The sequence below is a fragment of the Panthera tigris genome, chromosome C2 (assembly GCF_018350195.1).
Source record: "Panthera tigris isolate Pti1 chromosome C2, P.tigris_Pti1_mat1.1, whole genome shotgun sequence".
NCBI lineage: Eukaryota > Metazoa > Chordata > Mammalia > Carnivora > Felidae > Panthera > Panthera tigris.
This window is the reverse complement of record NC_056668.1, coordinates 12,407,469-12,535,548: the sequence shown is the minus strand read 5'-3', so window position 1 is coordinate 12,535,548 and position 128,080 is coordinate 12,407,469. Positions and strand designations below refer to the sequence as shown.

Below are 128,080 nucleotides of genomic sequence, written 5' to 3'. Positions count from 1 at the left end.
CCGAGGTCCCCTCTCTGCTATTCACTCCTTTGTAAATAAGCCCTTCTGAAGTGTCCCAAAGCGACTATGCCATCAGCTTCCTGTGGGGGCCCCACTGTCACAGTGCCTGGGGACTCATCCCTGCCCGGTGCCCACTTTGCACTACTAGGGTTTTGCTGGGATCCTCCTTCAAGGCCAGGAGGGGGGTTACCCTCAGGGGGAGTGAACAGCTCCTTAAATTCTGCACCCTGGGTCTTACCCTGGCCTTAGCCTTGTTTTCCCTCCCTGTCCTGCCTGCCCGGGGCCCTCCCCCCAGTTCCTGCAGACTGACAGGCTCATCTATGTGATGCCCGGATCTCTCGAGGCCCCGTCCCGAGCATCCGTGTCTCCAGCCATCTGTGGCTGCGTGTTGGTGCCACCAGCTTAATGGGATGTGTTCCTTTCCTGAACTTCTTATCCTGGGGTTTATGAACTCTTAGGAGACCAGTGATGCTCTTCTAGAAGTCCACAAACCACTGAAACTCCAAGCAAAAGTTAGTGGATATGAGAGTGTGCATCTTTCTGACTTTCTCATCAGCTTGAAATAAGGACCGAAGGAGAGCATAGAAATGGCATCTTTTGGCACAGACAACGGCCGTGACACGTGCTAAGCGCTCCACAGCCATGAGATGTTGTGATCGCAGCAGGTTGGGAGAAGTTAATGTGTGTCTTTCCGTGTCCACGGTGTTTGTGGAACGCCTCTTAGAGCGAGCCCTGAGGCTGGTCCGGCACATAAGTGAGCACTGGGCGCTGGCTGTAGCTGTTGGGACAAGGCTGAACTCTAGCTCCTGGGAGGCCACACGGAACAGGCCATCCCTAGAAGGTGCGAGTGTGCTCAGAGAATGCTTACTGGAAGAGAGAGTGTGCCTGGGTGGGGGTGGGAGAAAAGGCCACCCGGAACCTCAGAACGTGACCTCATTTGGAAATGGGGGCCTTGCGGATACAATCAGTTGAGGTGCGGTCGTACTGGATGAGGGTGGGCTCTAAATCCAGGGATTGGCGTCCGTATAAGAAGAGGAGAAGGCACACAGAAGCACTCAGAGGGACAAAGGCCACATGAAGACAGAGGCAGACATTGAACGCTGCAGTTACAAGCCAGGAAACAGCCAAGAGGCAAGGAAGGATCCACCCCGTCAGACTTCGGAGGGAGCATGGCCCTGCCAGCACCTGATTTCGGACTTCTGGCCCCTAGGACAGTGGCAGAATGAATTTATGCTGTGTTAAGCCATCCAGGTTGTGTTCATTTGTTATAGCAGCGCAGGAGGCTGATACAGATCGATCGCACAGCAGCTCCCGGGAACCGAAGTAGCCGAGGCATCGACCAGTCCCAAGAGTCCCGGCAGGAAGCAGGCAGCACGTGCCGCGTGGGATCATTCCAGGCAGTTTACTCACCACGGGTGAACCCTGTTCTGTGTCAGCCACCACGCTGGGCTGGTGGTGGGGGTGTGGCGGGGGGGACGGTGGTGCTGGTAAATATGAACTACCAGTAATCGGGGGAGAAAAAGTCCTGGTTTATAGTATTCGTGGGGGCGCCTGGGTGGCTCCGTCGGGTAAGCGTCCGACTTCGGCTCAGGTCATGATTTCGCGGTTTGTGAGTTCGAGCCCCGTGTCGGGGTCGGTGCTGAGAGCTCGGAGCCTGGAGCCTGCTTCGGATTCTGTGTCTCCCTCTCTCTCTGCCCCTCCCCTGCTCACGCTCTTGTCTCTCTCTCAAAAATAAACATAGTATTTGTCGATTTCTGTGGTGTGAATACTCCTTCTATGGCCAGCGCAAGCGGCCAGCGTGATATCAGTGCCTCGGAGCTGGGAAGAGACACCCCATAACACCCCGTTATGGTGCCCCGCCTCCCAGGCTCAGCAGGTGTAAATGACTTCATGGGTAATAGTAACAGGAAGTGAAATAATCAGGAAGTGATAAGTTTTGAGAAGTCACTACCTTTGTGTCTAAGATAATCTATCTAATAGTTAGCTCCTATGATTTGATGTTTCGCAGCGGCCGTGTTTAACAACCGGTTTACAAAATCCCTGAATGTTTAAGCTGGCACGGAGCTGTCTGGAGGGAGTCCGGCAGCGGAGGAGACAGGCTCCGTGAACGCAGCCACCACCTCGTGGGGCTTGTCACGTGGTGATCTGGCTCCAGTGGACTCTTGGGAAGATTTCCCGGGAGGACCTCCACCTCCGATGGCTGCGGAGCCGCCCGGAGGAAGTGAGGTCCACAGAGGGACCTCGGAATTCAGCTCTCAACTAGACCAGGGCAGCAGAGTCAGTGAAGGATGTTCTGGTAGCTACCCAGCCACATCAGCTTGTGTCTGTGAGCTCTCTGGACCCCCACTGATCCACAGGTCCCTGGAGCTGGCACAGGGGGGTGGGGGAAGGTGGGGGCTGGGCGGTCTCCAAGGTAGCTGTCCCCTGGGGAAGGATTCCACGAAGGCGTTTGTTGTCATTGCAGACTGGGGTTGGGGGGGAGGGGTTGGGGGGCGGGGAGTACAGTGAAGGCTGATTGTGTCGAGCCCGGGCCTTGCCTCCTGACATCTCTCTCTCTTTCTCCCCCCACGCGTGCACACACACACGTCTCTTTGCACCTCCACCATGACAGTTGTCCCCAGTACAACTGTCCCCATGACAGTTGTCCCCAGTTAGGGGCTCGTTGTATCAGGAAGCAGGCCAGCACTAGGCATATTGACATGACGAAGGCAGAGTCCCTGCCTTCCAGCAGTTTACAGTCTAGTGAGAGGCCTGTGGCTGTCCACGGCCACCTGTGTCTAGCTCTGGGGCTGATCTAAACCTTTGTTGTCACGCAGCTCTGTCCCGGTCCCCACTCTCTGCTCCATCAGTCCTGAAGGTGACAGGTGATTCTCAGTTAGCTAGAACCAGACCGGGACATAAGGCGTTATTTCCAGAGCCTTCTAAAATCCCTGCGACCGGTGTTACGTACCGTCCTGGATGCCTATGCACTGTGACATCAAATTGACAGGGACATCGGGTCACCTGGGCCGGGTTGTAGGAGCACCTCTCCTATCTCTTTACTGCAGATGTGAGGGAGACCTACCACCCCACTTCCTTGCTAAGGACCGAGGGGTTTTCCGCCGGGCAGGACCCTCGGTGCTAGAATCGGGGTGCAGGCTGGCAACCGGGATGGGGGGGATCACCTGCGTTTCCACCTCTTCTGACTGTGCAGCATTAAACACCGAGGCCGGCGAGGGTGGAAATCCCACGTTGCACTAAACACCCACCGGGCTCTAGATCTCGCTCTCCCTAAATCCACGTCCCCGAGACATATTATAGCATTTGCTCCTTTTCATTTTATAAGACATGTTGAAAAACAGCCATTCATTTCTAAATCCCTCTTTTCAGTCACTTTTAATATTCTTTTTAAAAGAAAGAAAGAGAAAAAGGCTCTGGGGCCTAGAACTTCACATACTTGGCTTACGCCCAAAGGTGACTATTTATGTCAGCAAAATTCATTCAGGGTCTTGAAAGTGAAGCGTGTGAGTATAAAATGCACCTTTTGAGTCTCAGATAATGCCCTTTTCTCCTCTTGGATGGCCGAACCACCAAATGTCAGCTTGACGTATTCAGTGCTCCCAGGAATGTGACCCCGGAAAAAAGAAGAAGGTGGTGGTCCTAGAGCCAGGGGGCTGCTCGGGGTCTGTTGAGGATGTCACAGGCTGGGCGGCCAAACTGGGGTTCCATCTGATCCCTCGTGGCTCTTCTCGCTCAGCAGGGCGGGGGTGAGCGCTGGCTTCGGGTGACCCCGGGGTGCAAATCCCGTCTCTGCCGCTTGGTAGCTGTATGAACGTTGGGTGTCACCTCTGGGCTTCCAGAAGGTGGCCATCACCGTGGGAGCCCTGCAGAAGGGCCGTGGCAAGAAGTGAATGAGGTTGGGAAGGCAGAGGTGCTCATCTGAGCTCACGGGCCCAGATGTCATAGTGTTCAGCAAACGGTAGCCAGCCCCAGCGTTACCCGAGGGCCGTTTCAGCCCCGACAGGTACACCCCTGCCCGCCCCCCCTCCCTGCTTGTTGAAAAGTCTGGCTTCTTTGGTGGAAAAGATGGAATGTTTTCCTTTCTCTGCTCACTCTTTCTGTTCACCAGCAGGTGGTTCGTGCACACGGAGTTCAAAGGAAATTTGTCTTTTTTTTTTTAATTAAAAAAATTTTTAATTTATTTTTGAGAGAGAGAGGGACAGTGTATGAGCTGGGTTGTTATCTGGATGGAGAGATGTTGATTCAGGAACAGTAAGTGATTCCCACATTTGTCAATGTGACAGTCTAGTGCCATAGCATCTGGCTCACTTCCTCTAAGAGTGGAACTCAGGAAGACGTTTGGGAGCATTCCCCGTTTTCCTCTGCCAGGAGGGCTCTCTTCAGTCCGCCAACATCCTGGCGCAATGTGTCGGCTCAGTCCATCTTGATCGCCCGCAGCACGAGGCAACCTTATCACTGGTAATTTGGGTTTCGCTTCGTTACGTTGAGAAGCATTGGGAAATGGGCATAAGTGCAGTGACAGGAGCGTGAGATGGGTTGTATTGCTACACCGGTTAGCCTGGGTTCACCTGCAAGTGACCGAGTCCTGAAAATAGTGACTGAGCCCAGCACAGAAGAACACACACAGACCGTCCCGAGTGGGACGGTGGCCCACGATGGCACAGACCCAGGCTCCTTCTATCTTGTTGCTCTGCCACATGTGGCTTTCTTTCCCAGGGTCATCTCATAGTCCAACATGACTGCTGGAGTCCAGCCATTACGTCTGTGTTCCAGGTGTCGGAAAGGAGAAAGGAGAAGACACTGGACACTCTCTGCGGGGGAAACATACACAAGCAAAGCGCCCAGAGGTGGTTTCTGCCTCCCTCAGAGAAGCCTGGGTTTGGAGCCACGAAGGGGGCTATTGAAAGGAAAACAAAAAAATCAGACTGCGTCTGTCTCCTGGCCAACTCCAGAGGCATCCACGGTGTTTCGTCACGTCAGGGATGAGGGCCTGGTACGACGGAGTCCCTCCCGGTCCCCGTTTCCCTGAAATCCAGCTAATCCTGCCAACCGCGGAGGAGCCTTGACAACATCAGAGTCCCGGCCCACCTCTCATCAGGTGAGACCAGTTATCTGAAGTGCTCAGCCCGGCTTCCTCAGGCTCGGTAAGCCACCCACGTAGGAGGAGACTCAGCTGGGTCAACCTCAGGGCCCCCAGACCTTGCCTCTGTGACAATCACAGACGGCACTCTTCCTCTAGATGGATGTACCTCCTGGACACATGGCTTGGTTTGAAAAATTAGAAAACGTCACTCTCTCTGGGTAGACGCGGCTCCGTTCTCGATCTCAGCCCGCCGTGCCTCTCGGCCAGGAGCACTTGTGCGGTGCACAACCTGAACGGCGGTGCATGGCAGCCCTGATCATGAGGATACAGACTAGGGGCTGGCATCATGTTTCCTGATCACCCAAACAACCATGACTGGTTGTTTCCCAAGTATAAGGAATAGTTTTCAATCCTGCCCCATTGATATACGGCTTTCCCTCCGGCCTGCAAAGCTGGAGATGATAGAGCAAAGCAGTTAACTCTTCCTGAGTATGTGGTTCTCCGAATCTGAGGACCCAGGGGCCTGCCGAGGACGGGCTTCTGCCCCCCACCCCCACCCCGATTTCACTAGGCCACCGCTGTTCTTCTTGACAGCCCACTTGGCCTCCAGCTCCTGAAACTCTTTGTCACAGTGACAAAATCTTGAGCGAATGTGTAACTGGGCCGTGTTTGTATCCAAGGAAGTGCTACATTTCCCACAGCTTTTTATATAAACTTCCTTTCATTAAAACAGCCCAGCACGCATCTGCGTTCACAGGCTGCGAACGTTGCTTTGAGATTCTAAACTTAGCAGCTCTTTGACCCCTCCCGGGTCCCCAAATATGGGTTCAGACAGAGCCTGCACTCCGGGAGGGGAAACCTCTAGTCGCTGCACCCAGCCATTGGACCGGTGTGACCAGGATGGTGGGCGGGCAGGGCGGCCGGGCTGCGGGGTAGGGCTCAGGAGCCCACGAGGGGGAACAGCAGCCACGAAGGGCCACGCCCTGGAGGAGTGACAGCTGTCCGGGCGCTCCCCACGCATCCCGTCTTGAGGGGGAAGCCGTGCCTTTCAGCACTGAGCAGAGGCAGGTAGCAGATCTGAGAACAAATTGCAGGCCGTGATCTCGGGGACACCCCCCCCCCCCCGAACACCACTGGTTTTGTTCTATCCTCATGTTTTAAAAGGAAGGCTCTATTATTATGCAGGGCAGTGAGGCCATCAGGTCGGGAGACAACTACCACTGAAAAGGTTGTTATTCACAGTTCCCTGGAGGAGGGGCCACACGGGGAAGCACCAGGGCCGGTCAGGGGGCAGGGGGGGCGAGGGGGAAATGTGGGCAAGAGCCTCTGCGTGGTTTAACGGGGAGCAACGGGCGAGGCGGGGCAGGCAGGCGTGGGCCCCACGGTGGCCTCTTGCGCTCTGCCCCTCCCCCGTCCTTCTGCCGGATGCACAGGCGCAGTACCTGGAGGCGGCGCGACAGCCTTCTTGCAACACGAAGAAGACAGCTTCGCGCCGGTGATGGCGGCGAGAGGGCAGGAAGCCTTGGGGGCTCGATGGCTTGCGCGGTCCTACGAGGTGGGGCGATGCTGCTATTTCCAGCGCACGGAGCACAAAACTGCAGCTCGGAAGGTGAATAAATTACCCGAGATCTTGCAGCTTTTTAAGCGACAGAGCCTGCTGCGGACTGAACTGTGTGCTCCCCAAACTCAAACACGGAAGCCCTCATCTTTCTATTACCTTAGATTGTGACGGCGTTTGGAGATAAGGTCAGATGGGGTCATTGTTGTGCGCTGGTCTCAGCCGAGCAGTAACCAGTGCTGTGGTTGGACGGGCCCCCCTGGTTCTCGCTCTGGTGGCAGATGTCCTTCAGTGACAACCGTCAGGGAACTTTGAAATAAAGGTTTCTTACTTACAGGACCCGGAAGTTACACAGCACACCCGGGGCCACACAGCAAGGTCCCAGAGAGAGAGAGAGAGAGAGAGAGACAGAGTTAGTGTGTGAGTGCCCAGTCCTGGAATTCTACTTTTATTGGGGTTGAAGGTGGGGGCTAGGGTTTTGAGGGTTCATACTCTACTGGTGAACTTAAAATATAGGCCTAGGATTTCGAAGGGTGGGAAGAGAAGAAAAAAAAAGCAAGAGGCCCAAATGGTCTGTTATCTGAATCAACCAAGATGGCTGAAACAAGGAGACCGGCAGGTGGGGAGCCGGCTCTTTACCCAGTCCCGTGGCCGGCCGTGTGTTTAGCGGAGAGAGCCGTCTTTGGAGTAGATGCCTCCATCATCAAAGCTGGAGCCAGGCACGAGCACTGCAAACAAGAGAAGACCTTATCACTGTGGTCAGGAGGGTGGCGCTCTAACCCCAGGGGACAGGTGTCCTTCCAGGAAGGGGAAGAGACATCAGGGGTGCACTGAGGCAAGGCCACGTGAGGACATGGCGGGAAGGTGGCCGGGTGCAAGCCAAAGACAGCGGCCTTGGGAGAAACCCATCTCCCGACACCTTGCTCTTGGACCTCCCGATCCACAGTTCTGGAGGCTGGTGGTGGGAGGGGAGCTGCCCTCCTGGGACCCTTGGCCGGGCTGGAAACCACCTTGGTCTTCCCCTACGGAGACCTGTGGGCTTCCACTTCCTCTTCAGCTGCTCAAGCATTTGACGTCGACCCGGCTTCCTCGTCTGAACTTAGCCCCTCAACCTCATCCTCCATACCCAGCCTTCCACGGACGGGGGGCTCCAGAGACCCACCTTGGAACCCCACCCCAGTCGCGTTTTGGAAGACTAAGAGCGAGAGAAATGTGGCAGGAGGCAGAACATCCGTACCCTGTGGTTTGCGGTTTATAGCCAGCATCAACCGGGAGCTGAATTTTGTCAAATGCCTTGTTGGCGTGTGTGGACGCGATCACGTGGTTCTTCTCCCAGCTCTGTGAAGAGGATAGATTTCCTGATATTAAACCGCCCTGCAGTTCTGGAAAAAAATCCCACTTGCTCGTGACATATTAAACGTGTTTGGGGATTCTCTCTGCTTCTGGCTTTATGCAAAAATGTTCGCGTCGGTATTTGCTAGTGATAGACTGTCTTTCTCAGGTCTGCTAGCGATGTTCTATTAGCTTCGTGGAAGTAACACGGAAGCTTACGTTCTTTTTCTGTGCTTTGTGATGGTTCAGGCAGCTTTGTGATCAACTGGTCTTTAAGGTTTTCATAGGGTCCCTTGGTGAGTTTTGTGTTTGAGTTTTCTCCTTTTCTTCCGTGACAGCTCTCGAGAAAACCTAAGCACACACCACATAGAATCGCACACCTGACGACTCCTGGTCTCAAGCTCTGAGTCAGCCGCTCACAAGGCTTCGGTACACAGTTCAAAGGCTGAGCCTCGATCGTTGCAACTAGGGGAGAGGCCTGGGACCCAGGGGCGGGGGATGTAGGGAGAAAAGGAGATTTCTAGTGGGATCAAGTTCGAACAGAACAAGCATCCACACCCAAGCATTGAACGAGCTGTGAGCGGAGGCTATAGACGGAGCCAATGGGAGTCGCCGGTCATCTTATTTTTAAAAATTCTTCTAATTATTTTTCTCTTGTCATTTACTTTGTGTATTTCTGGTTCTTTCTTCTTTCTTTCTTTCTTTCTTTCTTTCTTTCTTTCTTTCTTCTTTCTCTTTTTAATTACGCCAACTAGTAGTTTTCCAATTTGGTTGATTTTTCAATCCACCGGTTTTGACGTATTAGTGAAACACTCTTTTTCAACTTGTTACATTTCTGCTTTGACCTCCATTAATTCCTTCCTTCTGCTTTCTTTTGTTTACTTTGTTGGTCCTTTGCTAGTTCTTTATTTAGGTGTTTAATGATTTATAGTTTCTGATATTTACTACCAGATATTTTTGTAGATATTGTTGGAGCAGAATCATATACTTGCTGTTCTGTTCATATCATTACTTTCTAGAAATTGTACAGCTTTGGAATAGCTCCCATCTTGCAAGCGTGTATCTCAATATATGTGTTTGAAGGATGCCTGGGTGGCTCAGTCAGTTAAGCATCTGACTCTTGATTTCAGCTCAGGTCATGATCTCATGGTTAGTGGGATGGAGCCCTGCGTCGGGCTCTGTGCTGATGGTGCAGAGCCTGCTTGGGATTCTCTCTCTCTCCCTCTCTCTCTGCCCCTCCCCCCTCTCAAAATGAATAAATAAACATTTAAAAAAAGATACATATGTCTGATTTCCAGGAGGAAGGGCCTTTCTGTGGGTTGGATGTTAGTGCGAATTTCTAGTTTGTTTGCTCTATGATCAGAGAATGCTGTTTGTATTGTTTATACTTTGGGGATTCTTTATTGTTTTCTTTGTGCCTCTTCTATGTGCAAATCTGTAAAACCTTTTAAAAAAAAAAAACAAAAAATTTACAGATGAAGTGAAATAATGTCTGGGAATTTCTTTAAAAGACCTTAGTAGAGGGGCACCTGGGTGGCTCAGTCAGTTGAGTGTCCGACTTTGGCTCAGGTCATGATCTCGAGGTCGTGGGTTCGAGCCCCACATCGGGCTCTCTGCTGTCAGTGCGGAGCCTGCTTCGGATCCTCTGTCCCCCTCTCCCTGTCTGTCTCAGAAACAAAAAACAAAACAAAACAAAAACATTTAAAGACTTCAGTAGGGGACATCGGGAGGACATTGCGAAGCACGGATTCGCAAAGCGCTGAGAGTTTTGCAAGTTGAGTGATGGGCACTTGGGGGATCCCCATGAGTTGTTTTTGTGCTTTCACCATAAATTTCAATTTTCATGATAAAAAAAGTGAACACCTCTCTCTGGAAGATGATATTTGAATTATTTTTCTTTTCTCCCCCCCCCCCCCCCCGGCTTACATTTTCTAATTTGAACCCATAGTATTTGTATAGTTTGAAAGCCTCTCTCTCTTTAGGCATTTTAAGATGTCTCATTGAGTTCTGATCAAAAACCGGCCCGGGGTTCCCTGGGTGCTGACTGGTAGGGCCTCCCCCTCCCCCAGAGTGGGGGGCTGTGGGGTCTAAAAGGTGACTGAGGAAGTGGCCTCAGGGAGGGGCCCTGCAGAGACATGCGGTCGCTGAGATGGCCTGAGGAAGACAGGACCGGAATGCAGCCGGAGTGAGGAGAGGCAGACACTGTGGGGTCAAAGGGGGGCTCTGGGACCCCCGACTCTCATTCCTGGGATGAGGGTAGTGTGGACGTCTACATGCCCAGCTCCACACGTTCCACCAGAAGCTTCCCAGAGACACTTCTCTTCCTCCTTGCCATTTTTGGACACAGGTTTTGTCGCTTTTCTATTTGGTAGGACTTCTGTCTGTGGCCCTTTGGAGACACCCAAGACTGGACGGAAGCCTCCAAGAGCAGGAAAACCTGCACCCCCACGTGGAGCCGTGCTGTGTGGCACTGATTCAGTCTGAGGCTGCTCGTCCTTTGAAAACTGTTGGATGATCGGGGGCGGGGGGGCGGGGGGCGCGCCTGGGGGACTTAGTCGGTTAAGCGTCCAACGCTCGATTTTGGCTCAGGTCACGAACTCACAGTTCGTGGACGGAGTCCTGCGTCGGGCTCTGTGCTGACAGCGTGGAGCCTGCTTGGGATTCTCTCTCTCCCTCTCTCTGTCCCTCCCCTGCTTTCTCGCTCTCTCAAAATAAATTAATACACTTCAAAAACACGGTAGATGATCTTTCAGGGTGTGTTCTGTGTGATGACAAAATGTCCTGGATTCCGCTAACGATTCTGCTCCTAAAATGAAATTCTGATCATGTGACGGCTTCCCCAGTCGAGAAAGCCTCGAGGCTCACGTTCGCTGAGGAATTCTGCAGGCCCCCAATCGGGTTGTGACAAAAGCACGGACGCTGTGCTCCGTTAGGCCCAGAGTGACCCCAAACCCCCCCCCCCGCACCAGGAGGTCCCGCGTGTAGCCAAAGCCTGTGGAAGCAGGAGCCTCCCTCAGGCAAAACCAGACCCTAGCAGGTGCCCGAACTTTGTCACTGACCCGTGAGGCGTGGCCTTGTGAAGAATTAGCACCCCCACCCCTGACTCTAGCCCCACCCCTCCCTTTATCCAGAAGGGCCAAGGCACAGCAGCCCTTGAATGAAGAGAAGACCCTGTCCCTTCACCGCCCCGCCCCCCCCGCCCCCCATCGACATCAGCCTCGCCTGCTTCAGAAAATGTCGAAGTCCTTGCTTCTGGAGGGGAAGAATTAAAATCTAGAACAGTGCCCCGCCTCCAGAGCTCCCAGTGCATTCAGGGAGACGACATACAAACAGACAGCAGCCCCAGTGGGGCTGGGAAAGTGCTGAAACGCGGGGCCATCCGGGAGTGGAGACAGAAGCCACTTCGCAGCCTTCCCGGGGCTGGGGAGGGAAGTTAGGCGAAAATCTCAGTTGCGTTAGGTACGCGATGCCTCAGCTGAGAAAAATACTATGAATATTTAAATGTATAATGAAGAAATCGATTTATATACTGCTCTTGTAACTCTAGTGTGAGACACATTTGAATTTTGGCTCTCGTACATTTGAACGTATGAGACACATTTTGAAATTCACAGTTTCACAGCTTCAATCAGGCATTCATAAGGCGGACCATTTTTGCTAACGGTGCCATCACTCTTCTACCTGCGTTCACCGATTTGGGGGTTCCTATGGCACAAAGCTATTAAAATCCCATATTCAATAAGGTAAATCATACTTACATCCCCAGGCAAAATCAAGAGCCATCCGGCTCAAAAACTCTTTCATCAGTTAAATGTAAATTACCTCGAGAAATGCCAAGGGTTTTCCGGCCCCGGAAACTGTTGCCAGAGAAGGTGGACATCTGTTCCTGTGAGCTGAGTTCATTTTGTGAAGGTCTACTAGTTAAACTCAAAGCAGCTCTCAGTTTTGGGGTTTCGCTTTGCATATCAATGCCCTTGATTGTCTTATCTTCATCTCTTTCACTTTACAACGTAAGCGATTCAGTCCTACCAGAGGATTCTGACCCAAAGACTGGAGTGCAGTTTTGTATTTTGAGTGCATCTTGTATTTTGCAAATTTATCGCCAAAACCCACAGTTGCTGAGCCTATGGGATCCATCCGGGCACGACGCAAATGGGAGAACAAGAAATGAGAACCCACTAGAATAATGCTGCTATTGTGTCTGCCTACTTTGTTTGAGGGCTGGGGGGTGGTGGGTGGGAAGGGGGAAGGGCAGTAGGCGGCGGGGGGAGGCCCGTGGACATTTACTGCACCGCGGTCCTGAAATCCACGTCACGCGCACATGGCTCCACCTTATTTCAAGATGATGCTGCAGACGAAGGGGCAGAGTGAAGGGCTCCGGCGTGTTGTCCTGTTCGTCGGCCACGCGCTGGTGGCTGCCGGGCCACCCAGAGTACGATGACCTCTCGATGGGCCACGGAAAAATAATAAAAGGTGTTGGGTACCATGGGCTGCTGTGCCAGGGGCACCCGGGAGAGGTTTAGGGTGAAAACAGTGACACAGCTGTGGGTATGCGGCCGCCCAACAGCCAACGGCGGGATCAGGGATCATACGGGTGATTTGGTGCTTTTGCCCCTGCCTCATGGCCCAAGCAGCAAGACAGACGTGGCTGTGGTTCTCCTGGTCTGAATGTATAGAATTCAATCTATCCAGACCAACGGTAGCCCAGGACCTAGCGTGTGGGAATTCGTGCGACGGCTGATCTCTGAGTCCACGCTGGCATGCCCCAGGGTCCTCTGGGCGGGACACGACCCAGACTCTACCTTTCGTCGTTTGGGGCAGCGGTTTTCAGAACCGAGTCAAGCTTCTGTTTTGCTTCAAGCCCGTCAAGGGTGGGCTTGGGCATCATTCGCCTTCAGAGGCTGGTGAGCCAGAGCCGTCTCGGGACCCGAAGTCCCACGGCTGTTGGCCTGAGACCCTAAGATCATCTCAGGTTGCCACCTGCCCACCGTGGAGGCGCCTGGCCTGGGGCCCTGCGCAGACGGGTGTTCCCTGGACGTTCACCGGCCGCTGCTCCCCGGCCGTCGGGTCAGTGTCTATGATTAGGCGTACGTGGAAACTCACCAGGAGAGTTAACACAGACTCTGGGGCCAGCAGGTGGATTTTTTAAGGGGCCTCATCTTGGGCACATGAACCCCCGTGGGCTGTAGTTTCCTTGTTTGTGAGATGACAACAGTCCTAGTTTCTTCCGAACTCGGCTGTTGTGAGGGATCCGGGAGAAAATGTGCGTAAAGCATTGCATGCAACCACCTGGGAGACAGGAAGGTACAAATGCTGGCTGCCGTTGCCAGGACGTCTCACGCTGAACTTTTCCAGGGAATCCCACCGTCTCTCTCCTTGAACTTGGGCCGGAAGGGCTTTTCTGCAACAGGGGGTCACGACTCCGGGGATCTGGCGGCAGGGGGAGAGCGTGGTGGGGCGGTTTCTGAGGCTTTGCAAGACAATTCCACGAGGCTCAAGGCCACTGTGCTCTGAGCCTGTGGCCGTTAATTTCAAGCTGGATGGCACATTCTTTGCAGAGCGGTTGCCAAGGAACAAGGTAATCCTGTGACAGAAATACCGCCCGGGGCTTTCGGTTTGCTGGCCCGGAGGGCTTTAGGCGGTGTCAGATTTTATTACTAGCATTCCTGGTCTCCATGAAATAACCACGGGGGAACACAAGTTGTGTCAAAGGACGCATCTACGGGCCCCGATTAGCGCCGCACAGAAAACAGGCACTTCGTTTCCTTCTGATACTGATCCAAAGATGGGTTAAAAGAAAAAAATAAAAAAAGACACAAGATCACGTACCTTTAGGCTGGTCTGTAACCTCCCATCTGGTCAGGTGACCTGCCCATAAACTGGCTCCTCAGCAAGTCAGCCGCGTGGCCTCTTGGCCCCACCCTCGCTAGCCACGTGACCAAGGTTGGCCCCACCTTCACTAGCCACGTGACCAGGGATGACTCAGGTCACCCTTTCAGATCGCCACCGGCCTCCTCAGTGGGTGATGTGCAGTGAATTAACCCACGTCCGCTCGGTGGGCACATGGCGGGCACCAGCGACCGCCAGCCCCCCCCTTTCCTTACAGATGGCTGCAAAGGGGCCGCTCTGTCCCAACAGAGGGGGCCTGGGGGTTTTGCGGGGGAGAAGGGCAGCCGGAGGGGACCGTACTTTTTACCAGCGTATTCAATATGGAAGCATAGTGTGAGGTAGTACTTTAGTAATTTCTTTTTGTTTTGCGAGAGAGAGGGAGAGAGCACGCCTGCTTTCGGGGGAGGGACAGAGAGAGAGGAAGAGAGCGAATCCCAAGCAGGTTCCACACTGTCGGTGCAAAGCCCAGTGCGGGGCTTGATCTCACCAGACCATGACCCGAGCCCAAAGCAAGAGTCGGATGCATAACCAACTGAGCCACCCAGGTGCCCCGATCTAGTGATTCTATACCCCAAAGTGAGTGACCCTTTGGCTAATAACTTCAGCTTATGTGAAGCAAAAGAGTAACCATGGCCACATAAAGCATTTATATCCCAGTGAGTCAGTAAGAATTCCTAATGATGTAGAAAGTTCTTAAAAAGAGCTACTGTGATCATGTGACTTGCTGACGCTTTTTACAAGTCTGGCGTGGATGTAACGTGCATAAACTATACACTGTCGAAGGCGGGAAGCTCCTCAAATAAAATCATAGGATCTTACTGCAAACTTCACATCGTGCAAGTATAAAAACTTTTCGTGGAGACACTTAAAGTTATAACCAAAGTCGAAAAGAAAATAGATGCAGATTTGACTTTACAAACTTTGACCATCAGCCACAACACGAGTCAGTTGCAAGGAGACGTGTGGTTGGCTCCAACCCACTTCAGGAAACGCTGCTTAGGGAACAGCAGGACTCCAGTAGCCAGCTTGGGGGCAGCCGCTATAAGGAAGCTGGAGATGGTGGGGAGGGGAGGAGAGGAGGCAGAAGGTTCTGGGAGATGGACATGTGCAGTGCTCGAGGTCCTTCCTGCTCCTGAGAGGCTAGTCTCTGCCGAGGCCCCAAGTCCTCCCTTCCAGGTGGGGGCAGAGTCTTGGTGGATCTTGCTGCCATGTTCCCATTTATACTGGTCTGACCCGCGGGCACGGGCAGAGGGCAAGTGGCCGGGCCGCCCCCTCCCCCCGGGAAATCCTCCCCCTCCGCAGGCAGAAGGCATGCCCACCCCGCCCCTGCCTCCACAGCTCCTTCTTTGTGGCCGTGGGGCAGGGAGAGGAGCGGTGGGCACAGCGGGGCCAGGGCAGGGGCAGGGGCCGTCCCTGTCACTGCTCTTCCTCAGGGCGAGCACGCTGCATTTCCTCCAATGACAGGAACAGAACTCTCCACGCCAAAAGCCAAGCAGGACAGGATTTCTAGGCCGCTCTGGCTGCTCAGGCAGTTTGGGAGATGAACTTGAGCTCCAGTGCCAGGGTCTGTGGGGGATGATGGGATGGGGTTTAAAAAGCGGCCAGGATGGTGCGTGGTCAATGAGCCAGACCCCGTCATCAGCCTCCGTGGAAGCCTAGCACACGGGGAGCTGGAGGCCGAGCCCACCTGGGAGAACCGTCTGCTACAGGGGCTGCGTTCGTTTTCAGGAACAGCCCAGAAGTTACAGAAGAACCAGTTCGGTCTCCAGGTCAGACAAGCTTGCTCCCCGGCTTTCATCACGGTGTAGCCTTTACACCTAGACAGCGAGGCCAGTCGGGCATCAGCCAGGAGGCAAACTTTACCCTGGCAGCTGGGCGATGCCAGGAAAGTGACCGTGTCGGGCGGGATTAAAGAAGGCCCTGGAAGGATCCAGGGCTGAGCCCAGCGGGGCGGTGAGTGTCGGGCGGCCTCTAGCGGCCACTGCCGGTCACGCTGCTCAGCGGACACCTGACTCGCAGGGAGAAAAGACACTTCTTCCATTTCTTCCAAGACAGCAGCGGTCGTGAGAATATAAAACAGATCCAGAAGCAAAAAATGTAATTACATTTAGTATTCAAAGACACTAAATAGTTGTTTTGAAATACAAATAACTGAGGCTGATCCTTTTGAGGATGTATTTATTAAATTCTAAAACCTTAAATAATTTTTATCAGATACATTCAAACGGAAAGAAAAACTAGAACAACTAGAAATTCAACATTTTTCAGAGGGTTGTGGGCGCCCTATTATTATTTAAATGTGTTTTTATTTTGCCTACAGGAAAGGTGAGCCGGTATTAACGAGGGCATCACCAACTGGTGAACTTCATCTTGGCCTCCACTTGATGTCTTTTACCCCGTGGAAATGTCTTTTCAAAGCAGTGTTATCTGCCCATGGGGAATTTAAACAGGAGTCATCGTCATTTTCTTCCAATTTCTGGAAATAAATTATGTTTTACACAGGAAGGCATTTCAGGAAAGTATTTTGCAACATGAACAGACTGAAGAAAGAACCCACATCCAAACTCCCAGTCCCATCTCCCCAAAAGGATGCTCCCAGACTCTAATGCAGGTGGGATGCCTGGCAGGGTCCCGGGGGCCCTGGAGAGGCGGGAGCTCTAGAAACGCCCCTCCCTACATCCTGCAGAACTCACGGCCCCCCAGCGGCCCCCCGCGCACTTGGGTCAGGAAGGGGGTGAATGCCCGTGGCGCCAGCTCTGCTGAAAACCTATCAGCCCGGTACCTTGAGCTCCTCCTGTCTTCTGTGATAATACAGCATCAGCTGCTTCTGCTCTGCACTGCTGATGATCGGTTCTCGGGCTGGGGCCCCTTGTCCCCTCTGCAAAGACGAGGGCAGAGCAGACTGTGGATTACAGCACTCTTACAGGGGCCACCCGGGAAGTCACAGTGAATGTTTTATAACCGTCTTTGCCGACTGCTACACATAAACTGGGGATCCGTTCTGATCATCAGGAGAGGCTTGGTCTCCAGCAGCCCCTCAACCCTGGGCCCTCATGGCGGACAGAGACCAGAGGCCGGGCAATGCCACCGGCCGCCGCGGGTCCAGTGGAGAAGGGATGGAGATAATCGTGGAGAAATGATTTAGGACAAAGCAGCCTCGCACAGATACGTCTCTACGCGATCTACATCTGTTAACGACTTCTGGCACATCCTCCTTGTTTACAGAGTATCAGTACTTTGAAAACTTGAAATCAGTGCTCTAGGCTGTAGTTTCCGTTTCGAGAACCACTTTTAGTTACTTGCAGCCCTATTTCTAAGGTTGAAATTAGCATGGCTTATGTACCCCCCCCCCCCATTAAAACAAACTGCAGATATCGTCAAGCAATCCATACTGTCTTCCAGTTTTCGCTGTTTTACGTTAAGCCTGCACTAACGGGATTAAAGTATGTGTAACAAAGAGACTAAGTGAGATTTACTCTAATTTTTTAGTGGTTGGAAAATAGTTAACAAGAAGTGGTGTCGTGTGAAAGCAAAAGTACTCACTTGCTGAATCTTGGCGATAATTTTGGTTTTCTCGTTTTTGCCCACATAGTCTGAAAGCTTCTTTGTTCTTCTGAGCTCCTTGGCCGCCCACCACAGCTGGGCCTCTGATTCTTCAATAACATTCAGTCCTGCCTGGGGCCGTGGTCAGAAGTGGCTTTAAGGTGCATCCGGACACTGGCCCACGAGTGTGATCCTCCCCCAGGTGCACGGAGCCTGGCTGGTCCCCCCTCCACCAGTGTGGGGCAGGGTCTGGCATCTCAGCCCCGCCCCACCTCCCCTCTCCCCACGGGCGGCACCACCACCCCCACCGAATCAAAGCCCTTGCTCATTTTCATGCCTTTCCTGGTAGCTCCAGCTCTTGCCCTGACTTCGTCACCCTCCTGCTCTGGGAGGTGGGGAGCACCCTATCCCATGTGCACCCTCATCTATAATACGATGTCCTTCTCGGATGGATTTTGAGGATACTGCCAGGAAAGAACACTGGAATCCAGCCGGGTTTTTACATCTAGGCACAATGGGGCTGTTTGTCTGCTTCTGCACAGCCCGCCTATTTAAGATGGCTCAGAGCCACAGGCACTGTCCAATGGGATAAAGGATAAATGAGAAAAACAAAGGAAAATGGAACGTAAATGCAGGAAAATAACATGAAGCAAAAGGTGAGGCTAGAACACAAAATTCCAGGCAAAGGGACCAATGAATGCACTTTGGGTAGAAACAGGCACGAGTTAGGTTTCTGGCTTCCCAGTGGCCAAAGAGAACGGGCAGGTTTTCAGTTACTCCTGCTCCTCTGTGTGCCCTCAACCGCGAGCACTACCTTCGGGGTCTACCCTAAACCCAGGGCTGTGCTCGGAAGCACAGCACGGCAGGATGGAAGGCTGCGTATGAAGCGAAACACGACGTCCAGGAAAGGAGGCCCAACTCTGCAGTGACCCACCCCACAGGACGCCCGAGAGCCACATACCTGAGTCCCAGACAAGTCTTCTTTATTTTCGAATTCCATCCGGATGGGATCGTATGGCGGCAGCCCCATGGGATAGACAATCATCACTGCACCTCGCAGCTGGTCCAAGGCGTCTTTCACCATCTCCATGGTAACACACACTCCGGCTTCCACTTGTTTCTGAAGGGACAGGGACAGGAATCATTCTGTACACTGGGACTGACCGATTCAGTAAGTACTGATCAGGTTCTTGTACCGGCCTCCTGCAGAGACGACTGCCACAGGACACAAAGGACTCCAATGGGGCTTGCTACCGAAGCCACCAACGTCCTCGCGGGGCTTCTGCTGCGCCCGCCACGGCCTAGACCACCAAGCAGACTACGAGCAGGGCCGACGAGGGCAGTCAAGTGCGGAGGACGCTCAGCAGCGCAGACCGAGGGGATCGGGCCATGCCACGCCATGGTGGGGGGAAGGTGGAGCAGGCAGGTGAGCGACAGGACCAGGAGAAGCAAAGAGCAGCATAAGTGCAGCCAGTGCACCAGTGCCCAAGGGGGTTGGGGACGTTGGGGCTCGTGCTGGGGAGGCCAGGCTGAGGAATCTGCGCTGAGGACAGGCGGCGACGTCTCTCCCGGGCAGGAGGGACGGTGCAGGAGCCTAACCTTGTGGTGGGTGAAGAAGGCTCCCGGCTGGGGGAGAGCAGGGAAATGCCCAGGAATTTCCTGAGTGGCAGGAATGTCTGTTACTCGTAAGGAGCCCCTTTGGACCACACCAGAGTTTATGCTAATGAGGTGACCCATGTGGGACCTCATTTCAGGGAGAGGGAGCAGAGATTAGAGGGTTGAAACTTTCAGACCCAACCCCCATCACCATCCTGGGGTGGGGGTGGGGGGGAAGGGAGGGGAGCTGGAGAGGAGTCCCATGGCCCAGGATTTTATTACTCACGCCCACGTAATGAAACCCCGATAAAAATAAAAATCCTGGGCATCGGAGCCCGGAGGAGCTTCCGGGGCGGAGAACACACTGCTATTCGAAGGCAGGTGCCGGGAATCCCAGAAGCGCCCACAGGCTCTGCACCCCGCACCCCAGACCTCACCCTACATCTCTTCCACTCGGCGCCGAGTTGTGTCCTTTACAACAAAGCCATAGTCGTAAGTACAGCGCTCGCAGTTGTGTTCTGTGAACTGGTGAACCAGGCGGGGGGTTGTGGGAACCTCCAGATTTACAGCCGGGACAGAAGCGCTGGGGGTTGCCTGGCGTCTGAAGGTGTGGGCTCTTGCCAGGGACCTTGCCCTTTCACTTGCGGGGTCTGCGGCAACACTGCGTAGTGTGAAACCTGAACCCAGGCCTCCCGGTCGGTATCTGCAAGGCACCAAAAGGCTACCAGGGCGCCTTCAATAAAGCGGTGGCTGTGGCAACGGAAGGCGCTGGGTTGTCGCCATCGTGGGACAGACGGTACAGGACCCGAGGTAAGGCTCACGGGGGGGGGGGGGGGAACAACAGCCTGTGTCATCGAGGCACCAGTGGCTCTGCCAAAACCAAGTGGCAAGTCTGCAGGAAGTGCTTCTCCTTGGGTCCAGAGCACAGGGAGGAGCGAGGAATCGAACTCTCAGCTGTAGGAAACCTGAGCTTCCTCGAGGGCTTTTGGGAAGAAGCGTCTAGGAACCAGGTGCAGGCGAAGGAAGGCATCAGGGGGAGGAGACAGATTGTGGAGTTTCCTGCGGAGGCAGACTGTGCATTTGGAGGAGGAGGTAAAACACTGGGGGGAAGGGCAAGGAGAGAGAAGAGGACCCAGGAGAAAGTGCTTTGATAAACACGCAACGTGGTGAGAGGCAAGAGAAAGGGCACTCAGGGAGCTGGGAGGGGACAGGAGGACAGGAGGGTCCTCGACGTGCTCAGAGGACAGTGTCAGACAGAAAAGCCTCCGACCTGCGAAGCGAAGGGGTGGCCCTGAGATGGCCGTCTCTGTGGGGGAAGGAAACAGAGGCCGGGTCCTGAGACACCCAGGAGGTTCCGGGCCACGCATGTGGCAGTGCGTCTGCTCCGGGAAGCTCGCTGGGAGGGACAGGGCGGTGTGAGGGTGAAGCCGCAGAGAACTGATTTCTGGAGAAGGAAAGAGGCCTGAGTGCATTAACAGCGTAGATGTAGCCCGCAGAACAGGAGGCACTGAAAACATCGCCCCCATCCTGGGTTTCCGGGCAAGCAACAGTGGGGGCAGCAGCAGAAATGGGAGAGCCCGGGGCGCGGCGGGGGGGAGGGATTAGACACAGATCAGAGTCTCCAGGGAGGGATGAGAAGAGGACCTTGCAGGAGGGACAGAGAACTGAGGGCTCCTGCCAAGACAGCTTTGACCGCTGTGCCACGCCGGAAGGAAAGAGGCAGGCAGGGCAGGACGCACGCCATTTGGAGCCTCAGAGCCCGGGGCCTGCTGCCCACGGCCAGGCGACTGGGGACCAGCTGGGCGAGGATGGGTTAGGGAAGCAGCGTTAGTGGGGCGGCGTGGCCGGGCGGGGGCTCAGGAATGGGGAAGGGGGACGGGAGGTCCTGCGCTAAATGGGGCCATTCTGGGTGACGGTGCTCTAATCCGACCGAGTGGCGGACTAGTAAGACAGGAGGAGGAGTGACCGCAGGAGTTCTGTGGCAGGGACGCCCAGGTCCCAGAGGGGGTTGAGGGGGGCAGGGCGGATGTGTGGCCTGAGGGAGGAAGGTGGACCGTGCCCTGGGGGCCCAGACCCGAACTCTCTAAAGCTCTGTTCTCATCTGTGAAACAGAGGGGATGTTCCTGCCTTGCTTGCTCGCAGGTGGCTCACGAGATTGTTTCGGGAGTCACAAATCCCCAGAAAACATATCAGGTCTTCCCATCAGAGGCTTATGCCAGAGGATGGGTGTGCAGAGCTCCCAGATACGGGGTCACGTGAGGCAAGCCTTTCTGCTCAGAAAACGTCGCCCACCACCACCGTTAACTCAGCGCAGGTGAGTCATTTTCTGTACAAGCTCCACGAAATGCCAAGGGCAGTGATCCCTGGCCAGGTAACACGGCAGGGTGACAGAGGAAAGCTGGTGCGGCTTCAGGGCAGCAGACACCCCAATGACCTGGTCTCCTGCTCTCAGCAGAGGGACAGCTCAGGAAAAGGGGCCACAGAGACAGTGGTCTCGTTCCCGAGGAGCCACTGCGTCTGGATGGCCCACCATCTCTCACTCTCCCCATGATGAACCTCCGGCCACAGGACTCGAACCTTCTCCTGCTTGCCCCACAGTGCTAACTGTCCCCACCGTGGCCAGCTCTGGAGAGGGGACGGTGATGTGCACTGCATTTCTGGAGGCAGCGTGGAAAGGGCCCCGGGCGAGAAGTCAGGCCGGCCACTCGGGAGCCCTGCAACTTTGGGCAAATCACTGCAGCAAAGGACTGGAGCCCGAGAAGCCTCTCTGTAAATTTGGAGACAACCACGTAAGAAGATCCACAAGCAAAGAGGCCAGAAAGGATTTCCACAGAAGACAGTGAGGGGAGTGAAGGGTGCAGAGCAGTGTCCAGGCCACGATTTTCCTCACACGCCCTGACACGTGCTAGTTTGATCAGGTGTTAACAGTTACGATCAATACTGTAAAAAAAAAAAAAAAAAAGGTTCTAGGATCAAAGGCATTTTGCAAACACTGGATTGAACCAAAGCATTCCTTGTCGAACCTGGAGAGAGCTTTTGCTAAATTAATAGGCACTGAAGAGCAGTCATTCCTGAAGCATTTAAAGGATTAGTTAAGAGCTTGAAGAATTAAGGACATGTTGGTTTAGAAGTAATTTTGCCCATGGGGCGCCTGGGTGGCTCAGTCGGTCATGATCAGGTCAGGTCAGGTCATGATCTCCCCATCCGTGGGTTCAAGCCCCGTGTCGGGCTCTGCGCTGACAGCTCGGAGCCTGGAGCCTGTTTCGCATTCTGTGTCTCCCTCTCTCTCTGCCCCTTCCCCACTCACGCTCTGTCTCTGAAAAATGAATAAACTTAAAAAAAAAAATGTAAAAAGAAGTAATTTTGCCCAGGGATGCCTGGGTGGCTCAGTCGGTTAAGCTTTTTTTTCATTTTTTTTTCTTTCTTTATTTATTTTTGAGACAGAGAGAGACAGAGCATGAGCAGGGGAGGGGCAGACAGAGAGGGAGACACAGAATTTGAAGCAGGCTCCAGCACAGAGCCCGATGTGGGGCTCAAACTCACGAACCGTGAGATCATGACCTGAGCCGAAGTCAGACGCTCAACCAGGAGCCACCCAGGCGCCCCTAAAGTCAGTTAAGCTTCTAACTTCCGGCTCAGGTCATGATATCGCAGTCCGTGAGTTTGAGCCCTGCATCAGGCCCTGTGCTGACAGCTCAGAGCCTGGAGCCTACTGCAGATTCTGTGTCTCCCTCTCTCTCTCTCTAAAAAATCAATAAACATTGAAAAAGAAATTAAAAAAAAAAAAGTGATTTTGCCCAGTGATCAGTAGGAAAAGAAAAAACAAAGTTATCCACTGAGAAGGCTGGAATGGGGGGCGGGGGGTAGCAACGCCCAGGGCCAACACATAAATAAAGCAAGTGACAGACAAAACAATTATTCAAACATCCTAATATTCTTTTCCTCCAGGGTCACATTACCTGCACTGTCAGGTATGACCTCTGCTTCTCCTTCTATGAAACAGCTTCTGCGTAAGTACTGGTGACCATCGCAAAAAAGTAATTCATAGCGGCACGAACTCCAGCAATCAAATATCCACGGAGCTCTTACAGGGTCACGATGTTTACGTGTCACTTTCTCAAGTTCTCCCCACATCACGTACCCATCAGCTCGTGGTTGTGCCACACGCACTACACGGTGTCCCACACGTCCACGTTGCACTCGCGCAGGCCAGGCACCCTTTCTGCCTGACCCGGGAGACCAGGAGGATTCAGGACAGCTGTCACCAATATGAAAAGGAAAAGCGACCACCCACACCCAAACAGGCTGGTCCTTGCCTTGCCCCGGAAGGCTAGAAAAAGAACAGGCGGGGCCGCAGATAACTCCACTCTGGAGTAAGTGGAGTCTGTGTTTCAAATGACAGGCCTTAGGGCTTCATTTAAAAAAAGCTAACCTTCGATATGATTGCTCTGGCCTCTTCTATAGTCTTCTTTAACACTTCCTTCATCTTTTCATTTGGAGCTGTGGAAATAGAACCGGGAAGAGGGAGAGAAACAGCTGTCTTTAAAGGTCTTCTTGGGGAGGGGAGAGGGAAAAACTAACGAAGAAAACCAAAACAAACAAACCCCAAAAACCCTTAGATGTCCTAATCCCTCCTGGCCAAGTCAGGGAGCAAGGAGCTGAGAGGAGGACCCTCGTGGAATTCAGGTGAGGGACACAGGGAAGCTGGCGGCGAAAGCTGGGAAGGCTCTCAAAGCGTTGCTTTATTTATTTATTTTTTTTAAGTTTCTTTATTTTTGAGTGAGAGAGAGAAAGATTGTGCGCAAGCGACGGGAGAGGCAGAGAGAGAGGGAGACAGGATCGGAAGCGGGCTCTGCGCTGTTAGCAGAGGGGCTAACGTGGGGCTGGAACTCACGACCCATAAGATCATGACCTGAGCCGAAGTCGGAGGCTTAGCCGATTGAGCCACCCAGGAGCCCCACAGAGCTTCAACTTCTTAATAAATAAAAGTATGAATTAAGACACTGAAAACGCTAGAAACATAAAGTTGTGTTAGAATAGAAATGGTTAATTTAAGATAATATTGGTTTAAAGATGAATAATGAACTGGTTCTCAGGACATACTATTATTTTTTTTCAGTGATGCAATTCCTTCTAAAAAGCACAAATATCTTGGGACGTATGGGTGGCTCAGTCGGTTAAGTGTCTGACTCTTGATTTCGGCTCAGGTCATGATTCCAGGGTCGTGGGATCGAGCCCCAAATCAGGCTCTGTGCTGACAGCAAGGATCCTGCTCGGGATTCTCTCTCTCCTTCTCTCTGTTCCTCCCCCTGCTTAATGCTTTCTCTCTTAAAGTAAATAAACATTAAAAAAAAAAAAAGCAAAAACATCTCTCCAAATTGACAATGAGTTTACATTATGAAAAGCTGTGGAAGACAGCCAACCATTTTCCAGGCTAAAACCCACCTGAAATAACACTAAAAATTCCTATCATCTTCACTATTTTTTTTACAAAAATATTTTTTGAGCCTGTCAAGTCCTTGTAGGGACACTTTTGTATTTCTTTTGCTTCTTAGTGTTCTAGCACAGTAGATACGTAGGTGCTTAGGTGTCTGTTAAACGATCAATTACGGTCTTTTAAACGGGGCCTTTTAATCAGGTTAAAAGGGATAAGCCATCAAAATGGACTCCCGTCTTTTTTCCTTGAAATTCCACACGATCAACCACACACTAAAGGGGGAATGATTTCAGAATGCTGACATGGACTAAGACGTTTTACACCACAGAGGGCCGTGCCCTCGATTCAAGGGGAGACGATGTGCCGACACTCATCGCCTCTGTTCACACAGAATCTCTAGCCAAACCCTAGTACCTGCAAACCGTAACAGAACAGAACCCTCAATACGTTGTCAATGATTGCCCCCCAAAACTATTCGGTCGAACCATATTCAATTTTCACCATTTGTTACCTACAAAACTGGCAGCTTCAGGTGGTTCATCTGATGTAAAAGCTAGCAGCACCTTAGTAAAGAAAGAGCAAGAAGACAGATGCTTCCTCGACCTACCCGATTCATTCTGGATTTGCACGGTACCACGGGAGTCGGTTACACGGTGCAGTATTTCATGTTTGTACAGAAAACTGAGGTCTGTGTTTTTTGCTTTTTTTTTTAAATTTTTTTTTTAATGTTTATTTTATTAGAGAGAGAGAGAGAGAGAGACAGAGCATGAGCAGGGGCGGGGCAGAGAGAGAGGGAGACACAGATTCTGAAGCAGGCTCCAAGCTCTGAGCTGTCAGCACAAAGCCGACGCGGGGCTCGAACCCATGAACCATGAGATCATGACCTGAGCCGAAGTTGGACGCTTAACCAACTGAGCCACCCAGGTGCCCCTGAGGTCCGTGTTTTCCCGTGAAATTGCCACCTGCATACTTCCTGCTGTGCTCGCGCATGCACACAGAAGACACAGGCTGGATTACCTTGCCCATTCCTTCGGCCGATGTCATCCTTTTTAAATACCGAGCCCCCACTGGGTACACACTTTTCACCCCATTCATCCCTTAATTTCAATTCTTCGATCTGGTCATCAGTCAGTCCTTGCATATTAGGAGGGAGAAATATGCCATGTTCTGCCAATTCTTCCATTTCTTAAAAATAAGAGAAAGTTACACAATACGCATCACAATTATCATCACAACACCTTACACCTCAGTGAAATGTAGGCTCCCTGGGGGTCAGGGGTCTTGCCCAGCGGCTCCCTATTTTATTTAGCAAATGCTTAGATACCACTTGGTTTGGGCCAGGCCTGTCCTTGACCTTTGACACACGGTCGCCCATTTGTCCTAGGTCAGCAGCGGCACCGAGTTTAGGAGCTCACCGTGGTCGCGGGCAGCAGGGGCTGCAGGCTCTGTGTGCGAATCTTCTGCTGGGCTGTACCTTCTGGGACTCAGGGGGCACAAGTTAAAATTCACTGACGGTCTGAATACATATCCACCAAGGGCGTTACAATTTCCGAGCGTGTTCACGTAGATTATTGCATTTCGCCTTGTGAGGCAGGCAAGAGAATGCTCCACATCCTGGTCTTCCCTCATTTACAGCCCTGTCACCTGAGGCTTGCAACTTTAGAGACATACTTTCTAAATAATTTGTGTAGATCTGGTCAGTGGAGAGGATTTCAGGCAATTCACACCCTTCCAAAGTGGCAGAGATGGGACTAGACTTTGGTGTTCTGGTATCATGTTCACTATGCAAAAGCGTGGCTTTGTATTTTTCCAATCCCATATATATTCACCCCAAAACTAACCTACACTTCAACCTTGCAAAATCGCTTGCCCTTCCTTCCTCCCTCCCTCCGAGTTTCCATAGCACTGTAGGAAGACACCAGGTGGCTTGTAATAATACAACACTACAAAACAAATGGTGTAACTTAATGGGGTCTTTATTGTCTCTCTCCCTACCAGACACTAAGCATCTGGGGGCCAGGGGCTGGTCTCCTTCACCCTGGTCTCTGGCAGGCAGAGAGCCCTGGGGCCTGCCTGAATCACAGTGGACAATGGGAGCTACAGAATAAATGAGTGAGCCACTAGCACGACTCGTAATATTTAGCAGCACATTTTCAATTGATAATTTTATAGAAAAAGAAGTTGGAGTCACTCTTCTCCCCAAATGTTTTAAATAAAAAAGGAAAACATTTAATACTGAGCTGGTTTTGGAATCAGTAAATTTTCTAAGAAACTATATGTATGCGCCATAAAGGCAGAAACCATAACCCTTAAGGAGTTCTCCATGGCACAAAAATCACGTATTACAGAAACACTAGACCACGTCTGGAGTATCACCATGGGAGCACAAATAGGGAGCACCTCCCTCGAGGCGGAAAGTCGCCAGACAGCACTGCTCTAGAGCGTTCGAGAGGAGTGACCAAACGTTGTAATATGAGAAACAGGCTTGTGTTTACTGGAGAAGGGCAAGGGACGCTAAGGTTGCTCTTTCCACCCTCGGGAGGTGGGGGCGTCCCAAAGTCAGGTGCTCCCCCACCGGGAGGCGCTCCACTTCAGGCGTCTCGACAGAGTGATTTCCTTCCACTACACCTGCTCTCGGACCGGGTGTTTCGGCTCCCCCGGGTTAGCCCGTCTCCCCGGCTACTTCACATCCTGCCCCGCGGCGCTTCGGCTCGCACTTGGCCTTGCCCGCACGCGGGGTGCCGGCGTCACTCCGCTGTCCGCGGGACCCCGGCGGACTGTCCCCTCTCGAGCCCGCCGGCCGCACGTCTTTGCAAATCTTCGCAAACCTGACCCTCCCCGCCCAGCCGGCCCGAGAAAGTCTTGCGGCTGCCGCCCCACTTCCCCATCCCGGATGGCCCGTTTCTCCCCGCCCCGGCGCGGGCTCCACGGTCCCGGCCGCAGACTCGCCGCGCCGCTGGGCCGCACCTGAGCAGACGCGCTGCACCTTGAGCCGCGCGTTGTAGACCCGGGTCACCTGCACCGTGAGCTCCTCCAGCTCCGTGCTCCCCGGCGCCTGCAGCAGGAACTGGCTCTCGTCGCCCCGCTTCACGTGCAGCAGAACCATGGCGGCCCCGGAGACCCCGCCGAGGCGGCGAGGAGGCCCGGGATGCGCGGCCCGCCGTAACCCGAGGCCGAGGAGCGATCGCCGCCTAACCGCTGCTTGGAGTCCGGAACTCGGGGCTCGAGTGCCCGCGGGGCCGGGAGGGGGAAGGCCCTCACTCCCGGAAGTGCCTGTTGCCAGGAGCAACAAGGAAACACTGGGGCCGCCAGCGCCAGTCAGAAGCCGAGGGTGGAGAAGCCGCAGCGCGCGGGGGCGGGGCCGAAGCTCCCGGAAGCAGGTGCTGCCGGGCAACGATCCACTCGGTCCGAGACGGCCGCCGTCCAGCGCCGCCCCCCGCCCGGCAGGATTAGTCCTGCGCCGTTCCCGGAAGTGCCCGTTGTCGGGGCAACAGCCCAACACAGCCCAAGCTATCGGAGGGGAGCGCGGAACGCCCCGTCCACTCTCCCGGACCCGAGGTTCCACCTAGAGAGATGTGTGGGGCGGGGGGAGGGGTGCGGTGGTGGGCACCCTCAGACACCGAGCCCTGAAGCGGGTCCCCGCTGCCGCTACAAGTCCCAGCGGCGTTTTCGCCGCTGTCGCTCACCACTTCCGGAAGTGCTTCCCGCTGTTTCCGGTCTGGAGATGTTCGCGGCGGGGGGCGGAGTGCTTCGCGCGGGGCGCGGGGTGTGAGCACCGAGGGGCGGGAAAAAGTGTGCGTCCTCTTCTGTGCGGGCTAATTCGGATTCGCCTATCTAGGGTGGCTCTAGCGGCTGCTGCCGGAGCGACCGTGCCCAAACTCTCCAGCCAGCCACCGCCCGAAAAATTCTTATTGAACAGGCGCTATTTCTTCCAGGCGTGGGTGACACCGCGGAAAGGCCAGGGTCACTGCTGTCAGGGAGTTTATATCCCAGTGGAAGTGAGAAAGAGAAAACAAAATATAAGGAACAAGGCAGATTCAGATAGAAGCATAAAGAAAACCAAATTGGGTGACATTTGCACTTAGTCCTTGATAACAAGGTGCCACCAAAGCTACGTACGATAGTGCAAGGCTCCAACCCTCGTTATCTCCTTCGAAAGGCCATTGCCCGATCTGAATATTGCAAGCACCTGCTACTTTGTATTCCTGAAACTTTGGCTCTCCCCATTGGAACTTCGTCCCTGGGGTCTCCGGGGCAGAGTGGATAGTGTGTGACTATGGGCTTGGAAATGCCAAAAACCAATTCGGGGTCTCATATGAAGACTGTTAGACTGGTCCTAGACAGGGTATGGAGCCCAGCGAGCAGATGTGTTTTCACCTCTAGTATTGGGGCAGGGACCACGCAGACCCTGGAACATGCAGTACTGGGCAGAATGGTAAATGTCTCTGTTCTCAGAGGGAGAAGGGGACCTACTGTGTTCTCTGAGCTCCTGAGTGCTGGCCATAAGGTCATCCCCCTGTTTTTCCTGAATCTGATTCTGTACCCCTAAGCCAACCAAGCTTACAACTTGGTTGAAAGTGTCTTGCTTTCTAGGTGGTGAGAACCATTTATGCGCAAACTCCTATGTTACAGGGTCTCTGGGTGTAAGTTTTAAAATTAACAAAGCGTGGAAAACTCATGTGCTGGCCATCCCGTTTCGTTTAGATATGTAGTTTATTATTTGGTAGGAATCATTTGGTAGAAAGTATGTAGTTTATTCCTCACTTGGTAGGAGAACACTCCATAGACCAAGCGCTTGCAGTATCTTTAATCTTTGTCAGCACTGATATTTGCCGGTGTAGTCCTGCTAACTTTTGTTAACGTTCCTTGCAGTGTCCTCTTTCAGTCTTTTTTTTTTTTCCCCCCTCATACAGGCCATGTCTTACAAATTTGCGCGTAGCTTTTTCTCAGTGTGGTTTCGGTAATCCTAAATCGTACCAAAGACCCTCTCTTGTCTTGGCACGACTCGAGCGGGTTACTGAATTTGAAGACAAAAGGTGGTATGTGTGTGCTCTCGAGCCGTGTGGCTACTTTTCTCTGAATATCTTAGGCGCTGTTGCCTTTCTAGGGTGAAGGGCATCTTGTGACCATTTGTACCTAATGAAGCGATGCATAAGGGATGAATGCTGTGGTCTAGATAATAGGTCATTCATGTTGGCTGTTAGATATCAGGCAGCGAGGGAGGAAAAGAACAGATTTTTAGTCTACTGAAAAAAACCTTTTTTTTTTTTAAGGCCCTAACAACATTAGAGATACATTTAAAGCTCCCACGCAGCCCTCTCTGATTCCGTTCTCTTCTTCCCCTTCTCCTAAGGTAACTACTGTGCTGAATTTATCATTCCCGTTGGCTGTTGTTATACCATCAACACATACGTGTATGTCTCCCTAAAGAATAGAGGATATTTTTCGTGTTTTAACTTTTATAGAAATGTCATATTGTATTGTTTTCTAACTTACACAGTGGCCTGCTGTCTAAATCTGTCACTCCATTCCCGGTGACGATTAGTGTATTTCTAGTTTTTACCATGACGCACATTGCCCGTCCTGTTCCACGTGCGCTAGAATTTCTCTACAAGTCAGATTTCTTGGGATAGAGCATATGGATTTTTCTGGGCATGGTTAAATTGCTCTCCAGAATCGATACTCTGTCAACACCAGCGTATGAGTCCCCATCCTTCTACATGTTCGCTAACTCTTGATGTGCTCAGACTTATTTTCCTAAAATTAATAAACAGGGACTTTGAAATTTTGTATGTCAGTTTTCCTGTGTGTGAGTTTGGTTGTCCTTTGTCCGTCACCATGACTATAGTTAGTTTGTGGACTTGCAGAGCTCAGGATCTGGCTACTCGTAAAGAGGATAAAAAGATAGGTTATAGACGGGGAGAAATATTGGCAAACCACGCATCCAACAAAGTGCGAGTATACAGAAAAGACAAAGAACCCTCAAAACACAACAGTAGGGGTGCCTGGGTGCCTCAGTCGATTAAGTGCCTGACTCTTCATTCAGACTCAGGTCATATTCTCACGGTCAGTGAGATCGAGCACCGCACTGGGCTCTGTGCTAACAGCAGAGCCTGCTTGGGATTCTCTCTCTCCCCCTCTTTACCCCTCCCCTGCATACGCTCTCTCTCTCTAAATAACCAAACATTAAAATAAAATAACAGTAAAAAAAAAAATCCATTTAGAAAATAGGCAAAAGACACATATTTTACCAAAGAAGATATTAGATGGCATGTTCACCATGAAGAGGTGTTCACCATGGTTAGCTATTAAGGAAATAAAGCCACAATGATACATCCTCTACTAAAATGGCTAAAAGGAAAAGTAGTGACAACAGCAAATGCAAGCAAGGATGCAGAGAAGTCGATCACTCATACATTGCTGATGGGAATGTAAAATGGTCCATTCTGGAAGGCAGTTTGGCAGTTTCTTAAAGATCCAAGCATCACCTACCCTGTGGTCCAGCAATTGCACTCCTGGGCATTTTCCCAGATAAATGAAAACTTATGTTCACAAGAAAACCTGTACGGGGGGCGCCTAAGTGGCTCAGTCGGTTAAGCCTCCGACTTCAGCTCAGGCCATGATCTCGCAGTCCATGGGTTCGAGCCCCACGTCAGTTTCTGTGCTGATGGCTTGGAGCCTGGAGCCTGCTTTGGATTCTGTCTCCCTCTCTCTCTCTGCCCCTCCCCCGCTCACGCTTTGTCTCTCTCTCCTTCAAAAACAATAAACATTAAAAAGCAAAATTAAAAAGAAAAAGAAAAAACCTGTATGGGAATGTTCATAGCAGCTTTGTCTATAATAGCCCCAACCCAGATGTCCTTCAGTGGGTGGGTGGGTGAATGCCTAAACCAGCTGTGTTAACATCCACACCATGAAATACCACTCGACAATAAAAGACATCTGCAGTCTTGATGAATCTCCAGATAATTATGCAGAGTAAAAAAGTCAATCCTAAAAGGTCACATGCCGTATGATTCCATATATATATGGAATTTATATATATATACATATACACACACATACATATATATACACATATATATAAAACACTCCTGAAGTGGCAAAATTATAGAACTGGAGAATAGTGGTTTCCAGGAGCTAGGGACAAGGCAGGGGAGTTAGGATGGGATGACAGCAGGAAAAGGGCAACATGGAAGGATCCTGGTGGTGACGGGAAGTGCTTTGCATCAATGCTAATGTCCTGGTTGTAGTATTATACTATAATTTGTAAAATGTTACCACTGGGGCGGGGGTGGGAAACTGGGTAAAGGGTACCTGGGATCTCTCTGTATTATTTCTTAGCAACTGCATATGTATCTCAATCATAAAATCAAAAGTTTCCTTTAAAGCCTATTATTCTGTATCTATAACTTCTACATATCTTCTGTATCTAAAATTATATTGAACATGATTCAATGATTTAAGAATCAACGTTACTGTTCTGAATAGCAATCATACAGGACTGAAAAAAGGCAATACTGGAAGGAACTACTAGCCTTGGCCTTGAACTTGGGTCTTTTTAGTCAGTCTCCTGTGTCTGGCCGTCCTTGTGCCTATTTCCCTTCTACCCCGCATCATTCATGCTTCATGCATTATTTTCAGGCCAATAAGACTTTGAATGAGGGCCTCTCTTCTTAATGATGATTTGTAGTCTTAGAAGATTTTCTTACTTTTAGATTATTATATGGAGAAGTAAAACGGATGAAATGAAGTCTTGAATTAAAATACCTGATCTGAGAGGCACGTGGGTGGTTCAGTCGGCCAAGTGTCCAGCTCCTGACTTGGGCTCATGTCATGATCTTACGGTTCGTGGCTTTGAGCCCTGTGTTGGGCTCTGCGGTGGCAGTGTGGAACGCGCTTGGGATTCTCTCTCTCCCTCTCTCTGACCCTCTCCCGCTCATGTGCTCTGTCTCTCTCTCTCCTCAAAACAAATAAACTTAAAAAAACACCTGATTCGACAGCTGATCCCCAAACGTCATTACACTTGCATATGTAAAGTTCAAGGAAAATGGCTGAGAAAAGTTCTTCCCTCTTGAGCAAAGTAGTCAACATGGTAAAGACAGGTATATTTATTTCATATGACAGCACATTTCACAGATATGTACAGAATGTGTACCACTGACTTTAATACTGTACTTCTATAAAGTATATAGTTATAAATATTGTATGCCACATAAGCAATAAAATTCTTACATATAAACAGCAATCTACTATAGAGAACAAAGAATTCACAAAGAGATCCTTAGTGTCTAATTTCTGCTCTGCTTTTAACAGAACTGGTAAATATTTTAATAACACAGAATAATGGCTAGTTATTTGCAGCGTACCTTTCACTTTCCTAACTCTGTGCCCTTTCGGCAACTTGCCAAATATAATTTTCCTGATAAAGGCCGAGCTGCTGCGGGATACGTATATTTTAGACAGTAGTTTGTACTCAAAAGGAAACATCGCTCACAGAAACCGCAATCCGCACTAGTGAAGTTTATAATGAATTCTTTTTGCTAATGGAGAGCAAATACCACATACACTAATCACATAGATGTTAAAGCCACAGTTTCAAGAAGTTAATTCACATTCTGAAGCACACTGCTTATAGTAATACTGCTGTTTAAAATATACTACTGCTGAAATGATTAGAACCCCCAAAAAGCACAATATAAAACTCACAAGAGTTAGTGCTAACAGCGAATCCTGGCTGTTAGCAGAGAGAGGATTACTTCTAGAAATATAGTATCTTGATAACATTTGAGCATTTAGAAAAGTGCTTTTTTTCCCTACTAGATTTGCTTTAAGTGCAATGCAGGTTGCTGTGCTTTTCCACTTTACATAATCTTAGCCATGAACTCTATTTTGATATTCTCCCAGTGCACATCTTTAAAGGTTAAATGTGGACAATGGAATTTAGGTGGACATCTGTAACTTCCCATAAAAGGAATGTTAGTATCAGTCTCAACGGCTGAGGATGATTTTTACTTAAGCTGACAACAAAACATCGCTCACGGAGTTTTCTGTTTGGGATTACGTGATGATACCAAAACACTACATTGTGTAAAAATTCTGTGAACTTCATGAGACAAGAGCAGGGTCAGTTGCATATTGGCAGTGCGGGAGACAAAATCCACAGCTAATTTGAGGGGTAGCCTCTAAAAATGTAAAGCAGCTTCACAGATGTGTTGCGTAGCCTCTGATGGGGACAGAGCACACACGCGGAGTAGATCCTCAACTCCAAGCATTCTGAGAACCGCTGCCTTCCCCGCTATGAAGTTCCGGAGAGAAAGCAGCAAAGGGAAAGTGTGGGAGGGGAATGGGCAACATACACCTTAGTGCAGAGAGAGGGGAGTGCGTTTAGCTCTGATATTCCTCATTGAACTTGGAGGTATGTGCCTTCCTGAGAGATAAGGCCATAGCGCTTTGTTGTATGGGCTGGAGTGTCCATCCACATGACCGTGACCACAAAATAGGCTGCTTCCAGCCCCAAGAACCTCCTCCCGGAAAAAAAGCATCTGGAGATGCTGGAGCGCAAAGGAACAAAGATGCGGGTCGTGTGTGTTTGGGGGAGGGGGATGAAATGGTAGGAAAGTCTGGTTCTGTAGTGAGATGCTAGTTTTGGAAAGAAAATTAATGAACTGTCCAAATTTCATGTATAGCCATCCTTTTGGTAATGAAACACCGAAAAAATAACTCTGTTAGAACGTGTAGGTAAATATTTTGTCTGAGTCCTAAGTTTTACAAATATGTAAGTGTATACATACGTGTGTGTGTGTGTGTGTGTGTGTGTGTACCCATGCCTTTTTGTGTTTTAAAGCCATGCCTTTCACCATGGTCTCAGTATAACTCTGATAGCTCTTCAGTAAATACCTGGAAACACCATTGTTAACAAGTATCAAAGAGCAGGCAAGAATGTCAGCTAGAAGTTGTTTGAGCTTTTTTAAGGTTCTTCAGAGAAGAGGGACAGAATTTCTGAATAAGGACTACTGTCTGAAGTAGTTTTGAGCACTGTTTATGGCTACTCCTCTCTCTTATTTATCCAAACAGAAACATACCAAAACTCCAGTTAATAATGAGAAGGACTTTTTCCTTATTTCCAATATACACATATTCCAGCTTTGTACACATTAAATAGTGGTATTTCGTGACAACATCAGTGCACTTAACAATTCCATATTGCACATAATGAGGAACTAATGCCCAATTCTTTTGGCTCTCACCTGCCCAAACTGAAAAACAAACAAACAAATCCAAAACTGTTTTCTATTGCATAACCTTATCTTTCTGTAAAGTCTAGTGTGGGGGATGCCTTCGATGGCAAGGTTGTGAAAGGAGCTACAGGAGGGGTGGTGGCAGGTGGGGGCAGAGTGACAGGAGGTGGAGGTGGTCGTCTTGATGGCAACACACAGAAAGGAACATTTGTGCCTTTATTCCAGTCATCATCAAAGGTCACGTTGGAGCCAGAGAGCGAACTCGGCTGATTATTCAGTAGGTCTGGACAAGAGGACTTTGACTTCCCTTTCACACCAAAGTCCTCCTCTTCCTCGAAGGTTACCCATCCTTTTGGGTTGCTGATTTTTGCCGAAGACTGGCCCTGCAGATCAAAACTGTCCTTAAAACCATCAAATGATGAAGGCTTGCTATTGTTATGACCAAGAGGCTTCAGGGAAGGGAAAGGACTGCTGGCAACAGGCTCGTCTTTGGAGAGCCACGAAGTTGCCTCCGATTCTTGAGACTCGGCTCTAAATGGGTTTCCGGGAGCTGCAGTCCTGTCGGTGAAAGGATTTGTGCTGGTCAAGCTAGTAATAAATGGGTTTGGAGAACATCGCATATTTTCCTGGGATTTACTCCGGGCTGGAATTGGAGGCATGCAAGTTACAGAACTCAAAGTATTCATGTTACTTTGTGTTGCAGAAGGCAACTGAATCAACCCCTTTGGGTTTGGGGTTGGAGCACATGATGTTTGAATGGATGACTGAGCCTTTGATACAGCAAGCAGACTGAATGACAGATCTTCAAATGGGTCACTCTTTAAGGGTGATTCCAGTCTGACGGCAGAGACTCCATTTGTTTTCACCTGAAAAAGAGAACACCCAATAATCAGGGAAAAAAAAAGACAACATGTTACTTTTAACAACCCCTCTATGCTTCCTGTCTCAGTTATTCATGGGGGGAGGGGGAGGGGGCAAGGATACAAATTTCAAACTTAAACAGCTTTGTATAGTTTGTTACCCTGGTAGTTTAAATAAGGTAAGACAACTAAAACCTTACTCTTTAAAACCTCCCTACTACATAAACCCCTTTATTAAAGACATTTGTTTAAACCCCAGAGAAGTTAAATAGTTTGTTTCATTCATGCAAGTTCTAATATGATGTAAAATGGAGAACTGGACAGAATTCAGCAAATGACTTGAACATGCCGTTTTATCAAATGTTAGCGTGAACGCAAGAAACCCGTATTTAGAACTTATGCTAGATCTGTAGAATAAACTTCCAACACCTATCGTGATGATGATGTGGTTTCATTGTTCTTTTAAATATATTTTTATTTAAAGTTAATGTTACTATGGAAATTAAACTTCATGAATGGAAACTGACTTCATTGGTATGTTTATATTCTTAAGCTAAAGACAATGCATCTTTTCTTTCCTTTTCTACTTGGAAAAATGTATTTTCAAAGCATTTTTTGCCTTTTAAGTTCTCCTTTGTAGAGTAAACTCTGCCAATGACGTGACAATATTCCTTAACTGACTTTCCTCCTCTTGTAAGAAAGTTTCAAAACAGATATGCTCATTAATAACCATATGCAAAGATTGTTTAAAACCGGTGGGCGGGGGGTGGGGGAGATATCCCATTTTCTATTTGGTATATAATCCGTTCTTTCCATGTGGCAGAGCTGGCTGTGAACTGCCAGGAGGCGTGTCCTGAATTACTTTACGGTCGTAAAAAGTGTGCACTCTTGTGCCTAGTTCACAAAGAAGCCAGCTGGGAGAGGAGCATGTCTATGGGACTGAGCAAAACCAACTTCTCCAGCTTCTTTAATGGGGAAGAGAACCCTGGTCTTAGGAGCAAAAATTAGCTCATCACATGCTTCATTTGGATTAAAAAAACAAAAGCAACCTGTACATACTTATTGATACTAAACAGATGACTCGGATATTGATGCCAAATTTAAAGATAAGAAGATAAACTTTTGGTTGAAAAGGACAGGGAAGGGAGCATTTGGGCTCAAGGCCTCCAATGTAACAAAATGGGGCACCACCTAAGATAAATTTAGAGAGTTGGGAGAGCAAAGTAACCAAATGTTCACCAGCTGTGTTGAAAAAAAAGAGCAGTGGTCCCCACCCACCGAAAAAACGTAACTGCATTTTATAGAATAGTAACTTGCTACTTTAACAACAGGGAAGGCTGTTCATTTGCATAAGGCAATGACGGATAACTTCAATAAGTGAGTAACTTTCAAGTATCTGATTGTTTTATTCAGTTGTCCTAGAACATACTTCCTAACTGAAAAAACAAGTATATTTTTCTCCAGACAACTTACTATGACAATAAATTTGTATAAAAGAGTAAACATGTAACAGACTCAAAACTGTATTCTAAGTTATTAAAGGTAAGCAGATGTGTTTATGGAAATCTGCTTGAAAGACAAATCTATTATACACATTAACAAATTAGAATTAACTCTATATTAGAAATAATCTCTGCATTATTTTTTTAGTTTAAAAAAAATTTTTTTTTTACCATTTATTTATTTTTTGAGAGACGGAGCGTGAGCGGGGAGGGGCGGAGAGAGAAGGAGACACAGAATCTGTGTCTGACGGAATGTGTCAGGCTCCAGGCTCTGAACCCATAGCACAGAGCACGACATGGGGCTCGAACTCACAAACTGTGAGATCATGACCTGAGCTGAAGTCAGACATTTAACCGACTGAGCCACCCAGGTGCCCCTAAACTTTTTTTAATGTTTATTTATTCTTGAGGGAGAGAGGGACAGAGTGTGAGTGGGGAGGGGCAGAGAGAGAGGGAGACACAGAATCCAAAGCAGGCTCCAGGCTCCGAGCTGTCAGCAGAGCCCAATGTGGGGCTTGAACTCACAAGCCCTGAGATCATGATCTGAGCTGAAGTGGGATGATGCTTAACTGGCTGAGCCACCGAGGCGCCCCCCTGCATTATTTATGAATGCAGCAAAATGGCAGTATCTGATCGGGTGTGGGACCCAATTCCCCCATGGCAGATGGAACAGTCCACAACACAGACATTACAGGAAAGGAGAATTTTATACTTTGCACAGCTTAGAATAATAGCAGGCCTGTGGCAAATAAATGCTTTATGTTTAAATTTATTTTCATATATAAAAAATTTGTTTTCAAGATACATTAAAGGTAATTTGGTAGAAGCAGGATCACTTGAAGTTACAATGAAAGCCACACCACCATTCACTATACTGGAATTAATTTATAATCTAAGCAGGTTTGTGATGAATTAACATGAAAAATGGGTGAGGAAGGTGTTGGAAGGACCTTTAAATAATCCTGTTATAATATTAACTTTTATCTTTCTAAAAGTTCTCCCTTACCAAAAATAATCTTGTTACTAAAACTATTTGAAAAAAATTTCCCAAAAGAAACCTAAGAAAAGAAGTTAAGTTTTGCATTTATGTAATTCTGCCATCATTAAAACCCAGAACCATTTGGTCTTGCCAAACAGACTTTTGTATACCTTCAACCTTCTTGAAGGTACACCTTTTAGTTTTGTTAATTTTCATAAAAAATAGAGCAAAAAAAAAATATGGTAAAGCATTAATAAGAACAACTAAAATGGTTCCTAAAAATCTGAAATACTAAGAAAAAAACAGGTTTATGGTATGATAATAGAATTTATTAATGTGGACAGGTGGTTTTAAAAATGGGTGAAACTTTAGATGTATGAAGCAAAAGATTCATACATCTAATGTGCTAAGACAGATGAAAAGCACAGATAAGATTGAGAAATAATCCGATACCTGTTACCCTGACGGTTGCTCCTGCTTTGAGAAAGGGAACACAGACATCAAAGGAAAGAGTTAGGAGGACGATCTGAGACCAAACCGCAACCCTACCGATCCAGTCTTTGAAATACTTTTATTTCTATATTATACACAGAACCTGACAGAGGCAACATTTGCAAGTCACAGCATGAGTTCAAGAGACAACTCCAATTCTTTTGTAATTTTGAATACAAAAATGTATCGTTGATTAGGGTTCAAACTTTAATTTTGCCAGAGGTTGATGACCAGCCACTTCAAAACAAAAATAATAACCCAAATAGGTTTTTGGAGCTCTAAGATAATGTTGCATCCACACGACTCCTGAAACAGAATGCTACGGGCACCAGTGACAGTCACAACAAAGTTTATTACAATGAGAGGCAAGGCCGACCGATCGGGACCAACACTCTTGATAAGAGTGCGGCCCCGAACAGCCGGGGGACAGAGTTTTTATAACCAATCACATCGTTTTATCATCACCTGGGAACAAAACAAAGAAACAGGTTTCAGATGAGTTAACAGTTGCCTAATGAGGTGTTTACTTTAGACTTTCTGCCTCTAAGTTGCAACCAGTGGATCTCCTTGACCCTGCCTCTGATGCTCTTTTCTTTGAACTTTTGTTTCCTTAATTGGTGAAGCCTAATTTACAAGGGTATGAGGCGTAGTTTACCAGAGCAAAGCAAGGCTGTTATCTCTTAACCTTCAGTGTCAACACAAAGCTGTTATTTTTCAAGCTAAGCATTAGCCCTACACTACAATTTAACCCTTACAATACTTTAAGCAGTCTGTTATGGACTGAATGTTTGTATCCCCCTAAATTCATATGTTGAAGCCCTAACCCTCAGTGTGATGGTATGTGTGGGGGGGCCTTTGAGGGGGGCAGTGACTAGGGTTGGATGAGGCCATGAGAGTGGCCTCATGAGGGATTATGGAAGGAGGGATTATGCTCATAGAAGGACACCGTGGCAGAGAGCCTACTCTCTCCCCCACCGGAAGCACTGAGGAAAGGCCACATGAGCACACAGTGAGAAGGCAGCTATCTGCAAGCTGGGAAGAGAACGCTCACCAGAACTCAACTGTACTGGCCTCCTGATCTCAGGCTTCAAGCCTCTAGAACTGTGAGATCTCACATTACTATTGTTTAAGCTACCCAGTTTTTGGTATTTTGCTATGGCAGCCCGAGATGAGTAGGACATAGCCACAAGACAGCCTATGGGTTTATCACCATTAGAGGAAATGTATAAAATGGCAACACTTTGCAGAAGTACTACCCCACTGAAAATCAGTATTTCTTTTCACAAAATGATCAGGATCCAGACATATTCTATATTACTCAAATTTTCAGAAAGAAGGTACTATCATTAATTCACCTCATAACTTATTAGTTGTAAGGTACAATAATATAAGAAATTTTGTTGTTTAAAAATGAAATCATCTTTTCATACCATAGCAGTATTTTTTTTAAAAAAACAGTAGGCTCAAAAACAGTTTTGAGCAAATCTTCCCCAATATCTAAAGCTTACCTCATTTTAAAATACCAAAACTCATCTGACAATCGAGGAAGACATCATTTTAAAATGTACTAGGCATTAATAGAGTTTCCTGCCTACTAAACACGAGACTCCTGGATTTAAATGAATACTTCCTTGATGATCTCAGGGTTATGCGTATCAGCTCTGGCAGTGATAGAAGGTAGGAGGTATTAAATAGATCTAGAATGCTGAGATTTTCTACTCGGTCTCTTCTCTCACTGTCAGCTATCACAACAGTATGGCAGTGAGGCTGTTACTCTATTTCCTGTTGGATTTCTGAACTTCAGGTTCTTAGATGATAATCAGATGACCAAGATGCCAGAAGTCGGGCAAATAAGTGAGGCATTTCTATGTTCTGTACATGTTATACGATCATTTGAATTGGAAGGGTCTTTTCTATATAGAACTATCGAGTAGAAAACCATTTAAATAATAATAAAAAGTAGTGCTAGGCCATGTATGTTTTTATGTTTTAAATACCTTGTGTATTTTGGGCAGAATTAATAATAAAGACTTAATAAAAATTATTAAGTGTTCAGTTCTAAGACTATTTCATAGATCACCAAAGTATCAAATATGTTGTATTTTAAATTCTCATCCTTTTCAACCTATAGCCACCGAAAACAATTGTTAAATTTTAGATGTTCATTATGTTTTGAATAGGCATTATTCTTACGGTTCAAAATTCAAGAGGTACAAACAGGTAAATGCCTCCCCTTCCTTCCAGCCCCCTAGCACTCTAGGAAGAAACCGTTAACCACTCTTGTGATTCTTCCCAAAGAGGGTCTGCACACAAACAAGACCCCTGCTCCCCCAAGAAAGAAAAGTGTGTGTGTGTGTGTGTGTGTGTGTGTGTGTGTGTGTGTGTATTTGGAGGAGTCTGATATCAATGACTGAGGCCAAAAAAATATTTAGAATTTAAAACAAACATCCCTGGTAGTTTCAATGAAGCGAATGACACAAGATTCAAGGACATTCTCTGCCAGGCCACACACAAAGCACATGCTGTCTGCCACCCAATCACCATACCCATTCCAATGAAAAACAGAAACCAAAACCATGGACAATGACCTAAGAAAATGATAATGTGGTAGTCATTGGAATATTGGTCCTGTAGTACTTTTGTGGTATGATTTTCTACTGAAAACTGCAATCTTACTGAACGGTTTGCTCTCTGTCCAGTTTTTCAGAGTACTGTATCTGTGTTCATGTTGGTCTAAGGATACTTAAACTATTACAGACTTTTAGGAATTAAGGTTCTCTTCCCTAAGAAATAGGTGCTTACTTTCTGTCTTAAAACAGTAGTCAAAGTTTGAAGGTGGCTAGTTTGAAAGTGTTTTGCCTTCCAGTTACATTTAACAAAATACGATGGCACACATTTCAAGAAAATGAGAAGAAAAATTCGTGCCTCACTAAAAGTAGATCTGCAGAGAGAAAAGAATAGTGGACATGTATTGTTTGAAGGATTTCTACAATTTTTATACATTGTCAACATCCTCAATTTTCTGAACTAAAAAATGTAGAATACTTTATGGTATTAATCAGCTTAAGAGAACATTTTATTTCTCTCATTTATATATCCTTCTTTAGTTTTTATAAATGTGACCCACTGTCTAATGAGAAAGTGCTCATTGCTGACAATATTCATTTTAAGACTTATATTTACTTTACTATCTGTTTTTCACCATACAGAAGCATAAGAAACTGTTAACTTCTGCCTACTAGCTGGACGTATCCAGATAGCTGTAAAAATGGGGGCAAACTAGTATTTATAAATGTGCTTAAGGGGCCTTGTCAGTGAAAGAGCAGACTTCTAAAGCTTTACACATTCCTTTGGCCTTGATGACATTTTTAAGTTAAAACATTAGGATAAAATAAAATGTAAGGCTAGACATCAAAGAATGTTCTTACTAAGCATAGACTTTAACAATTTTACTAGAATGTATATAGCAAAACGAAGTAAAACGGCATCCAAATAAAAATAAAACAATTCAACTTGCATGATCACCCCGTATTAAAATAACTCTGTATATACACACCAGAAGTCCTTCCAACGTGAGGTCACACTGGCATAAGACAAATCCTTGTGATCCTAGGACTGTCACCCACTGAGGCAATGGCACTGTTCTCTGTGTGACACCAGTGAGGTGCCCTTATTCTTTCGATGGTTTTTACTTGGTGAATAAGCCCATTGCTGCACACCCCAAACAGAAATACCTGAAGACCCCGGTGCCAGCTCGGGCTCGGAAAAGAACCACTGCTTGCACCTGGAGGAACACAGGAATTATTCTCTGTTCCCTGGAAATTAACCATTCTGCCAGAGGTAAGGCATCCCTGTCCAGAAAGTGAAAGCCGGAACTAATAGATCGGCTGTGAACAACAAGAAAAAGAAACTACTGCTGTTCGTCCTACTATACTAAGTAAGTATCCAAAGTAAAGCGGGCATTTAAAAAGATGAAAAAGTCACAAACGCTTTGCATGTGAACAAGATAAAGGAGCCTGGGAGCCCCTGGGAAGTTCCGTCAAGAAGCCAATCCCAAGCTCGCTCTCTGAGAACCCCGGGTCCGAGGGAAGTGGGTGCAAAGACTGTACCAAAGGCATCAAAGGTGCTCTCTGTTCACCAGCGGGCCTCACCTGCGGCTGCGGCGGCTGCGGCGAAGGCTCCGGAGGCAAGCTGTGGGACGACCTGCTCCGAGGGGGCGGCTGCGGCGGGGTTTCCAAGCTTGGCTGGGGGGCGGACTGAGGCAGAGGCGCTGCCACGGGCACAAGGGGCTCCTGCATCTTCTGAACGGGCGGGGGCAGAGAGGGCTGCACGGGGGGCGCAGCCTGAGGCTTCAGCGGTTCGGGAAGAAGGACTGAACCTAAACGATGAGTTTTCAGATCAGATGTTAGGCCCGGTCTAGAAAACCACATCCTGTTCTTCCTTTAGTGAGGCCTTGGGAGATTCGAGTCCCCCGCTCCCCCGCCAGCGGCCTCATGGCCTGTGGCACAAAGAAGGAAGGCTCTCCCTGTTGGAGTCGGTCGTGGAAGGTGAGAGATGACAGAAGGGAGAAGGAAAGGTGAAAAGACTTAGAACGGACTCGGGCCTTACCTTTCAGTCCTTCCGGCGGTCTGCTCTGGCTTTCAGGAGCCAGTCTTCCAGCAGATGCCCGAGCGTGGCTCTGTGGGGCACTGATCACTCCGGCGCGGGGCGGGATAGTCTGCGGAGAGAAACACAACATTTGAGACGCTTATTTTCACGAGATGAGATTTTGTGAAAATAGTTGCTTTTGTATCCCGTTTTGTCACCCCTCTGGCGTTAGCCCCCCTCCTGTTGTGTTCCTTGCTTTCTATTTATAGTCCTATAGTCGTACACCTTACAACCTCCCTTTTTGTTCCGGACTGTGTACGAGGCGTCAGGCACAATGTTACTTAAGCGCTATGAGGCACTTCCATTTCATCCTCAAAATACCCCCCAGAGGGGCGCCTGGGTGGCTCAGTCGGTTAAAGCATCCGACTTCGGCTCAGGTCATGATCTCGCGGTCCGTGAGTTCGAGCCCCGCGTCGGGCTCTGTGCTGACAGCTCAGAGCCTGGAGCCTGTTTCAGATTCTGTGTCTCCCTCTCTCTGACCCTCCCCCATTCATGCTCTGTCTCTCTCTGTCTCAAAAATAAATAAACGTTAAAAAAAAAAAATACCCCCCAGAGGCAGGTGCTAAGTTTATCACCTCCATTTTAAATTACCACAAAGAAATGTATGCAGCGTTCCCAAGGCCGCAAAGCTAGAAAGGAAGGCCAGGACCCAAGCTCGGGTGCGCCGGGTGGTGGGGCCCCTGCCCTGCCCCACGTGGAGTGGTGCCCTCACAGGGGACAGGGATGGCGTTAAAGCTCAAGAGGAGAGGGAAGATACACATACGTGTAGCAACTAAGACGCTTAAGAAAATCCACACCCTGGGATTTTTTTTTTTTTTTTTTTTTCAAACACAGAAGGAAAAACTCTTGAATGACTAGATCCAATGTGCTAAATTAATTAAGAGAGACACTGGTGAGGGTCGCTTGGGTGGCTCGGTTGGTTAAGCGTCCGACTTGGGCTCAGGTCATGATATCATGGTACATAAGTTCCAGCTCCGTGTTGGGCTCTGTGCTGACAGCTCAGGGCCTGGAGCCTGCTTTGGATTCTGTGTCTCCCTCTCTCTCTGCTCCTTCCCCACTCACGCTCTGTCTCTCTCTCTCTTTCCTTCTCTCAAAAATAAACATTAAAAAAATTTAAAAAAAAGAGACGCTGGTGAAACATATGTTGTCTATTTTCATAAGTTTGCTGGAGCCTCTTAGTCCCCAGTATTTATTTTAGGCAAATGTTATTATTGCAATCACAAAATCCTGACTTACCTTCCCTACTCTAATGGCATTAAATAAAGTGCTCGTGGGAAGTACACTGGTAAAGTCAGTGAATAGCAACTTTCCCTTTTCTGAGAAAAGGAGAATGGGTAATAGGTATCTGCAGGTGTGTGTGTGTGTGTGTGTGTGTGTGTGTGTGTGTGTGTGTGTGTATTTATCTATAGGTATATTCCACAGACACTTTAATTTGGAGTGTACTATTACACATAGTAAAGGACTTTTAGGGTGGATGTTAACAGAACAGCTACAACAGAAAAGACAAGGGATTTCTATCTTAGAAATTTTATGACAATTTCTTACCAGGAACCGGGAGCAGTTTCATTAGAAGTGGCCCCTACATTGCGCCCGAGAGTCCAGCCCCAGAACCCACTCTTTGGCTCGAGGCCCCCCCACCCAGCAGTCCCAGGAGCCACTAGATGAGCCGCTGATCCGGGTTTCCATTTCCTTGTATTACTTACTTGTTAGACCCCAGAGGAAGTTTTCATGTAGGTAAATATTAGGATAATTATGTGTGTAAGAGAGCATATGATGAACACAGACAAGCACAGATCTACAAGGAAGGGAGAAGCCCTGCAACACCATCTGCTCTCCTACTTGACTACCTTCAGAACCAGTTTTAGTATGCGGACTCTCATCATGAATTTTCGTCCCTGCAATCTAGTTTTAAAATCCCTCTTATTGAAGGATGACTTTATATTCCCCATTAATTACTCAGAAAATACCTTAAACCGCTGCACAGATACATTGGCCTCTCATAAATGTTAAGATCCTCAGTTATTTAGTGACCCTAATTACTTACATGCATCACTTTGATTCAAATAATAAAGTACATTTACTTATTTTTGAAGAGTGCGCTAGAATGTTAACAGTTGAAAGGTACCCTGGAGATCAACAAGTGCGATTCCCTCATTTTAGAGTCGAGGAAACCAGGCCTGGACTGGCCACATGACCTCCCAAGATAACACATCTGACTAACAGCAAACTGAGACCCAGAACTTGAACCTCTAGGCTCCCAGGCTAGGTGCTGCCTACCGGTCTGGCTGCACTGTATCCAGCAGGTCCTGGGCCTGGGAGTCCTGCCTGAGGTGAAGGCTGAGTGCGTCCTGAAACAAAGACATCACACCGTGTATTTGGGTTCTTTTACAAAAAGAAAGAAACAAGAAACCATGTACTTAAATCCCAAGTGTCTACATGGTCCGGTTTTAAGGTTACGTAGCTAAATTCAAGTGTTTTTACCTATGTTTTCTTTCCGTGTCGTTCCAGGGCTTTTGGGTGCTTTGAAGCAGGAAGGGAAAGAAATGAGTCATAAGTAAACAGTCAGGCAACACTGTATAACATCAGCTGGCTGTTCTGTTTCGTTACCAGCACAAATGGGGGCATGAGATGGGAACCCAAGGCATACTGCTTTGGATAAGGATGAAAGCTATTATCAGTCCTGAAGGAAATGTCCCCAGAAGAGAGAGAAATTAAAATACTTCTAGTGAAGTATTCTGTGAGAGACAGTTTAGCCCTCGGTCTGGTATCTCACTCACAGGGTTACTTCTAAGGTGACTTTCCTAACACAGTTCTCTCCTGTGAACCTTGAAAACAGAAGGTCGGCTTGTGTGAATGGTCACAAGCAGTGACCCCGCTGCTTCTCAGAGCTTGCCGGACAAAGCTCCTGAGCAAACACAGCATTTCCCAAGTTCCGCAAGGGGCTGCTAACAACACTGTTTTAGGGCTTCATGCTGTAGATACCATTATGGGTAAAGAAATCTTACAATGAGATGTTTTAGATTTCCACAACAAAATCCCATGATTAAGGTAGAAGGCAGGCATATCTTACAAATAAGTATTGGCTTTACGGAGGACAGTGTTAATATGTGGTTCAAACTCACTAGAAAGGTACAGAAGAATGAAATGATATAAATCACTTTAGGGGCTTTAGGGGCCAAAAGGAGCGTGTGTGTGGGAGGGGGGTTGGCTATTAAAGGTGGCATCTCAAATTTATTCTTTTTTAAAGGAAATTCAAGAGCAATTGTTATGTTAAATACATCAGCCCTTTGATCACTAGAATCTTAATGAATGGCTTCTAGTCTTAGGTCTTTTAAGCAAATTTAGTTCAGCATTACTACGCAGAAAAAAATTTATGTTATTTGAAATCATCCACAAAATACTTATTCTTGGACTAGAATTAATAGGATTTAATTACGATTATTCATTTTTAAAACTTCAGAGTTGGTATAGTACATTTCTGACTTACTCTGAAAAGAATTTTGAAAGGCATTCTTCTTAAAATGCCATTGTACAGTAATTTCATATCCTAAGTAGGTACGACGATATATACAAAACAGAGTGCACAACAATGTTAAGAACTGGAGGGAAATTAAATGGGTCACCCGTTAGAAACTATCCACAACACAGAATGAGACGTGAAAAAGTACAAGGTTACACGGTGTAAGAGGAGGGGTGGCGAAGTTTACAGGCAGACCAAGGGCAGATTTAGTGTGCCTTGATGTGCCGGGGGGCTGACACTTGGGAGTGAGGCGAGAGGTCCGTTTCTAGGGCGCAGAAGTCTTGTTACCTTCCGTCTCTCGCCTAGCTGCCCCAGGACTGGGAGGGGCTCCGACACCTTTTTAGAGAAAGAACAGAAGCTGTGTATTGTTCAGGGCCCAGGGCACAGACCGAAAGGCAGGCACAAGACACAATTTCCTCCTCCAGCTGACTTTTGCAAAAAAAGGTTCTTTTACTGCCTAACATTTCTCCAAAGATGTCGCTACAAACCAAAGTGACTTTAGATGCCTTGCCCAAAAACCCCAGTCCTCCCTTTCCTCAAACAGCATAGAAAGGGGATGACAGTTTTCTTTTTATAACTGAGATTATTAGGGAATTTTAAAATATCTTCAAGAAAGCCTTTGCTTTACAGATCATCTTGTTACATTCACAGTTAAATCACTAATAAAAGCTCTAATGTCTGACAGGCAAAACGGGGAAACAAAATCAGCTTCAATTTCATTATAAATTTCTATGAGACTATATTAGTTTCTTAGAGGTTAGTTTTTGATGCATTATTTTAAGAAAACTCCAAAAGTACTATAATGACTTCCTCTAGGTTACTGCCTTAAAGGAGTTACTGGCTTATAGGGTTAAAAAAATAAATAAGCTGCAAATATTGCCTATGAAACAATTATGAAAAGAAGCACTTTTTAAAAATTAAGTCAGATTTCTAAGTTTGATATAACTTTTTCACAAATCCATTTAAAAACTTATTTTCTGCAAGTTGTTTTCCTACTTAAAAGAAGAGGATAAATAGAACTTATCATAAAAATACAAATAAAGGCAGGAGTTTAAAATGGGGGAAATTAACGTTTTTTTGTAAGCTGATGGAAAAATCATCATCCAGCAGTGTTCTGCGGAGACCGTCATGCTGAAATAATTGAGCTTTGTTTTCTATACAAAGTCCTTAAAACCTGCACACAAGCAAAGTCAGCCTGTGATAACACAACTTGGTCAGCATTGGCACCAGACGGCCAGAGTGGAAACAGAACAACCACACAAGTACAGTGAGCCTTAAAAATATTAACGGTAGATTTGTAAAGGCTCTTCTGCAGAATTATGACAACCTGGCCCATCCTCTCCTGAGATGTAGATTAAATGCACTTGTCAAACCAGAGCTCCAGTGGAGTTTTGTGAGAAGTTTTCACATAAACCCAATCGAGTACGCTTTTTTGAAGAGTGATCCATTTGTGAATAAAAACTTCCTTATTGAAAAAAATCATTATTGTGTTGAAAAAAAGTGAAGCATTAACTTTTATGACAAGTTATGATAAAGCCATGAAAACTGAAGGATATGTTTCAGATAATTATAACTTTAAGTTGCATTCCTGGAAATTTTGCTCATCAGATTTGCTAAGCTTCTAGAGAAGGAATGTACTAGATCATCACCAGTCAAATACTTGGGAAATGTTCTATATTTACTATACCTGAATTCCTTTTGAAATTAGTGTGATTTGGGGGAACTAAATCTTTGTCGCCAAACTAACTATATTTATTAAGAAAAAGCGTACTGGTCCTTGATGAGTAATTCAACCACGTCTACCTGGAAAATGGAAGCCTCTGTTAGTTCTATTCATGAGTAAAACTGAACTCTAATCTTTTACTTAACAGGAATATAATGAAAGTTTGGGGCCATTTTTAACTTGGAGTATAAATATCATTCACTTTGACTTTTATCAGACAAATCTGAAATGTCTTTTTAGTTACAGGGATAAAATTCCAAAACATGAACGAAGCGAGATGCATGTATTATGACAAATATAAATGGTTACCTCCAATTTCCTTTCTAGCAGGTGCAGGACTCCTAGCCCCTTAGAGTTCATAAGAAAATATGCAGCAGAAAGGAAATGACATTAAATAAAAAACTGCAACGTCAAAGATTTATTATAGTATTCATGATGTTAAATAACATGTAGGAACTACATCTTAGTATCTTGGTACTATAAAAAAGCTATTATTTAACGCAAATATTTCTCACAATTTAAATAGCAACACTATACTTACTTAAAAAGCATATTTAGGCAAATACATAACACTTTATGGGAAATAAGTATATGTATGCCCTTCAGTTCTACTTATGTATTTTACAGAAGTTAGTGCAACTGCATCAAATTAGCAAAAACAAAACATTTTGTGCACACCTGTAAGAAGGCAGCTAGAAAGCCCTATTACAGAAATCTAGCTGGGAAACACTCTTTTTACCTGTTCCGAGGGGCCTGCCATGTTCCTTAGAGAAAGGCTGAGGCAGTAGCAACAATGACAGAAAAATCATAAAATCTGGAAGCTAGAGGTTTTAAACGTGCAAAACACCGTAAAATAGAACGGAGGAAGATCTGAAATCTAGCCCAAATGGAAATCACGTGGTTTGTTACCTGAAGGTGGGGGTGGTCTCTGTGGGGGGGCGGGGCGCGTAGGAGGAGCCACCGGGCGGGGAGGAGGAGGCCGCTTGGGCTCTAAGGTCTGAGAGTCTTTTTGCTGCAGCTGTGTTGCCGGCAGAGCGTCCATAGGAGAACCTGAACAAGTCAGCAGGTGAGAGCAGTGGGTGTGAGCGCAAAGGTATGGTACTTCCCAATACGTGTGAGAAATCCTCGATTTTGCTCACTTTCTCACTTTGTACTGTCATGTACGGACACGCATTTCTGGTATCAATAACATAAGCAGTTGTGCCAGTAAATTCCCCATTGGTGCCATGGAAGCAATGGCGCCAGCTCCTGTGGACCAGCTGGCCGAGGCCCCAGGTGCTGAGAGCCGATTTACCAAGTGGCCCCATCAAGGCGGCACACAGTGTGGGCTGCAGGAAGTCATTTGCAGTCGGCTGGCCCCTACCGAGAAGGAAAAAGGAATCTCTTCTTTTCTCTAGACCTGAGCTTATCCTGAGTTTAACTAAAGAAGTCAGGCCTCTAAGAGCAGTATGGGAGAACTGGAGAAATCTATGAAATGGAAGACTTTTTCTGGAGATGCTGGTGAGCGTGGAATGGTGACTTAATCATGTGATGTAACAATTTCCAGAGACGGATATTCCAACTTTAGGAAGTAATGACTACAAATCTGAATTAAAAAAAAATTTTTGTCTCTTCTTAACTCATACTATAATATAGGTTACGTACAGATATATAGGTAAGCCCAGATAGTTACGAGTTCTTACTATGATGATAGAAAAACATTAGTTTTAAGACATGGATAAACCTAAGCACATAGAAAAAATGATTTCAGAAAAATTCTCATCAAGCGAAGTGATGAGTTTCCTTTCCATTTCGAGCTTACCATCTACAAAGTTTCCTCTTTTGTATGCACAGAAAACATGGTACAGATCCAAAGGCGACAGAGATTTGATCGTCTAAAGTCAAATATATTGGGGCACCTGGGTGGCTCAGTCAGTTGAGAGTCTGACTTGAGCTCAGGTCATGATCTCACAGTTCGTGGGTTCAAGCCTGGCGTCAGGCTCTGTGCTGACAGCTCAGAGCCCAGAGCCTGCTTTGGATAGTGTCTCCGTCCCTCTCTGCCCCTCCCCTGCTCACACTCTGTCTCTCTCTCGCTCTCTCTCAAAAATAAACAAATATTTTTAAAAAATAATAAATAAATGAAATAAAATCAGCTAGGGAAGGTCCAACACAACTTTAAGTAAAATACACACTTTGTGAAGATGGATGCCCAGGTGTTCTTGATGGTGCCCGACTCGGTCTCATGGGAAGGGAAGGCACAGGACCCTCTGATATGGTTGGTGACTGGCAGGGACTGGTTCGGGGTGAAGAGCTCGGGGAAGTGCCGAGGCCAGAACTTGAGGACGGCTGGAGGTGCTGGGGAAGAATTTCCTCAACTTCAGCACTGTAGTCATCAACATCACCTAAGGACACAAGGTTATCAAAATGACCACCATTTCAACTTTCTCAGAGATGGTTTTCACCAATCCAGGTTTCAGGGGGTTCAAGACGCAAAATAAACACGTTCACATTATGACATCGCAGTGTGCACAGGTTAAGTAGGTAGACACATATAAAAATTGGATGTGTGCGGAACCAGAAATAGTATCAACGCCCTTATAGAAAATGTAATTAAAGAGAAGCCTATGACCTCAGGGCATCAGGATGCCAGTGGTGACTGAGCGGGGTGACTCACAGCTTTCAATTCTCCACTCAGCAGCCGGACCAGTGCTGGCCAGTGCTGGCCGACTGAAAGGTTTACCGCTCTCCTTTCGAACCTTCCTACGTGCCCTGTGGAACTGCTCCCTCCCCACTGCCCTCAACTCAGCTCCAGTGCTTACAGACGCACACCCTTCCCCCAGAGTCTCCTCACCTCTCCTCCCCCTGGGCTCTCCCGGGCTCCCCCATCTCCCCTTTCCTCGAGGCTGGAGAGTACAGCCAGGGTGCCCCTCGCAACCTCATTCCAATTTCAGAACATTAACCTTCCAGTCCTGAACAAACTTCTCTGAGGCTATGCCAGCGGGAGTTTACGGAACACCCCGTATACCCCCTTGCTGTCATGATCTCCAACCGCCATCCTCCTGGTCACCCGTACCCGTTCATCGAGGACTAAGCAGAGAGCAGGATGGCAGTCGGGTCCCACCATCTTTCTGGGTGACATCAAAGTTCGCATCGACGGTAATGCATCGACAACCTAAATGCCTTGGTCTTGTCCTTCCACTCTCCTCCGCTCAAACACACACAGCCCTCACAGCGGCACCGCCTCTGAAACACGCTCCCGACACTTCGTTCTGACCCTTAGCTCCCAGCCTTCCGGTTCCCGCTCTCAGTTACTCTTTCCTCTTGGGACTTCATCATGATCCAGGCCTTTGGGCCCCCTCTACTTTCAGCCCCTGTCTGTCGGATTCTGCTCCTCTGAAGGTGACTTCACGTTCCAGGGCACTTCACCTCTACCACGCCCGCGCCCCCCATGCACTGTTCTTTTGTGCCACCTGTCATTTGCACTGTCTAATCTCTCTGTGGCTGCACCTGGGCTGCTGCTGGTCACGCGGTGCTGACGGTTGCGGTGGCATTAAACTTGCAGTCTTCGGCCTCCTCTGGGATCCCAAAGCTGCCTGGAAATTCCACGGTTTTGTGACCGGCTCCCGCCGAACTCCATCTCAGGAGCTTTATCTCGAAAACTTCTCGACTCTTCCCGAAACGGCGGGTTGCCCTAGGCCTGCAGATAGCCTCAACTTTTAACACTTCACAGAGGAAAGAGAAGTCTTAAGATGGGACCCCCGTCCCCTTCGACAACCTGCTGCCAAACTGGAGTCCAATCCCGTGGTTGCACTTAGGTCTTTGTGGGGGAAACAAAGGGGGTTCTGCCCCTCCCCCGTTTTCTCAGTGACCTGCGCCCTCACTCCTTCTGCCCTGATGGTCCCCAGCACCATCAGCCCTTTCCATCAGCGCTAAGCATTCTCAAGCCTCTCTCCTTTCAAACAGCACCCCCTGGACCCCCGATCTCCCTGGAGCAACTGCCCTTTTCTCTCCGCCACCCCCATCTTAGCTTCTTTAAAGAGCTGTCTCCAGACACTCTCTCCGCTTCTTCATCTTCTACCCACACCTCCATTTACCACCATCTGGCTTCATCACTGCACTGAAAGTACTCTCATGAGTGTCACCAACAGCCGCTTTCACTGTTATTAAATCCAAAGGGCAAGTTGTGGTCCCCGTTTCTCCTCCTCTCTCTGTGACACAGGACTCCACTGACTATGCCTCCTTTGTTACCATTTCTTGCCTTGATTTTTACGCCAACCTCTTGGGTCTTTGACATTTCTAGTTGTCTCTTCTCCTTTTCTTTTTATGAGCAGCTGCCTTCTGCCTGTCCTTAAAGTCTGAGTTTCTCTGCTCGTTCCCAGGACTGGTTTTCTCCCATCTCTATATAGACCTTCTGGCCAAGCTAATGACTAGCCATGGCTTTCACTGCCATTATAATTGCCCTGTGAGCCCAGGGCTCTCTGGAGCGCCAGGCCCAGGTACCCACAGCCTACATGTGGGCCCAGCAGGTTCCAAAGGCATCTCAGTTTGACACGATCGAAACCAAATCCACATCCCACCCCCACTGCCTCCCCTCCTGCTTTCTTTTCTCTCTGTTTACTCCCTCACGAGCATATTTATGGAAGAACTTTGAGCCTTTCCCCACTGTGGTCTTGCACATCCCTTCTTCCTGGTTTTCCCTCTCTACCTTCTCTCATCTAATTCTCAGCCAGTCTTTAGATTCTCAACTTAAATTTCAATTCCTCTGGGAAACCGTTCCCAACTTCCCAAATCCGGGTGGGGCAACTCTCCCGTGAACTACCAGAGTCGCTCGCCACTACATCGCTGTCACGAGATTCTCGCCACCCGCTCACTTGTAACACCACTAAGCTAGGAGTTCTGGAAGGGCAAGGCTGACATCTGTTGAATTTCCAGCACCCGGTATGCACTTGGCACATAAAAGGTATGACATAAATGTGTGGACTAAGTCAACAAATGAATAGAGAAAAGGGAAAACTGGCATTGTCTCCTAAGGCGGTCAACTCTTAATGCGTTCTCTAGATGTACAGGGTCTCACAGTATGATAGACTGTCATTTTATAAACTAAGGCATGCATTTTAATGGAAAACATGCTAGAAAAATACAGCATATAGCATTAGAAAGCACCTGCACTTCTTAATCACATTTAAGGAAACTATTGCCCAGATAACTGAACACCAAATTCGAGATGGTTACATTTATGTGGGTCCGTTCAAATGCATGTGTTCCTAGCCGCCTTGAGAATCTTTTCTAAAATTGCTTTGAAATATACCTTCTTTTATCGTCATTATTTTGAACTCATTTCTGTTGTTAGGACACGCGCTTTGAAATTCTACCTCTCTACCTTAGCTGCAATTAGTGGTTGCAAACCACACACCAGAAATACCAATCGGTGCCCCTGTCGTACACGGACATGAACTAGCACTTGTAAAGATCTTATCCTTTCAATGGCAGAAGGGCAAATACGTTTGCAATTTGAAGTCCAGGTACCGGCAAACTACACGCAATACGACGCAAAACAAAATCTAATTGATGCTGCTCTGTGTGTTGCAAGAAGACAGAGATGGGGACTGAGACTTCGCGGATGGGAAGGACACTTATCTAGAGGTGCAGAAGGAAATGCGTTCGATAAACAAACCTTCCATATCGAAATCTGCTGTGACCTCCGCATCTTCACCGAGCAGGGTAGAGCTTGTCGATGACGGCAACGGAACGTTAATTTTCTCTAAACTCATTTCTTCTTCCAGATTTTTGATCCAGTCTGGACTTTTTAAAGTAATAGTTATAGTCCGACCCAATAACTAGTTGGTAAGAAGAGATGTAAGATAAAAATTCACTGGCATGAACATTATCTTGGAAAACAAGTGACTGCTCTGGTTATACTATGCAACAGTATAGGCTTACTTCAGCTTGACTCAATTCAACGTACACCGTCTCACATATACTGAATTTTTAAGTAGTATAAACATGCCCAGTTTCTCCTTTAAAAGCCTGTGTTGCTAAATCTAAGGTCTTCTTTTGTAGGATGCACGCAGAATCAGGTTTCCTTTGCTGTAAGTCAGTATCTTTCCCTGGCCAGATGTAAATTAACTGACAGTTTCGCTACATAGTTTCATACTTTCTTTGATATTCAGTGACTGTTCCTACCTGAAACAATTACAGAAGAGACAGGCTGGCACTCCGCCTTTCTTATAAATGTGAGTGCCTTTTAGACAAAAGTATAATCTAAAACACTCAAACACGTTATGATTAAGTCACACTGTCCTGCTGATGGATTAAAAAAATAGTTTCAAAACACCTGCAGACAGCCACAAGTCTCCTTGGTCAGGGGTGCCCGGGTGCTTCATTCTGTTGGGTGACCGGCTCTTGATTTTGGCTCAGGTCATGGTCTCACAGTTCATGAGTTCGAGCCCTGCGTCGGGCTCTGAGCTGATAGCGCGGAGCCTGCTTGGGATTCTCTCCCTCCCCCTCTCTGACCCTCTGCTTCGCATGCTCAGGCTCTGTCTCTCTCGATAAATAACTATGTACTAAAATTAAAAAAAAAAGACTCCCTGGTCAAACAGAGGCTGTGCACTAGAAAGCCATTTTCATTGAAAACCCATACCATGTAACTAATCTGCTTTCTAAAATGCAAGCTCTCAAAAAAAAAGGGGGCGGGGGCGCCTGGGTGGCTCAGTCGATTAAACATCTGACTTTGGCTCAGGTCATGATCTCACGGTTTGTTGAGTTCGAGCCCCACATCTGGCTCTGTGCTGATGGCTCGGAGCCTGGAGCCTGCTTTGGATTCTATGTCTCCCTCTCTCTCTGCCCCTCCGCAGCTCGTGCTCTCTCTCTCCAAAATAAATAAAAATTAAAAAAAAAAAAAAATGCAAGCTCTCTCCTACACGGTTTCAACTTTCTTCATTTAAAGAGCTTCTGGAGCATGTAAAATACGTGACCTTTTCTGGTATTTTCAAATGAACTGGGTAGCTGTGACCGACATGCTGTGAAGACAGCTGGCACCTTTGTGGGTACAGATCTTCCTTGGCCCAAAGTGCTATCCACATGAGGATTCCTTGGAGGCACAGGATGGAGACATTGAAAGCTGCTGGCCTGAATGCTACAGTGGTTTTTAACAGTAATTTAGTGTCCACACTAAGCTTTGAAGTCAGCGTTCTAAGAAACTAGTAATCCTTTCTTTACTTGCTTATCAGCCTAAATCAATTCCATTCCAGAACTTGGCAACAGGCTTCACAGGTCTTTAAAGAACACGCTCAAGAAGGTCATCCTGTGGGTTGGCCCCCACTTAAGCTAGCTACTTTTTCCAGATTCTTCCCTGGAATGGAAGAGCTCTTATGGGACTCCATCCTAGAAGATTTCAGGCTGAAATAATGTTATTAGCAAAGGCAACAGACTAGAGAGTTGAAAATATCTAGCTTTCAAAAGGACAAATTAAATATTATGACGCACTTTCCACAAACACCGTTTTACAGAATTTTCAAAATAGTTTTGGGGAGCTAAGAGTGGGTACTTTCTAAGAATGTAACACAGAGAACTAGACTTGAGGGTGAGGGACAGGGCTGAAGAAGAGGGGAAAATATAAAACAGAGAGGGACAAAAGAAATACTCAGCAAAGGAGCAAGCTGACAAAGAAGGCCAAATTCAGAATTGCTCTTAAATATTCATATCCTTATGGGACGAGGACACGCTTTTGAAGAGACCAAAGCTAGAGTTAAATTTAAAACTCAATAATTTCCATACAGTTAGGACAACAAAGTTACAAGACGGACAGGAACACCTTGCAGCACACACAGAAAGGGACTGAAACTTTAACGCCAAGGGAGATGTTATACACCAGGGAAAAATGGGCTAGGGACACACGCAATTCATTGAGAAAGTACTGATGACCACTAAATTAAGATAAGCAGCGATCAGAATCTTAATGGGAATGACATACTACTGGTTTTTCAGACTGTCAAAGTTAGACATGACCCGGTATCGATTAGGATGTGGACAGTGGGTAATCTGAGGCATAACAGAATTAGATCTACTCCTTCTGAAGCGCAATTAGGCAGCAAGCGTCAGATTGTAACACTGACTATATCCTCTGACACAGCAAACTTACATTTAGGAATTTATCCTCAGGGAAGGAATAACAGGATAGGCACACAAAGTTATAGTGTACACAGGCCTTCCCTGGAATGCTGGTTTTGCTAATTGAAAGTTGGAAACAATCTGCTATTAATAAGAGTTTGTTAAATAAATTTATGTATTTGTCCATGCAACAAAATTAACGGAAAGAGTAAAAGTGACATTATTTGCTCATAAAGAAAAACGCCCATGATACAGTCTCAAGTGAAGAGGTAGTAAGAAAACAGTATTTATAACACGATCTCATTTGTGTTTGTATATGCATGTTTGCGTGTACACATATATCCCACTTGTGTTGATATATACACATATGTATATATAATCTCATTGGTTTTAATATATATGCATAGATGAAGGTGAGGAGAAATTATTTTGCAATAGTAGGATTAGTGTTCTTCATTATTTCTTCCTTTATGCTTTTTTTTCTTTAACATTTATTCATTTTTTGAGAGACAGAGAGAGACAGGGAGTAAGTGGGGGAGGGGCAGAGAGAGAGGGAGACACAGAATCGGAAGCAGGCTCCAGGTTCTGAGCTGTCAGCACAGCCCGACGAGGGGCTTGAACCCACAAACTGTGAGATCGTGACCTGAGCCGAAGTCGGATGCTCAACCGACTGAGCCACCCAGGCGCCCTTCCTTTATACTTTTCTGTATTTCATGATTTACTTTTGCTTGAGTGTATTACTATTACATTCAGGAAAAACGAGCAAATAGAACCCTATGAAATCTATTTCAAAAGTAATGTATATGTGGAAATTTTTTTCTCCAAGGAAGTTGAAATAATGCGACAGAAGAGGAAGCACAGGGAAGTCCTTATGAGTGGCCCACTGTTAGAGAAATTAGGCCTGGATTTTAGTCTATCCTGTCATCGTATACTTAGAAACAGGATGTGTCTAAAAGCGTTCAGAAAAAACTGAAAGATACAGCACTGTATGGAAATAAAACTATTCTGGGCCAAATTGATGTAAATTTCCTCCATCAGTAACATGTTAAGTCACAGGTTAGGAATACCTATTTAAAAATTTCTAAAATATCTTGGTGGGATGGATTTGTTATCTATGGGAATTATTTTACCTACACCTGAAAAAGGGATCTGGGTACCATGATCCAAGCCAAGAAAACAAGTTCTTAGGAATAAAGAGTACCTTCCTCCCTTGTTTTCTTATAAATAAGGCATTTTCTTCATTCGATAGAAATCTTTCCTACTATGAATGAGCCAGGATATCTATTCCACTTAACAAAATTTCTATATAATAAAAACCAAGTTGGATGGTAAACATATTTTCTTCTTAGTCTGTTACCAATTGTTAGTATCTTTAGGGAGGACCAAAATAATTCCAAGCTGGTCAGAAACCAAGTCTAAATAATAAATATTAAAGCACACCATAAGGTCTTCTATAGTTCTGCACTGGAAATACATCTAGATAATCCTGCTGCATGGCTATAAAATTATAATCTTTGGATACAGAATTTCAAAATGGCTTACAATCAACAAATGCTACCTACCTCTTTACCATTTAGGTTCAGAACACTCAAGGCAGAGCTTCCCTCCAAAAATGTAACCCACATTTTGTCTTCTACAAATCTTCAAGAAAGAGAAACATAAACAACAAAAAATAATTAATACCTTAGATATAACTAGTCCAACAACCAGCCCATTGACTATTGATTAACAAAGGCCTATGGAGGCCAGGAAGTAAAACACAACAGGGAGAGCAGTAGAGCCACTGGTGGCCTGGAGAGGGCACTCTGCCTCTCAAAGCTTTCAAATTCAAATTTCTTTCAAATACTATGCTAATAAAACAGCCTGTCAGAAGAAGGGCCCTGTGGCCCTCCATTTGTGATCCTGCTAATCTAATCCTTCATTTCACCGACAAGGCAAAAAGGGCCAGAGGTTAAAAGTGGCTTGTTCAAAGCCACTCTACAAGGAGACTCTGTTACAGGGCTAGAATACAAATTTCCTGACCCCAGAGTCCAGCACTATGTATTTTCAAGGTCTCCATGACATCTCTGAAGCAAATTTCCTTTGACCAAGAAAGAAGATGGGGAGTTGTCATTAAAATATACATATCTGATTGGCCCCAGAGTGCCTTAGGGTATTATGGTCCTTGTCTTTATGCAGGGGACAGCCATTTACTCTCTTGGGACTTCAATGGCCTTTGCTATGACTCTAAGTTTGCAATTTTGAAATAAGAAGCCCCCAAAAAGAAAAAAAACTAAAAGGACATTAGAGTAAGTTCTGAATTAAGACGATCACTGACATGTAATAATGTTATCGCACAAAAAAGAGTAAAACAAAAACATTATCAGTCTTATTTATAGAAACAATTTTACACATTGGACTACTCCCCGATTATACAAATCAAGATCAGAAATCCCTGAAGATTTTTCAAAGATGAGGGGAAAACATGTGCACGTACATGCGCGCGTGCGTACACACACACACACACACACACACACACACACACAAGCTAGGATTCCAAAGCATGCCTTATGGATATTAAGAGGAAGAGGCTAAAAAGAGAAATAGGAACAAGTACTTTATCCTGTTTAAATCAGAGGCCTGATTTCTACAGATTTCTACAATCACCCAAATATGACCAAGATAAGTGACTCAATTTCCTTGGCATGTTAAGTTACTAAGCTGCAAGATGCCACCATCTGAAAGACATAGAACATCATCCCTATCTAAATACTACGAAGGGGATCTTTTTCATACTGTTGGCAATGGAGAAGATCTCTCCTCCAAAGGTTATAATCACTACTATAAGCTTGCGCTTAGGCTGCACTAGTCCCGACTCCAAACATCGACACTAGTCCCCCCCCTTCCTTATCCATGGAAGATACATTCCAAGACCCCCAAAGGATGTCTGCAACTGCAGATTGTACCAAACCCTATCCATACTGTTTTTTCCTCTACCTACATACCTACAATAAAGTTTAACTTATAAATCAGGCACAGTAAGAAATTAACAACATGAATAATGAAATAGAACAATCGTAACAAAATACTGTAATAAAAGTTATGTGAATGTGGTCTCTCTCTCAAAATATCTTATCGTACTGTCCTCACCCTTTATCTTGTGAGGATGGGAGATGATAAAATGCCTGCGTGATGAGATGAAGTGAGGTGAGTGATGTAGGCACTGCCATGTAACATGAGGCTACTAGTGACCTTCTGATGCTACATCAGGAGGAGGGTCATCTGCCTCCAGACCACAGCTGACCTCAGGTAACCAAAACCATGGATAAGGGGGCGGGGGGGGGGGGGTCTACTGTGTTTGTTTTTTGACAGTGGTACCAAAGCATTTGTGGTCATATGGCAGTGCTAATTTCTTGATCCTACCCTTAATTAGCAATGTGTTCCTTATGAATGTTTAACAAGAGATTTTGGTTTTAATATCCATGTATATACAATATCCATGTGTGTGTGTATATATATATATGTGTGTGTATATATATATGTATGTATATATGTATATATATACACACACACACACACACACACACACACATATGTATATGTAGGTCTTTGAGAAGCTGCATTTTCTTCCTATTTTCACCCACTAGGGTAAAAACTTCTAGATTTTCCCCCCAATTAATATAAATACCTAAATTTGTCCCACTCACATTTCCAGGGAATGTCTTATTTACATATAAAGGACTTCAGTCACTCCTAAACCATAGTCTTATTCTAGAACAAAAGGTAATGATCAATTTAGCCTTACTGGCGACAGTAGTCCTCTCCTTGTTTACTTCCATTGTCTGCTTTTTCTATTCTAATTTGGTTGCCTGAAGGTGTGTGACAACCAGAATATTCCACCTGTGGAGGCATGCATGGTTTTATAATGTTAGGGTAATACCTTGTTTCGTTACCAATACTTTTTCTAAAGATGACAAGCACTTTGGGGAAAGCTTCTGGCTCCAATTTAACACCAAGTTCCTCAAGACTGTTTTTTCTTTAATGTTAATTGCTTTTTGACAGAGAGGGAGACAGAGCATGAGCGGGGGAGGGGCAGAGAGTGAGGAAGATACAGAATCCGAAGCAGGGTCCAGGCTCCCAGCTGTCAGCATAGAGACGGACACAGGGCTCAAACTCAGACCGTGTGATCATGACCTGAGCCGAAGTCGGATGCTCAACTGACTGAGCCACCCAGACGCCCCGCTTCAAGACTGAATTACAAAGACAGGTCCTTTTCCTGTCTCAGAGTCCTTCACCCTTTATTCTCTCTAGCCCAGTTCCATAATTTGCATTTGCTCACGAGGACACTTACCTGCTCCTCGGCTGCCCACATCAGGCTCCTGGTAACTTGGCTTTCTATACTTGGCCAAGCTTTCTGTCATCTGTAAACCTGGAGATTTCACTATATCCTTCCGAATGCCTTAGGATTTTAGAAATTTTTTTGTTTTGTTTTCAAGGTTTGGGGTAGATCTTTGTTAGAAGATCTGAGGGAAATATAAATGCAATTTCTTCTGTATCTGCTCATTTCCTCTCTGAAAGGACTCCAGGTTTCTTCGGCATGCTTCTTGCTCTACAGAAGCACACTATCTTCAATCTGTGGACTGGGCCACCCAGTACAGAGATGTGCCCACCAAATATCTACAAAACATACCTAACTGAGTAGATGCAAAGCACAGAAGGGAGTCAAGTCCCTTCCGTATGAAATTCAAACACACGCAGTCTTTCAGAACTGCTGGACACTTGGAAAAGAACATGTTTTTTAAACCAGGGAAGAAGCATCTGGTTCTGCAAAAGGCAGATGGGTAAGTCAATAACAGAAACGAAGACTGGACTGGATGACTCCTGACTGATCGGATTGTGCTGCCTTCTCTGTTAGTTGGAAATCAAATGTACTTAAAATTACTTAAAACATCAAATTTCTTAAACTAAGGGAGGAAAAGTCACTCTGCTTTACTCCTAACTCTCCTTAAAAATATAAAACAGTGTGGGGCGCCTGGGTGGCTCAGTCAGTGGGGCATCCGCCATTGGCTCAGGTCATGATCTCACGGTTTGTGGGTTTGAGCCCTGTGTCGGGCTCTGTGCTGACAGCTCAGCCTGGAGCCTGCTTCTGATTCTGTGTCTCCCTGTCTGTCTGTTCCACCCCTGGCTCATTCTCATTCTCATTCTCTTTCTCTCTCTCTAAAATAAGTAAACATTGAAAAAAAAAAAAATATATATATATATATATAAAATAAAACAGTGATCACAGCTTCATTTTGCCATAGGGCTTTGTTATACATTGTATGATATATATAACCACACCTAAATGTGCACACATTTTTTAAAAAAAAATTTTAATGTTTATTCAGTTTTGAGACACACAGAGAGACAGAGTGTGAATGGGGAAAGGGAAGAGAGAGAGGGAGACACAGAATTTGAAGCAGGATCCAGGCTCTGAGCTGTCAGCACGGAGCCCGACGTGGGGCTCGAACTCACCAACTGTGAGATCATGACCTGAGCCGATGTCAGACGCTTAACCGACTAAGCCACCCGGGCGTCCCAAAGTGCACATATTTTTTGTTCATCAATTGTTCATAAAAACTTTCACTATTCAGCTTTAAACTCTATAAACGTAATTCAGTTTCAAAACCTATGAACTCTTTGAAATAACATTTCTATAGTATGACTTTCCTGTAATTTGGAAATAAAAATACAGTTGACCCTCAGACAACACAGGTTTGAACTGCACAGGTCACCTTATACGTGGATTTTTCTCGACACAGTACAGTACCGTAAATGTATGTCTTCTTGCTTATGACTTCCTTAACGCCATTGTCCTTCCTCTAGCTGACTTTATTGTAAGTATATAAGACATACACCACATAAGATATGTGTTAGTTGACGGTTTCCATTATTGGTAAGGCTTCCAGTCAACAGTAGGCTATTGGTAGTCTTTGGGGACTCAGAGCTTCTAAGTGGATTGTGGACTGCATGGCGGTCACTGTGCCTAACTCCCACATTATTCAAGGGTCTACTGTACTCAAATGCTGTTCAAACAATAGAAAGGTAATTTCTAATGTAGAAAACATCTATGAGTCACGAGCTGCTTTTGGACAATAAATATTTTACTCACCTTATGAGTATAACTTCACCAAAATCTGTGAACTGCTGCAGAAGCTCATCGATCAAAGCATCATCGAAAAAATTATTTTCTGGGACAGAACTTTTGATTGAGACCAATACTGTCCCATCTGGTGGACCTTGAACTGCAATCACCTCTTTATAAATGTTCTGCCTCTCTTCGGCTTCAACTTCAAATATATCTATATCAATCAGGGCAACGACAGGCCTTAAGGCATAAAGGGAGATGGATGTGTTAGAAATGTTTACTAAAGGATGGATTTCAAGTAAATTTCAAGCACGGTTAGAAATACCAAGACCGTTTAAACCTGTGGTCAGAAGTCTTTAGCTCGGCTCTTCCGTAGTGCAGCAAAGTGCCAGGAGTCCACGTGTAGAGGATTTTGCTTCCATCTTGAAAACTAGCATTGAGAAGATCTAAATCTTCAGCTGCAGTCAGAATGAAACAAAAACAAAAATAAAACCACAGGCGCGTGACAGATCATGGGGAGCAAGGAGCAAGCTTCTTCGCTTTACTGGCTTCAGTTGTCTGAGGCTGGGATCCCTGATACACTTGTTAATCGGCGGGAAGTCCAGATACCTTTAAGTTAGAAAGGTGTTTTGGTTGAATTATCACTTTATGCTTTACTTAGTAAAAATTAAGATAAGGCTTTATTTCTGAGAGTACTTAAAAGCCAAATAGTGTTTCATAAGTAATTCAACAGACAAGCAGCAGTTCATAATATTTACAAACCATATTGGTTATTCAAATTAAAAACCTTTGTTAGCACTCAATTGAAATTTTCATTGAAATTTCATAAAAATGAAATTTCCTCACTTCTCTTTATATGGAATTATGGAAAGAAAATACACTAAAAAATTAAATTATTATAAGCAAGTCTGAGAATATTTTAAAAACTGTTTTATATTTAAATTTTATTTATTCTATTCTAGCAAACCTTTGTTAAAAAAAAACAGCCCTCCTCCCTTGATATTTATATCATTCCCTTCTTCCTCATAAAATTTGCATTAGCTCATTTAAATGAAGAAGTCCATTTCCCAACCTGATCTATCAAAAGGCCATTTCCTTCTTCTCCAGAGGACACGGTCTGTCCACGCAGGGGTGCGGCACTTTTCACTGGTGTCATAGTCGTCAGAAAACAAATCGTATTTGTATGTTGGAGCAAAGGTAACTTTTCCTTCTAAAAATCCTCTAAAAATCTAAAATAAACATACAAAGTAAGTTATTAGAAAAAAAGTTCTGTTTTCATTCAGGCAGCCATTCGCTACATGTCTACTATATGCTGGAGATTCACACAAAATCTGTGTCCATCAGATGAACACTTCTAACTGAATGGAACAAATGGTAAGAAAAAATAACCTGGGACTTGTTCATGCCACTTGTTTGACCTCTGATTAAGCCAAGTACAAAAATGTGAATAAGGGAACTCTACCAGACCTTTAAGCTACAAAAACCAAAACTATGACAGATTTTAGAAATCATATATGTAGTCTGATGTCTTATTCTCAAATGAGGAAATAAGGCCTAAAATGTGAAGTGGGGCCCAAAGTGTTAGAATTTAAGTCAGATGATCATGAAGACACGATATCAAGTGGCCTTAATCACCTCTTACTTAAAAAAAAATATTGGGCGCCTGGGTGGCTCAGTCGGTTGGGCTTCTGACTTTGGCTCAAGTCATGATCTTGCAGTCTGTGAGTTCGAGCCCCACGTCGGGCTCTGTGCGGACAGCTCAGGGCCTGGAGCCTGCTTCGGATTCTGTCTCCCTCTCTCTCTGTCCCTCCCCTGCTCATTCTCTCTCTCTCACTTTCTAGCAAAATAAACAAACATTAAAAAAACAGTAGCTTTGAAGACTAAGATTCTAAATCCACTATTACTCAAAAAGAAAGAATCAAAAATGTATTCTCTTCTACTTGAAAGAGAGTCTTGGGGCACCTGGGTGGCTCAGTCAGTTAAGCGTCTGACTTCACCTCAGGTCATGATCTTGCGGTTCCTGAGTTCGAGCCCCACGTCAGGCTCTGTGCCAACAGCTCTGGGCCTGCTTCAGATTCTGTGTCTTCCTCTCTTCCTACCCCTCCCCTGCTTGCACTCTATCTCATCTCTCTCTCTCAAAAATAAATAAACATTAAAAAAAAAAAGTGAGTCTTACAGAGACTTAATATATTTTTCCTCCTGGGAGTTATTATGAATCTTCCTTTTTTCTTTTCTGTCTTTAAGGAAAGGTAATTCTATATCTATTAAACCTGAGATATGTAGTTAAGTATAGACTCCAAGGGATTTTAAAAAAGGCAACAGGGGCGCCTGGGTGGCTCAGTCGGTTAAGCGTCCGACTTCAGCTCAGGTCACGATCTCGCGGTCCGTGAGTTCGAGCCCCGCGTCGGGCTCTGGGCTGATGGCTCAGAGCCTGGAGCCTGCTTCCGATTCTGTGTCTCCCTCTCTCTCTGCCCCTCCCCCGTTCATGCTCTGTCTCTCTCTGTCTCAAAAAAATAAATAAACGTTAAAAAAATTAAAAAAAAAAAAAGGCAACACTGTGATTAAGGAAAGCATGTTTCATAACAAAAGATCCCCTTCTTCTCAACGCAAGTATCTTAAGTATGTGTATACCTGTCCAGCATTTTTCTGATTGATAAGCTGATCTCCTGCTATAAGAGAATCCCAATTTTGCTGTCTTATGAGCTCTTTAACTTCTTCATTAGGGAGATCAATGCGATAGTTGAAATCACCACACCAAAATACGTAGTCGTGGGAAAACAGCATCCTTCCCTGGAGGCAAGGAGAAGCATTTTAGATCTAAACGGTCAATATGAAACATGTTTTACCACTATTTCTTTGCCTCAGATATGCTCGCCGCTCCCCCGCCCCCGCCGGCCAGGCCCTGTTTATGTGACCCCAGACTAAGAACACATGAAGCATCTATTTAGGTGAAAACCGTTGATGTTTCTAAGAAGTATCTTAAATTTTCAAAAGCTGACAGAGAATTTGGAACAAGTTAAAGTGCACTTTGTAGCTTCATCTTCAAGAACAAGCAGTATGAGCTCACCATTGGAAAACTCAACTTTCGCGCTATTTCTACAAAATCTTCGTTTCTTTCTTTGACTTGGGACTGGCCCGCAGCAAAGTGGCTACAGACGAAGCAGAGGCTGGTTGTATGCAGCAGCATCCGTATCGCAACGGCCCCCTTGTTTCCAGTGGCGCCTCCCATTCCGGTCTTCACGGTGTCGACCGCAACGTCCCTTTAAAACAAAGGACTCTGAGTCCAAGATCCGAGCTGCCAACACAGTTCTGTGCGCATAAGACATTAGGAAGGTCTAGGACACAAACGTACAGCTGTAGTTCAAGGACAAGGCTGTGAGACGGTGTGACGGAATGACTGGTGACTCTTTCATCAAAAACACATTTAAGAACAAGATGCATGAGTAATTGTTTCCCTGAAGCAACACACATTCCAGGTCTTTTTCTGGCTACTCGAGGGTGGGAAAGAGCCTGCGCACAGCGCCCTGTTCACTGACCTGATGAAGGGAGCGTGTTGGGGTCTGATAAAAACAAACAGGCAGACGCCCACCAACTGCTCAGAAGCCAGCAGCACATACTTGTTGTCTCTGGAGATGGTCTTCTGCAGTTCCACAGCCCAGAGCTTTTGGTTTGTTGTGCTACCAGAAAACATTACAAAGGGAATCTTTTTAAAAGATATGGACAAAATAGCCTATTTTACAAGACAACTGTCAATTACATCTTTATATACCCAAATTTAGTAATTCTCCCAACAGTCCGAAATCCACACCAACACTGACATCTTTACGTAAGCTGTTTTTGTTTCCTTTAAAAAGAAAAACCTGAAATTTAGCCAAAAGATCGCCACACTTCCAAGTCTATTACTCTTTCACAAAGAAAACCTGAGCTTACTTATGAAACGAGTGCTCACCATTTGAGTAATCTCAAGCTGTACTTTTTCCTCTACCTATTACCTAGCTTCAACAATTATCAACATTTTGCCATTTTTTTCTTCCAACCCCCTCCCCCACTTTGTGTGTGTGTGTGTGTGTGTGTGTGTGTGTGTGTGCATGCGTGGACCTAGAATATGTTAAACCAAATCCCAAGACACATGCCATTTCACCCACACATACTTCACTACACATCATCTAAAGTAATGGGCATTTTTATTTTCACATAATCACGATGCCATCATCACACAATTCCTTAACACTATCAGTTTGTATTTAAATTTCCCTAATTATCTAAAAAAATGTCTTCTCGTGGTTGATTTCTTTAAAAGAGGATCCATATAGGGCCCACACACTGCATTTGCTTGTTATATCTCTTGAATCTTTAATAGTCCCTCAACCCTCCCCACCTCATCCCCTTTCAAATACTATTTATTTTTTAAAGAAGTTGGGCCATTTGCCGTAAAATGTTCAACAGTCTGGATTTGACGGATGTGTCTTCATAGTATCTTCACTTGTCCCTCTAACTCTCATATTTACTTTACACTGGTTAATGCAGAAGCTTAAGAAACTCATTTAAATTTATTTATTTGTTTTGGCAAAAATAACCTCATGGTTAGTGCAGTCAGACTTGCATCAAAGCAGAAGTACATAATCTCTGTGCTGTGACACTGGATCCACTGTTCAGACTGTGACAATCTAATCAACTCTTTTTTTTTTTTTTTAATGTTTATTTATTTTTGAGAGAGAGAGAGTGCAAATGGGGGAGAGGCAGAGAGAGAGGGGGAGACACAGAATCTGGAACAGGCTCCAGGCTCCTAGGTGTCAGCACAAAGCCCGACATGGGGCCTGAACTCACCAACTGTGAGATCATGACCCAAGCCGAAGTCGGACGCTTAACCAACTGAGCCATCCAGGTGCCCCTCTAATCAAGTCTTTACAATGAAAAGTCCCCCCGTTAATCCTTCTAAGGTTTTAGCATCTACCGATCACTGCCATTATTTCATCAGGGGTTGCGTGATGTTGATGTTATAATCTCAGCATTCCATAGGCATTTGTAGTTAAGTTAGAATTCCTCTATAAAGAATTTTTCTCAACTATTTTCTCTGAAATACAGTTCATACAAAGAAGGTAGCGTAAATGCTGAAGTCTTTATAAATTTTCAGTGTAGTAAGTTTGAGCCTCCAAAGAACCCCCAAGAAACTCTAAAGGAGAGCCAAAGGGTGTCTCTCATAGTTCCAGGTCACACACACGATAAGTGGTAAGCCTGAACATGACACCACGCCCATTTATCTAATCTAACACCGCCACACCACCTCCAAAATACAAAGCCAGCACATGGATTCTCTACCTACCAGAATCCCCCCACCGCCACTCGGATTCTGAAAAGAGAATGATGGCTTTTCATCTCCTTATCCAGCTTACTTCTCAGGTCATCTTCTAGTGAACCCTACCCTGATCATTCATTCAGGCCACCCCCCAGCCCCGCAACTCCACGTGCCTGATGCCCTATACCTCTGTTTATTTCCCGGTCCATTGACCGTCTTCTATCACACCGCATACAAGCATACCTTGTCTTATTGTGATTCGCTTGCTTATGCTTCCCAGATACTCTGTTTTTGACAGATTGAGGCTCTGTGGCAACCCTGTGTCAAGCAGGCCTATCAGTGTCATTTTTCCAACAGCACTTGCTTACTTCATGTCTCCATGTCACATTCTGATAATTCTAATGATGTTTCACACTTTTTCATTTTCATTATATTTGTTACAGTGATCTGCGGTCAATGATTATGACCAGCCGGAAGCTCATATGATGATTAGCATTTTTTAGCAGCGAAGTACTTTTTACTTAAGATGTGTACATTGTCTGTTACACGTAATGTTATTATTGCATACTTAACAGACTACCGTATAGGGTAATCTTAACTTTTGTATGCACGGAGAAGCCAAAAAAGTCATTTGACTAGATTTATTGCCATATCTGCTTGACTGCAGTGGTCTGGAACTGAACCCACAGTATCTCCGAGGCATGCCGGTAATTTACATATTACAATTACTGTTTACCGTCTGTCTCTTCAGCTAGAATAGAAGGTTCATGAAGGTAGGGATTTTTGTTTTATTCATTAATGTATCTTTAGCACCTCGAGTAGGTGCTCAACAGATACTGGTTAAAGAAATGAATAATCACCAGTTTACTAAGGAATAATTTGATTAAACTCTAGACAGATAATCAATGGAACAATTTGGTACCAGGAACAATAAGAGTATGCTCTATTTTAAAACCTGAATGTGTATTTTCAGGAAAGAGATTCAAATCAGCAAAATGAATGCAGTTGCGTTTCTTTTCTACTTCCCTGAGTGAATGTTATTTACTTAAAGCTAAGGAAAGGGGCGCCTGGGTGGCTCGGTTGGTTAAGTGTCCGACCTTGGCTCATGAGGGTCGTGATTTCACAGTTCGTGGTTTTTTTTTTTTTTTTTTTTTTTTCGGGACAGAGAGAGACAGAGCATGAACGGGGGAGGGGCAGAGAGAGAGGGAGACACAGAATCAGAAACAGGCTCCAGGCTCCGAGCCATCAGCCCAGAGCCTGACGCGGGGCTCGAACTCACGGACCGCGGGATCGTGACCTGGCTGAAGTCGGACGCTTAACCGACTGCGCCACCCAGGCGCCCCCACAGTTCGTGGGTTTGAGCCCCACGTTGGGCTCTGTGCTGACAGCTCAGAGCCTGGAACCTGCTTCAGATTCTGTGTCTCCCTCTCTCTCTCTGCTCCTCCCTGCTCACATGCTGTCTCTCTCTCAAAAATAAATAAAGATTTAAAAAAAAATTAAAAAAAAATAAAGCTAAGGAAAAAAATGTCATTTGCAAGATTGATGACTATCTCATACTATTTCAGCTCATAATTTTACTCTGAAAATCTTTTTAAAAATGTCACAAAAGATGGGCAATTGTTCAACTTTAAAAGCAAGCATACTTTCTTAAAATAAAACACTTAAGCTTTAAGTTCCATTTAAGTAATTTGCATTTGTAATAAGGCTTCAGAACAGCAGTTCTCAAAGTGTGGTCTGGGAACACCTCTGGGACTCCCCCAAACCCATGAGGTCAAAACTATCTTTATAATACTAAGACCTTTTTTTTGCCTTTTTCACGATGTGGATGGATATTTGCACGATGGTGCAAAAGTAACAATGAGTAAAATGGCTGACGTCTTCACATGAATCCAGGCACCGAACTGTACTAGGATGATTCATTAGTCTTTACCGCCATGTACTTGCAGTTAAAAAAATGCCATTTCACATAAGAATATCTCTGTTGAAGCAGGAAATGTTATTAATCGTTTTCTAAATGTCATTAATCTGATCAAAGTTCAATCCTTAAGTCATATCTGTGATGAACAGGAAATATGCACAAGGCCCATTCTGCTTCATATTGAAGTGTGATGTTTGGAGAAGCACTTGATTGTTTGAGCAGAGAGCTGAACTGCTACCATTTTTCATGGAAAACCATTTTTATTTGAAAGGACTAATGACAGACAGACTATGGTTCTTCAGACTTGGGTTATCTGACAAACATTTTTTAAATGAACCTGCCTTTTAAGGGAAACAACCAATAGTATTTATTTCCAATGATTACATTTTTCAAGCAAAAATGAAAATTTTGGAAAATGTGTATCTGCTACTGAGAACTTAATAGCTTCCAAACATTTGAAGAATTTGCTGATGAGATCAGTAATGAGGCTAATCAATATCATGCATTGATATAATGAAATGTGCCAAGATTTGGAAGATCGACATAACTCAGTGAACTAATATTTTCAAAATGACCAATACATGATGTTTCAAAATCATGCAAGGATAAAAAAATAGACCAATGAATTCTTGTATAACAGAGCACAAATAGTTCATTGCTATGGTTTCAGATTCCATAAGGTTAGTCCAGATTCCTGAACTAAACTTTAAGGAACTGTTTGTTGAGCTTTGGTGTAGTATCAGAGAAGAAATTATCTCAAAAGGCTATAAAGTTCTTTCCATTTCCAACTACGTTATTTATGTGATTTTCTTCATCTACTTCAAGCAAAACAACACATTGTAACTGACTAATACAGAAGTAGATGTGAGAATTCAGTTGTTTTAAGCCAGAAATGAAAAGATGTGCAAAACTACACTCAAAGCCAACCTTCTCAGGACATTTTTGTTCTGGAAAAGAATTACTTTTCAGGAAAAAAATGTATTATTTATGCTAACATGTAATAGGTTTATTGTTTTTTAAAGAATTAAATGTTTTGAAATTTTCATTTTTAAATTTCTAATGTACTATCTAGAGATATAACCCACATGAACAAAAATTCTTTAAGATTTTCAACATTTTTAAGAGTGTAGAAAGATCCTAAGACCAGAGAGGTTGAGAATTCTATTTTGCAGTTTAAAAAGCACCTTTACATATATTATCCCAATCTATCTTTGTAACAACTACTTAGTTATCTGCCTTCCATGTCCCTCAACTAGAAAATGACCTTGCCGGCTTACCTTGCATTCACAATGTTTCCAGCATTCAACTCTACCATTTCTTCAAAACCAATTGCGAATATATCAGTTGGCTTACTTCTTTTATCTACAATTAAGCATCCAAGAAAAACTGTTAAAAATATAGGTTTAGTCAAACGGCACCCGCCCCCACCCAGTCCAACTAAGATCAACGCCAGACCTCATAAAGTCCATTTCTGTGTTTTATGTTTAACCAACTTCAAATTGTAGGCAAAACCAACGAATGGGACAAAATTACTTTAAATTTAGCTTCCATTCAGGCCTCCTAAGTTTTCTTCTTTAAGACTGTTATTTCTGAAGATCCTTGAGTCCTTTCAGAAATCGTTTTGAAAGAACTCTTGCTAAACTGCATATGGGCATGAGAGAAGCAAGCCACTTTGCAAAAGCTGAAGAGAATAAAAGTCAGGGGGAGTGGGCATCAGAGAAGCAAGCCACTTTGCAAAAGCTGAAGAGAATAAAAGGGGGAGTAAAGGGATTCTTCAGAAAAGGCACAAAGTGACTGAGAAATCATCTCCAATCAAAAGGTAACACACAGGAATTTTCACATTCAAATTTGAAAACTAGAGGCTTGACCTTTTTACTATGTCCTACGTGGAAGAATCCAAGAAAATTAAAAGAGATCCAGGGGTTAAGATGTACCCCTCTGTTCCAGCCATTAGCTCTCTCCTAATAGACAAGGACGAAAAGAGAACAGAAGCTACTTGAGATAAGTGGCTCAGGGGGACTTGGGTGGCCGAGGACTCAGAAAGGAGAAGTAGCTAGAAAGGGCCTATAAATAGCATTAGACTGAGAAAAATAACAAAAATATTTATTGACTGCTATTACGTGCAAGGACTATACATGCATCAACTCGCTTACCACGCACTTTAGAAGACAGATTATTTTTACCCTTTAGTACAGACAAGAGACTGAGGCTTTGGAGAACCTGAGCAACTTGCCCAAATTCCCAGACAAGCCGCAGTGTGACCCAGTCATGCTGGAGCCAAACTGCCTTGAGTTCAAATCCTGACTTGCCATTACCAACCAGGCTGCGTGAGCCTGGGCAGGTTGCCTCCCTTACTGTGACTCGGTTTCCTCATCTGTGGAATTGGAATAATAACAGTATCTGTGCAGTAGGTCTGTTATAGGAAATAAATGAATAGATGTAAAGCACTTGGAGAACCGTAGTGTTAGCTGCTCCTCTAATATTATCACTACTACAACAACAACTATAATTTCAAGGTAGGTTCAATGTAAGTGAAAAAGATCGTTTCAATAAAAGTCTGGGGAAAACCTTAGGGTTTAAGATGTGACTGATTAGAGATAACTAAAAAAAGAAAATCTGCATCTCACATTTTTTCCTATGCACTTTTTTTTTTTTAAGTTTATTTATTTTTGAGAACGAGAGAGAAGACAGCACTGACCGGGCAGAGCTCGACGTGGGCTCACAAACCATGAGATCATGACCCGGGCTGAAATCAAGAGTCAAGATGCTTAACTGACTGGGTCACCCAGGTACCCCTGCACTTCGCTTTTATTCGTGATACATGCTAGATGTGTACTATTTTAGAAAGGAATTCAAAGTGACTTTAAACAAAAAAAGAAGGCGGCCCACATTCATAATCCTAATTAAAATCTTAAAAGCATCATCAGCTCAGTGCTTGGTCCGGGCTGTTAAGAGCTTGGCGGCTGAATGACGACCAAGGTTTTATAAGGAAAAATCAGTACCGCTAAATTATCAAGTGCCAACACGTGTTACAACAAGTTTTGAAAGATTTTTCTTAATCTACCCTAAATATTTCTTATCTGTTTAGTTAAACAGAGAACTAGATTTGAAAAATGGAATGTACTAGGTTTAAAAAATTATCACTCACAAAATAAGCTTGCTGTGCGTCAGTTTAAAAGAATAAAAACAGAACTAGTTTTTCTTCCTTGTGTAGTTACCTTTAAAGGTCTGGCCTTCATCCTTATAAAGCCAAGTTTCTTTTTGAGAATAAGGCATATTATGAAGTGTTACATTTGTTTGATAGATTAATAAGTCACAGGATTTATTAGGGGAATCCCTGTTACAAAAAGCAAACCTTGAAACTCCTGGATGCCAGCTAACTTGGGCGCGTCGAGAAGCCAGTCGGTGAGTGTCTGATTCTTAAAAGCTATGCTGCGAAACTGCTTCCCACCATTCACGTTCCAGGTTCCAACACATACCCGAATTTTCTTGGGCTTTGAATACTTGTAGAAATTCTCACACATGCTCTTTAGTACTTTGGAAGATGCTAATCAAAACCAAAACAGCACAGAGTTTTAGCTGCAGGAAACCACTTTTAGAAATCGATTTTTATACCTGAGAAACGAAGCAGGGCAAGTACAATTAGCAGCAGCAGCATAAACAAGCATAAGATACATGCACAGTCCAGCACGATGCAAGTAACCGACACAATTTTTGAAAACAACGGGCACTTGATACAATAGCCAAAGTAAAAATTATTGCGGCAACATAAAGCATGCAGAACGGTTCTTTTTCCATGAAGGGGTACATCATCTTATAATGTACAAAACTAGAGATTATACATTTGTAGGGACATAGCAATTGACTTTCGTATAACTTTAGTTCGAAGGCTGGCGAAAATATAAATCTTATTTCCAAACAAAAAGATTTAAGAACATTTACATTTAAGCTTCTAACTACTGACAGGTGGTTTGAGAAGGAATGGCTCCCGGACAAAAATACTAATTATGGACGATAACGAGATGTCAGAGAGTGAAGTCACTATGAGATCCCTCCCAACTCACGCAGACAGAGGCCGAAGTCCGCAACAATGGCCTGCAAGGCCTGACACAATCCACATTGCCATTCTGCCCTCATCTGCTACCTCTTCTCTGTTCACTCGCTGCTCAGCTGCTGACTCCCTGCTGTCTCCCTAGGATGCCAGCCTGCTCCCACAAGGCCTCTGCACGGACCGTTTCCAAAACCCGAGACCTTCTTCCCTCACCTCATCCCAGTGAGGCTTTTCCTGACCATCTTATTAGAATTTGCATTCTGTCCCTAACCTTCCACATCCTTTCCTCGTTTTATTTTTCTCTATAGCATTTGTCACCATTTACAAACTCTGTGTTTATTTACTTATCCCGTAACTGTCTGTCTCCCCTCTCAAGAACGGAAGCTCCTGAGGACAGAAATGGTGGTCTCTTTTGCTTACTACATTATCTCCGGTGACTAGAACAGTGTCTGGGACACAGTAGGTGCTCGACGCATCACTGTTAAATGAATGCTCAATACATTTGGACCCTCAGTCTCTTACATGCATACTTTTTGACCACCATCTAGCTTCCTTCTCAATCACACTTCTCTTTGATTAAATTTTCGGCACTTAACGTGGCTAGAACCTTAATAGGACCTCAATCTAAAAACCGAATACACACTTACTTGGCAACTAACTGGCAAGAGGAAAAGGAAATCACAATGATTCTCACCTTTTAATACACAATTTGATTACTATTTATTGTTTTAGGGTACCAAGATACACAAGAGAATTAGAGTAAAAAGGCAGATTATGGCATCACAAGGAAAACAGTGTGACCCGTGAATCTCCTGAGGGAACTGCTGAGGTGATCAGGTCACGCCTGCTGTTCCCAGGAGCAGACACGCAGATTTGCAGCCCTCTTCCTACTTGACGTGACTACTCGTATAAGGTGTCAGGTGGTAATGAAAGCACATGATTCGTTCTGGTCTGTTGGTTAACTGGAAGCTGGCCGTACCCAACGCATCCTTCTCCATGACATGGTCTTTGTGAGTGAAATCACTGCCACTGTTCCTACTATGAAAACAGCCTCTGTGATCCACTCTATATCAAAATACAAGTTCTAGAGTGATTTAACAGCCTAAAATACTCAGCAAGACAAATAATGAATCGTGTGAAAACATGCGGCCATGTTGCGTGAATTAAGTCAGATCAGTTTATAAATGGAATAAAAAGTTGTAACAATTTTCTAGCTTATTCTTAACTAGTTGGCACCTCAATGTGCAGAAATGAGCCCGTGTTCAAACAGATGTCCGTTCCCAAATGCCATATCATTTCAGAAAATGGATTTCATTACATAACTCAAAATACATCCAAGTACCCTCCTCTTCCAAACTTCTCACAAAAATAACCAATAGTTTCTCAAAACGTTCAGAACAGTAACTAAGCAGAACAAATCTTAAGATACCAAATCTTCAGTAAAAGGAAGAAAAGATGTCTTTTTCCGATACATTTCTGGCAAGAAATTTTGCCGTTTGGCCGTTTTTGCTCCTTTTGCCACATGTCCGTGTTTAAGGACAAGTTCATAAACCTTGTCCAGAAAATGAAGGCATAAGATTCTTACGAATAGGAAAGGCAAGAAAAATAACGATCTTTAGGTCCTAATCACTTACTCTAACTTTGTTACCAATTTTGACGCTTTTTAAAAGAGTTCAGATCACATTTTAGTGCATGTCTTATAGTTACAGAATATATTTCATCTACAGTATGAAAAAATAAGTCATTGTTTTTCAAATACTATGTGTGAGAAACACTGCTGATAGATATCACAGATAGTACTCTGAAATTAATCCAAAATAGTCACACTGGGGTTTTTACCATTAGCCTAGTAAAAGCAAGGTATAATACTAACAATGTGTGTTCATTGAAATATAAAGGTGAAATTAAAACTGGATGAGCTATATTTAATTAGAATTAAGCATTTACTAGAAGAAGACAGGCAGCATTATGTATTTTCTCCTAAACGAAGTACTTTGTTTTCTCAAACTTAAAAATTTTTTTCTCAGATTAAAACAAGGTATTAATTTATCCTATTAGAAACTGAGGGCAAAATAAGAGAAAGTTTCCATTTATACGGCTTGGTCGATTTACAATATCAACTTCAGAAAAATAAAGAAAAATTTGCTTTTATTTACAGATTGGTTTTCTATACTGTACCTGACTGTAATGTCTGTTCAGAAACTATGGATGCATCAAGAAGAAAACAAAGAATCATTAGTAAAACAACAAGTTACAATTAAAATCTAGAGTGTTATGACAATACATCCTAAGATGGCCTCATTTTTTTCTTTTACATCAATTTGATTATTTTTTCTGAGGGCTATAAGACACCAAAGATTAAACATAAGTGACAATACCTGACGCAAACCCTCTGCATCTATGAAAAATCCTACAGTGACTCAGTGATGTCCAGAGTGTCACAATCAGGAGGTCCTTGGCCTGTTTTTCAAGCTGCTCCTGTGTGTGTGTGTGTGTGTGTGTGTGTGTGTATGCACGCACATACGTGTGAGAGAGAATATGAATCTAGAAACCCAAGGGGTTAGAGGGTATTGAACACATGAGGACCCGAATATACGTCTTCTAGTATTCTTTCTGGGACTCGGCCGATTAAGTACAATCAGTTCAGTTGTAACAAAACATACACATTCCACAAAAATCACCATGCAGTGCAAAACAGTACAGATTCCCATAGCCACAGAGCTTATGGGGAAAATGGGATTAGGGGACAACACTCCCAAATTTTAGCAGTGACACTCCAAAACAGATGGGACCCTAGTAAAAACAGTAGTACGGTTTCACATGTTAAATGGCTTGAGGTGTCTGAATACTCCTTAAATACGGCACTTCGTCATGAAAAAGACCTGAAGTTTGCTGGTAGAAGTGGGCATGAGGAGAATGGCAGCTGACAAGCAAGCCGACCCTTTGAACACACGGGTTTGAACTGCACAGGCCCACTTATACGTGAATTCCTTTTTGGTAAATACAGTACTCCAAACATATTTTCTCTTCCTTAACACTTTACTTGACTGTAAGATTACAGTACATAATACACATAACATACAAATTATGTGTTAATCAACTGTTTATGTCAGGCTTCTGGTCTACAGGTTATTGGTAGGTAAGTTTTTGAGGAATCAGAAGCTATACATGGATTTTTGACTGTGGGGGGTGAGTGTCCCTGCCCCCGTGTTGTTCCAGGGTCAACTGTAGTTGTGAATGATGGAAGAAGGGTCTTCTGGAATTGGGATGGAAATTTGTAACACCAGGTGTGAATGGGTATGTCTCATAACACATCTGGTGAATGGAAGCAGAGAAAGGTTTGAAGTGTATGCACATGTGTGTGCGTGTTTTGTGTATTTCTACCCGTCTCAGTTCTGCCGGGTGAGACCATGCATAAAGGAATGCAGAACTGGCATTATGCTCAAAATGTTCCCTAACAGAGCGTCCACGGTGGAACAAATTCCCATTCTCAGAACAAGCATTAGAGCAGAACTGACTGTACTTTTTTTTAGGCGCTTTTGACACACAGTAACATGTGCAGGCAACTAAAAAAACTGATAATCAGGTTTGGGAATTCTTAAGCTCCTCGCTTCTCCTTTTCTTTCCTTCAGTTGCTTACTTTCAACTGTTGCTTAGCAATGCCTCCATATCAAAGAAGGCATAGGTGGAAGGAAGTGGCAAGATGCAAATCAGCCAAGTCTCTGGTGCTGGGAGCCAGGAAGAAAGCCTGAAGTTAATAGTAGCTAAGATCAGACTTTGTTTTTTTAGAGCGCTAGTAGGCCTCAGTCCCCGGGGCCTACTAATAGATCCCCAAGGAGCCAACTGTATCCAACTACCCACAGCACCATGCACAATTCTGAAAGAATCCATGATAACCTAGTTGACCAAGTAATTATCCAAGAATACATTATTTGATGAGGAACAATTTCTCTTAACACGCACAGGGAAACTGTAAGGTTTGGCTGGGGATAACAGAAGAAGTAAAAATGTTCAGAGTGCTAAAAAAAAAGTGAAGACAGAAAAAATACGGAATTAAGGAAGTCAATTCATTAAGTTCTACAGTGCCTGTTGAGTTTTTCCCATGATGATGCTAAATACACACACACTGACAGGAGCTCAACTTCTTTGGATTTTAATAAAAGACTCAGTGAAAGTTAAAAAGCCACCTTGAAAGCCATATATTTATGTCTCATATTAAATAGTGTCTAAAAATAATATTTTAAATTATTATCTAATATGATTTAATGCTCATTCAAACAACAGCAAGGTAAGGGAAGACCAAGTTATAGAAATTTGGGGTTGGAAATTAGCAAAATCACTAATATAGGCACTCTTTTTCTGAATAAAGCAACTGTTGTCTACATAACTAGGTAGTGAATGCTCTATTCAAAGCACTAGCTGAATATTCTATGAAATCCTGCCTTGCACGGGCCTCATTTTACAGCTTAGTAATACCACTGAATGTAAAAACATTTCCAAAGAGATGAACTTCCTTTAGAGAATGCAATTTTTAAAAATTACATCGATGGAAATTCCTCCACAAACTGTTTTAATCAACTTGATCTAAAAAATGTTTATGTAAATAAATTTACAGTTACTCCTTGGACTATTAGAAGGGATATAAATAACATAAAGTAATCAAAATACAAAGTACGCATACCGCGCAAACTTCCGGTAGTTAAAAGTGCTCGAGCTTTGTCAGCTAAGTCACTATTTAGGGTATTTCCCAGTAGTAAAACATCTATGGCCTCTTGCTTGGAGCTGTCAAAGAAGTTATTCTGAATCGTTCTAGTAACAGAACGAGCACCATCTTTTAACTTTCCAGCCTGTTGGGGAAGAAAAGAGCATGGATTTTTGTTCCAAATATTGTTGATTTTATTCAGTAGGCATTTTGAAAGTTTAAATCAGTTTTATCTGACCTTACTGCAATAAAAAGGACCTAATCATTCTACTTTGAGTATCAAATCATCATATCAAAAATGGCTCAAGATGCCTTTGTTTCTTTTCCTTCTGGATAACAGTCCTGCACAAAAACGTGGAAAAAGCTCAGTACCACAAACGCATTCACTAATGACATCAAGAGCAGTAAATGTCTAACGTTGCTTACTAGAAAGGAAATGAAGTGACATGTACTTATTTAAAACAAGGAAATTACTTCCTACATTGTAACCTATAGCACTAAGGATGGGATGGGGGGTGGGGGGCCGCAGGGGAGATCAAGGAGGATGCGGTCCACTTACATGCTCTTAGAAAAACTTCCAAGTACTTCGACAGTAGAAAAATAACGTGTAGAAAAATAAGACTGGAATCGCTCCTCAATAACTTATACTAGTAGTTAAAACTAAAACTGAACCTAAGAATGAAGGGTTGGCCTAAAAAGAAATTTATAATTATAGTTCATAAATAAATACTAAATGTGAACTACAGTTCGTATATCTTAGCTCATTTTATTGCCGATGTAAATACAAACCATAAAAATAATAAACTTAGGCCAATTCCTCCAGTGAGTTGATTATAACTTCTTTTTTAGTATCGCTGACACACAACGTTACGTTAGTTTGTGTCGCACACCACAGTGATTAGATAACTCTATAAATTGAGCTGTGCTCACCACCAGTGTAGCTAACCATCTGTCACCATGCAACACTACTACAATACCACTGACTATATTCCCTATGCTGTGCCTTTGATTCCTGTGACGTATTCCCATAACCGGAAGCCTGCATTTCCTGATCGTAACTTTTAATGAACATATAGTTTACTCAGGCGTGTTAGTTACCATGAAGATTTCTTTTGATCTTACAGATTTGGATGACTGTTGAAAAAACAAAACAAAACACCAAACTCTGGCCTTTAAAAAAAACCCTTTCATTTGCAATATGTAATTTTCATCCCTTATAGAAGTGACAGTAATTTGAAAATTAAAATGTTATTTTCTTCCATGTGATGACATATACAAATGACAGTATTTGAAAAGACACTCACCATTCACATTATCAGGCAATTAACCAAAAGGAACCCAGAGAAAGGAAAAGAAAGAGCAGTTCAGATGTTAGATTTTAGTTCAGTTCAGACTAGTATATTTAATACATGAGAATTCGCATCTATTAGTTAGAGACACAAGACCACTGAAAATATACATAACCTCTGTATACATACTGTCTTGGCTGCTGCAGAAACAAAAAGGAAGAGCATTAAAGAATATTTTAAGCAGCTCTTGTAGAGAATCGAGTTTTAACAGTAAGAATTATATTCTCTTTTTTAAAGGAGTACTAAAGGAGGTTTAACAATTTCAGGTTTTCAAAAAGAGGGACCATTTAAGAAGTAATTATTTGTCAATGTCAACAAAATCATTTGTGACAGGTAAGGCCAATAACTGAACAGAGACAGACATGGCATTTTAGGAGATGCAGAAGAGGAGGAAGGTTTAGAGAAAAAGACTTAGAGATGATGAGTGGTCTTCAAAGAATTTCAGCTGCTGTACTGTAGGGGTGGCAGAAGTATAAAAATGGCAGATGCCCTTATTTTCTATTCCTGAGGTAATCTGAAGAATTGTAGAGATTTAAAATGTTAATAAAATCCAACTGAAAACAGGAGCCTTAAAAAGTTACTATTTAAGTATATAAAATAATGAAAAGTATCTCGAGTGCGTTTCCAAAGTCTCTTAATAAGTGCCAAACACTAGAGTAAGGAAGCAGTCTATTGATAATGCCAGATATTAAAAAGCAATGAGGAGGCACAGAATTATGAGGAAGTCCATCTCTCACACTTCTGTACATTGTGACAGCCTCCTTTTCAAGGTAAGATAAGTACAAGAATAAAAACTCAATAATCAAGCCCTAAAGGTACTGGGCTCATAGTAAGTGTGGCATAAATCGTCCACTGATTTATTCATCCCACCAGTATTTGTCACAATCCTATTAAATGGTAGGCACTATATCAAGTGCTGGGAACACAAAGCCAAATGACAGAGGACCCCTTATTAGGAGGACTAGGACTTTTAAAAATTTTATAATCAAAACAAACAACATAAAAAGCGACACAGATACGTAAGTTCTGAGAAATCATGAAACAAAATATAAGCAATACATATGTAGGCCTAACGGATTATCACCAAATGACTATGTCATACGTAAGACCCCCCAAGCTGAGGGACATTACTCTCTTCTACCCAATCATTAGTATCCGCTACAGAAGGAAGTATTAAGAGGACACGGAAGGATAATAAAACAGAACTGGAAGCAGATACCTATAAAAGCCCAACTGTTAATTTAAAAAGAGACCATTTAAAAGTGTCATTGAAAGGAAAATGAGGCTCTCTCGTCATGTCAGGAGAAACCTAGCTCTACCTTCGCCTTTCCTTCGAGGGCTCCAGTGCCCGCATATATCTTACTGATCGAATCACCATTCACGGACCACATTGACCGGAAAACTTCCAGAAAGCGAGTCACCAGCTGAGGCTTTTCGGCTAAGCCAAGAGCTTCCAATTGTTTAGCTAGCATCTAAAACAGCAAAAGAGAAACTTCTGTAAGTATATTAATACATTAACTGTGATGAGACTTTTCAAGAACGACAAGGCTCAAACCAAAGTTTGCATTTTATAGGGCCATGTGGGACTGGATTTTGAAAACCTACCAATTTACGAGACTAACTGTGTTCTGTCCCACCATTTTAGTTTGTCATTGAATCTTAAAAGTGTCTTAATATTCCCTTGTAGTAATTAACAACTTCTTTCTGGTTAAATGATGAAATTAACCTCATTAAAATGTCTCTGTAAATGCCTCTGTAAAATATCTCTGTAAAATGCCACACTTATTATGAGCCCAGTACCTTTAGGGCTTGATTATTGAGTTTTTATTCTTGTACTTATCTTACCTTGAAAAGGAGGCTGTCACAATGTACAGAAGTGTGAGAGATGGACTGATTGTTCACTTTTATTCAACAGCATACAATAAAGCACAGGAAAAAAAATCTGGCTAGGTTATTTAAATATAGAGGGAATTAATTTAATTTTTTGATTGGGTTCTACACATGTGGGTAATTAAAATCAAGAGATTATGAGAAAAGTAGAGCTGCTCTTGAACTGTCACAAAAACAAATAAATTAGTCCTGTTTCTGAATAAAGTCATGGCAGTCTTTCATGTATAAAATCTATATTGGTAACGTATATTACAATATACATTACAATATACATTGTACAATACAAATACAATATACATTGTAATATACATTGTATGTACAATGTATATTACAATATTACAATATACAATGTATATTGCAAGAATGCAAGGTCTTCAGGCTGCCCCAATTCCTTCATGGATAACAATAAATGTCTCTGGAAGAGTCACTGGTTTTTACTCTGAATGAACTTTGGCTTTGCAATTTGGCAGTCAGAGCAAGGTATAGTCCTTACCCAGTCTATTTGTCTTATTTGGAAGCCAGTCATATTCTATGCCTTGCATTTTTACTTAATTCCTTGCCATTTGTGTTTTATCTGCAAGTATTATGATTATCCATATTTAGAGAGGGATCAAAAACTAAAATAATATAAAAAACACTAAACTAGGTTCGTTTGATTACCTGGAGATTTGCACCAGAGGTGCTCTTGGCTAGCATGAAGAATAAACCAAAATTAGCCCCTAGGACTTATTTTATCATTTATAGCTCCCTCTTTTCAAGGAATTTGGCAAAACTAGTCTTCGCCCTAGTTCGGCTTTGCCTACTTTAGCAGTCAATTTTGTAAACAGTCAACCAATTGCTACATATGAGGGAGCTCTCTCACACCTAACTACCAACAGTGGATAGCTGGTTAAGTCAGATTCTGAGAACTAACACTTGTTATACTTCGAGTAAAGACTTTCAAACATTTCCGTAAGTTCACTCTCAGAATCTAAAGAAACGTATTCAGCCACTTAAAAACACAACTCAAAACAAACCCAAGCCATGCGATTAATGTCAAGTGACCAACTGTCTGCTTTCACTTTTCTTGTCTCTGTCATATTTTCTACATAAATTATAATCATAAGTCTCAATGACAGAATTTTAAAGAGGCAAAACGGTAGAACCTATTTAGCTACATGAACAGAACTGTAGCTACACTTCTGTAGCAGAGAATTCTACACACTACCCTTTCATTTTTGAGACAGAAAGAACCCCAGCTGCAGAGTAGCTAATGAGCCAATGTCCTGGCCAAATTTAAGATCATTCACCGGAGGAAATAAGAACGTGTTGTTTCCTACTCCTGTTTTTATAGTATTTGAGAACTATACTAAGTTCCTGTGACACGAAATGAAGACCCACCACAGCCTAATGACCCCCGCTCCTGCATAACAGGAAAGACCTAGAAAGCTCAGCATTGCTGCTTTGTCATACAGGGAGACTATGTCTATATTAGACTGAACTTATGGATAGATGGCAAAGAAAAACACTTTTAAACAAAGACTTCGTTAGAGAAGCTGAATCTCATGCACTCTCACTCCCACTAATAACCATCCATCCTGTTTGCCGCTACTGATTTGAAAACACTGTAGAAACTGCATCGGGTTACCGACGGTCAAAAATCTAATCCCACAGAATATGAAAACAGATCCTCACCAATTCTGAAGAAATTACATGAAGAATAAAGGCCGATATAAATTATGTGTGTGTGTGTATACAATTTTTAAATTGTACTAAAGCAGACAATAAGCAATATATATATAATTTTTTTCCATTCCAAAAGGCAAAAGAAGCGATTGTCGGAAGAGTGTACATAGCAGTTTTTCAACAGAAAGCTAAGGAACGATACAGGGAAACATCAGCTACCTGAAGAGAGTGTTTGGAACAGGTAAAGGAAATATTTAAATGAAAAGGAATTGGGGGGGGAGGTTAAAAACATACGAGAAGTAAAAAAATGCCTTTAATGAAGCATAATTTCATTTTATGAACAGTAACTAATGAGAAACATAAGTATTACAAAAGCACTGAATGAGGCATTTGATGCAAGTCACATACATACATTACAACTTATTATTATTACTATTATTATTATTATTATTATTATTATTATTTACCTCTAAGCCAAGGAATGCCTGCACACTATTTGTTCTATCCAGACAATCCAAGCAGTTTGTTCGAACTGTGCCACTCTGGCATCTGCAACAAATTCAGTAAAGTGTAACAGCTAGTTTGAAACAAAAATAATAAAGCTAAAACAAAATAAGGAAAATTAAGGTGATCACCAAAATACGGCATCCACTTTCTACCCCTTTTTATTACTACAATTTTCAAACATACAAAAAAGATGGAAGAATTTTACAGCAAACATCCACATACCCACCATCTAGATTCTACAACTGTTAACATTCTGTCATATACTCTTTATCACCATCTATTTATCCATGCCCACTTACTTCTAATTAGGCCCGTAGTCAGGAGCTAAACATACATTCAGATTTATAACCGCAGGGCTCTTTGCACATAAAAGATGATCAAATATATATGGAAGAAATTTTAAAAACCTAAGATCTGTTATCTCCACCAACCTACACAGATTCTATGGCATTGATACTAAATTTCGCACAAAGTCCAAAACTAAAAATCGGAGTTTGTTCACTAAAGTTGACTTCATCCTATACTCTGAACTTCATTTTTTCAATACTTCCTTTCCTCCTCTACTTCATTATCAAAAGCTGAAGACTGAAATTGTGCTAAAGCAGACAATAAGCAATGTCTTTTACTTCTATTTGCATATAATAGTCCTTACTGAGGTCAAGACATCGTAACATATTCGTTCTAAGAGAGAGGCAGAATAGTCTCCTAGATAACAGCATGAGAGCTGGAGCCAGGTAAATCCTCGCTCTAACACTTTTTAGCTATGTGATCTGGGGCAAATTAGAGCCTATGCCTCAATCTCCCCAAACGAAAATGGGGATAATAGAACTTCTTCCTACGACTGCTGTTACAGACACATGTACAGACTGAGTATACTGCCTGGCTCACTAGATGTGCCCAATAATAGAAGGTATTATTATTACCTATTCTGTTCTAAAGAAAGAAAAACAAGCCTAAAATCAAGTATAATAAAGATTATTTTACTTAATTATAAACTTTGATATAAAAAAAAGTAATTCAAGAGTTCTGCATTAAGAATAATTTTTAAAATACAGCAAAGTTCCAACTCAAAGAAAAGAGAAACAGCAGTCAAACCTTTGAACTTCACTTCCATTGAAATAAAAAAATCCATAATCTACAAACTTTTGGACTTGAGGTTTAAGAACACTATGTAATTTTTCTGCCTTTCCTCCTTTAACCATTTGATGATAGTCAAAATTCACCATCTGGATGTCAGCAGCATGTTCAGAAGCTTTCAAATGACTCTGAAAGTAAAAAGGCAAATACTCATCTAAATGTTAATTAAATATGATCTTATCAAGTAATGTTAGAATGGAACGTCGCATTTTAAAGTTAAACCTCAGCACGGTCCCGTGAAATCTCACTGATCTCCCACAAAGCTTTAGTTGACACTGGCAGTAAAATGGAAAATTACTTGATGGTATCCAATAACATCTTTTTCGTGAAACCTCGCATACTGTCCCAGAGAGATCAGGTGACATAATTAACATCAGAGAACTTAAATAATGTTCTCATCTGGTTCAGAAAATTAAAATTATTTCTAACCACCAACACTTCATTTTTTACACATTTAATAATTGTACCTGTTATAGAATCTCAAAATAAAGTAACTGACTTAAGACAGAACCTATTAAGAACCAAAAAATTCACGTTTTTATACTCACACTGAAATGTTTTAAAAGTCATTCTCTAAAGCATAATCTGTTTATTAACAATATTTATTTCACAAGCGTCACACAAAACAGTCAAATAAGTTACTTTCTGGACTTCATTAGACTGAACTTCAGAAAATGTTCTCTGTTTTGTTTAATTTAGGCTTATCATCTTATGGAACACCATCATTGCTATTAATTCATTGTTGCTTTAATAGTAAACATTGATGAAGAATACTTTTTCTTTAGAAGTTGGGCATATATCATTTGGGTTCGTCTTTACTCGCAGTTCTCGAGTTTTCTCTCATCGGTACGAGAAGGCATGGTCTTACGTGCAGTATTCACCGTATCATAGGTTTCAAGCCATGACTATGGTTTCTAGGAAACAGGCAGAGGCAATGCGTGGATGGAGAAGGAAACCGTCCGGTGTCTTTTTATCAGTGACAGATGAACACTTTTCAGAGGGGAAGACATTCTTCTGCTTTTCCACAAGATAAATAAGTAACATTTCAGAAAACAGAGTCAACTGCTTTGGAAGTTTTCCCTAACCCTAATGTCAGCAACATTACGCAAAACTGTTTCTTGGTAGCCCAAAGAGTTAATGGTTCCAACAGGTACCCAACCTTTTCCTAGGAAGTAAGTTCATTATTGCGCTACATAATTTTTTAGTATCATTCTAGGTGTCCACGGAACAGAAGAAAAGCTGATCATGCCTACCTGGAAAGCCTTACTTAGCATATGTTCACCTTCCTTAGATCCAAGCAAATTTACTATTATTTGTTTACCATATAAGTTTTTAAGCGTTCTAAAATGCCTGTTAAAGAAAAGAAAGAAAGAAGTATGTGTCAAGTGGTCGTCGGAATTTTCCCCCCAACAAGCAGAAATCCATTAAATAGAACCTACAGGGCAGTATTCTACACACACCCCTACAACTGGCAACACTGGATACAGATTCATTCCACAAATCCGTTCCTCTCAAAACTCTGAATTTATGAAGCTTCAGGTAAGGCCCTTTCCTCGCTGACTCCTCAAAGCTGAGACTTCCGTCTGTGCTGGAGCTGCCGGACCCGCCCAGCCCCCTCTCCCCTCTGGGAGGCTGGTGCCAGACAAGTGCGGAGAACGCAGGCCACCCAGCTTGGGAGGGCAGCTAGGGCAGAGGGCTGCTCCTCATGTGAGGACAAAGCATGCTCCGTGGGCATCAGAGAGACCTCCCTAACCATTCTAGTCTTAAGAAAAATAGGCCCCAAATAGGAGGTGTTTTTTGTTTGTTTTTTGTCTTTTTCTCTCCAGCTTCTAACCATTCCAGGGGTTACAGAGCAATGCGTTCCTAAGGAAATGTAACATGAGCCACAGATACAATTTTAAATTTTCTAGAAGGTACATTAAGAAAAGCAAAAATAAACAATGAAACGAATTTCTATATTTTATTTAACCCAATACAGTCAAAATATCATTTCAACATGTACTATAAAACAAGTATTAATAAGATATTTTACCTTTTATTTTGCACTAACTCTCTGACATCCAGTGTACATGTTACACTTACAGTACATCTCAATTTGGACCAGTCACATTTTAAGTGCTCAGTAGCTCTATGAGGCTAGTGGCTACCTTATTAGACAGCGTATCCAAACAGGTTGTTTTCAGACCAAGAGATGAAGACCCACAACCTAGTGCTACCAACCCCCAAAGTCATAATACTAGGTATCACCTTCTTCTGATTAAATTAGAAGTCAGAAGAAATTTTACTTAGGGCCCAAACAAGCAGAAATGAATCGGTAAATACGATAACTAGTTCGCTGCTTAACGATACCAAAACTTAGAGCATTAGGTAAAAATAATCAGTCTTACCTGTCAAAAGCAGGTGCATTGGCTTCAAATCCCCTTGACATACGAACACGATGAGATCCCACCTACAGCGAGAGAAATACATGTAATCATACCAAAAGCTGACATGGAGACAAAAGAAATATCATTGTTTATAGTATGTGATAATTCATTTGCTGAACACACAATACTACATTGGATAATTGATGTTCATTCATATTACGGTTTAAAAGAAAAACAAGTTCAATGGGTTTCCTTTCCCTTTATTTTTAAAAACATGACCTCATATAAAAAGGACAGAAGTTATAAGACACCATTATGAAAACTCATCAACTAACAGGAATTTTTACTTATGAAAGATACTTCTAAGAGGTCTTTCATATACATTACCTTGTTTTAAGCTCAAACTACACGTCCTGTGTAAGTGAACACAGTACTGCCACTTGGGCAATAAAAAAACTGAAATGCAGACTAGTGAAATAACTTGCCCCTTTAGGTCAACAGAACTAATTCCAAAAAAGATTCATATGAGGATTTAGGTCCCCTGAACTTGATTCCTACTCTTCCAAGCTGCCTACAAGTACAAGGTCCACATATTTTTTTCTTTGTTGCGCTAAATGCTCTATTCACTCCTCCTTCATCCAAAGATCCAACCAATTCAAAACACTGTTTCTGGAAAACAGACTTTCTAAGTCAATCTCACAGTCACACACATAAAATCAGAAAATATGGGTGAAGAGAATTGAACAAGATGGAAAATATCTACCTTTCTGTTTTGTTACAGTTTTTCTTTTCTCGCATAGGAGAGTAGCAGAAAGATGAGACAAAATTAAGAAAGAAATAAGAGGGGCGCCTAATAACTGGCTCAGTCCAGTTAAGCGCCTGACTCTTGATCTCCGCTCAGGTCATGATCTCATGGTTCCTGAGAGCAAGCCGTCTGGGGCTCTGTGCTGACAGCATGGAGTCCACTTGGGATTCTCTCTCCCCACCTCTCTCTCGGCCGCTCCCTCTCCCTCTTTCTCTCTCTCTCAAAATAAATATTTTGAAAAAAAGAAAAAGAAAGAAAGAAAGAAAGAAAGAAAGAAAGAAAGAAAGAAAGAAAAGAAAGAAGAAAGAAAGAAAGAGAAAGAAAGAAAGAAAGAAAGAAAGAAAGAAAGAAAGAAAGAAATGCCAAGAAAGAAAGAAAGAAAGAAAGAAAGAAAGAAAGAAAGAAAGAAAGAAAGAAAGAAAGAAAGAAAGAAATGCCAAGAAGAAATATAACGGTGATACCAGATTATTTCCCTGAACTTCACTTTGCAACATTCGCCCTGAGGTCTTGGGATCAAAGTTTCCCCAGAATTCATTCTCCCTGATCTGAACACAGTGACTTTAAGGCGGGCCTGAGAAGAGGGCTACCAAATTAGTCATACAGTTCGACACATAAAATCAGAAAATAAGCTCTAACAAGCTCATCCAATTCGAAAATTAACAGTATTATGATTCATTAAACATGCTTCTGTCCTGATAAGTGAGACAGTCCAATAACTCTCCTGATAATCAGTATTCTCTCTTTAATGTTTCTTCCTTTCAATAAGAAAGTGATTAGCCTAATGTCACATCTATATTCAATTTCACTTTATAGTGCTTAATAGTCTTTACAAAATTTAAAAATTTTGTGTACCACAAGACATATTTAAGCATTGTAGACTGAAGAAAACTCAGCACAAGTCAATACCTTTTCTTTGGAGTTTTCTCAGGTAATTGCCTATACCTCTATAAAAGTCCAAGACTTTGCATTGTGCTTACTGATTAATATTTATCTTGAACAGTATGGCCAACTGTCAAGAAGGTAAAAAAAAAAAAAAAAAAAAAAAGAATGGAAGTTCTGTTTTTCAAGCAATGGCTGTGCTTTTTCCCCCACTGCCCTGCTCTTCAACACATATTATATAACCAGTTATATATCATAACTCTTAGGGTAATATGCTGGGTCAACTTGACTGGTTTTATCACTCAGTTAGGCTTTAAGACAACTGCCTAAAAAAATTCTATAGTCAAGGAGCTCTTACATCAAGTGTCATGAAGGTAGTACTCTAGAAAGTTTTAAGGCTTTAAACAATCATAAATTTATAAAAAGTTGTACCAGAGATCATTTTTAACAACCATTTAACCGGGTGGTACGGAGCATCATTTTCCATCAATGTTATTGCTTCATGTTCACATATTTCTAAGACTTCAATTCAACCAAGAATTGCGTGTGCAACGCTACCCTAGACATAGATCTGATGATGCTTGCCATCTTCTAAGACCAAGGTGAGCTACAACATAATGTCAGAGTAACAGTATGAAGTGTATATGTGAAATAACTTCAGAGAAAGGAAGTCGTAAGTAAAATGAATGAGCTGCCACCCCTTAACATATCATTCTTACCCATGTAGCACATTACGGCAACTCTTCTAATTCCTCAAACTGATTCGTATTGACATTTGCCTTTTCCACAAAAGGCCTGACTCCCCAGATTGTAAGCTCTCTCTGAAGCACCAATACGATCTTCGAATCTCTCACAGTACACGACAGTGTATGCCCAGTATAAAATAATATACATTGGAGGGACTTAAGTATTTAAGGAACAGATCAGTGTGGAGGAGTAACTGAATCCACTCAATGAGATCTGAGTTGGCCATACTGAAGGAAACACCTTAATTTGGGGGGCAGAGGATACGTGTTAGAAAACAGCAAGGCACCAAGTTGGACGGGCAGAGGAAGGCAGATCCTGAAGAAAAGGGTGTCTGGTAGATCTGATGAGTAGAATGTATCGCAAGTGGGAAAAACTACCAGTTAGAAAGACCAGTTAGAAAGCTGTGAGAATCTTCCAGGCGGGAAGAAATCCGGAGGACCCTAACTGGGATGGATGGTAAGAGTGGAAACAGAAAGAAAGGGAGAGCCCCAGTACCTAGGTGAATGCTGGGGCTAAGTGTGAAGGGTTACCTTCGCTGGTTCAGGACTGGCTGTTGGAGCACATGGGGTTGAAGATGCCTCAAGGTCAATAGAATAGGATCAGGTCCACAGAAGTTCTCAAATTTCAATGGTAAGGAACTTGGTCACAAATACAGATTTCTGGCCCCATTCCAAGAGATTCTATTTCAGCTGATGTGAAGTTGAGGCCATGAATCTGTATTGTAAAATAACCTCAGATGATTCCTTAAAATCTTATAATTAAAAAAACCTCAGAGGAATTAACTGTGGAGGATAAGAGACAAGCCAAGGGACAAGTGCCTAGGCATCCTCTCTGTCCAGGCCTTCTGAAGTGAGACATCTCACGAGGCAACACTAACATCAAGGAACCCTAAAATTAATTCCAATCCTGGGTGCCTGGGGGCTCAGTCAGTTAAGTCTCCAACTCTTGATTTTGGCTCAGGTCATGATCTCACAGTTCCTGAGATCGAGCCTTGTGCTGGGCTCTGTGCTGACAGTGTGGAGCCTGCCTGGGATTCTCTCACCCCCTCTCCCTCTACCCCTCTACCACTTGCGCGTGTGCATGCACTCTCTCTCTCTCTCTTTCTCTCTCAATGAACTTTAAAAAAAAAAAAGTTTAAAATTAATTCCAGTCCTGAGAATACACAGGATACCTAATAAGCACTTCCAACTACTCTGTCAAAAGTCCTTGTTTGTCTTCTAAAGGAAAATAAATTTGGGGACTTCATATTTTTATTTTTAAAAATAAATATCTATTTTTCAGTTTTTTTTAATCGATTCAATATTTTCATTCCTATATTACCTACTCTTAGAATGATAGGGAAAATGTTTTTCTGTAAAGGATACTTATGAAACTGATCCATTTCTGTTCAAAGAAAGGCTGATTTTAAAAACTACTAAGTTAAATAATTGAGAACCACTTAGTCGATCTTCACCCAAGACAACAATGGGCCAGCTCCGTGACAATTTAGCAAAGCTGTTGGACTATCTCCATGTCTTAAAAATTACTATCAAGAAATGCATGATTTAAAAATCTGTAGTTTTCAGCCCATAAACAATAGGACATTGGCCAGACAGACTGTTTGGGCCAGCCACAGAACACAGAAGGAGGGAGGAGGGTAACCGGGTAACCTCACCCAAGGAGGACCCCTCAATGTTAACTACTCAAGATCCAACCATACTGAATAATCAAATACTGTAATCCTGAGCTTCTAATAAAATATCACAGAAAGCAGCATAACAGAGGTTATTACCATTTCTTACAGTAGCCTATCTCTAAAGCAAAAGCATTCAACTTGCATCAAAACAACGTTTTCAGAATGTTCTTCAAGCAAATATTCCAAACACCCTTCTCTGATCACACAGGCTTAGGAGAAGTGGAGTAGGGTTGGTGTTCTTTCCCAAAAGAGACTTGGAGAGAGACAGATCTACTTAAGTTACCCCTACATGCCAAAGAGAAAACCCGCAGAAGCAAAAATTCTTGACAAGAACTCAAGAATTGTAACTGCTTTTAACCCTTGTTAATTCTTGGCCTGTCTTACATAAAGTGCGGTACCGCAAAGGTTGAAATGGTCTGCAATCTTTCTCTACCACAGCCAGCCTAAAATGTAAGAGATCCAGCTGTGAACTAAAAGGAGGCAAGATTTTTTTTCTGTCCATTTTCTAAATACTATAGGCTAAAGGGGCGCCTGGGTGTCTCAGTCAGTTAAGCAGCCGACCTCAAATCAGGTCATGATCTCATGGTTTGTGAGTTCCGGCCTGGCCCCGTGTTGGGCTCTGTGCTAACAGCTCAGAGCCTGGAGCCTGCTTCGGATTCTGTCTCCCTCTCTCTCTCTGCCCTCCCCTGCTCACACTCTGTCTCTGTCTTTCTCTAAAAAAAAAAAAAAAAAAAAAAAAAATTAAAAAAACTGTTTTTTAACTTAGTAGATATTACATACTAGAAGCCTAAAATGAAAATAACTTATACTTTAAGGACTAAAGATTTCTGAATAAAAATAAAATGCAAAATCACATTATTATGGGTAATCTAAAATTATGAACTTACATGAAAGAATCTTATATTTTAAGTATTAGATATTTATATCAACAAAGTTTATTTTTTAAATTTTTTTAATGTTTATTTATTTTTGAGTGGGGGGAGGGGCAGAGAGAGAGGGAGACAGAGAATCTGAAGCAGGCCCCACATAGTCAGTGCAGAGCCAGATGTGAGGCTCGAACCCATGAACCGTGAGATCGTGACCCAAGCTGAAGACAGATGCTTAACTGACTGAGCCTTGAACCCAGGAACCATGAGATCATGACCTGAGCGAAAGTCAGATGCTTAAACCCAGGCATCCCTGTATCAACAAAGTTTTAAAAAAATCAGAAAGCAAACGTATTAAACGTATTAAACGTATTAAAGATGACAGGTCCCTATAAATTACAAAGCAAAATTTCAGTAGCACATTTTACACAGTGCTGCCCGTGGGTGCTAGGCATTGCCTTAGTACTTTTCATTGTATCCTTACAACCCTATGAATAGGAACTACTACTATTATTATTCCCATTTTATAGATAAGCAAACTGAGACACAGAGGAGTTAAACCACTTGTCCAAGATCACACAGCTAGTAGTGGCAGAGTAAGGATGCAAATTGAGAAGTCTGGTTTCAGAAGCTTTTTTTTAACTGCTACATTCTTCTACCTAAAGAGACTAAACTGCTATATATTAAAGACACTGAGATAGTAAATATGAAACACCATGAATATCAGTGTGTTATGGAAACATTAAAATTTTAATATTAAATACAGCAGTTGAATTTCTACAGACATTTGAAAGAACATTAAAGGAAAAGCATCTAAGACAATTCCAGGAACTCGTGCATTTAGACCCTAATTTGTGAATCTAGCTAATATTACTAGACTGAATAACACGACTATCCCAGGAACTAACAGACTATCCTGAGAGCTTAGAAAATATGGAAAATATTCAAAAGAAAAGAACAAAACAATGTTAACCAGATACCTGCAACCCTGGTTGCTCCCAGAACAATGGAACAGACCCCCGGATTTGGATGAAAGAAGAAACAGAGTCATCTAAGTACACAACCTACAGAGAAAAATAACAGATGAAACATTCCCACAAAGGTATGACCTCTACATTTACAAACACAAATTTACTACCAACTGTTGCATGCGAGTTATATCTTATGACCAATCTCTCCCGCACAACTGTCCTAACAAAATATCCAGGAGAGGCTACTAAGGAAGTTTGGCTTTCTTTTATTGAGCGATAGTTTTTCTGCATATTAACCAAAAAAATAGCAAACACATAAGCATAAGCAGCACAAGTCTTAAAAAGGAATTCCTTCTAAATCTCAATATTTTACACACATACCTTTCTATTTAATTTTTTTTCTTTAGTTTTCAGTATTTTTCAAAAACTAATTTGAAGAACTGAGTTGGGCTGGGGGGTGTGGCCTGAATTTACAATTATACAGTTTTGAGCCAAAAGTGTCATGATTCTTTTTTAAGTTGTTTTAAATTCAAGTATAGTTAGCACACAGTGTCATATTAGTTTCAGGCATACAATATAGTGATTCAATGATGATTTCTCAGTGCTCCTCAACATAAGCCCTTAACCTCATTTATCTATTTCATGCACCCCTTCCTTCACCTCCCCACTGGCAACCACCAGTTTGTTCTCTGTCTTTAAGAGTCTTTTTTTGGTGTGTTTCTTTTTTTCTTTGTTCGTTTTGTTTAAATTTCACATGAGTGAAATCATATGGTATTTGTCTTTCTAGCTGAAAATGTCATAAGTTTTCATTTTAGATGATATCCATATCTACCTTTAAAAGAGCTGGGTTTGATTTCATTTCATACACACACACAAACCACTCTATTAAGTTGTCTAGCTCTATCATTGAGGATTTTTAAAATTCAATACCAAACTGTACCGCACTGACCATGTCATGCTAGTTAATAAACCCCTTGTTACTCATTTGAAGAGCCACACCTAAGTCTGTTTATAAATAAGTCTGTTTCAGGGAAGCCTTTTTTCAGGCCAGAAGGGAGCCAAGGACCACCCCGAAATGGCATTACAGACGTGAAAATGAGTTCTGAATCAGATCAAAAACTGTGGTTCTATTAGTTTCTGGCCCTCGAACCTAACACATGCACGAAGCAATATAAAACACTACGTACCTGTTCTGTTTCTACAAAATTAGCAACGTGGCCGTCATCATTTGTTCCCCGGACATTAAACCTGGTCCCAGCTCGTTCACAGCTGAGTCTGGAAATGAGGCAAGCCTTGGCCTGCTTATGAGCAGCATAGATTGTTCTGATTTCTACTCCCCCACACATGAGGCGTAATAGCCAGTCATCACAATTCACGCCGTAGTGCTTGAGGTGCAAGTGCAAAGACTGATTCCTAACAGGAAAGGAAGAACTCATTAGCTCACTGAGTGCCAGCTAACACTGTATAAGCTTTAATAAAGCAGTGCTCCTGAAGCATTAATTTAATGCTATTCAATTAAAAGGCCCTACAAATAAACCAGTTCATTTACATTTACCATGCCAGGAATCAGATGAGGCAATAAAATGCGATCCTCTGGCATGTGATCTATGGTCCGTAGAAAAGAAGCAGATCTTTTATGTTTTTAGTAGCTGTGTCCTATTCTGTTGTCTTTTTATATAATGTATATATAACCTGACTTTTCCAAAAAAAGGATTTCATACGCATATCCCCATCCCACTTTATAAAGCTTTACTCTTAAGGCTCAACTTTAATAAGGCTCTATTTTAATTAATTTTAATTTAAATAGCCAACTGAACTAGTAGCTACCATATTAATACATGTCTAGAGTTTTCCATTACTCCAAGGAGTTTAGCATTCTATGGAACAGAGGGGGCCTGGTTTTCAATTTTTTTCAGGGCAAAAAGTTTTATGCTGTGTTCGTACACAGAAGCCAAATGATTAGGAAACATAGCAAAGCAGAGTCGCTATGGCTAAATCAGGGATACGGGCTGCAATCCTGCCCGGCTGGCCACCTTCTCATCCCACAGACTGCCTCATCTGGGTTCTCTACTGGAGCCTTACTCCTCCAAAGAATGCATACGGAATCTCCCAACCAACCTCTGACCAAGGAAAGTATAATGTTGTGCAGAAAAACTTGGGTCTTTTCAGATAACAAGGTGTCTTACAAAAGTGAATTTTCTCTAATACTGAAGCCTGGTTCAGGGCGCCTGGGTGGCGCAGTCGGTTGAATGTCTGACTCTTGACTTTGGCTCGGGTCATGAACCCAGGGTCATGGGATCGAGCCCCAGGTCAGGCTCTGTGCTGAGCAGGGAGCCTGCTGGAGGTTGTCTATTTCCTTTCTCCCTCTTCCTCTGCCCCTCTCCCCCGCATATTTAGAGAGAGTGAGCTCTCTCTAAAATAAAAAAAAAATTTTAAAAGTAAATAAAATTTTAAGATTACATTTAAAAAAATATTGAAGTCTGGTTCTCTGAGTTTTAAAACTCTTCTGTTTTAAGTAGAGATTTTTCTTCTTTAGTGCTCTGCAGTATCTTGCTGCCTGAATCATAAATACACAGCAATACTACTGGACCAGCAGTAGCCCAGCCCTCTTCCCCCCAAGGGTGTGGCTGTGGTGGTCACGTGCAGTTCTGGTAAACCGTCCATTCAAGAAAGTGTACTGGAATGTGAATGAGTGGTGAGATCACTGTTGGACTAACACTGAATCCAGCAGCCATTACGTATTTTAAAAATACGACTGAAGCTTCCAAACTTTCACCATTGCCTACGCTCATCTGAGGCAAAATTCAAACTGACCGTGACCCAGTATGTCCAGATGCCATAGCGAGTCCCATGTCATGGCAGAGGTATACAAAACTTACTTGTCCCCATTTAAATGGAAGCGGGAGCCTGTGCGTTTGTTCAGATAAGAGTTTCTCTGTCTGCCATCAGTTTTCATTTTCCTTTGTTGCCAATGTGTTGCTGCTTTAATTCTATCTAAATTTATAAACAACTCTCAACTGGCATTGGCTTCAAATCTCCAATGGAGTAAAACAACTTGGGTTTTTATAATAGGCATTTGTGACTCTGACAACAAAAACTTACTTGGCTGTATCCTGGAAAATATTTCTACTAAGCTACAAGAGTATGCATAATAAATGCATAAAACTTTCATATTTCTGTTTGAAGGGAAGCTCAAGAATCCCAGTCCTGGGGCGCCTGGGTGGCTCGGTTGGGCGGCCGACTACAGCTCAGGTCATGATCTCGCAGTCTGTGAGTTCGAGCCCCGCGTTGGGCTCTGTTCTGAGCACTCAGAGCCTGCAGCCTGCTTCTGATTCTGTGTCTCCCTCTCTCTCTGCCCCTTTCCTGCTTGCTCTCAGACACACACACTCTCTCTCAAAAATAATAAACGATAAAAAAAAAAAAGAATCCCAGTCCTTAGCAAAATGTAGAAAGTGTTAAGTGACCAAAACTCATCTTTGGTGTTTTAGTCTCCCCTTTGTTCAACCTGACTTCCACTAGACAAACTCCCTCAATCTGTTATCTAAACTTGTCCCCACCTTCAACCTTAGTTGAACGAAATGGTAAATAAATTATTCCCACTGGCTAAACTTAGCAAATGTGCTTAATTGCTGATCATTGAACCAATACATCTGCACCTGCTTAAACTTCTAATTATAGCAGGAAAAATTTATCTCTTAATCTAAGGATTTTGGGGTTAAGAATGAGCAGGGTGGGGGGTAAAAAAGTAAGGACAGCTGCCCAGCCCAGCTGCTATCATCGTTAGGAACTTCAATGTCTCTTCCATCAGAAAAAGTATAGGGCTGATATGGACTCTATGCCACTCATCTGCCCTATTAACCCTTCTTTCCCCACCCCTCCATCATCTCCTCCTTTGTGAGGCTCCAAGTCTCTGACTACAGTGCACTAGAGTCTTTTTTCATTCTGCCCTGCTTCTCCTCCACGCTACTATGCTGGGCCAAAAAACTTCCACGTTAGCTACAAAATTTGTTCTAAAGGTAGTTTCCTATCCTAAGGTTGTTGTTGGCTTTGAGCCTTCTGCCAGCCAGGGCAGATGGGTCAGACTTGAACATGCTACTCAAGGACCATACAGGTAAATGGTGGAAATGGGGGGGGGGGAGGGAAAATATACAGGAGGAACACCTTGAATCTGAACTACCAAGGGAGACCCAAGAGCACAGAGTCATGGACTTTGGCCTTATAACATTTGTATACATAATGAAATATAATTGGTACATGATGTTAAGGAAAAAAGTCAACATCCATGCTGGCTGTGGACAAGGGAACCTCTACACTAGAAAGGTGGCCTCCTCCAATAAAGCAGTACTAATTATAGTCACGCGTGCTCACCCCCTTTGTGCACACTTCGAACAAAGCACATTAATGCATAAACATGAAATAGTTACCTACTCAAGTCTTATTTTATTATAGTACTCAGTGTTATCCTAGTATACCACTTCTTCATAGTCGCTTGCTCTTGAACCAAGATTATCTACCTATAATCTTTCAATTAAAAATAATGTGATGCTGTCTTAGGAAAACAGTACTGCCAGAGGAAAGATCTCAAAACTAACAGCGGTTAAGTATTGGCAACACACTTCTACTACAACTAATTCATTCTTAATCTTAAAATAAACATCTTGAATATATTTTGGAAATGAAAGGTCAGTCTGGATCAGGGAGAGCAAATGGGTCTCGTGTCACATGAGAGCTTCGATAAACTGACACTGGATGCCTGTGCTGCTCGGCTGAGGATTCTGGAGCAGGAAAGAGCGGTGTGCCCCATCAGCAATGCCCATCCCTGCTATCTCTGAAAATTACTGCTGAACACACTATAACCCAAACCACCAAACTCCTGCACAGCAAGCGCGTGATTACAAAGGGGAAAAACGTAACACAAACTCACCAGAAAAATCTATTATCGGTTGTGTGTTCTTGCATGCTACGATGTGCGTTAAGACTCAGATCTAAACTGACTCCAGATGCAGACCACGCAAAATAAAAGTTTCCCGAATTCAAAACTTTTCGCACTTCTGAAATGCGATCCTCATCTGAAGAATCAATTCGTAGTGATATAAATTCGGTGGAAGTAACTCGGAAAACCTCCGATTCTTGAATTTTTCCAACAGACATACATCCAGTGACTAGGACCAGATAATGTAACATAGTATCACCTGCAAAAACCAAAGAATTAGTTGGATGAAAAGTCTCAGTATTTCTCAAGCTATTCAAAGTGTCTTCCAACTTTCTTGTCATGTTTCTAACTTTTTAAATCCAACAGCACGGTTATTTTAAATTGACACGGACATGTTTATGTTTACAACTGCATTTTGGCAAGACTTGAAAAAAAAAATCCTTGCTTGAGCACATTTAATATAATGAAGCTATTATATTTAAACATATATAAATTATATCTTTTATAAATTTATATTTATATTTTTGTATTTATATTTTGTATATTTAAATGTGTATTTAAACATTAACAGAATAATCTCACATTCATGAAATGTTCCTCTACTTAATCTGAGGATATACAAAATTTGTCAAATAAAACAATATATGTGTTATGCTCCCCATCTTTCCTTTATGACTGTGAGGAAATCCAGATAAGAATATAAATGTGAGAGGTCTTTGTAAATAAATAGCACAGCTGGAAAAAAAAAAAAAAGCTATATAAACGGGAGCTGCTGCCGCTGATATGTGGGCAGAAAGCCCCTGGGAACAGTTTATAAAGCAATCTGGTTTACAAAAACTTTCATAGAGACTTTTCGCTAATTTTGACAAAATCCTTTGAGATGAGTGTGAAGGCGAAATTCAGCAGTGGTGTACCTTGAGCGTGGGCTGTGACGAGGCAGAGGGGGCCCTGAATCCTGGCTCCACTACTTATAATCCAACCCAACTTCAGGGTGTGAACAAAGCCCAACCTGAGATCTGCTCCCTGATAAACCAGCACTAAAATGAATCTCACTGGACTGTGAGGAGTACCTAAGACAGTATTAGTTAAGCACCTGGCACAGGGCTTTACGTGTGATAGATGCATAACAAGTGACAAACCTCCACTTTATAGCCCAGTACGCTTCAGAGTATGGCCCATAACCTGTCACGGTGAGAGAAGACGCTTGTGAAATGAAAATCAATTACCTCGCCAAAGCCACTGTTTAGTTTAGCGGACCTTTTTTCTCATAGTAGGACTTTATCAACGAAGGAAGCCATGTGTTGATCTGCATGATGTCACAAGCTTCCTTATCTCATCACAGACCAATAGCGAAATGGCTCACGGGCTGGCACCGGGTCTTGGGCCACACTTCCAACCATACGGTTACAGACAAACGGGTAATCCCAAAGGTTACTCTGCAGCCCACGGTGACATTAAGTGGCAGAGACAGATTCAAGCTGAGACCTTTTAACTACAAAGCAGATGTCCTTTCCAGTATAAACCAGAGTAATCAGTGCGGTTCTCACTAAAACATCGTTTCCGAAAGCACTGAAACAAAGAGAAAGGGCGATGCCCTGATTTTCTCTTTTGACCACTGATACCAATCCTTCAAGTGTTCACACAGAATAATGTCTCTGGAACTTAAAATCACGAGAGCTTGAGTATGTAGCATACCTTTTAAGTCAACAAACATTTCCCCAAAGTAGCATAATTAGGATTTAAAAGATGTTACCACACTTTCAGCTCACATATGGAGTCTGAAATGATAAACAGTCTCCCTCAAATCCTTACAATTAAAACAAAGAAATGAAAAAGATTAATTACATTGAAAAATAAACTTACCAAGATTTAATCGTAAAACACCTAAGAGTCCATAAGCATCAAGCACTTTGGAGTATGTACCCTTGATTGCCTCTTTTTCTGCAGATGCTACAAAAAAAAGTTTCAGGGTAAGAAAAATGGCCTGAAACATCAGATTCTATTTTGCTATGAAGCCAGAGTTTCTCTAAATCTGATATTCTATTTTTAAAAAAATTTTTTTAACATTCATTTATTATTGAGAGACAGAGAGATACAGAGCGTGAGCAGGGGAGGGGTAGAGAGAGGGGTAGACACAGAATCTGAAGGAGGCTCCAGGCTCTGAGCTGTTAGCCCAGAGACTGACGCAGGGCTTGAACTCACGAACTGTGAGATCATGACCTGAGCCAAGGTCGGTCGCCTAACCAACTGAGCCACCCAGGTGCCCCTGATATTCTTTTTTTCTAAATCTGGTATTCTTTATTTTTTTAAATATTTTTTCTAAGTCTATTTATTTTGAGACACACACACACACACACACACACACACACACACACACACACACACACACGGCAAGCACAAGTGGGGGAGGGGCAGAGAGAGAGGGAGAGAAATCCCAAGCAGGCTCAGCGCTGTCAGTCAGTGCACGGAGCCTGACTCGGGGATCCAACTTACAAACCAGGAGATCATGACCTGAGCCGAAATCAACAGCCGGACTCTTAACTGACTGAGCCACCAGGTGCCCCTTAAATCTGAGATTCTTAACATAAATGCTCGCATAAATTATTTTCTCAAACAAGTAACTGAACTGTCCTTCTCAAAGAGTCAGCAACTTGTTCCAGCACCACTGAGGTCTCTCCCGATGACCTAAAGGACTACCTTTAACAGTAGTGATATGTTCTGGAGGTTGTTTCTGAATCACCTTCTCCGTCTCACTGATTGGTTTGCCCACCTATGTACCACCAGCACTACCCTGTGTTATCACACCCCAAGGGAAAACATCCAACTCCTTCACCAGCAATCTTACAGAATCTGGCCTCAATATCCTCTTTCAGCTTCATTTTTCATCACCCCCCTCTCCCCCCCTGCCCCTGCATTTTATGTTCTCACTACATTAAAGGGTCCCCTAGTGCCCAAACGTGTGCAATCTAGCCTTCTGCCAGCAAGGCTCCACCTAACCTTCACATTTACAAACAGGGGCACAAGATCACTTTCTGGAAACCCCTCTTTACCTCTACAGGCACAGTTCTTTCACAGAGCTCCCTCTTCATGCTGCCAAAACACTTTATATGTACCCATCACTTGTCTTTCCCATTAACCAGCCTGATCCCTGAAGGCAGGAACAATGTCCTATGCCTCCTTTTATCTCTGACATTTAGATCAGTGCTTGAAACACAGAAGATGACAAACGTTTAAATGATAAAAGCTAATGGCCACACTTGACGACAGAGTTTAGCACAGGAACGGAAATCTTCAGTTTGGCCTTTGTCTTGATTCATTTCTTCTGCTATAAAACTAATGTTATCTTGCTAATGAATATAACCCACAGAATAATATCCCTAGGTCAGGCTGTTGTGGTTCCTCTGCTGAAAAACAAAAACAATTCATGAAACTTTAAAGGAAAACTCTTCCTAGTTCTCAGCAAATATACTTATTAAAAATCTGACCAAAAAAACCCCAAAGAAATATAAATCACAGCTAGTATCTCAAATGGACAATTCCAAATAATTCTAAAGTCTACAAATCTAGAAAGGTACGATTCTCTTTTTTATCCCGTCCTTTCTCTTCTATTTCTTTCCTTCTCTACTGCTCTCCCTTTCTACTTTCTATCCCACACCCTCAACTCACCTCTTGGCTGACCAGTTCCCTCCTTATTTACCTGTGTCTGTTGCCCCTATCTATCCTCTTTTTCCTTTCCTCATTCGTCTTCGATGTAGAATTATAGAACATTTTGGCAACAGCATGTGTTCCACATTAGAAAAGCACGTTATTACATCCTATGGCCTTCCCATTTCCCCTCAACCTTCACTGCCAACGAAAGGGCTGTCTTCTCAGCCTACTGCCTTGCCTAATACTCCTAGTGCTTTGTATTCAAGAGCTTCTCTTCTGCCCTGAGCTCTCCTCTAGGGCTCTACAGACTATCTCCTCTTCCCTGCCCGCTTTACCTCTTTTCAGACCATCTACTCATAGGCCTTCTTCCAGTTAACCCACTTCTGCCTCTGCATGAGTTGTCTTCTGCTAGCTGGCCACACAGGCTAAAACTAAATTAACTGCTCAATCACTCAATTAGCTGATCCTGTCACAGTTTTCTAATATGCTCATTGTTAAGTGTGGGCCTTTACCTTTATCAAAGTACCCCGTATGAAATTTGGGAGTGGGTAAAATTTCACCAAGCCATTAATAGTAGTTACAGGGGTTTGCATTTCAGCATTCCTAGAGTTCTTCTTCTTACTGTTATACCACAGGTTTAAATAACAGTTACTCCTAACATTAAATGACAAGCCACACAAATACAAAATGTCAGAGCATTAATTTTAATTTTATTTTGTAAAGTAAATCAAGATTGCCTGCCCCTCAATAGTGCCTCATTAAGAGCACCACGTGTACATTAAAGCAAACGTTGGAGAGGCTTGTTATATCTCTGATGACAGAAGGCATGGCTTCCTGGACAAATATTAGAGATTTAGAGGTTAATGCTCTACACACTTAAATACCATCACTAATATAGTAATACAGATATTACTAGACGTATCAGTCTCAGCAGCAATCACCATTTGGGTTCAAACACCAGCAACCAGAAAGATTAGAAAGACAGCTATAAATCATCAAGATAGTATGGTAGTGGCACAAAAACGGACACATAGGTCAATGGAACAGAATAGAGAACCCAGAAATGGACTCACAAACATATGGCCAACTAATCTTTGGCAAAGCAGGTAAGAATATCCAGTGGGAAAAAACACAAGTCTCTTCAGCAAATGGTGTTGGAAAAACTGGACAGCGACATGCAGAAGAAAGAACCTGGACCACTTTCTTACACCATACACAAAAATAAACTCAAAATGGATGAAAGACAGGAACGTTAAGACAGGAAGCCATCAAAATCCTCAAAGACAGGAAGCCATCAAAATCCTCAAGGAGAAAGCAAGCAACAACCTCTTTGACCTTGGCTGCAGCAACTTCTTACTCAACACGTCTCCAGAGGTAAGGGAAACAAAAGCAAAAATGAGCTATTGGGACCTCATCAAGATAAAAAGCTTCTGCACGGGGAAGGAAACAACCAGCAAAACTAAAAGGCAACTGACGGAATGGGAAGAGATATTTGCAAATGACGTATCAGATAAAGGATTAGTATTCAAAACTTATAAAGAACTTATCAGACTCACCACCCAAAAAACAAATAATCTAGTGAAGAAATGGGCAAGAGACATGAATAGACACTTTTTCAAAGAAGACTTACAGATGGCCAACCAACACTTGAAAAGATGCTCAACATCACTCATCATCAGGGAAATACAAATCAAGATCACAATGAGATACCACCTCACGCCTGTCACAATGGCTGAAATTAAAAACTCAGCTGCATTAGAGAGAATGCAGAGAAGGAGGAACCCTTTTGCACTGCCAGTGGGAACGCAAACTGGTGCAGCCACTCTAGAAAATAGTATGGAGGTTCTTTACTACTATCAACACTAGCCAAAGTATGGAAAGAGCCCAAATGTCTATCAACTGATGAATGGATAAAGAAGATGTGGTATGTATATATATATATATATATATATACATATATATACACACACACACACACACGTATATATGTGTGTGTGTGTATATATATATACGTGTGTATACGTATATACATATATACATACGTACATATACATATATACGTATATGTATACATATATACATATACACATATACATATATACAATAGAATATCACTCAGTGGTCAAAAAGAATGAAACCTTACCACTTGCAACAATGTATATGGAACTAAAGGGTATTACGCTAAGCGAAGTAAGTCAGTCAGAGAAAGACATGATTTCACTCATATGTGGAATTTAAGAAACAAGACAGATGAACACAGGGGAAGGGAAGCAAAGGTAAGATAAAAACAGAGAGGGAAACAAACCGTAAGAGATTCTTAAATACAGAGAACAAACTGAGGGTTGTTGGTGGGATGGTGGGTGGGGGATGGGCTAAATGGGCTATTGGCATTAAGGAGGGCACTTGTTGGGATCAGCACTGGGTATTACATGTGAGTGATGAATCACTGAAGTCTGTTCCTTAAATCATTGTTACACTATATGTTAACTAACTTGGATTTAAATTTTTAAAAAACTCGGCAGGAAAAAAAAAGAAAAGAAAATGTATTTTTAACATTAAGTCATTGCCTTCCCTTAAAAACAAACAAAAAAAGTCATTTTATAATGTACTACATTCTCATGCAACAAAATGTTTCTCTTCTAGGGATGAGTGGCTCAGTCGGTTAAGCATCTGACTTTGGCTCAGGTCACGATCTTGCAGTTTGTGGGTTCGAGCCCTGCACTGGGCTCCACACTGACAGTGCAGAGCCTGCTTGAGATTTTCTCTCTCTCTCTCCCTCTCTTCCTGCTCCTCCCCCACATGCATGTGCACTCTTTCTCTCTCTCTCAAAAAATAAATGAACTTAAAAAAATGTTCCCTCTTCTAATAATGCAGAATAATTATCTTATCATGAACTATACTCCAAATACATGAATATATCATGTCGCTCAGGCTCCATGAAGACCCAACTATTAAACTGTCAACCGTCATCTCATTCAAACATTCCAACAAACGTCACGCTGCTTATTTACACTTTTATATTATATTCTAAGACTCAGGAAACAGGACAGACACACACACACACACACACACACACACACACACACACACACACACACATACAATTTAGTCTAAAGTGCCTATTAGATAAAAGTATGCTAAAGGAAAGGAAAACTAATTGAAAGAGTAGATATCACTTTCTTGCCCAGGAATTTCTTGCTTTCTCCTCAATGTTAAATGAAATTTTAAAATAATTTTTAGAGTGATGAATGATGTTTCAGCCGAGGTATCTGTATACTGTTTGTCATGACTATGACATCTAACACTGGGAGAGGTATTTTACATGCATTATTCAATTTTCACAACTCCCCGTGAGCAAAATTACTACTATTTCCATTTGACATATGAGGAAACAGGCTTAGAGAGGTTATCAATTTGTTACTAACTTGTCTAAGCTTAAATAGCCAGAGTCACAGAACGCAGCTTCATGAGGGGAGGGATTTGGTTCAGTTCACTACACTAAACCCCAGCAGCCTAGCTCAGTGCCTGGCACTCAGGAGTTCAAAGATTTTATGCTCAATGAATCTGTGGATGAAATTTTAAAGTCATATGTGTTTTTAACTCCAGACATTTCCAATTTGCTAAGAGAAAACAGTGTTTTCTTCCTAAACATTTTTTATGTAAGGTACTGTAGATGTTTTCCTCTTCTTCCATATATACTTCGAGGACTGGGGCAGAATTGAAGGAGGTCTTTTGTAGGCTGTCAGAGCCCAGGCTGACTACGAACAAGGCGCTGTGCATGGATATGAAGCCAGAGGCAGGGAGAGAGGGCATCCACTTGAGGGGAAGGACAGCCTGTGATAAGATAAGTCTGGGTGGGGCGAGGAGGGTGGTGTCCACCCAGAGGTGTTGGGAGTGGCCTGGTATGGTAGGATGAGCTTGAGCAGGGTAGGGAGGGCAGGGTGCCCTGAGGGAACCCAGGGGCAGGGTGTTGGAGCCCCTGTGGGCTGAGGAGGCCACCCTCGTGGTGGCGGAGGCTGCAGCGGCAACAGGACAGTGGCTGATGGTCAGGATAATGGGAGCCAAGGTCCTCACTGTCAGAGAACGAGAGTGCCAATATGGGAAGACAGAAAACCAGAATGGGCACGGCGGCGCTGACTGAAATTGAAGTTACCACTGTGAACTCATAGTTTTCTAGACAGACAGACATGGATATAAATGGGTGTTATACAACCATCAATACCCACACATAGTTAACTGCATATTCTCCTTTGCTCCATCCAAACAGGGCCTGAGATCAGCAGTACCCCAACAGCAATGGCCATACCTAGCACCGAGATCTTGCTTTCTAATACCATTTTCCACTGTAAGGACTCCTTAGAGAAATGGCTGATTCCAGGGCAAGGGCAGGGACAAGATGAGCCTGGAACATATCCTGTGCAGAAAGGGAGCACTCAAAGACTAATGGAGACATGGCACAAAAATGCAAAGCCAGCTCGAAGGGACCTCGACTAGAGAAATCTGGAACAATTTGAGCATTGAAACAAATGACAAGAGTAACAGATGAAAGTTAAAGTGTGATGAGTAATGGCGTGATGTTTACATGCTCACAAAGCACGCTTGTTATACAAGAAAAAGGAGTCTGCCAGAGAGCACCTTAAACAAATAAGCAGCGTGCTCACCAGCAGTACTGGGACAAGTCAAAACTGTGTGCACCTTGACAGGGTACGGTGAAAAGAACACAGCAGCACATGCGTAATATTCCTGCCAAGATACATGACCTGAATCTGAGCGAGAGGAACCATCAGACAAACCCAAAGTGAGGCCCAGTCCGCACAACAGCCGGCCTTCGTCTTCAGAAGTTTTAAGGTCCTACACAACAAAGACTGAGGAACTTTCCCAGATTTAAAGAGACTGAAGAGGCATGACAACCAATAAAATGACAGATCTGAACTGGATCCTTTTGCTCTAAGAGTCGTTGTTGGGACAACTGGTGAACTTGAATGGAGTCTGAGAATTAGAAAGAAGGACGATGTTAACTTTTTTTTTGTTATAGCGTAGTTACGAAGGAGCAAGTCTTAGCTATTCTAGGAAATAAGTAATGGTATTTGTGGGTGATGGGATGTCATGTCAACAGCTTATTCTCGATAATTAAGAGAAAGTTCTTTACACTGAACTTCAGCTTTTCTGTGTTTTTGACATTGTTTCAAGATTAAAAAAAATAAATGCAACCATTAAAAATAAACTTATAAAATACACATGCATATTCCTAAATTAAGAGGCTTTTCTCTCCACACAGCACTAAGATAAACTCTTATAGCACCATGTTATCCCCTGACCATACACTTTTTAACAGGGAAAATTTTCCCTCATTTTATGAAACCCCATGAAATATAGAGAAATACATGAGGTAAGAGGGAGAGACTTAAATTATTATCTTATTTCTCTGCTAATTTTTAATTCTAGAAAATAATTTGAGAACCTTCCACTAGAAGGGATTATTTAAAATAAAAAAGCCGTACTACTTTCAAATAATGCGTATGATCTTTAGATAAAACAAGGAATTTACAAATAGTTTACTCATTCATCCCCGTCTTTCCTTTTCCCTGACGCTCTCCCCTTGCAGCCCACACCGCAGTCAAAACGAATAAAAAATGAATAACGGGTGACTCCTGATGTGCTCCACACTCTTTTCCCTCTTCCCCTTTGTTCACAGTGTTCTTTCCGTCTGGAACACCCCTGAGTCATCTTTGCATTTCCAAACATTCCCCATCCGTCAATACCTCACTAAAATGCCTCTTCCTTCCTAAAGCTTTCCCCGATCGTGCTGGAAGTAAATCTTCCTTCTCATTATTTCATAGTGCATTCACTTGTATACTCACAGCCACGGAAATGGTCTCGTTTCTTTTCATCTCAACAAATTACCAACCTAACCAGAGATGCCGAACGCTGCAACTGTTAAGTATGCGTCTCAGAGACAAAAACAAATTGACAGGTTGCAGCACAAAAGGGAATGTTCTGTTAGTTTTAAAATTATACATAAAAAGACAGACATTTAACCTTACCATCAGTAGCATCTGAATGCTCTGGACGTTTATGGTGGCATGAGGATGGGAGTGGGAAGGTGGGGAAGACAGGCATCGTTAACTGATCTCTTTTTCTTTTTAAGTTTATTGATTTTATTTTGAGAGAGACAGACAGACAGACAGACAGACAAGGAGGAAGAGAATCCCAGGCAGGTCCTGTGCTGCCAGTGCAGAGCCCAACGTGGGGCTCTATCTCAAGACTGTGAGACCATGGCCTGAGCCGAAATCAAGAGTCATAGATGCTTAACCGACTGAGCCACCAAGGCGCCCCATGATTTCTAGCCAGGGTTTATTTTTTCTAATTTTTTTTTTTGAGTTTATTTATTTTTGAGAGAAAGAGAGACAGAGTGCAAGCGGGAGAGGGGCAGAGAGAAGGGGAGACACAGTATCCCGAAGTAGCTCCAGGCTCTGAGCTGTCAGCACAGAGTCCGACGTGAGGCTCGAACTCACAAACGGTGAGATCACGACCTGAGCTGAAGTTGGACGCCCAACCGACTGAGCCACCCACACGCCCTACGATTTCTAAACACGGTTTAACCTAGTGGAGTTTATTAAGGATGCATGGAGAGCCCCGAGGAAAACAGAGTGAAAGAATGAGAGGAAATGAAAGTTCAGGGGAGACATTGATAACGGGACTCCAGGTTACTCCTTGCTAGTGCTGTCTTTCAACGTGTCCACTGTGCTTTCAATGAGGTGAACAGACTGCTCTGTGGTTTTCTTTTCTCTCTCTCTCCTGTTCATGTTGATGTTGTTAAGCAAACAAGATGCTAGGAAAACGAACCTTTCTTTTTACAAGTTACTGATTTTTAGCCACCCATCAAGGCCTTTAGCAAGTTCAGCTCAGGTAAGGAGGCCTGCACCCCTTTAGCTCATCTGTCAAACGTGTAAAGTAAGGCAAAGCCTGACTCCGGAAGTTAACTGCTATTCACACCTCGGGGGTCAATAGTACCTAACTCCCTCAACAGCTTATTTCAAAGAGAAAAACTCTTCTTCCCCGTCACATTCGACACTACTTTTCGCTTGTGCCTTCAATTTTTTCTTAATTTTCCATCTAATGTGAACATCATTTTCTGGGAACACAGAGCTATCTTAGGCATAAATCTATAATTATATTTTTAAACATATCCATATGTCAGTCGAGCCCAATGCGGGGCTGGAACTTAGAAACCACGAGATCATGACCTGAGCTGAAGTCTGATGCTTAACAGACTGAGACACCCAGGTGCCCCTATTTTTTAATTTTTTTTAATGTTTATTTATTTTGAGAGAGAGAGAGAGAAGGCGGGAGAGGGGTTTAGAGAGAGGGAGAGAGAGAATCCCAAGCAGGCTCTGCACCGTCAGTGCAGAGGTGGAAAAGGGGCTTGAACTCACGAACCATGAGATCACGACTTGAGCCAAAACCAGGAGTCGGATGCTTAGCCGACTGAGCCACCTAGGCACCCCTCTCTGATTCTAATCCTAGTGAATATGTGAATTCATGAATAAGGTCACAGAATAGAATTTAAAGCAAAATAAAATACATATCATAAACATGTTTTCTCATGAAAATATTTAAGGATGAAATGACATGATATCCAGGATTTACTTCAAAATAAATGGGGAGGGGGAAATAGTGGATAGGGATACAGATAAACACAAGCGTCCATGACATAATCATTGAGGCTGGGTGACAAATACATGAGAGTCAATGACACCATTCTCCCTTCTTTGATGTACAGTTGATACTTCCCAAAATAAAATGATAAAAAAAGTTTATCCTGATAACATTCTTTGGCATACTGGATAAGTTCAGAAAGAAGAGAAAAACAAGATAACCCTGGGCTGTCAGTGACAGCAGAGGCTACTGGAATTCTAAGTAATTTGAGAGGTACTTTCTCCCACTACCCTAGACCAGAGGTAGATCAGTCAAAAGTTCAATGGGCATTTAGACTTTTATAACTTGAAAGGAGGCAGTAAATCCTACTGTCTTTAGAACGGCCCCGTAGTCCACTCGAAGGCCATCATAAGATCATCAAATGACAAATCTACAACAAATTGGAAAAGAAGACTTGGCAATTCCGGAATGGAGACCCCGGGAAGGGTATAAGTATTGCTGTACTCTGTCATAAATGTTGACCTCACGTTCATCCTAAATAACTTGGCTTTAATATCCTACTCTGTTGAAAACAGCCTTGGAAAATAATATGCTTGCCTTTGCTCATCACAGAAGAGGTTAAGAACTATTTAAACCTACATTAAGCCACGAGGTAGTGATACGCAACAACGCCACTCAGACACCTTAACTCATTCGTTATTTTGCCTCGGGGCTCGCTTTCAAGGTTCTTTCCACTGAACGCCTTCCGGACTGAAAGCGGCCTAACCTACGTTCCCTACTGAAGCCACAGGAAAGTAATGAAAATAGAAGCTGTAGAGATGATCTATTTATAGACTACAGAAAACACTCAAGGGTGTAAATCCAATTGTTCCCTATCAAAATTTAACATACCAACTGTCCTCTCTCACATTACTTGGCACCCTCTTTTGCCAGGGTGACTTACTCTCGTAGCACTGTATCGTATGTTGTAACTGGCATTATTCAGCATTATTCGTATTACACCCTCCCTTCTCGCATTAGGATTTCAGGCACATAATGAAGCATTGGATCAGACTATCGAAAGTCAGATTAAGACATAATCATACACCTGTATTGATTTTCATGAGTTGCAACTCTTTGAAACAGGGGCTTCTTCAACAGAGAATAATTGTCGCGCGGTGATCACTTCTCCAGCTCAACAGAAAGAAACCAAATCAACTTATTACCTAAGATCACCGGATAACTTCACAGTCATTTGTTTTAAACTGAAATGGTACTCTGAAGATTAAATTTAAATGTAAATTTCTCTAACTTCTGATAATGACAATACTACAAACCAAATAAATAAGCTACCTAATGAAGGGCCTGCTACCCAATGTTAACATTCCGCTGTGGCTCAAACCTTCCAGATGGGCAACAGACGGTCTTTCTTCAGCTGATACAGAAGACCAAAATAAGGAAAGTCATTAAGAATGCGAAAACAAGATTACAAGTTAGTCCGCTCTTTCTAGAATCACAATTTGCTTGTGGTTGCACGCACTGCAGTTTGCGGTCAGCTCATTTGCATACAGGTAGCACTGTGGTGGAGAACCAGAGGGCCTCTCTCTAGTCAGAGGATCCTGGAGATCCCGCACACCAAGCTACTCATTTTCAGAAGAAAAAAGCTCGAGTTTAGTTGATTCATCCAAGGTCACAGAACTACCTGGCAGAAAAGCCACTTTCCATTTTATAAGACAGAAGTAAAAAGAAGTTATTTTAAAAGGAAAAGGTTCTCTTTGTATAATTAAAATATTAAAACTCCAGCTGAAAAACATTAAACTATCCAAATTAATGTTGTGCCTACACTACAAATCCCCATCTCGGCAACATCTCAAGACGATAACAACCTTTCACTAATTCACGTAACAAGTATTTCCTGAATGCTGACTGTGTACCAGGACCCTGGCAAAGTTCTACAGGAAAAAAAGTCAGTGCCCTAACACCTTCTATGAGGAAGATAGCCATTATGTGATCATACAAATGCAAACTCATAAATGACACTGAATACTGTGATGGAATTCTGACAGACTACAACGGGAGGACCTAACAAAATTGTTGGGGGGAGAGCGGCGGTTACAACAGGCTCGCCTGCAGAAGGAGTGGAGGTAAAAATGCTCCAAGCAACATACTCTGTGACCCAGCAATTCCATTCATAAAAATACATCCAACAGAGATGTGTACATGTGTGCACCAAAAGACATGGATAAGGATGTTCATCCCACTGTCATTCATAACAGAAAAAACTAGAAGCAAATGTCAACAGAATACTGGAACATTCACACCAGGGAATACTACAGAGTAGTGAAAACTGCCGCAGGCTACAACAGGGATGATCTCCTGTACAGAACATTGAAAGAAGTCGGACCCAACAGAATACATATTGAGTGATTCCATTTATGTTAGGTTAAAAACCAGATAAAGTGAATCTATGATGTAAGAAGTCAGGTAGTGATTATCTTTGCAAATCATGGTAGAGATAATAATGGGGAAGAATGTGAGGGAATCTTCTGGAGAGCCAGTAATGTTGATTGCTCAACCTGGTAGTGTTAACATAGGTATGTTTACTCTGTAATAATTCATCAAGTTGTACATTTATGATTTATGTATTTTTCTACATGCATGAATAAATTTAGTTTTTAAAATAAATATTGAGCAACCTATCAAAATAACACCAGCATTTTTCACAGAGCTAGAACAAACAATCCTAAAATTTGCAGAGAACCAGAAAAGATCCTGAATAGCCAAAGCAATCTTGAAAAAGAAAACCAAAGCAGGAGGCATCACAATCCCAGCCTTCAAGCTGTATTACAAAGCTGTAATCATCAAGACAGTACGGTACTGGCATAAAAACAGACACTCAGATCAATGGAACAGAATAGGGAACCCAGAAACGGACCCACAAACGTATGGCCAACTTATCTTTGACAAAGCAGGTAAGAATATCCAGTGGAAAAAAACACAGTCTTTCAGCAAACGGTGTTGGAAAAACTGGACAGTGACATGCAGAAGAATGAACCTGGACCACTTTCTTACACCATACACAAAAATAAACTCAAAATGGATGAAAGACCTAAACGTAAGACGGGAAGCCATCAAAATCCTCGAGGAGAAAGCAGGCAACAACCTCTTTGACTTTGGCCACAACAACTTCTTACACAACACGTCTCTGGAGGCAAGGGAAACAAAAGCAAAAATGAGCTATTGGGACCTCATCAAGCTAAAAAGCTTCTACATAGTGAAGGAAACAATCAGCAAAACTAAAAAGGCAACCGACAGAATGGGAAGAGATATTTGCAAATGACACATCAGATAAAGGGTTAGTATCCAAAATCTATAAAGAATTTATCAAACTCAAAACCCAAAAAAACAAATAATCCAGGGAAGAAATGGGCAAGAGACATGAATAGACACTTCTCCAAAGACATCCAGATGGCCAACAGACACATGAAAAAATGCTCAACATCACTCATCATCAGGGGAAGACAAATCAAAACCACAATGGGCTATCATCTCACACCTGTCAGAATGGCTAACATTAACAACTCAGGCAACAACAGATGTTGGCGAGGATGCGGAAAAAGAGGATCTCTTTTACACTGCTGGTAGGAATGCCAACTGGTGCAGCCATTCTGGAAAACACTATGGAGGTTCCTCAAAAAATTAAAAATAGAACTACTCTATGGCCCAGCAATTGCACTACTAGGTATTTATCCAAGGGATATAGGTGTGCTGTTTCGAACGGGCACATGCACCCCAATGTTCATAGCAGCACTGTCAACAAGAGCCCAAGTATGGAAAGCGTCCAAATGTCCATCGATGGATGGATGAATGGATAAAGAAGATGTGGAATATATATACAATGGGGTATTACTCGGCAATCGAAAAGAATGAAATCTTGCCATTTGCAACTACAAAGATGGAACTAGGGGGTATTATGCTAAGCGAAATTAGTCAGAGAAAGGCAAATATATGACTTCACTCATATGAGGACTTTAAGAGACAAAACAGATGAACATAAGGGAAGGGAAGCAAAAATAATATAAAAACAGGGAGGGGGAGAAAACAGAAGAGACTAATATAGAGAACAAACAGAGGGTTGTTGGAGGAGTTGTGGGAGGGGGGATGGGCTAAATGGGTAAGGGGCATTAAGGAATATCTACTCCTGAAATCATGGCTGTACTATATGCTAACTAACCTGGATGTAAATTAAAAAATAAATTATTTAAAAAAAAAGAAAAAAAGAAAAAGAAGAGTATTTTGTTTTCTCTCTTCTTTACTGATTGAGTTATCTCAAAATCATTCAGGAATTTAAAGGGCATATCTTTCAACCTAAACTAAGAGTGTCCAACTGACAAGAAGAGTTAATCCCTCTCCCCAAACACCAAATTTATTCACAATGTGAGTAATTTAGTGCCTGTGAAATGTACTCCAATGTGAACACATGGCTTGCATTATGTGACATAACAGGAGGAACTACAATGGCTTACCCTTGCAAAATCCATTTTAGTAGAAAAAGATAACACCCAAATTCTTATTTACAAATATTAAAAAACTCAAGCAGATATAAACTGTTACCAATATAAGTATGATATGCAATCTTTAAAGCTGTACCTCTAATTACAAGGCTAAACCCAAATGCACTAATCAACCCTACTCCTTGTTTCTTTCAAAATTACAGTTTAAACATAAGTGATAAAATTTCACTAATTCAGACTTTACCACCTCAGAATGGTTGAAAATGTTGGCACCGATTGCAAAGAAAAGCTGTATTATACCACCGGTTTTTTTTGTTTTTTTTTTTTTTTTAATTTTTTTTTCAACGTTTTTTATTTATTTTTGGGACAGAGAGAGACAGAGCATGAACGGGGGAGGGGCAGAGAGAGAGGGAGACACAGAATCGGAAACAGGCTCCAGGCTCCGAGCCATCAGCCCAGAGCCTGACGCGGGGCTCGAACTCACGGACCGCGAGATCGTGACCTGGCTGAAGTCGGACGCTTAACCGACTGCGCCACCCAGGCGCCCCTATACCACCGGTTTTAAGCAATTTGTTTATATATTTGGGTGTAGTCGGCTTCATGTTTCTTCCGCTTGGGGCTCATTTAGCTTCTGGGATCTGTGGATTTATGCTTTTCATCAAATTTGGAAAATTATCAGCTGTTATTTCTTCATATATTTTTCTGCTTCAGCCCCTTCTTTCTAGGTTTCCAATTATACACATACATTGCCCATATGAACTTGTTCCCCAACCTACTGATGGCTCTGTAGTCTAGTCTTTTCTGTGTTTCATATTAAGTAGTTTCTATTATTTGGTCTTCAAATTCAGCAATCATTTATTATGCAGTGTCTAATCTATTAATCCCCATCAGTGTATTTCTTTTTCATTTCAGATAATGTTAGTTTCATTTCTGTAAATTTGATTTGGGCCTTTCACATTTCTCATGTCTCTCCTTAACATGTTTATCTTTGCTTCTTGGACATATGGAGTATATTTATAATAGCTGTTATAATGTCCTTGTTTATTGATTTTAACAACTGTTTCTACAGATTGACTTTTCTCCTCATTATGAGGATGTTTTCCTAGTTCTTTGTATATATGGTCATTTTTTTAGTTAAAAAAAATTTTTTTAATGTTTCTTTATTTTTGAGAGACAGAGCAAGAGTGAGAGCAGGGGGAGGGGCAGATAGCGAGGGAGTCACAGAAACCGAGGCAGGCTCCAGGCTCTGAGCTGTCATCACAGAGCCCGACGAAGGACTCTAACATGTACGGCAATTTTTAATTGAATGCTAGACATTGTAAATTTTACAGAGTTGAATCCTGGGTATATATTTTGAATTCCTGTATTCTTAACCTTTGTTCTAGGATACAGGGAAGGGTTTTGGAAATTAAGTTATTTAAATAGGAAACAATCTGATCCCTTTGGGTCTTCGTTTTAAGCTTTGTCGGATAGGACCACAGAGGCCTTTAGTCTAGGGCTACCTGGCCTCACTACTGAAGCAATATACCCTTCTGAGTATTCAACCCAATTCCCAGAGTACTACAATATTTCCCCGTTCTGGCTGTTCACAACTGAACTCTTCCCAGCCCTGTGTGAGGTCCAGGAACTTTTCTTCCTGCTCCTTTTCGGTGGTTCTTTCCCTGCCTTGGGTAGTTTCCTCACACGCCGGCACTGCAAATCAGCCGAAATCTCAAGTGGAACCCTGTGCACATCTCTGAAACTCTGTGTAGCTACCTCCTGTTTGGTACTCAGGCCTGAGAATTCCCACTGCCTTGGCTTGCACAAATTCCCTACTCTGTCTCCTCAAATCAGGGAGACTGCCAGGCTTTCTTGGGGTGCATCTCCCTGCTACTGTAGCCCAGAAGCACTCAAGGCAGTAAGCTAGAGTGATCAGTTAGAGCAATCGTCAGGCTCACCTTCTTTGTTTCCCTGCCCTCAAGTACCAGGGTCTCATGCCGCCTATTGTTCAATGTCTGAAAATTCTTTCTTTCTTTTATTCGTTTTGTTGTTGTTACCTAAGGTGAGAGGGTAAATCCAGTTCCTGTTACACCATCACGGTCAGAAGCGAAAAGCCTGATACAGTCTCGGGCTAATTATATTTTATGAGACAAGTCAGAATACCTGGTGGGCCTGAAATTATATAATAAAATCACATAATGGAGTTTTACTGTTCAACGAGGGAGACACTGTGCTTTGCCTTTTATTTCCTCTCAGCAAAGTTAAGTGGTAGAGAAAGGAAAGCACTTAGTAACTACTGGTTTGGCCCAACATTAACAAGTAATCCTATTATCTGGCCCAGGATGGAAAAGTTAGGTTAAAGTGAGGTTTTGTTTGTTTGTTTGAAGCATAGATATTTAAGTTGCTATTTACTTTCTCTTCTATCAAATAGGAACATTCCCAAAATTACTTACAAAAAGAAAATAAATTTTTGCAACCCTGACACAAAGTGATATGTAACAAGTCTAAATTTCACCATGCTGGGCAGAAGAAGTCAACTATAAAAAGTCACTTCCTCCCTCAACTTAAATTCTTCTTAAAAAGAGGTAAGATACTGCAACAATCATGCTGACAGCCAGCCTTTGGCAATTATAAAAAACAAAACAAAAACAAAACAACTATGCAGGCCGCCTGTCATCACCACCTACTACACTTGTCCAAAATTTTAAAACCTAACATTTAACTTGGCTCAGCAAAGCAACTTTATATTTTTAATGACCTAACTCTAAATCAAGTTTCCTCTCTAATACATCAATAGTTTGTGGGCAAAAGCACGGCAAGTTTAACACTTCCCTCATTAGATAACGCTATCAATTTCACTTAACTTTAAAGTCTTCTACTGGCGCTCCCTTGTTTTTGCCCTTCACCCCCCCAGCCCCCAAAATACTACCCACCACCCTCGCAACAACGCAAATAACAATTAAAGTGAAAAAATCAAATGGTAAGATTGTGTCGTTGGACCAGTTATTCTACCTCTCCAAGCCTCAGTTTCCACATCCGTGAAATGGGAGATAAAAGCACAAGCCACGGAATGAAATGAAATAAAGGATGTCTAACACCACATCTCCTAAACCGTATGCTGACACGCTCTAGGACGCTTCAACAAGCTCGCATAAGAGCTGCAGGATATTTTAAATCGAAAGAAACACAGAGATCCTCAACAGCTGTTGCACTGCCCAAACTATTAGCTTGAGGTAGTTCAGAGTATTAACAGTGGAGTACGTACTTCCTTTGATAATGTCCTATCTCTGTAAGGCTGGGTTTTCGGTAGTTGCTGCCGATAAAAAGCAAGTACGGCAGAAGCAGAACGGAAACGGGGGTGGAGCTGCCCAATCTGAGCCTGAGATGTGAAAAGCTGTTCAAATGCTCAACAGGCACATACATATCCCATTAGTAAATAACTGGTTATTTAGGAAGGAAAGAAATTATTTCCAATTTACTTGCATTATTTTTCAAATAGGTACCAGAGTTCTTAGGACAGAACTATTTAACATTTGGACCTAATTATTTCATAAGCAGAACAGTGGCCTAGGGGTGCTGTGAAAAGCTTAATGAGACACCACAAAACAATAAAGTGTAGGAACCTCTGGCTTGATGTTGTGACTGGGAGAGGAAGCTTCCAGTAAATGGCAACTATTATTTCATTATAATCGCTCCTTTAGAGCGCGCAGTTTTACAGAAAAGGCAGTGTAATCCACATTCAGTGACAAAGATTTCCAGAATATTGTCCTATAGTTTTATGGTTCATAGTTCCGTGATAAAAGAAAAAAAAGTAGGTAAACGAAGAAACTCAGATGGACAAGCTGGGGTAAAACCAGGTCCAGCATGGAGGGATACAGCCCTGCTGTCTAGGAAGCACGTGATTTGAGTCCATCGGGATTCAAAAGGACTTGGAAAGCCTGAAAATCATCCTACCAGCAGGCAGATAAAAGCAATGAATCCTTCCTTCTATACTGGCATATACTGAAAGAGCAACAGCTCTAACATTAAGAGTTAGGAATTTATCTCACCACCTTGCATCCCATCTTCTAAACAGGTGATCCAGAACTTCTGTTTCTAGAAATCATCCTTCATTTCCCGTGTGCTGACCTCCTCTGCATTTCTTTCTTAGGACACAATTATGACCGTAAAGTATCTACCCTCTGCTGAAGCACGAGATGGGTTGAAAAACAACGAGATAGCTCGTGAATTCAGAGCACAGCATGTTAGCAGTCACACCGGCGACGTGCGGCAGTCCTGCTGTGTAACTGGACAGAAGAGGGAAACGGAACCTGACACAAAACTGGTAGATATCCCTCTTTAACCTCTTGTTGAATTAATTCCCGAGGAAAAATGTGTTATGACTTGCTGCTCACACTGGTCCAGACACAGTATACTAGTCACGGAGAATCTACTGCCTACACTCAACCACTGCCCCTCAGACATCAAATTTTAGCTTAATTAAGCAGCTTTCTGGACTGATAACTTCTATATGTCTTTCATATCAGCAGTTCAGTCAAACACCAATTCTTTAAAAGATAAAAAAAAAAAAATCAATTTTAGAGAAAAAAGGTACCATACTTTCAAACTTTTGTGAACTTTGCAAGCTAGCTCAGGTTAATCTCCTCCTCACCCCGGCCCACCCCCCACGGCACTACGTTAGCCACTTATTCTGTAACTGTGAGTGGAACACTGTACCAAGCAGTAGGGATACAAAGATTACCAAGACATGGGTTTTTCCCTTACGGAGTAGAGTATCCAGACACGGAAGTTCCACATAATTAAAAGGGCTATGGGAGCATTAGCACTACGGTTCGGGCTGAACGTTTCAAGAAAACTACTTCTTAATATATATAAGTATATTTACATTATACAACTAGTTATTATAATATTGATATCAATAGGAAATAATAGCATTAACATTCTGGCCGCCTGGTTACTTCGGATAAAATGTGCAAGCTAAAAAGTTATCCCATAATCTAGCACAGAAATATAAACTATGACTCTAAAGCCTACGTAAACTATGCTCAGAATAATCATCCCAACCTGATCACGTCAGAATCTCTAGGGGGCTGGAGCCCAGGGAACCAGTATTTATGACCCCTCGCCAGGTGATTACAATATGCAAACAGGGCTGAAAACCACTGGTTCACCGATTAAGTCACAGCATCATGACTGATTTACGTTTTAAAGCCTAGCAACATAAAGACAGAGTCCTGAGGCTGGATTGGTGGACACTCAGGCCCTACAAAGATCCATGATCTGAAACTGTTTTTACTGTGTTTTCACTGGCACCTTATTTTTTGATCTGCGCTAATAATATGAAATGGAAGGTTTCATGTTGGGGATCTCATGGCATTTCTGGCATAAGCCAAGACAACGAAGTGACTGTCAATCCTCAATGATATGTACTGCCTAAGATGTCTACATTTTTAAACTTTACTCTTTAAAGCCAGGACAACTAGAGCCTGTAGAAATCATAAACTTTTGGTACATGACGGAGGCCCGCAAGGGTCACTTTTACCACCTGCTTTTAGAAAGAGCACCTGCATACAAGCATGTGGAGAACCACAAACCAGCGCATAAAAAGGGTTTATCCCGTGATACGGACTGAGTTCTAGAGAAATGACGAAAAGGAAGAGACAAGAACGAGATGGAGTGGGCGGGTGGCGCAGATTCTCAGGAAGGAAGACTGGAGCGAGAATGACAGGCTTCGAGTGCAAAGGTGGAGACGAGCATTCTAGGGAAGAGGGTGTAGCAGGAACAGCATGATGAAGGGTGGAACAAGCACAGTACTTTGGGAAAGCACTGTGGAACCAGAAGAGTCTCCCCCGAAACGAGATCCACACCCATGCTGGACACACAGGGTGGGGCCAAGCTATGGAAGGCCTTGAAGGACAGGTTGAGGACTTAAACCTAATCTTCTTGAAAAATGGGGTTACACTTTGGTTTAATACCGAACGTGATTTTAGAAGATTCTTCTAAAAGACCCAGGATCCGAAGCAGGCTCCAGGCTCCGAGCTGTCAGCACAGAGCCCGACGCGGGGCTCGAACTCACGAGCTGTGAGATCATGACCTGAGCCGAAGTCGGACGCTTAACCGACTGAGCCACCCAGGCGCCCCAAGACAATATTCTTAATATTCTTTTCCTTAAAATGTTAATGCCAAAACGCACGGTTTAGGAGTTTGCTTTTTCTTAACCATTATTTGGCATAAAAGCTGCTGGAGGTTTGGATGAATGATTATCCTTTGGTTTCCTACCTGAGAATAAAAGCGATAATCCTAGTAACTATGGGTAGTGCATCCTGTGTAGCTGAAAATGCAACTCCCTATTATCACCAGTAACCACAACTGAAGAAACATTTAAATTTTAGACAAATTAGGGGCGCCTAAGTGGCTCAGTTGGTTAATACCTGACTGTTGATTTTGGCTCGGGTCATGATCTCACAGTTTGTGAGTTCGAGCCCCATGTGGGGCTGTGCTGACAGGGAGCCTCCTTAGAATTCTCTCTTTCTCCCTCTCTCTCTCTGTCTCTCTCTCTCACCCCGCCCCTCCCCTGCTCACGCTCTATCTCTCAAAACTAAATAAACATACATTTTTTTAATGTTTATTTAGTTTTGAGAGAGAGAGAGATAGAGCGTGAGCAGGGAAGGGGCAGAGAGAGGGAGACACAGAATCTGAAACAGGCTCCAGGTTCCAAGCTGTCAGCACAGAGCCTGAGGCGGAGCTCGAACTCACGAACCCTGAGATCATGACCTGAGCCAAAGTCGGACGCTTACCCGACTGAGCCACCTTGGTGTCCCATAAATAAACATTTTTAAAAAATAAAAAATAAGTAAATTTAGACAAATTAGAAAATCAGGTGACATCACCAAAAAAACCACCACATACAAACAGTTGAGAAATAGTTCAAGACGAAACCAAACCATTTTCCCCCAGATATTTTAAATTAAGAATTCATCAGTATAAAGAACTATATTTGTCGTCTGAAAAAAAAGGCTATGCCAATTAATACTATAGCAAGTTATATATCAGTTTATTTAAATATAAAAAACAGTTAGAAGGAATTAAGTCCATACTAAGTATAACCCATCTTAAGACTTGTTTTCTTAGAACGCAAATAGCTCTATCCTGCTCACTCAAACCATGTTACTATATGTACCAAAAATATATACACTTCTCATACATTATACTTTGCTCAGCCTTTTCTTTTTTTTTTTTTTTTTAATTTTTTTTAACGTTTATTTATTTTTGAGACAGAGAGAGACAGAGCATGAACGGGGGAGGGGCAGAGAGAGAGGGAGACACAGACTCGGAAGCAGGCTCCAGGCTCTGAGCCGTCAGCCCAAAGCCCGACGCGGGGCTCGAACTCCCGGACCGCGAGATCGTGACCTGAGTTGAATTCGAATGCTTAACCGACTGAGCCACCCAGGCGCCCCACTCAGCCTTTTCTTTATGTTACTACCCTTTCTTCTAATCAAGATAAAATTTACTACTTTAGAGTTTTAAGATCAGGTTAACATTTTAACAGGTTAATACTCTGTATGCAAAATGCAGGGTCTTATGTATGCTGCTCACTTACTGAATCTGAAGAAAGTTTCAAAGTTTAAAATATTTAGGGACTTTTTTTTTAAGCATGACTTTCAAACGCTATTTTTAATTTATAAAAATATGACCAGTAGCTAAACTAATGCTAACAAAGCAAAAATATGACAAAGAAACAAGTAGTTACCACTAGAAGGACTTTAAAAACAGAATCACATTTCTAGTAACCCCAACCTGGAGTTCTCTGCCAAAATCTCAGATTAAGAAAGAAAAGTAATATTCAAATTAGTCTTTTTATTTTTAATTTCATCCATTTGCCCAGAAAATAACCCAGACCACACTAACCTACTATTTTTCTTGTGGGGCAGTAGTCCTTTTCTTTATGAAAATAATTTTTTAAAATAACATGAAATCAATCACATTATCTCACATGAAATTCTAGAAGTTTACAATTCTCTCAATAAAAACGTAAGGGCCTCACCAAAGATACTCCGAAAACATTAGATAAATACTCTTGGAATTCATTACTATAACTGATATGCAAGAAATCCTGTTCATTACAGGGGCACCTGGGTGGCTCAGTCGGTTGAGTGTGGGACTTCAGCTCAGGTCACGATCTCGTGGTCCCTGAGTTCAAGCCCCCCATAGGGCTCACTGCTGTCAGCCTGTCAGCGCAGAGGCTGCTTTGGATCCTCTGCCCCTCTCCTCCCCCCCCCCCCCAAAAAAAAAAAAAAAAGAAAAGAAATCCTGCTCATTACAGTAAAAATGTCAAGCAAGCCTATACAGGGTGATGTGATGTGATACGAACTGTGACAATATTTCTTTGGAAAGAAAGATTTACTTTTAGGAGGAGGCAAAGAATCCAAGGAAGCAAAAACCTGTGCCCAAACTTGCACTTGGCCCCCGACCCCCAATAGAAACCTGCAAGGGGGGGCGGGGGGGGGGGCGGAAAAAAAAGAAAACGAAAGTTTAAAATAAGGTTTAATGAAAAGAAAATAAGGGCATACTCCGCTCCACCAAATACAGCGAAGGGGCTGTCAGGGTCATCTCTAAAAAAATGGCTGAATCTGAATAATTTCAAATCAAAACAGAGGCATACTGATCAGCTGGGCTAATAACAGACGACTTACAAAGCACAGCTACCGCCCCAGACTCGAACATGAGACATTCTTCCTTATGCCTGGTTTCCACGATGACACTGAAAGGTGGAGGATCCAGTTTGTGATAGATCCGAAATCCTTTGCTGAACGCCATTCTCCTTTCTTCAGAGGCAGCCCTGTGAAAACCAAGCAAAGCAAATGAAGCTAACGTTTCCTTCTGCAGCAAGGACTGCAAGGCATCCAGAAGTCCCTCCCTGCCAGGTTTTGATGGGGGGGGGGGGGGGTGGGGTGGAAAAAAAAAAAAAAAAACAAACGGAGCTCAAGGGAGCGAATGGTTTATTCCAAAAGATAAGCCGTCACTTAATTTTACCAAAAAGCCAGAGGAAAAGCTACCAATTCTCACGGCAAGGCAACAACACAAGGCTTAATTACACTCTATGTCCACGAACGGTTTGGTTAAGATGAGTTTCCGTTTACTTTGTGTTTACCAAAAGGAAAGATTTTGAGCGTATTTCGTTCGGAGTTGTTTATCAGCTTCCTGCTTCAGGATTTGTCACTACGTTGAAAGGGAACCGATTCGGGAACTTCAAGCCGTCCCTTTGCGGGGGAAGGAGAGGAGGTGGGAGGGAAGGTTAAAGAGGCCGGTTCAAAGCTCCTTAGGGGGCAGGAGGAGGGAAAGGATTATCCGACACGACACGACTGGCTCTCCCGGGGGCGGCAGCGAAGGGCAAGGGAAGCGGCACAGGTTACCGCCACCTCCCGCCCGGCCGCAGGCCACCGCCGGCTGGGGAGACAGCAGGCGGAAGCCCGTAAATATGAATGGCCACCCGGGAAGAGTCACGACTCGGGACACGGACCCGACCGGGGATCCTCGGGGATCCCGGGCAGACGACCGCCCGGGAAAGCAGCTCCGTCCCAGGGGGGCGAAGCCGCCGAGGCGCCCGATCCCTTTATGCGCCAGCAGAGACGACCCGGCGCCCAGACCGACTTGGTTCCTCTCCCGCGGGCTGGCTGACAGCCGCTGTCACCACAGCCCCCGGCCCGACGCAGCGCCCCGCACAACCTGTAGTCTGCTCACAACCTCGCCCGCCCTCCCGAGCCTGGGCTGCCCGCGGTCGCCCCTCACCGTTCCCGCCCGGGCTGCGGCGGGGGAGGCTGACCAGGAAGCGTCCGCCCGCACGCCCGGCTGCCGGTGGGTCTGGCCGCGGCCGCTCCCCGCCCCCCGCCGGCTCGCTCACCTCTTTCTCCGGCTCCTCCTCCTCCTTCTCCCGCAGCCGCCGCCGCCACAGCCGCCGGAAGCGTCACTTCCGCTCCAGCAGGCCTCTCTTCCGCATTGCGCCGCGGCCGGGGGCGGAAGGCCCGCCCCTCGGGGGAAAGGCGGGGCGTCAGAAGGGAGGCTCCGCCCACTCCGGACCTCCCTGCGCGTCCGAAACCGTGGGCCGCCTGCTTTCTCCACGCGCAGCGACCTTCACCTCAGGCAGCCTGCCGCCGGGGCCGCGGCTGCAGGTCACTGGGGATATGGGGACGAGGAGGATCGGCCTCCCTGGCCCCCTCGCGGGGGCTTTTCAGAACTTACCAACCCTCCCCGTGAGCGCCAGGGAGGGACTCGGGGGAAAAGCTTTGGGGACCGGGTATTGATGTACCCAAGATGAGTGTCAGGACCACCCCCTGTCGCCCCCACCGGCCTGACGGCCGGGGTGGGGGGGGGGCGGGTAGGGCTCGGGACTGTCAGCAGGAGGGCCAACCGGACGGCGCCTGAAGAGCTGTCCATGGTGTCTCCACGCCAACAGCGCTCTGTTCCCATCTGAGCGTCTGGATAAGCAGAAGAAAAGCTAATGCCCGCTTTGGAACAACTCTGAACAACTCTGTCGGCTGCCTTTTCTTCTGGCGTGTTCCAGAGCTCTCAGGAACACTGTAGGAGAGTGCTCAGTTGTGCAAACGGTGGACACTCGGATGTCACAAACCAGGACCTCAAGACTGAGTTGAAACATGGCTGTACTCAGGCAACTATGTTTGTCACTGAATGGCGAAAAGCTTTCGTCAACCATGCAATTTAATAACGGACGGCGTCCTAACCCTTTCGTTTTTTGATTTTTTAACAAATCACGCTATATGGCTAATATCAATGTTTCCCACGGAGGTTTCATTTTCTTTCCACTCAGTAGACCTAAATATGGAAATGAAGTCAAAGCCAACGGGGCCAAAAGGAATTGAAATCCTGAAGAACCCAGAACTCTGAGAAACTGTTTCTGCTTGCCTCTGTTTTTTCTTTACCTCTTCCCCTTCTTGCCTTTATTTTAGGAGCAAAAGCAGAATTTAAACTTGTTATCTTGCACAAAGTCATTTCCCCCTCCAGGCCCTGTCATGTGACTTGATTTAACATTTCTTCATCCATTTTAGAGAAGCTGGACCCACCCTGGTTTCAGGATACTAAAGTAGCTCTAATTCGTTAGAAAAAGAAGCCATTTCTTTTCTAGAAGGAGAGATGCAAAGACACATTTAGTTCTGAGAACTGGAGGGGATTTCTCATTTAGTACTATTTACTTAGAAAAAGGTGTTTTTGATGTTAGTAGTGGTTACTGACAACAGCCTCAGAATTAAACCTAATTTAAACTGCTAGACTGTGGTTGCTTTTTTTTCCAGAAGAATCCATCTCAATTAGAGATTGCATTTGACGGAAAAAAAGTAGATGGGAGTGGGTGAGAATGGAAATTTTATTTGCCTATTCAGTTATGCCTCTCTAGCCCTGAAGGCATGGCAGATGTATGCACCAGAAAAACATATGGAAGGATATTTTGCTCCAGGAGAGATGTTGATGTTATTGAATACTTTGCTTGGGAGTTGTTTTTTATGACAGCTGAGATCCAGAAAAGAGAAGTTGTTAAAAAATTACTGTTTCAAGTAGAGTTGGGACCAGAAACCAAACTTGCCCACCCCAAACCTAAGCTCACTTCCATCATGCCTGTCTGGGAGGCTGCAATGAAGAGTCCCCCACGCCCCCACCCCTACTTCTCAGAGTGGGAATTGTGGGTACCGGGCTCTTTTAGAAGCAGGTGTTCGGCCTACTTCTGATTTCTTTTGATTTGGGACTAAGGAGAGTAAGGTCAAAGTTTCTTGGTTCTGGGTGTGAACTGCTATTTCTTTCTTCAAAATAAACTGGGTGGAGGCAGGAGAGATAAGCAGGACTCCTTCCTAGAGCTGTCAGAAGGCCACAACCTTTCCAAATCCTTTCAAAATGGATCATTTTAGTCATGAATAAGCATGCCCAGGGTTTGAAAACTCAAAGGCCATTTTACTAGTGACTTCTATAGAATGTAATTCCTTCTTTTTCTTGTCCCTCTTACTACTTACGCTTGTTACAGCACATGAAAATAGCCAAATTTTCACCAGGTTTGAAGAGCGTCGGTGGGGGTTGGGAGGGGAGAGCACTGACTTAAAATACAAGTTACGTGGCACACACAAACTTCTGAGGTCTTAAGGGCCCACAGAGATGTGCTGACACTTTCTTGACCCTTCAAAATGAGCAATGAGGCCTGTGGGTAGGCTCAAAAATAGCACATCCTAATCCCTGGGACATGTGAATGTTAATTTATAGGGAAAACAAGTCTTTGCTGCTGTGATTGAGTTAAGGATCTTGAGATTATTTTGCTTTCTCTGGGCAGGCCCTAAATGCAATCACAGCTGTTCTTATAGTGGCAGAGAGAAACCAGACACACACAGAGGCAATATGAAGACAGAAGTAGAGACGGGAGCAAGGTGGCCACTAGCCAAAGAATGTCAGCAGCCCCCAGAAGCTGGGAGAGAGCAGGAAGGATTCTTCCCTAGAGCCTTTGGAACATGCACTGCCACCACCTTGATTTTGTACTTCCGGGTTCCAGCACTGTGAGAAAAGCCCTATTGTTTTAAACTACCCAGTTTGTGATCACTTATTACAACAGCCACAGACAATTAATGTAAGACTTAAGTGACTTTCCATCAAGAGAGAACCTGAGGTCAGCCAAACAGCCCCAATGCCATTTTTAAAAAAAGTGTTGACAGATGTCTTAACACGAATTAGTAGTAGGGCCTACTTTTCCCTACAGCCTGAATTTTATCAAAATGCTAGAAAACAACTGGCAAACTTGGGGAATACGAACAGCCTCATTCAGTTCTCTTTAACAGGCTCTTGTTCAGGTTACGTACACCAGAGCTAGCTTTTATATCAGGATCTGCAGAGAGCTATTAGTATATAGAAAGGGGTGGCTTCTTGTTGAAGACAAACTAGTGGTCCTGAGGGGCAACACAAGAGTAGGTTCCAAATAGCATTAGCTGTTTCCTGTGCATGAGCTTACGGCAATCAGTGAAGAAGGAGACTTTAACTTGGCAAAACAGAAACCCTGTAAGTAGAAAATATAGTCAGCTGGAGAGCAGAATCATTGTGAAAATAAAATCACACAAAAACTTCAAAGACTGAAAAACTGCTCATGCACACATCAAGAAACTTGTGTGACAAAAAGTTTTCGTTTCAAAACAACAGACCGACTCCAAGGAGCTCAAGTGAAGGGGTTTGTTTTCACGACACACAAGATTCTCATGGAAATCAAAGGACCTGAGCAGTACAGCAAGGCCCGACCTCACTGAGATGGGAGCTAGAGGGTGTCACCTGTCAACCTGGATCTTGGTCCCTAAGCAACAGGTGTCTCTGGAATTGCAACACCTAAGGTTACATGCAAAGGTAAGCTTTCACGGGCAAGGTGGTTTTGTAGAGTGGCTTAGGATGCCTTCCACAGAATTTGTCAGACCTTTCACCCTTCACTATGTGTTTTGGATCATCAAGCACAGGATACAGAATGTATTTACCTGAAGATCTTTTTAAATAAGAGCCCCAAAACTAAGGACCACTGTATATGGGCATTCTCAGTGACCTGCATGATTGTCAACATCCAAGCCCCAGCCCTAGAAGAAAGCCAATATAAATTACTGGGGCCTGAAGGTCCAGAAGCAGGCCAGGGGCCAGTCAACATTGCACATCAAAACCAATTCCAGGTAACAATTTTTAGCCCGTCTGCCTTTGCCAGGCAGTCTGAAACCACTCTCAGCAACTGAATCGGGTATCCATACAGTTTCCATTTTGGAGGGCAGTCTCCAAAGCATTCTGGACAATGACAGCCTTGCCAAAGCAGAAGGTCTCCCAAACATTCAGTCATACTTCATTCTTACTACAAGTAGAAGTTATTGTTCTCATTTTCATTTACTGGAAACAACAAACCAAAATTGTGGTTACAGTCAGCGATTACGGTTACAGTGTG

The 128,080-nt window shown here is 43.6% G+C and overlaps 2 protein-coding genes and 2 long non-coding RNA genes across 9 annotated transcripts; 1 reads left to right on the top strand and 3 right to left on the bottom strand.

Annotated features, from left to right (window-relative positions):
- Positions 1–6,802: 6,802 nt before the first annotated feature.
- LOC122230682 lies at positions 6,803–8,656 on the bottom strand. 2 transcript variants are annotated; one of them, XR_006207720.1, is made up of 4 exons: positions 8,193–8,656; positions 7,879–7,979; positions 7,281–7,369; positions 6,803–6,971 (listed from the first exon to the last, which is right to left on the bottom strand). It is a non-coding gene; the product is annotated as an uncharacterized LOC122230682 (long non-coding RNA). The 2 variants fall into 2 exon arrangements; XR_006207719.1 differs by having other exon boundaries at positions 7,879–8,656.
- A 7,370-nt stretch (positions 8,657–16,026) lies between these two features.
- Positions 16,027–27,717, bottom strand: CFAP298 (cilia and flagella associated protein 298). 2 transcript variants are annotated; one of them, XM_042956421.1, is made up of 7 exons: positions 27,406–27,717; positions 25,456–25,623; positions 23,434–23,501; positions 18,367–18,525; positions 17,406–17,537; positions 16,645–16,740; positions 16,027–16,338 (listed from the first exon to the last, which is right to left on the bottom strand). In XM_042956421.1, exons 1-7 carry the CDS (start codon positions 27,542–27,544, stop codon positions 16,228–16,230), a joined length of 873 nt encoding a protein of 290 aa, XP_042812355.1. In that variant the 5' UTR covers positions 27,545–27,717; the 3' UTR covers positions 16,027–16,227. The 2 variants fall into 2 exon arrangements, with proteins under 2 accessions (XP_042812355.1, XP_042812356.1); XM_042956422.1 differs by lacking the exons at positions 23,434–23,501; positions 27,406–27,717 and having other exon boundaries at positions 25,456–25,533.
- Positions 27,718–32,531: 4,814 nt separating this feature from the next.
- On the bottom strand, positions 32,532–124,002 carry SYNJ1 (synaptojanin 1). 4 transcript variants are annotated; one of them, XM_042956962.1, is made up of 31 exons: positions 123,919–124,002; positions 122,823–122,968; positions 100,214–100,300; positions 98,342–98,609; positions 94,605–94,830; positions 93,427–93,510; positions 87,496–87,557; positions 86,362–86,458; positions 85,067–85,236; positions 83,932–84,013; positions 81,229–81,381; positions 78,540–78,705; positions 76,037–76,060; positions 73,163–73,354; positions 71,085–71,169; positions 66,130–66,270; positions 65,661–65,853; positions 65,225–65,383; positions 63,666–63,822; positions 62,934–63,051; positions 62,618–62,833; positions 58,050–58,128; positions 54,053–54,215; positions 50,571–50,780; positions 49,309–49,449; positions 48,709–48,747; positions 45,638–45,676; positions 45,434–45,504; positions 43,118–43,226; positions 42,661–42,887; positions 32,532–35,542 (listed from the first exon to the last, which is right to left on the bottom strand). In XM_042956962.1, the coding sequence occupies exons 2-31, from the start codon at positions 122,944–122,946 to the stop codon at positions 34,742–34,744; spliced, it is 4,683 nt and encodes a 1,560-aa protein (XP_042812896.1). In that variant the 5' UTR covers positions 122,947–122,968; positions 123,919–124,002; the 3' UTR covers positions 32,532–34,741. The 4 variants fall into 4 exon arrangements, with proteins under 4 accessions (XP_042812896.1, XP_042812897.1, XP_042812898.1 ...); XM_042956963.1 differs by lacking the exon at positions 76,037–76,060; XM_042956964.1 differs by lacking the exons at positions 45,638–45,676; positions 48,709–48,747.
- LOC122230706 lies at positions 74,497–76,141 on the top strand. Its single transcript, XR_006207752.1, has 2 exons — positions 74,497–74,868; positions 76,017–76,141. It is a non-coding gene; the product is annotated as an uncharacterized LOC122230706 (long non-coding RNA).
- Positions 124,003–128,080: the final 4,078 nt, after the last annotated feature.

What these genes read in the sequence shown, in the direction of transcription:
- CFAP298 (XM_042956421.1), bottom strand. Translation starts at nt 27,544, where the DNA reads ATGGTTCTGCTGCACGTGAAGCGGGGCGACGAGAGCCAGTTCCTGCTG. An exon ending in CCAGAGCAATCATATCGAAG is followed by an intron (nt 18,526 to 23,433) that starts GTTAGCTTTTTT and finishes CTGTCCCTTCAG; the next exon opens with AAACAAGTGGAAGCCGGAGT. An exon ending in TTATCGCCAAGATTCAGCAA is followed by an intron (nt 16,741 to 17,405) that starts GTGAGTACTTTT and finishes TCGTCTTTGCAG; the next exon opens with AGGGGACAAGGGGCCCCAGC.
- SYNJ1 (XM_042956962.1), bottom strand. Translation starts at nt 122,946, where the DNA reads ATGGCGTTCAGCAAAGGATTTCGGATCTATCACAAACTGGATCCTCCA. An exon ending in ATTTTGTAGAAACAGAACAG is followed by an intron (nt 93,511 to 94,604) that starts GTACGTAGTGTT and finishes TTTTCTCTGTAG; the next exon opens with GTTGTGTACTTAGATGACTC. An exon ending in GGAAACATTGTGAATGCAAG is followed by an intron (nt 66,271 to 71,084) that starts GTAAGCCGGCAA and finishes GTTTTCTGGTAG; the next exon opens with CACAACAAACCAAAAGCTCT.